At 40.2% G+C, this 130,636-nt stretch overlaps 3 protein-coding genes across 5 annotated transcripts; all 3 read left to right on the plus strand.

The window, feature by feature from the left end:
* Positions 1-5,158: 5,158 nt before the first annotated feature.
* LOC131198485 (cytochrome P450 2K6-like) lies at positions 5,159-13,662 on the plus strand. Its single transcript, XM_058183188.1, has 7 exons — positions 5,159-5,452; positions 6,417-6,579; positions 7,457-7,606; positions 8,340-8,500; positions 8,636-8,809; positions 9,288-9,435; positions 13,493-13,662. The coding sequence occupies exons 1-7, from the start codon at positions 5,276-5,278 to the stop codon at positions 13,501-13,503; spliced, it is 984 nt and encodes a 327-aa protein (XP_058039171.1). The 5' UTR covers positions 5,159-5,275; the 3' UTR covers positions 13,504-13,662.
* Positions 6,546-101,886, plus strand: LOC131198475 (cytochrome P450 2K1-like). Of its 2 annotated transcripts, XM_058183177.1 has the most exons (8): positions 6,546-6,573; positions 88,061-89,097; positions 89,830-89,990; positions 90,126-90,299; positions 90,778-90,925; positions 92,827-93,011; positions 94,147-94,288; positions 99,332-101,886. In XM_058183177.1, exons 2-8 carry the CDS (start codon positions 88,983-88,985, stop codon positions 99,514-99,516), a joined length of 1,110 nt encoding a protein of 369 aa, XP_058039160.1. In that variant the 5' UTR covers positions 6,546-6,573; positions 88,061-88,982; the 3' UTR covers positions 99,517-101,886. The 2 variants fall into 2 exon arrangements, with proteins under 2 accessions (XP_058039160.1, XP_058039151.1); XM_058183168.1 differs by lacking the exon at positions 6,546-6,573 and having other exon boundaries at positions 87,702-89,097.
* LOC131198458 (cytochrome P450 2K1-like) lies at positions 35,332-67,590 on the plus strand. 2 transcript variants are annotated; one of them, XM_058183133.1, is made up of 9 exons: positions 35,332-35,683; positions 44,742-44,904; positions 45,983-46,132; positions 52,895-53,055; positions 53,415-53,498; positions 57,352-57,496; positions 58,432-58,616; positions 66,605-66,746; positions 66,938-67,590. In XM_058183133.1, the coding sequence occupies exons 1-9, from the start codon at positions 35,501-35,503 to the stop codon at positions 67,120-67,122; spliced, it is 1,398 nt and encodes a 465-aa protein (XP_058039116.1). In that variant the 5' UTR covers positions 35,332-35,500; the 3' UTR covers positions 67,123-67,590. The 2 variants fall into 2 exon arrangements, with proteins under 2 accessions (XP_058039116.1, XP_058039106.1); XM_058183123.1 differs by having other exon boundaries at positions 35,333-35,683; positions 53,325-53,498.
* Positions 101,887-130,636: the final 28,750 nt, after the last annotated feature.

Raw genomic sequence — 130,636 nt, forward strand, 5'->3', positions numbered from 1 at the left:
GAGTCCATGTAGTCAGCCATGCTGGCTGTGTGGCGGAGCACGACAATGAAGTCGGTGATTGATTCTCCCTCTAGCTGGAACCACTGGTGGAATTCGTAGCGCTTGGCATATTTCGATGGGGCTGGCACGTAGTGGGCACGAAGTGTGTCCTTCAGGACATTCCAATCAACTTGCTGGAGTGGTCTGGGAGATGTTAGAGCAGTCGCCATTCTGAAGACCCTCAGACTGCAATTGTGAAGAAAAAGCGCCCTTTTCCGATTGTCGGGCAGTAGATGATTGTCGTTTGCCTCGAGGAAAAAATCGAATCTGGACATGAACATGTCCCAGGATTCTTCTGACGGATCAAAAGGTCTCAAATGGTTGGCAGATTTAGGCATCTCGGCAGCTATTCAGGAGGGCTGGTTCTCTTTGTCTCAGGTCTGTAGACCCGGCCCGGGAGATCTGGTCAATGGTTCACCTTTGTCACAAATGTTAGATTGGGTAAATGGATGGAGACTCGAGACCAGACCAGTGACAACAGCTCTTTTATTTAGTGTGAGACTTCAGCAGGCAGGATGCTCTCCTTTTATACACACCTGGATCAGTTGACAACCAATAATATTCAAATGTTTTCCCGCTGAAATTACCCTCCAATGGGAGCATACAGAACACCATACCTCCTGAAGGGCCTCAAACCACTCTCCTCTTTCACTTCTAACCTGGAATATTGCAGCTGGTCATCCCATCAAAAGACCAGCTTTTTTTAGAAAAAACTAAATCTCACAATTTGTTGTCCTCTTCCTACAAGGAACCTGGGTTTCTATAGACGTGAAGCTAGATGGTTACTGGGTTAACTCTCCCTCTACTTTCCTGAGTAGAGCAGGTGGGATATCTAAACTTGGTATTATGACTCTAGTTACCACAATCTTGCAATTCAGATGTGCCTCATTGCATTCTTTACAGCCATGGTTGTGGCTACATTGCCCTCATCCAAACCACAGGAGATTTTGCTTTTTAACATTTATATTCCTCCTCTTAATAAGAAAAATCTGGTCAACAATACCTGCTACCGGTTCAGGTTGTAGAAAAAATGATTTTAAAAGTAAAAAAAAAAACCCTCTGACGATTGCGCGGCAAAGCTGGGCATGGGCGGGGGGAGGGCAGGGATTTTTGCTACCAGTTCTCTGAACCACCTGCCGCCATTGCTACCGGATCGGCTGGTCTGGTCTGAACTGGGAGCATTTTATCCCTGCCTCCTGTATATCATGCTAAAATTATATTCCAACTCAACTTTAAAAGTGAGCTTTAACTGTCAAGGGACTTTATCTGGCTGTGTAAGTGTACAAAAAGGAGTATACCAGGGATGTATTTTGGCCAGTGGTGGGATTCAGCCAGTTCGCACCAGTTCGCACCTGTTATTAATTTTTTGCATAGTTCAGTGAACTGGTTGTTCCCACCACTGGCTGCTCCCCCCTCCCCTCCTTCCCCCAGGGTTGCTCTTTGCGTGTGGGGGGAAGCTGCAAGGGCATGACTGGGAGCCGTGCTGATCATTGGGAAGCAAATGGACCAGCCACACAGATCAGCCAGGAGGCTGATCAGTCAGTTCAGTCAGACCTTCCAACTTTGTGAGATCTTTTTTCCCTGAGAAGTTGGAAAGTCTGACTGAACTTCTTTTAAAATGATAGTCACGTGGTCTTCTTTTGTTGTCCTGCATGCAGGAGAATCGAACTGGAAAGCAGGTTAGTGAGGGAATGGTGGTTATTCTGGGATGGTGTGGAAGTGAGGATTTTGCATTGTCTTTGCTTATAAGTAAGAACCACTAAAAGAGGAATGGAAAAATCCCTATCTGCAGATGAATGTTTTTCAGTCTTGGCAAGTTTAAAATGGGTGAACTTCATGCTGCTTTGGGAATTCTTGGAATTGAAGTCCATTCACCTTAAAGTTGCCAAAGTTGAGGAGCATGGGTCTACAATCCTATGAGTTTAGGATTTTCCATTCCTGTTTTATTTAGAGTTTGGTGCTATTAAATAAATCTGTTGGGGTTTCTTTAACAAATAGTGATTAAAGCAATATGAACCATTATTGGACTTTTTGTGAGAAACTGAAGTTAAAAGTTGATCTGGGCTTTGATGATTAGGTATGGGATTATGGAAATAATGTAGACAAATGTTAATCTTAGAGTAAGAGTTTGATAAATTCTTTACTTATATCTTTATCAAAGAAAGTTGGAAGTCATTCTTTTTCGGTTTTCCTTCTTTTCCTCTTTCTTACACTTTCACTGTTTTTCTTTCCTGAGCCTTTTCTTTTTTCAAATCTGTTTTTTATTGGTTTATCCCTTAGCTTTGTATTTTTTTGATTTATGAAGGATCAAATACTCAGCCATTGTAATTCTACATTCCTTATTTACAGAAATCATATGAAATTTAGAATGAAATCCACTGGGAGCCATCTCATATAAGCAGGCTCTGAGTCCCTCAAACCAAAAAGTGTTTATTGATAGAAGAGAATATTTGTAGCCCAGGGTTGAACTGTGGGGTCCTTGGTGCTCTCTGAGCTTGATGGTTTTCTTGCAGATGTTTAATTACCAAACTAGGTAACATCATCAGTATTAGAAGGGTGTGGAGTTTGCTCTTATTTTCATATACTAGTTGCTTACCCTGTCAGTGTTGCTTCTCAAACTGGGTTTTGATTGGTGCCAGTCTCTATACCCTCAGACAGAGAAGGGCTATTCTGCAACCGTCCCTCAAATATTCTTTAAATTACAGAGTTTCCCGGCATTCCTTTAGGAACCTCCGACATGCAAACTGTAGTTACTCATCCTAAAATGAATCCTCTTTACCTGGAGCTTCAAAATTTGCTGTTTGCTGGGAAGATGTGTAGCTAAAAGTCAGTCTACATTTAGTGTACATATGACTTTGGGGATATTTTTTCATAACCAACCAAAGTGTACTTTCTGTGCAGTTCACACCTCTTGCTTGCTGGATCTGGATATCACAAAGCAAAGTCCACATTTGTAATTAATCACCGCATCCAGTTTTGATTGGCAGAGTGCTGCAGGAGGCTGAGTGCTATCACGCCCCTTGGCCACGCCCACCCAGACATGCCCACCCAGCTGGTCATTAGGAAAGAGAACCAGTTGTTAAATTATTTGAATCCCACCACTGACCCTTCCTTTTTCAATCTTTATATTACTGTAATTTTTTTACCTTTTGCAACCCAAACTTGCATCCTCCTAATTTAGCACAATGCAAAATCCCAATACTTCTTTATGCTGACAACGACACTATCATTTCACCAATTGGACTAAAGGGAGCTATGCCAGCAATATTAAAATATTGTAGCCAAAATAAGCTGGTCCTCAATTTTGATAAATCAAAAATCCTAGTTTTTGCCAAAAGAGCTATTCAATACTCCTGGAAATTAGAAGGGCATAACCTAGAATAGATCAATCAATGTAAATACCATGGGGAAGTATTTATCAAAGGTACTTGGAAGGCACACCTGGACCACCCAATGAAATCAGTCTTTAGGTCCTCAAATGCCATATTTTTATTTTTTTATTTTTTGTAATCCAGCCGAAGACAATTAATTCCCACAGCCTTAATTTTTTTTTGAAACTAAAACATTGACACAAATTCTTTATGGGACAGAAACAGGATTTATTTATTTATTTATTTATTTATTTATTTATTTATTTATTTATTTATTTATTTATTTATTTATTTATTTATTTATTTATTTATTTTGAAGAAAGAATGTCTGGAAACCATACAAACAAAATCCCTGCAATCAATTTTAGCTTTATCCATTTGAGTATTTTTGCAATGCCCAGTTGAGAATTGAGACAGGAATGCCTCAAATTCAGGTTAGGGCCTAGAAGATGATGATAACTTACTGTAGAAAATTCAGTTCTTTCCATAGGGACTTGATACCTTTAGTCCGAATAGACTGGCCTTCTATTTCCCCACTGTTCTTAATCTTACTAGCACTGATGATGTTACCTAGTTTGGATAACTAAATATCTGCAATAAAACAATTAAAATTAGAGACGACAAAGAACCGCTTATTGTTCTTAATCTCTCTAAGCCAGACATGTCAAATTCAAGGCTCGTGGTCCAGATTAAGGCCATGATGTGTTTAGATCTGGCCAGCAGAGCTGCTCTGGAGATGGCAAGGGGCAGGCTCCTGCTGTCTTGGCCATCCCCAACCCAGCCAGGCACTCCCCCTAGGCCTCTGTGCCCTACCCCTTCCTCAACAACCCTCTCCTGCTGTCATCTCCATCTACTTAGAATTCAGTAAGGCATTTGACAAAGTAGACCACAAACAACTTTTTGGTAAGCTAGAAAAAAAAATGTGGGATAGATGGATTTGTAATTGGCTGACAAATTGAATTCAATGTGCAGTCCTTAAAAGAACTACACGCACATGGAGGGAGTTGGGCATTGGTTACCAGTAACTGTGAGAGGGATCTTGGACACAACCACGTAAGTATGAGCCACCAGCATGCAGCAGCAACCAAAAAAGCCAATGCAACCCTGGACTGCATTAATAGAGGGATAGAATCAAGATCACGTGAAGTATTAGTACCACTTTACAAAGCCTTAGTGAAACCTCACTTGGAATACTTGAGCAGGGGTGTACTAGAAGACCTCCAAGGTTCCTTCCAACTCGGTTATTCTATGTTCTATGTTTATTCCATGTTCCTTTATTTTTCCCTTTGTCTTAGCTAGTTAATAGCAAACAAAACAGGAGAAAAGTTGCCCTTCCTAAGTTAGTATGAGACAAGAGTATAGTGGCTTTCTGTTAAAAATAATGTATTTCAAATGGATCAGACCTTGAAACATCTCTCTCAGGTCAAATTTACATTTCATTCCTTCTGTGGGTTAAAAGTGTAAACTGAGAATCAATCTTTAGTTCTTCTTGTCTCTAAATGGAAATATTCTATTTAAGTGCTAACACAGGAGATCACAGTTTTCCATGATTTTAAGAGATTATATATTTATTGTATATCGATCTTAAAAAGTTGGGTTATTATCTAGTACAAATACATGAAACTTGTTTGGTAAACCTTTGATGTTTTCAGTAGTTGTGTAACACATGTCAGGACAGATCAAATTGCTATTGGAAAAGAACAAGGGCAAAGTTCAAAAGTCCTTTATTGAACAAAGCAGTCTGAGGATTCAGTAGAAAGAGTAGCTGGGCTCTGCCTACTGCGTTGCTTTGAACTATATGCTGCAATTATTTCAGTTTTTAAAATTCCTTGTAATTTTTATTGAAGGCTGCTTACTGAAAGGAAATGGATTGGACTGGAGTAATTTTAACTTTATTACTATTTATTCTTATGTTTCTTTTGAAAAGGGGCAGTTCCAGGAATAAGAGCTCCCCCAATCTCCCCCCAGGACCCAGGACTATACCCATTTTGGGAAATCTGCACATGATGGATCTGAAGAGGCCTCACAAAACAATGATAGAGGTAAAGCCTGATAATTAACAAGTCTCTTTACTGTTCTTGGTCAAAACTTGTTGGGATAGGACAAAAACCTGATAACTAGGTCAGGTAAGTCTGATGTGCTCCCTGATGGCACTTAATGTATATGGAAATGTTCAAAAAGTGGAGATTTAGCTGGTATCTGAATATATTTAAATATTCTGGAAGGATTATTTCAAGAAAATCTTTTTGTTAAGCAATCTAAAATGTTCTACTTGAATAAATAATTTTTTGAATATTTAGATTTGCAGAAATGTTCAAATCCCAAGGATCCTTTGGGGAAACATAAAAGCTCTTAAGCTTAAATGACTGGAGATGTACTTAGAGGAACTCCTACGTTTGCACATTTTAAGCAGAATTATAAGCCATTAAATTGATTTCTGCAGTGGCCAACACACAGCCAAAATTAAGGGCAGAACAAGAAATAATGGGTGGAAACTTGTTAAAGAGAGATACAACCTAGTAGTTAGGACACAATTGATCGATGGAATAGCTTGCCTCCTGGAGTTGTGGGTACTCCACTAGCAGAGGCTTTCAAAAATATATTGGACAACAATTTGACTGGGATGATATAAGGCTCCTGCCTTGAGTAGAGGGTTCGAATAGAAGACCTCCAAGGTCCTTTCCAGCCCTATGATTCTATGATTCACTGTATGTCCTGCACAGATGATGTTGTTGCAACATATTAGAACCCTTTTCTCAGCTTGAAAAGCATTTCTATTGTGAGGGTCTTTTATCATATAAGCATTTTTAAATGCTAAAAGTAGATCATATGAAAATTAAAAAATATAAAGAAGAATATACCATCAGAATTCTCAAGGACAAAAAAAAGAAATAACATTATATGTGTCTCTGAATTTTGACATGTAGTTCCTTAAATATCTTCTACATATGTGATTCTAATTATTGATTAAAATTGTCTCTTTGATTCCCTTCTATTGAATTCCAGTGGTCAAAAGAATATGGTCCCATTTTCCGCATCAAATTGGGATTCCAGGAGATGGTGGTGCTGACTGGCTATGAGACTGTCAGAGAGGCACTAGTGAACCAGGCCGATGCATTTGCAGATAGGCCCTTTATTCCCATTTTTGAAGAAGCAACAAAAGGTTTTGGTGAGTTATTTCATTTTGGATTGTAGTTGACAAATCTTTCAGATGTGTGATCAGTATAGATTTTTTCATTTGAGGTTTGCACCAGAAGAAACTCAGATGAAAGAAATAGCTTCTGAAAATCCAACAAGGATAAAAATCCAACTAAAACCTTTCTTGTGCCACTGTGACTTTGTCCCTCAGTGCCAATGGAGGTAATTTAAGAATAAAAAGCTTTGTCAATATTGTATCAAGCCCCTAGGCCTCACATGCTGCTCACCACCATGTTTCATTCTGCATATTGGCAAATTTGGGGGTGGGGGATGGGTGTTTGAGGAATTCCATAGGAAGGATTTCTGCCTGTCTCTCTCCTCATACACATGGTTATACAAACCTTTTCTTTGTACAATGTTTTCGCCAGTGTCTCTCAGACATTAAGGCTCTTTTGACCAGATAATACTCACTGGTGAATTTCTGCATTCTTAAAAGATACTGTAAATTTGATTTTAAGTTTTTTAAGTGTATGATGTTTGGACTATGCAGCAAAAAAGTGTTTGGTATATGATTTTTTGAAAAAATAATAATGTATTAAGACACCAGATGATTTGGAATTATAGTTTTGAATCATATTTGAATATTAGAAGATATTTGCATATGGAAAAATGATAATTACCTTTTTTTTTTTTTTGATAAGGTGATGCTGAAGGCTGGATACCAAAAGCATATGATAAAGAAAATGGAGCAGAAATCTTTAACACAAACTTTGAAATACCTTTCAGCCAAGTTCCTGGACAGACTGGATGAAACACTTGATCAGATTGATAGAACATATTTTAATGAAGGTGTAAAGCAAGAGTGAGCAAAGGATGATAAAATTATATTTTACCCATTTTCTCCTCAGGTATTTTTTTGGCTAATGGTGAGCACTGGAAAGTGATGCGACGGTTTACATTATCCACATTACGGGATTATGGAATGGGCAAGAGGACCATTGAGGACAAAATCACAGAAGAGTGCAGTGTCTTAACAAAGACAATGGAGACTTATGCAGGTGGGTCGGTATACTGTAGTGGAGCATCTCCTCCTGGGATAAATGAAGAATGGGAAATCATTTCTGTAGATTATATCAAATGACCAAGGAGTGTGTTGGGAGGTACCTTCTCTCAAACAATTCTTAAACCCATTGTTTTTTTCCCTATAAATATGCTTCCTTGTCTAACTTATGCTAAGTATATTTACAGAAATGTGACTTATGGATGTCAAAATGGTTCCAGAGAACTTGAATTGTTAATTCAGTGTAATACAACAGTCTCTCATCAATCACTTCTAGACTTATTCTTCTTTAGAGACTCCACTAAATCCTCTATTTAGAGTGGGTTGCAAGTCCTTCAACTAAGCATGACAATGTGTTGTAAACTGGAGTTCTTGCTCCTCCCTGCTTTCGGTCAAGCCATTTGATCTTTAAAACTTTAAAACAATAATTTAATGAGGATGCATTGCAATAAGTTTGCTAAATATTTTATCCTCAAGGATTTCCACAGTTGCAAAGAAAACATCACTGATGTATGGTCAGATATTATAGCTCTGATTCTGGAAAAATGAATTACCATTGAAATACTTTTTTCATATTTTTGATATAAATACTTCCAACGTTATCAGCACTAGCTATAGCTTTCTTTGAGCAATGCTCCCTTTATATAAGCTGATTTTGAGTATAAATGCAGTAGAAAACAGATTTCATCCTGGTTTTATTCACAATTTTTTTAATCTATCGTTTTGTCCAGGGAAACCCTTTGACGTCACAAGAATTCTCACTGCTGCTGTTGCCAACATCATAGTTTCTATTCTACTTGGGAAACGCTATGAATATGAAGATGCCACATTTTTACGACTACTGAAGATAATTAGGGAAAATACTCAGCTTGCGGGAAGCCCTGCTGTGTTGGTAATCTAATTTCATATTTGGCAAAGCATGTTACTTCTCATAGCATTGTTTTGATAAAAATGTTTGAGATTTCCATCTTAAAAATTCAAAATGTTCAACTTCCATTGTATGTGTTTTTCTTTATCATTCTTTTAGCTATATAATGTGTTTCCCAAGTTGGGGTTCTTTTTGGGTGCTCGTAAAACAATAATGAGGAATCAAAAGGAGTTCCATGATTTCATACGGACCACCTTTATAGAATATCTCCAAGACCTTGATGACAATGACCAGAGGAATTTTATTGAATCATTTCTTGTTCGGCAAAAACAGGTAAGGGATTATTTTACCCATATCTATTATTACCAATTTTTTAAAAAAATATTTTAAAATTGAGTCTCCATATATACTGTCTGCAGGCTGGTTAGGAGCTTTCTTTCAGAAATATAAAACAAAACAAATTTCCAAAGCCATTTTAATCATTCCCTCTTCATTACTTTATTTCAGAATCTGCAGCTACTTAAAACTACACCCAGATTGATTTCTCTCTCCATTAAAAATGCCCTAAATATTGATCCCTTTCTGTAGGAGTGGGTCCAAGTGGGGGTGGGAATGGGTGATCCCTTTGTGCCAATCGTTTCTCTTTCTGTGCAACTGTTTGATTTCCTTCTAGAAATCCAGTTAACTTGGGACAACTATAACCTCTCAGGGAGGCTATTACCCACATATGAAGTGTCCTCTTAGATTTCAGGAATATTGATCATGTGGGTAGATTGAGCTTTCTTACTAGTATTTTCTTTATACACTTCAGGAGAATATGAAGATGACGCATGATGGATATTTCCATAATGGAAACCTTATAGGTCTTGTAGATGATTTATTTAGTGCTGGAACAGACACAACAGCAAACACTCTGCGCTGGGCCATACTCCTAATGATGAAATACCCAGAAATTCAGAGTAAGTACTTTAATCTCATTGGCTTGCAATAAATATATAAAAATGACTGAAAAAGAATTGTTGGCATCTGGAATGTTACTTAAATGAAGGCAAAGTGATCAGCCAAGAAGTTGCCTTTCAAATAAGAATAAGAATGGAATGGAATGGAATGGAATGGAATAGAATAGAATAGAATAGAATAGAATAGAATAGAATAGAATAGAATAGAATAGAATAGAATAGAATAGAATAGAATAGAATAGAATAGAATAGAATAGAATAGAATAATTTAATTTCTATACTGCCCTTCTCCCAAAGGACTCAGGGCGGTTTCCAGCCAGGTAAAAACACAATAAAACATACAATATACAGTTAAAAACCCCTTTAAAAACCTATTCAATTTGGCCCATTAATTAAAATACACACTAAAACCATAAAAAACCCAATTAAAATTACTAATAGTTTTATGCCAGCCCTGCGCGGAAGAATAAGTACATCTTCAGCTTGCGGCGAAAGGTCCGGAGGTCAGGAAGCTCTCTAAGTCCTGGGGGAAGCTCATTCCAGAGGGTAGGTGCCCCCACAGAGAAGGCTCTCCCCCTGGGGGTCGCCAGCTGACATTGTTTGGCTGACGGCACCCTGAGGAGGCCCTCCCTATGGGAGCGCACAGGTTGATGGGAGGCAAACGGTGGAAGCAGGCGGTCCCGTAAATAACCTGGTCCTGAGCCATGGAGCGCTTTAAAGGTGTTAACCAACACCTTGAATTGCACCCAGAAGACCACAGGCAGCCAGTGCAGCTTCCACAGGAAAGGTGTTATATGGGAGCCATGGGTAGCTCCCTCTATCACCCGCGCAGCCGCATTCTGGAGCCTCCGGGTGCTCTTCAAGGGGAGCCCTATGTAGAGAGCCTTGCAGTAGTCCAGGCGGGAAGTGACAAGGCATGAGTAACCGTGCATAAGGAATCCCGGTCTAGAAAGGGGTGCAACTGGTGGATCAGGCGTACCTGATAAAAAGTTCTCCTGGAGACAGTCGTCAGATGTTCTTCAAAGGACAACCGTCCATCTAGGAGAACGCCTAAGTTGTGGACCCTCTCCACTGGGGCCAATGACTCGCCCCCAACAGTCAGCAATGGCTGCAGCTGACTGTACCGGGATGCTGGCATCCACAGCCACTCAGTCTTGGAGGGGTTGAGTTTAAGCCTGTTCTTCCCCATCCAGACCCGCATGGCCTCCAGACACCGGGACAACACTTCGACAGCTTCTTTTTTTTTTTTTATTCAAAAAGTTTTACAGAAAATTTTTCCCCCCTTTCCCCCCACCTCCCCTCCCCCCTCCCTTCACAACCCCCCTCCCCCCCCACTTCCCAGAATGAGCACAAGGTATAGTTAAAAATAAAACAAACATGCTAAAAAAATTTCATCCCAACTTAATTATACCCCTACAATCATCAATTCCTAACTACCCCCGAAAACAATCAAAAATAATACATCCCCCTAATTCTCAGAGCTCCTTCCATCATTCTATACTGCATCACCACCACTTGATCTTCATTTTTGTCCAATTTAATTTGCATTCCCCCCATTCTATTTTCTATTTGCTGATTTGACTGAGCAATTTCTTGCACCTCCTCCTCCACCACCTCCAGTCTTTTTGCCAAACCTTGGAAAGCCATCAAAATATCTTCTCTTATTTTTTTATTATTCTCTTTTATTTCCTCTCTTATTTTCTCATTATTATCCATTATCTCCTTAAACTTTTCTTCAAAGACTTTCCCTTGCTCTTTAATCAAATCTTCTAAAGCTGGTTCAGAACCCCTTCTACCCCCAGTCTTAGGTGGTTTAGTAGCCATTTCAGTTTTTAAAATTCACAAAATATAAGTCTAGAAACTTCTCTTTTCCCCTTTAAGTATAGGAGAGCTCACTTCACTTCATTAAAATCCACACATAACATTTCTTAGCTTCTTAGTTACACAGGCTGTTTAGAATTCCATTCTTCACTTTCACTCCCTTTCAGGCGCCATCTTAAAGAGTCAGTTGAAACAAAGAAAAAAAAGTTTCTCTTTTTAAAAGGGGTAGAAGTCAGGAAATCAAAAATACTTGCAATCCAGTAATTGTTCACTTGAGCTCATTCCGTCTGCTTATAGAAATCCATAAAGATAAGACAATTAGCAGAGATGGACACTTTCTTCTTTTCCTGCTTTTGCAGGTACGCACTGAAGTCAGAGCTTGGCAGGAATATTTACGGGACTCTCAACCCTCAGGGCTCTGCTTAATTAAAAACAAAGCCCCTGGGGAGGTCTACCACCACAGTCCCGCAGCTCTTATCTTTTCCCTTTCATCCAGGGAAAGAGATTAAAGACGGCTTTTCCTGGCTTTTACGATGTTCAGTACGGAGCCCCCTTAATTAGGAACTCAGCGAAGAAGGTGGCGCCACCGGAAGTCCAACACTTCGACAGCTTCGTTGTGTGGTTAGAGGTGGAAATGTACAGCTGAGTATCATCAGCGTACAGCTGGTACCTCACCCCAAAACCACGGATGATCTCACCCAGCGGCTTCATATAGATGTTGAACAGGAGAGGTGAGAGAACCGACCCCTGTGGCACCCCACACATGAGGTGCCTTGCGGTCGATCTCTGCCCCCCTGCCAACACCGTCTGCAATCAGCCAGAGACATAGGAGGATAACCACCGAAAAACGGTGCCCCCCACTCCTAAACTCCCCAACCGTCGCAGCAGGATACCATGGTCAATGGTATCAAAAGCTGCTGAGAGATCCAAAAGGACCAGGGCAGAGGAATAACCCCTGTCCCGAGCCCTCCAGAGATCATCTACCAACGCGACCAAAGCCGTCTCCGTGCTGTACCCAGGCCTGAAACCGGACTGGAACGGGTCTAGATAGAATAGAATAGAATAGAATAGAATAGAATAGAATAGAATAGAATAGAATAGAATAGAATAGAATAGCTTTATTGGCCAAGTGCGATTGGGCACACAATGCCGATGAATAAGGTCTCAGTATACATACAAACAACAAGTATACATACAAACTCCAAGCAGTGGTGGGATTCAGCCAGTTCGCACAACTTTGGGAGAACCGGTTGTTAACTTTCTGAGCAGTTTGGTGAACTGGTTGTTGGAAGAAATCATTAGGGCAGAGAACCGGTTGTTAAATTATTTGAATCCCACCACTGACTACAAGGTAATAATAACTGCAAGATTCCAATGGAGTAGGTAGTAGAAAAGATGGGAATGATGATGATGATGATATGATAACAACTTTACATGGGCATGCCTTAAGATGGGAACCATCAAGAAAGAAACAGAAGGTTTAATATTTGCCACTCAAGAACAACCACTATAAACTAATTCCATGAAAGCAAAGATACAAAAATCCACTGACAATCCAAATTGCTGACTTTGCAGTGACAAAGTTGAAACTGTTTCACACGCAATATGTGAGTGCAGCAAAACTGCACAAACTGATTACAAAGCTAGACTTGATTGAGTTTCTAAATTAGTCCACTGGTCATTATGTAAAAAATATGACAGACCTGAATCCAAAAAGTCATAGGAGCACAAGTGAAAAAAGTTATTGAAAATGAGAAAGTGAAGATCTTGTGGGACTTTTGAATGTTATTTGGAACATAACATGTCAGATATCGACTTCCGGTGGCGCCACCTCTTCGCTGAGCTCCTAATTAAAGGTGCTCCGCACTGAACATCGTAAAAGCCAGGAAAAGCCGGCTTTAATCTCTTTCCCTGGATGAAAGGGAAAAGATAAGAGCTGCGGGGGTGTGTAGTGGTAGACTTCCCCAGGGGCTTTGTTTTTAATTAAGCAGAGCCCTGAGGGTCGATGGTCCCATAAATATTCCTGCCATAAGCTCCGACTTCAGTGCGCACCTGCAAAAGCAGGAAAAGAAGAAAGTATCCATCTCTGCTATTTGTCTTATCTTTATGGATCTCTTTAAGCAGACGGAATGAGTGCGAGCGAACAATTACTGGATTGCAAGTATTTTTGATCTCCTGACTTCTCCCTTTTAAAAAGAGAAACTTTTTTTTTCTTTGTTTCAACTGACTCTTTAAGATGGCGCCTGAAAGGGAGTGAAAGTGACGAATGGAATTCTAAACAGCCTGTGTAACTAAGAAGATAAGAAATGTTATGTGTGGACTCTAATGAAGTGAAATGAGCTTTCCTATACTTAAAGGGGAAAAGAGAAGCTTTTAGACTTATATTTTGTGAATCTTAAAAACTGAAATGGCTACTAAACCACCTAAGACTGGGGGTAGAAGGGGTTCTGAACCAGCTTTAGAAGATTTGATTAAAGAGCAAGGGAAAGTGTTTGAGGAAAGGTTTAAGGAGATTATGGATAATAATGAGAAAATAAGAGAGGAAATAAAAGAGAATAATAAAAAAATAAGAGAAGATATTTTGATGGCTTTTCAAGGTTTGGCAAAAAGACTGGAGGTGGTGGAGGAGGAGGTGCAAGAAATTGCTCAGTCAAATCAGCAAATAGAAAATAGAATGGGAGGAATGCAAATCAAATTGGACAAAAATGAAGATCAAGTGGTGGTGATGCAGTATAGAATGATGGAAGGAGCTCTGAGAATTAGGGGCTTGAATGAGGAGAAAGGGGAAGATTTAAAAAAAATTTTATCAGAAGCTCTGGCTGAACTTATTGAACTTGATCCACAAGAGGTTGCTTATCAAATTGACAAAATTTATAGAGTTAATTCCTGGATTGCTAGGCAAAAGAAACTTCCTAGAGACATTGTGGTTTATTTTTTGAAAAGAACAGTGAGGAATCAAATTTTGCAATTTGCTTTTCAGAAAAACTTGAAAATAGGAGAACAGGAGCTGAAGGTCTTGAAAGAGATTCCTCCCAAGATGTTAAGGGATAGAAAGGACTTTACATTTTTTACACAAGAACTTAAGAAATACCAGATTCAATTTAGATGGGAGGTTCCAGTTGGTTTGACAGTGTATTATCAAGGAAGAAGATATCGTATTGACACAGTGCTTAAGGCCAAAGATTTTCTTTCCACCGTGCTGAAACTTGAAGTAGAAATAATATACTTAAAGGAATGGAAAAAATGGATTGACTATATTCAACGTAGATATCAGACTAAGAGTTATCAGACTGTTTTTGAATGATTATGATGTATTATTCTTGATTGTTTTTGGGGGAAGTTAGGAATTGATGATTGTAGGGGTATAATTAAGTTGGGATGAAAATTTTTAGCATATGTTTGTTTTATTTTTAACTATACCTTGTGCCTGTCCGGGAAGTCAGGGGAGGGTTGAAGGAGGAGAGGAGGGGAAAGGGGGAAAAAAATTTTGTAAAACTTTTTGAATAAAAAAAAAAAACAACATGTCAGATATCACGGTTGTTGAGGGCCGAAACATACAGTTTATTGACATCGCGGTACTGGAGATGCCAGAGGAAAAAAAATGGAAAAAAATCATGAAATATCGCGACCTGGCCATCGAAACTACACGGCTATGGCTGAAACATGTAACAGTGATACCCATTGTCATCGGGGCACTTGGTACCATGTCCAAGAATTTTATAAGATACATCAACAAATTGCAGCTTCCTGCAATAACACCAGCGGAACTGCAAAAAACTGTGCTACTTGCAAACCAGCCCCTGTCTCAGGCACTTTGGACAAAGGGGGAGGGTATAGTTGGCCCTCCTGAGCCTCTCTCTGAACTGCAGCCCACACTCTTCCACTCCCTAAGCCCCCGAGTCCCTGCACCGGTTGGCTGGTGGCGAATCCAAAAGTCCGATGCAAATAGTACTTTGACAAATGGGCCATAGCAAAAGGTCTGAGATGGAAGGGCTGTGTTGTGACCCAGGTTCCTGGGCCCGGACTCCTGGACTCGTTTGATTCAGAAAGTGAGGGAGAAGACCTGGCAAGGCCTGCTTTTCCTGTGCCCTCTCCCTCCCTGGCACCCACCCAAAGGGAGGAGGAGGGGCCGGCAAGGCCTGATTCTCCTGGGCCTTCTTCTGATTTGGCAACGCCCCCAAGAACAGTTTTGGAGTGATGCAAGACTACGCAGACGTGACCGGCGCGCGCAGCAGAGGAAGCATTGGGACAAAGCCAAAGAATGATGGTCATGCAGTGACATCTGCAGAGACTATAAAAAGGAGGTGGAACTTCCTGGTTTTTTGTCTTGGACAAAGCAGTGAATTTGCATGGGCAAACTGTATCAATGGAGGGAAGAATATATTCGTGAGTAATTCTGGCCTTATCTATAATTTCCTCGTTATCTCCAAAGACTTGGCAGGCCTGTGGGTAGACGTGGCCAGAACATTTATCTATGTAAATAAATTAGAAAAGAAGGCCTTTGATTGATTCTTTGTTGGGAGTATTGGGGGAGGGAAACAGAACAGGCTGTGGCCAAAGTGCCACAGGGTAAAAGACTGGGAGAGGGGCAGCAGAGGAGAAATGTTTGTGGCTTATAATGCAGAGATGAAAGCCTTAAGGAGAAACAGGCAAGGCGAAGGTTTCGAGCCGAAAAGTCCCATTCCACTTCCAAGAAGGCACACTTCCTGGAGTCCCACTAGATACCTTTAATTTATGGACCTAAAGTGTGCCCACTTGCCCAATCTCACAAGCACTCAAATTGCACTAAGAAACCTATTACAAATAGTCCAGTGGGCTCACATGGGCATAATGATGCACGCAAACCACTATATATCCTGTCACATACTGGGCTGGATATAATCTCTGAGTGGTCTGCAAGACTTCCAGGTGTAGAGTAGGTGAGAATAATCCATTTGTAAAGAGAATAATATATAAATGACCGCTTGAAGGGCATTCATCTAAGGATCACAATCAGTGACTATTGTATCATTCAGAATTTAAAATGTATGCATTAACTTCCCCTTAAAACAAAATTCAAAAAATGAATCATCTTGATACATAATATCCTTTTGTTCTCCCAGGTAAGGTGCAAGCAGAAATTGCAAGAGAGATTGGTGATATTCAACCAAGGACTGACCACCGAGTCAAAATGCCTTACACCGATGCTGTAGTTCATGAATTGCAAAGATTTGCTAATATTGTTCCCTCCAATATGTCTCATGCAACCTCCATGGATATAACTTTCAAAGGCTTCTCTTTCCCCAAGGTGATTAATCTGAAACCGCTGTATTATATGAGGTCTAGTCTGTCGTGTTAGGTGGGTAGAAAAAATTAATTAAATTCCATTTAATTAATGGAATTGGCTAAATCAATTGTAAGACCACAGACTGTTATCTTATTAGAACACTTTCCATAGATGCATCTCTCAAGGTGCTAATGGGAGATATTTTTCTTTGGCATCTGGCATTCTGAAACTGCCCCACCTCTTGATTCATGAGAGGTACTTTCCTCTCTTGCTCTATTCTTTTATTTCTTCCTCATCTTGGTTTATTACTTTATTTCCCCTCCTTGTCTTCAGTAAGCTTTTATTATTTTTTGTGTCCTGCATTTTCTTGATATTTTTTTCTTATATTTTTCCCAAAAATTTAAAAAGTATATAATGTGCAATATTCAAAATCCTTCATTTATTGTTATTTTCATTTTTAATATAATCCAAATTTATTTTATAGCTAGACTTTGACAAGAAAACATTGGCAATTCCTCTCAAGGACAAAAGAAGTAGATGTTCCATAACAAAATAACCATAGAAAAAATTAAGATCTTTCCCACAATAGAGAGTAAATAGAAATAGAAAATCCCCATTTATTTAAAAAGAAAAAGAAAAAAGATCAAAAATATATATAAAAAAGAAAAATGAAACAGTTCTTTTAAGAGCTAATATAACACAATCCTTGCAGTAGAAATCTGATGCAAATAAAAATCGAATCAAATCAGGAGTGAAATTATCAAGAAGAAAGTCTTTGAACGATAGGTTGCCATGTAGCAAAAGCAAAATTGTTTGATAACTCCAAAGCAAAGCAGGAAAAAGAGATAAAAAGTTCACATTTATAGTCTAGCAAAAGGTGCATAAAATAAATCAGTGTTCAACCAGATGGTTAATTAAAAATGTAAATCAAATGCAAAAAAGTGATGCTTAAAAACCAAGGTGTATCTAAAGAATACACTGACGGGAAAAGATGGAGATGGAAATATAGTTTTAATATATTTTTTAAACTGAATATTGCCCCAAGCCCAATACACACTTTACAAAATCTCTGGATTAATTTCCACAGCCATGCATTAAATGGACATACTCCTTTCCATATCTTTGATCTGTTATTTTTTTTTAATGTATGCTGATCTCTCCATGACCAAAGAATATTGCATTTAACAAGTGAGTGCCGTATTTAACAAGTGAGTGCCGTAAGCATTTAACAGTGAGTGCCGTACCATGTGCACTAAACCAACAGGTGGCAAGAAAGTAGGGGCAGTCAACACAGGTTATGTAGATAGTAAACACAAGATCAATCCAAATGGACTCAAATGTCTATACACCAATGCACAGAGTATGAGGAATAAACAGGGTGAATTAGAAATCCAAGTAAATGAGGGTAGATATGATATTGTTGCCATTACGGAAACTTGGTGGGATGAAACTGACAAATGGAACATACAGCTAGAGGGATATAAATTATTTAAAAGAAATAGACCAAATAAAAGAGGAGGTGGAGTTGCACTATATATAAGAAATAACTACATCTCTACAGAAATAGAGCACAACAATGATGAAAATCATCTTGAATGTATTTGGGTCAATATAAAAGGGTGAAAACGATATTGCCATAGGTCTATACTATAGGCCACCCAACCAAACAGAGGAAGTAGATGAACTTTTGCTAGTCAGCTAACTAAGGTATGTAGGAAGCACATCACAGTAGTAATGGGGATTTTAACTACCCTGACATCAACTGGGAAACAAACTCTGCACCAAGTGGAAGATCCAACAGGTTCCTAACAAACCTAGCAGACAACTTTGTTTCCCAAAAATAGAGAAGGCGACAAGGATCAGCTATATTGGACTTAATTCTCACTAACAGAGATGAAATGATAGAAGGTGTTGAAGCTACAGGAACCTTGGGGCAAGTGACCACGCAATATTGGAATTCAACATTAAGCAAATACAAGTAGTAGAACAAAGTCAAACTAGAGTCTTGGACTTTAAGAGAGCTAATTTCAATAAACTTAGAGAGAGCTTGAGAAGGATTCAATGGATGAGAATCCTCAGGGGGAAAACAACTCAAGAAGCTTGGGAACTTTTGAAAAGTGAGATTATAAAAGCACAGTCTAACACAATACCAATGAAGAAGAAAATAATAGATCTCAAAAGAAACCAGCATGGATGCATAAAGAACAATCTGACAAATACAAAGACAAAATGGACAAATATAAAAAGTGGAATGAGGGGCAAATAACTAAGGCAGAATATCAGCAAATAGCCCGAGCCTGTAAAGATGAAGTGAGGAAAGCTAAGGCTCACAATGAACAAAGGCTAGCGACAAAAGTAAAAAATAACAAAAAACGCTTCTTCCAATATGTTAAAAAAAGAAAAAAGTCAAGGAAACAATTGGCCCATTGCTGGGAGAAAGTGGCAAGAAGGTGACAAGCAACAGGGAGAAAGCAGATCTACTTAACTCATTTTTTGCATCTGTCTTTACACAAAAGGAAAAACAATCCAACCTATCAAAAACAGCACTACAAAAAACAGATTAGAAACACAAGTTAAAATAGGGAAGAAAATGGTAAGTGAACACCTGTCTACCCTAGACGAGTTCAAATCACCAGGACCGGATGGATTACAGCCCAAGGTTCTGAAGGAACTGGCAGACGTGATCTCAGAACCACTGAACTACATCTTTCAAAGATCCTGGAGCACAGGGGAGCTGCCAGAGGACTGGAAAAGAGCTGATGTAGTTCCCATCTTCAAAAAAGGAAAAAAAGACAGATCCAGGAAACTACAGACCTATCAGCCTGACCTCAATACCGGGGAAGATTCTGGAAAAGATAATCAAGCAACGAATCACCGAACACCTAGAAGCAAACAAAGTAATAACCAACAGCCAACATGGGTTTGTCAAAAACAGATCATGCCAGACTAATCTTATTGCATTCTTTGACAAAATGACAAAATTAGTAGACCAGAGGAATGCTGTCGATATAATTTACTTGGACTTCAGTAAAGCATTTGATAAAGTAGACCATAACCTACTACTAGATAAAGTAGAAAAATGTGGGTTAGACAGCACCACCACCAGATGGATTCGTAACTGGCTGACCAACCGCACTCAACGTGTAGTCCTCAACGGAACTACATCCACATGGAGGGAAGTATGCAGTGGAGTACCCCAAGGCTCTGTTTTAGGCCCAGTACTCTTCAACATCTTCATCAATGACTTGGACGAGGGATAGATGGGGAACTCATCAAATTTAGATATGAGCCAGCAGTGTGCAGCAGCTGTTAAAAAGCCAACACAGATTTAGGCTGCATCAACAGAGGGATAGAATCAAGATCACATGAAGTGTTAGTAGCATTTTATAATGCCTTGGTAAGGCCACACTGGGAATATTGCATGCAGCTTTGGTCGCCACGATATAAAAAACAGAGGTTGAGACTCTGGAAAGAGTGCAGAGAAGAGCAACCAAGAGGATCAGGGGGCTGGAGGCTAAACTGTATGAAGAACGGTTGCAGGAACTGAGTAGGTCTATTATAACAAAGAAGGACTAGGGGAGACATGATAGCTGTGTTCCAATATCTCAGGGGCTGCCACAAAGAAGAGGAGTCAGGCTGTTCTCCAAAGCACCTGAGGGTAGAACAAGAAGCAATGGGTGGAAACTGATCAAAGAAGCAACTTAGAACTAAGGAGAAATTTCCTGACAGTTAGAACAATTAATAAGTGGAACGACTTGCCTTCAGAAGTTGTGAATGCTCCAACACTGGAAATTTTTAAGAAAATGTTGGATAACCATCTGACTGAGATGGTATAGGGTTTCCTGCCTGGGCAGGGGGTTGGACTAGAAGGCCTCCAAGGTCCCTTCCAACTCTGATGTTATGTTATGTTATGTTATGTTATGTTAATATTGTGAAACCCTGTGAAATAGTTTAAAAAACCAATAAACTTAAATCTCTTTTTTTGCCATCTATGCTTTCTTCCAGGTCGGAGAATATGTGCAGGTGAGAACCTGGCCAAAATGGAGATCTTCCTCTTCTTTACCAGCCTCTTGCAGAAATTTACCTTCCAGCCACCCCCAGGAACATCTAAAGATGATCTGGACCTGACCCCTGGTGTTGGATTTATCTCCACTCCTGTGCCGTACAAGACTTGTGCTGTGTTACGCGAATCTGACACAAAAAATGATAACAAGTTGTTTACTCAGTCTTGAATTGCCTTCATTTTGAGAGGCACAATTTAACAAAGAATCCAGTATTGTCTAAGTTTCATGTGTTGTTTAGAAGATGAATGGTAATAACCTATAAATTCATGAAATGTAGATTCTGATAGGAAAGAATAAAATCAGGAAATTCTGATCAAAATATTAACTCTGGTAAGAAATAAGATTCAGCAACATTCAAGAACTTCCTTCCTAGCCACCCTCACCCAGTCACATGACCACCTAGCCACGCCCACATAACCGGTAGGGAAACCTCATGCAGGATTAAAAAAAAAGAATAAAAAAGGGGCTGCTGTGTATTGTTTAATGGGCTGCTGAACTGGACATGCCCACCCAGTCACATGACTACATAGCCACACCCACCAAGCCACACCCACAGAACCGGTAGGGAAAAATTTTGAATTTCACCCCTGATGCAGATGTTTAAAATTTCAGAACTGATCAATGGTCAGATTCAGCACCAGAGAAAAACTTAAGGGGGTTGCTAAATGACATAGATGGAAATATTAAAAGCAAAGGAAAAAAGACAGGAGTAAAGTGATTTGAATCAATACAATGAAGGGTTGCTCTGGGACATGTAATATCCAGCTTAACACAAGGAAATGTCTTACATTTAACAAATTTGAAGAAATTGATTGCTTTGCAGTTGTGCGTCATATTCAAGAAAAGTTACAAAGCATAGTGATTCCCAATCAGCTTATTTATTCACAAATTTGTCATGCCATCTCAATTATCACAATTCTGGGTACTTTACTAAAAAAGAAGTCTGGAGAACTAATGCCAGCAAAGCCAGAAGCCCAAAATTCCCCGGTGGTTTCTTCTGGCATTTCATCTACCAGAGAGACCCCTGGGATTTATGCACAATCACAAGTGGTATTGGAGCAATCCAGTCCAGGGCCTTGTTTACATGCTTATTCCAGGCAGTGTCAAGAATCACAGGCAAACTATCCATCAGCTCTCTGGGACAAACCTCAGGTTTTTTCTGCAATTCTCTAGAAGGATAAGGGGTGATATGATAGCAATCCTCATAAAGTATATTCAGTTGGCTTTGCCAGCTTGGTAATTATTACGTAATAATGATGTTTATATAATGGTATATTAGTGCTTTTCAAATTTTCAAATTGTAGACTTACATTAACATCCTTTTTAATTTTTAGCTAACTTGACTATAGAATAGAATACAGTGGAGCTGGAAGGGACCTTGGAGATCTTCTAGTCCAGCCCCCTGCTCAAGCAAGATGTTTGTATGTTTGTAAACCTCCTTTTAATCTGTTTTTGTTCATTATATTCTTTTCTAGATTTTCTTTGTACTTGCAGAAGAAATAAATTTAAAAAGGTAATTAAGATGATACTTTAATTTGTGGAGTAATTAGATTCACGAGCTCTGTGTAAAACTGCATGTATACATGTGGATGAAAAGCTTTGTATAAAAAGCCAATTTGGTCTAGTGGTTAAGGCACCAGGCTAGAACCCAGGAGGCTGTGAGTTCCAGTCCTGCCTTAGGCATGAAAGCTGGCTGGGTGACTTTAGGCCAATCGCTCTCTCTCACCCCAACTCACCAAACATGGTTGATGTTGTGGGGGAAATAGGAGGAAGAAAGAGTATTAGGTATGTTCGCTGCCTTATATTGTTTATAAAAATAATAAAGGCAGGAAACAAATATCAATCAATCAATGAGTTTAATGGATGAACATTTGGTACGCTTCATTTGTCACTCCTTTGAGTCATGTCTAAACACAAGGAGGAAGGGAAACATAGGAAAGTTTCTCCTCCTTGCTGGAGACTGACTGCTTCACCTGCCCACAGACTCCTTCTGTGCAGCCGAATGGGCAATAAACACAAAAAGGATGGGGCAAAGTTTAGTACATTCTCTTCCATTCTACCTCCACATATGTAGCAATCCAAGGGTGCAATAATGATTAATAAGAATGCATAGGTGTAAGATACATATTGTGGGAATGTGTGGGAATCAATTAAACAAAGAAAGTAACACGATCTCTAGTATTTGATTCACCCACTGGTGTTTTGTGAAACGCAATTCCCTGATCTCTGTGTTACAAAATCTCTCTTGTTTTGAGTAGAACTTGCACTATATCAGTCAAAGCTAGAGAGCAGAATCAAGGACTAAGAGAGGAACCTCTAATACTCAGAGAGTTACTAACTATGTTTTCATGAGTAAAGGACATATTCAAGGATGAGAATGCACAGCTTTTTCCAGTGGTGGGATTCAGCCAGTTCTCTCTGGTCCGCGCAAATACTGGTAGCGGTGACTGCAGGAGGCTCCGCCCATCTGCCCAGACGTAATGCGCAAGTACTGCACATGAGCAGAAGGCTGTGTGCATGCACAGAGGTGGCATGTGCGCTCATATTTGTGAACCAGTATGAAAGATAAGTGAATCCCACCTCTGGCTTTTTCCAAGAAGCAATGAACTAAAGAGAGCCTGTCTTCTGAAAGAATTCAATCTCACTATTTATTTCATTCTGCAAAAATGAAAAATACTTCCTTAATTTCCACTTGACTGATAGGCAAGTGTTTTAGGGTTGACCACTGGGTGAAAACTTCTAAGGAAGTTTGGACTGGAAGTTGGAAAGATGCCTTGGAGGGGGGAAAGACACTTCTAAAACACCTTCTAAAAATTACAGCTTTTCCGGGGATCATTTGTTAGCCATGGATTCCCAAATAGATTCATGTTTAAGGACCTGCTTAAAGTGCATCAGTGCCTACTCCAGTTATACACCCTCTTTGAAACCAGAGGCCCATAATAGGCATAGCAAAGGTTTCAAGCTTTCACCTTAGCTGTTGCAGAGAAGAATGTCTCTCCTCTGTCTTGGGCAAAATTGATGGATATGTTCCATCAAAAAAATAAAAATCCAAAGGCGGCAGCATAGGGAACAGATGCTTTCGACTTTAGAGATAAAAACTTGTGATGGAAAGGCTAAGTGATACATTTGTTAAGTGAATCAATGTGGTTGTTAAGTGAATCAATGTGGTTGTTAAGTGAATCAATGTGGTTGTTAAGTTAGAACCGGTTGTTAAGTGAATCAATGTGGTTGTTAAGTGAATCAATGTGGTTGTTAAGTGAATCAATGTGGTTGTTAAGTGAATCAATGTGGTTGTTAAGTTAGAACCGGTTGTTAAGTGAATCAATGTGGTTGTTAAGTTAGAACCGGTTGTTAAGTGAATCAATGTGGTTGTTAAGTTAGAACCGGTTGTTAAGTTAGAACCGGTTGTTAAGTTAGAACCGGTTGTTAAGTTAGAACCGGTTGTTAAGTGAATCAATGTGGTTGTTAAGTGAATTTTGCCCCATTTTACAACTTTTCTTGCCAGATTGTTAAGTGAATTTTGCCCCATTTTACAACTTTTCTTGCCAGATTGTTAAGTGAATCAATGTGGTTGTTAAGTGAATTTTGCCCCATTTTACAACTTTTCTTGCCAGATTGTTAAGTGAATCAATGTGGTTGTTAAGTGAATCAATGTGGTTGTTAAGTTAGAACCGGTTGTTAAGTGAATCAATGTGGTTGTTAAGTGAATCAATGTGGTTGTTAAGTTAGAACCGGTTGTTAAGTTAGAACCGGTTGTTAAGTGAATCTGGCTTCCCATTCCTTTCTTTGTCACAAGGTCTCACAAGGTGACTCAGACACTGCAACTGTTATAAATATGAGTTAGTTGCCAGGCATTTGAATTCTGATCAAAATATTAACTCTGGTAAGAAATAAGATTCAGCAACATTCAAGAACTTCCTTCCTAGCCACCCTCACCCAGTCACATGACTACATAGCCACACCCACAGAACCGGTAGGGAAAAATTTTGAATTTCACCCTGATGCAGATGTTTAAAATTTTTAAATTCTTTCTCAGTTTAAATGACAAAGTAAAAATAGAATCCTGAATTCTAGTGCTCTGAAACACATCTGAAAGAATCTAATTCGGTCATTTGAAGGCCAAGCCCTTGAATTCAACTACTGTCAGTAGTTTGGCCCTGATTTCATTGTAAGCTGGGCAGTGGAGGACAGAGGGAATAATATTTTCCCCTTGACAGACTACACAGAAATAGAGAAATGTTATTCAACAGGACATGTAGCAAATCTCCCTTCCAGTTATGCCAAAAGCATGCTCTGCAGCCAGAGGGACATAAGCAAACTTCACAGTGTGGCACTGATAATATTCATAACATTCTAGGAGAGGCTTCAGAGTTTTTATTTTTATTACGAGGTTGTAAGTCCTTGACTTACAACCTCAATTGAGCCCAAAATTTCTGTTGCTAAGTGATACATTTGTTAAGTGAATCAATGTGGTTGTTAAGTGAATCAATGTGGTTGTTAAGTGAATCAATGTGGTTGTTAAGTTAGAACCGGTTGTTAAGTTAGAACCGGTTGTTAAGTTAGAACCGGTTGTTAAGTGAATCAATGTGGTTGTTAAGTTAGAACCGGTTGTTAAGTTAGAACCGGTTGTTAAGTGAATTTTGCCCCATTTTACAACTTTTCTTGCCAGATTGTTAAGTGAATCAATGTGGTTGTTAAGTTAGAACCGGTTGTTAAGTTAGAACCGGTTGTTAAGTTAGAATCTGACACAAAAAACTATAACAAATTGTTTTCTCAGTCTTGAATTGCCTTCATTTTGAGAGGCACAATTTAACAAATAATCCAGTATTGTCTAAGTTTCATGTGTTGTTTAGAAGATGAATGGTAATAACCTATAAATTCATGAAATGTAGATTCTGATAGGAAAGAATATAATCAGGAAATTCTGATCAAAATATTAACTCTGGTAAGAAATAAGATTCAGCAACATTCAAGAACTTTCTTCCTAGCCACCCTCACCCAGTCACATGACCACCTAGCCACGCCCACATAACCGTAGGGAAAAATTTTGAATTTCACCCTGATGCAGATGTTTAAAATTTTTAAATTCTTTCTAAGTTTAAATGACAAAGTAAAAATAGAATCCTGAATTCTATGCTTTGAAACACATCTGAAAGAATCTAATTCAGTCATTTGAAGTCCAAGCCCTTGAATTCAACTACTGTCAGTAGTTTGGCCCTGATTTCATTGTAAGCTGGGCAGTGGAGGACAGAGGGAATATTTTCCCTTTGACAGACTACACAGAAATAGAGAAATGTTATTCAACAGGACACGCAGCAAATTTCCCTTCCAGCTATGCCAAAAGCATGCTCTGCAGCCAGAGAGAAATAAGCAAACTTCACAGTTTGGCACTGATAATATTCATAACATTCTAGGAGAGGCTTCAGAGTTTTTATTTTTACTTTTATTTTTATTACGAGGTTGTAAGTCCTTGACTTACAACCTCAATTGAGCCCAAAATTTCTGTTGCTAAGTGATACATTTGTTAAGTGAATTTTGCCCCATTTTACAACTTTTCTTGCCAGATTGTTAAGTGAATCAATGTGGTTGTTAAGTTAGAACCGGTTGTTAAGTGAATCTGGCTTCCCCATTCCCTTTCTTTGTCACAAGGTCTCACAAGGTGACTCAGAGACACTGCAACTGTTATAAATATGAGTTAGTTGCCAGGTATTTGAATTCTGATCACGTGACCATGGGGATGCTGCAACAGTAGTAAGAGTGTAAATTCGAAGGCTCACTAAATGAATGCTTGTAAATTGAAGATTATCTACAATGGCACCAATAGATGACTGCACCACAATCGGATATTTATTAGCATCCTTTTCAAAAAGGCTTTCTCTGAAGTTTTCTCTATTCCAAGAACTAATTTTCCCCACAAAGAGCAGAGAATTAGATAAGCAAAAGGGATGCCCTGGAGAGGCCTAAAATCTTCCCCATGAAATTATTTTTGGATTATGTCCCATTGAGTAATAACCCACTCATCCAAACACATATCTTGGCTCCATCAAAATCTCAACTATCACCTTACCCTACAATATTTTAATTGCTCTCTTCGGGAATCAAAAATCTTAAGGATAATACCCACATCTCTTTTCCGGTGTTGGCATTAATTTTTTTGACTTTATTTTCAGATTCAGAAACCTGCTATCATTTATTAGTTGGAAAAATTCTCTGACTCCATTCCTTTACTGCATTTTTACTTCTTTCCATATCTTTGATCTGTTATTTATTTTTAATGTATGCTGATCTCTCCATGACCAAAGAATATTGTGAAACCCTGTGAAATAGTTTAAAAAACCAATAAACATAAATCTCTTTTTTTGCCATCTATGCTTTCTTCCAGGTCGGAGAATATGTGCAGGTGAGAACCTGGCCAAAATGGAGCTCTTCCTCTTCTTTACCAGCCTCTTGCAGAAATTTACCTTCCAGACACCCCCAGGAACATCTAAAGATGATCTGGACCTGACCCCTAGTGTTGGATTTATCTCCACTCCTGTGCCGTACAAGACTTGTGCTGTGTTACGCGAATCTGACACAAAAAACGATAACAAGTTGTTTACTCAGTCTTGAATTGCCTTCATTTTGAGAGGCACAATTTAACAAAGAATCCAGTATTGTCTAAGTTTCATGTGTTGTTTAGAAGATGAATGATAATAACCTATAAATTCATGAAATGTAGATTCTGATAGGAAAGAATAAAATCAGGAAATTCTGATCAAAATATTAACTCTGGTAAGAAATAAGATTCAGCAACATTCAAGAACTTCCTTCCTAGCCACCCTCACCCAGTCACATGACTACATAGCCACACCCACCAAGCCACACCCACAGAACCGGTAGGGAAAAATTTTGAATTTCACCCCTGATGCAGATGTTTAAAATTTCAGAACTGATCAATGGTCAGATTCAGCACCAGAGAAAAACTTAAGGGGGTTGCTAAATGACATAGATGGAAATATTAAAAGCAAAGGAAAAAAGACAGGAGTAAAGTGATTTGAATCAATACAATGAAGGGTTGCTCTGGGACATGTAATATCCAGCTTAACACAAGGAAATATCTTACATTTAACAAATTTGAAGAAATTGATTGCTTTGCAGTTGTGTGTCATATTCAAGAAAAGTTACAAAGCATAGTGATTCCCAATCAGCTTATTTATTCACAAATTTGTCATGCCATCTCAATTATCACAATTCTGGGTACTTTACTAAAAAAAGAAGTCTGGAGAACTAATGCCAGCAAAGCCAGAAGCCCAAAATTCCCCGGTGGTTTCTTCTGGCATTTCATCTACCAGAGAGACCCCTGGGATTTATGCACAATCACAAGTGGTATTGGAGCAATCCAGTCCAGGGCCTTGTTTACATGCTTATTCCAGGCAGTGTCAAGAATCACAGGCAAACTATCCATCAGCTCTCTGGGACAAACCTCAGGTTTTTTCTGCAATTCTCTAGAAGGATAAGGGGTGATATGATAGCAATCCTCATAAAGTATACTTAATTGGCTTTGCCAACTTGGTAATTATTATGTAATAATGATGTTTATATAATGGTATATTAGTGCTTTTCAAATTTTCAAATTGTAGACTTACATTAACATCCTTTTTAATTTTTAGCTAACTTGACTATAGAATAGAATACAGTGGAGCTGGAAGGGACCTTGGAGCTCTTCCTCTTCTTTACCAGCCTCTTGCAGAAATTTACCTTCCAGCCACCCCCAGGAACATCTGAAGATGATCTGGACCTGACCCCTGGTGTTGGATTTATCTCCACTCCTGTGCCGTACAAGACTTGTGCTTTGTTACGCGGATCTGACACAAAAAACTATAACAAATTGTTTTCTCAGTCTTGAATTGCCTTCATTTTGAGAGGCACAATTTAACAAATAATCCAGTATTGTCTAAGTTTCATGTGTTGTTTAGAAGATGAATGGTAATAACCTATAAATTCATGAAATGTAGATTCTGATAGGAAAGAATAAAAAGGGCTGCTGTATTGTTTAATGGGCTGCTGAATTGGACATGCCCACCCAGTCACATGACTACATAGCCACACCCACAGAACCGGTAGGGAAACCTCATGCAGGATTAAAAAGAATAAAAAGGGCTGCTGTGTATTGTTTAATGGGCTGCTGAATTGGACATGCCCACCCAGTCACATGACCACCAAGCCACACGCACAGAACCGGTAGGGAAAAATTTTGAATTTCACCCCTGATGTAGACGTTTAAAATCTCAGAACTGATCAATGGTCAGATTCAGCCCCAGGGAAAAATTTAAGGGGGTTGCTAAATGAGATATATGTAAATATTAAAAGCAAAGGAAAAAAAGACAGGAGTAAAGTGATTTGAATCAATACAATGAAGGGACATGTAATATCCAGCTTAACACAAGGAAATGTCTTACATTTAACACATTTGAAGAAATTGATTGCTTTGCAGTTGTGTCATATTCAAGAAAAGTTAATTGTCAGATTCAGCACCAGAGAAAAACTTAAGGGGGTTGCTAAATGACATAGATGGAAATATTAAAAGCAAAGGAAAAAAGACAGGAGTAAAGTGATTTGAATCAATACAATGAAGGGTTGCTCTGGGACATGTAATATCCAGCTTAACACAAGGAAATGTCTTACATTTAACAAATTTGAAGAAATTGATTGCTTTGCAGTTGTGCGTCATATTCAAGAAAAGTTACAAAGCATAGTGATTCCCAATCAGCTTATTTATTCACAAATTTGTCATGCCATCTCAATTATCACAATTCTGGGTACTTTACTAAAAAAGAAGTCTGGAGAACTAATGCCAGCAAAGCCAGAAGCCCAAAATTCCCCGGTGGTTTCTTCTGGCATTTCATCTACCAGAGAGACCCCTGGGATTTATGCACAATCACAAGTGGTATTGGAGCAATCCAGTCCAGGGCCTTGTTTACATGCTTATTCCAGGCAGTGTCAAGAAACACAGGCAAACTATCCATCAGCTCTCTGGGACAAACCTCAGGTTTTTTCTGCAATTCTCTAGAAGGATAAGGGGTGATATGATAGCAATCCTCATAAAGTATATTCAGTTGGCTTTGCCAGCTTGGTAATTATTACGTAATAATGATGTTTATATAATGGTATATTAGTGCTTTTCAAATTTTCAAATTGTAGACTTACATTAACATCCTTTTTAATTTTTAGCTAACTTGACTATAGAATAGAATACAGTGGAGCTGGAAGGGACCTTGGAGATCTTCTAGTCCAGCCCCCTGCTCAAGCAAGATGTTTGTATGTTTGTAAACCTCCTTTTAATCTGTTTTTGTTCGTTATATTCTTTTCTAGATTTTCTTTGTACTTGCAGAAGAAATAAATTTAAAAAGGTAATTAAGATGATATTTTAATTTGTGGAGTAATTAGATTCACGAGCTCTGTGTAAAACTGCATGTATACATGTGGATGAAAAGTTTTGTATAAAAAGCCAATTTGGTCTAGTGGTTAAGGCACCAGGCTAGAACCCAGGAGGCTGTGAGTTCCAGTCCTGCCTTAGGCATGAAAGCTGGCTGGGTGACTTTAGGCCAATCGCTCTCTCTCACCCCAACTCACCAAACATGGTTGATGTTGTGGGGGAAATAGGAGGAAGAAAGAGTATTAGGTATGTTCGCTGCCTTATATTGTTTATAAAAATAATAAAGGCAGGAAACAAATATCAATCAATCAATGAGTTTAATGGATGAACATTTGGTACGCTTCATTTGTCACTCCTTTGAGTCATGTCTAAACACAAGGAGGAAGGGAAACATAGGAAAGTTTCTCCTCCTTGCTGGAGACTGACTGCTTCACCTGCCCACAGACTCCTTCTGTGCAGCCGAATGGGCAATAAACACAAGAAGGATGGGGCAAAGTTTAGTACATTCTCTTCCATTCTACCTCCACATATGTAGCAATCCAAGGGTGCAATAATGATTAATAAGAATGCATAGGTGTAAGATACATATTGTGGGAATGTGTGGGAATCAATTAAACAAAGAAAGTAACACGATCTCTAGTATTTGATTCACCCACTGCTGTTTTGTGAAACGCAATTCCCTGATCTCTGTGTTACAAAATCTCTCTTGTTTTGAGTAGAACTTGCACTATATCAGTCAAAGCTAGAGAGCAGAATCAAGGACTGAGAACAAGAGAGGAACCTGTAACACTCAGAGAGTTACTAACTATGTTTTCATGAGTAAAGGACAGATTCAAGGATGAGAATGCACAGCTTTTTCCAGTGGTGGGATTCAGCCAGTTCTCTCTGGTCCGCGCAAATACTGGTAGCGGTGACTGCAGGAGGCTCCGCCCATCTGCCCAGATGTAATGCGCAAGTATTGCACATGAGCAGAAGGCTGTGTGCATGCGCAGAGGTGGCATGTGCGCTCATATTTGTGAACCAGTATGAAAGATAAGTGAATCCCACCTCTGGCTTTTTCCAAGAAGCAATGAACTAAAGAGAGCCTGTCTTCTGAAAGAATTCAATCTCACTATTTATTTCATTCTGCAAAAATGAAAATACTTCCTTAATTTCCACTTGACTGATAGGCAAGTGTTTTAGGGTTGACCACTGGGTGAAAACTTCTAAGGAAGTTTGGACTGGAAGTTGGAAAGATGCCTTGGAGGGGGGAAAGACACTTCTAAAACACCTTCTAAAAATTGCAGCTTTTCTGGGGATCATTTGTTAGCCATGGATTCCCAAATAGATTCATGTTTAAGGACCTGCTTAAAGTGCATCAGTGCCTACTCCAGTTATACACCCTCTTTGAAACCAGAGGCCCATAATAGGCATAGCAAAGGTTTCAAGCTTTCACCTTAGCTGTTGCAGCAGAGAAGAATGTCTCTCCCTCTGTCTTGGGCAAAATTGATGGATATGTTCCATCAAAAAAAAATAAAAAAATCCAAAGGCGGCAGCATAGGGAACAGATGCTTTCGACTTTAGAGATAAAAACTTGTGATGGAAAGGCTCTAATCCTAGAAGAAACTATGCAGAAGCTTAAAACCTCAGAACAAGTTTTTTAAAAAGTTTTTTCTTTTTTCTTTTCTTATACACAAAATTGCGCAAAATTGGAAGTTAGAGAAAATCCCATCAGAAGGTGAAGTAATAAAAAAATTTTTAGACTGTGCGGAAATGAATAGATTAACTTTAAGAATAAAAGTTAAAGAGGAATCGGTGTATTTCAAGACATGGGAAAGATTCTACGTATGGTTAGAAAAGAGACAGAAATAAAAGACAATAGATAGATAAACAATGTTAATAAATGGAAATTAAATGAGAGAAATGACAATGAAGAAATAGAAACCCAGACATCGCCAGAGTAAATGGAAAAAAGGGATGTAGGGGGAGAAGAGAAGTTTATAAATATAAATGTACAATTATGAAATGAGAGATTGGGTAAAATAGAAAAGAAACTGAAAAAAAAGTATATAATATCAGAAGATTGAAGTTGCTCGGTTACCAAACAAGGGAAATATCATACAATAAAGAAGAAAGAAAGAAGAGAGGGATAGAGGGTAAAATAGAGGAGGTGAAGGAGAGAGGGATGGAGGGAGGAGAAGGAGAAGAAAATAAGTTAGGAGTTAAGAGCATGAGAGAAGGTGAGAAAGGAGGGAAAGAGTAGAGGAGTGGAGGAGAGGAAAGGGAAGTAGGTATGAGGAAGGTGAGGAGGAGGAAGAAGGTAGGAAAGGAGAAAAAGGAGGGAGGGAAAAGAGAAGAAGAAGGTTTTTTGTAAAATGGAAGGAAAGAAAGGGTAGAAGAGCAACTCCAAATGCAATTAAAATGTTTTATTTTTGTGCTTTCTTTAGAGAGAATATGTATGATTATCTATGAATAAGAAAATGTACATTTACAGTAGGTGTCTAAGAAAAAGTTAATTGTCAGATTCAGTATCGAAGAAACTTAAAGGGGTTGCTAAATGACATATATGTAAATATTAAAAGCGAAGGAAAAAAGACATGAGCAGAGTGATTTGAATCAATACAATGAAGGGTTGCTCTGGGACATGAAATATCCAAGTTAACACAAGGAAATGTCTTACATGCAACAAATTTGAAGAAATTGATTGCTTTGCAGTTGTGTGTCATACTCAAAAGCTGAGAAAAATTACAAAGCACAGTGATTCCCAATCAGCTTATTTCTCATAAATTTTTCATGCCATCCCAATTATCACAACTCCGGGTATTTTACTAAAAGATAAGTCTGAAGAACCAATGACAATAAAGCCAAAACCCCAAGATCCCCTTGGTGGTCTCTTCTGGCATTTCATCTACCAGAGAGACCCTTGGGATTAATGCACAATCCAATCAAAAGGGGCATTGGAGCAATCCAATCAAGACATTTGTTACATGCCCAGTCCAGTCAGTGACAAGAAACACTGGCAAACTACCTATCAACTTTCTGGGATGAACTTAAGCTCCTTCTGGAATTCAAAAGTGTGCATTGGAATGGATATGACCGAGTGGATATGTCCTACTTCCACTGGGGATAGGCAGCCAAACAACATATCATTATCTGACCAGAGCAAAGTATTAATGAAAAGGTTCTCCACATACAGATCATATCACAACTGTTCTGAGACAAAAGCCAGGCCTAATGAGCTCCAGGGTGTTTCGCTCTAAGTGAGCTGGGTCAAGTGATAGTTGCCAAGATAGCCATGAACTCTATGGGCTGTGCTCCATTTTCCCCCATTTCCCACACTTCCCATAACAATCTTGATTGATTTCTCCCGCTCTCGGTTCCCTCATGGATTCAGTTACATACACAACACCCAAGCCAACACCCAAATCATATATATCTCGGAGAAGTAAATCTTCCCCAAACATACATGCCAAATAGCAGCAAAAACATTCTGACAGGATGCAAGAAAAAAAAGAAACATAGCAAAAGGAAATAGGAGGTGTGATGATTCAGTAGACCAAACCTTTATAGTGACCACGAAGCAACCTTGATGCTGAGTTGAAATAGTTTTAGTGATATTCTGTTTCAATAAAGAATCATTGAATCTCAGATGCTATTGCAGATGGTTCTCTATATTTATGGGAAAGGGTCTTCTTTATTTGTTTTTTTTTCTCCATAAATTAAAATATTTCTTGATGGCCTCAACTTCAGGAGGAAGAAAATGTGAACTGAAGAGAGTTCTGCAAAAAGTGGAATCAATTATCATAGAGGAATGAAAATCCAGAGTAGACCAGCTCTTTAATAATTCCTCTCTGGCCAAAGAGAGGATTTGCAATTACTCCCAATTGCAGCAGATGGTTCTGCCTTGGGAAGACACCACTAGACTGCAGTCTCTGGTGGTTTTAGGCATCTGGGAGATGAGGGAATCATCATCTTGCTCAAGCCTGGTTGGCACCTTTAAAAAGACACGAAGTTCATCTCATTTTTGGAAATTGTTTTTTATTACTTTTCACCTTTTAAAAAGCTTTGAATCAACAAGTCTGACAGCATCAGGCAAGATTCCTTCAATCGTTAGAAAAAGGGTGATTAAAAATTGATTTTGAAAGTTGCAAATGGACTAAAAATTCAGATAATTTGAAATAAGATTTTGGAAGTAATTATAAATAACTTTTCCCAAGGCAAAATGCTTTTGTTTTGATTTTTAAAAAAGATAATAAGACACTTAAAACTGGACACAAAAGGGAACTAGAGAGAACTAAAGATTACAATTTTAAAAAGAAAATGAAAATTCAATTTACAATTACAGAATGAAGGAAAATATTCTAACTTTGAATATACTGAAATATATTTTTAAGTCCTTGGTGGTCTCGAGCTTAGTGGCTTGTTTGCACTGATGATATTACTTAATCAGGTTATCCGAGTTTGGCTGTTTTCTTGCAGATGAGATAATAGCCAAATTCAGAGACCGCAAGGACTCCACAGTTCAACTATGAGCTACAAATATTCTCCTCTAATGCATGTTTTGAACAGTAATGTCAATAGTGACATCTGCTTCTTTGTAGAGACTATGTCTAAAATAATGCCTCTTTTATTCTATCCCATAGCACTAGAAAAAACCTAGAAATCTGAGTGATCCCTAAGGGGGAGCAAAACCAACCCACATATTTGGCCTCATCTAGAATATTTTCTGAAGCTTACTGAAGATATAGATAAGGTGAACACAAGGAGTTATATTGTTCCTATGCACATGCTTGAAGAATTTAATTCTCTAAAAAGGCTATTTATGACAATCCACAATGCATCACCACTATTTAGTGGCCAATTCCTATCATAAGCCATTAATTCATATACTTTTCATATATTTTTCTTCGTAGGAGAACATCTAAGAAAATCCCATTATATCAGAGTGATCCAAGCAAAGAGAAATTACATCTCAGAAAAAAGTGTGGTGACAGAAATAACAGATCAAGCAGAAAATGGAAAAAACTCCCCACTTCCTTCTCACTTGATTGGGCAGAAATGGGAAATTATCTAGAATTGTGTGAAAATATCAGTTGAATAATTGCTCAAGGAGATACGTCCTTGTTGCTCTTTGAATCCAGTACATTAATGGACTATATTATTCCATTTTCTGGATTCTGGATACCTTATCTGAAATGTTGTTAACAAACAAGAGGATTTCATAATCCAAAAGGTGTTTCAAGTATTGCTGTGCAGTTCAAATAAGTTTAAATCTGTTTTGCAATGCCTTCATCTAAGGATAAGCACCACCCACACCGTAAGACCGTGAATAAAATTCCTAGGGAGGAGATAGAAAACCAAGGCAAGGTTGGAAGTGATTTAGCATAAGGGGCAGTCTGAATATTCAATAGAAATACTAGCTGAATTTCTCCTAAGCACAATAGCTTGAAATACATGTTTATATCATTCCAGTTTGCAGATTTCATTCTAATTGTTACTGAAAACTGCTTCTGAAAGGAAATGGCTTGGATTGGACTTGTTTTATTATTATTGCTATTCATTCTTACAGTTTTATTCCTTTTCAAAATGGGTAGTTCCCAGAGTAACAGCTCCCAAAAGCTTCCACCTGGACCCAGGACCATACCCGTTTTGGGAAATCTGCACATAATGGATTTCAAGAGGCCTTTTAAGACAATGATAAAGGTAAACCTGATGATTAACAACTATGAATGTTCTTTGACGAAGTGTATTGATCTTGATATAAAAGTTTAGCAATTTATCAGGTTATCCAGTTAACGGGAATAAGATTGATATGCTCCCTGTTGGTTCTAAGGAGTCTATGGAAATATATAAAAATGACATTAACTTGGTGTTTGCATTTGTTTATATATGCTGCAAGGATTATACAAACAAAAATATATATTAATAGGATTTTTTAAATTATTTATCTGAAACTTGAAAGGGTGATTAAAATTGCATATGACAATGTAGAGGAAGGAAAATGTAAAAATCTTACATTGATATCTGTATTAATATAATAATCCATACATTAACATATTTTAATAACATATGTTCTTAGTGAAATGCTCATTTTTCAAAAACTTCGGCTGTTATTTCCTGCTCCAGAGAATTTTTCCAAAATACTGAGTGAAAAACATAATTTTGAACCTTATCCACAGGATTTTAATTCCTGCTTAAATCAAAGAATTAAAGGTCTTCCCTTCCCCTGCCAAGGATTTGCAGTCTGCTTTAAAATTTTGAAGGTTTTACAAAGATGTATGAAATATTTATTAAAAATAATAATAATAACTGTCAGTATTTTTTAAATAACTGCATGGTTTTTGCAGTAGATTCCTTTAAATTCTGATATATTATATTGTTTATAAAATAAATTCAAAGCTGTTGCATTTATATAGAAGGAGATGAGATTGTTGCTATTATGCACATTAATCTATCACATGTCAGACTGACAAAAGGAGAGAATATGTGATAAATGGTGTCATTACAGACTGCCTTAAAAAAATCCTTCATCCATTGATAATATCAGTTCATTGCTGAACATGTGAGGTAATTTAAAGTTCCCATTTCTACAGCATAAATGGAGACGTTTGTAAATAGGATCACTGGGAAGAAATGAGTAGGAAACATTATTTTATTTATTTATTTAATTTTGTCATAACAATATACACAAGCATAACACAAAAGATTATTTAATATATAAACATATATATGAGGAGAAACAAAGAAGTGTAAGCATATATATATATATAGGGAAAGAAACAATAGAACAGGAACGGTAGGCACGTTTGTGCTCTTATACACGCCCCTTAAAGTCCTTTTAGGAATGGGGTGAGGTCAACAGTGGATAGATTTTGGTTAAAGTTTTAGGGGTTATGAGAAGAGACCACAGAGTCAGGTAATGCATTCCAAGCACAGATAATTCTGTTACAGAAATCATATTTTCTGCAATCCAAACTGGAGCGGTTGACATTAAGTTTAAATCTATTGGTAGCTCTTGTGTTATTGTTATTGTAATTGAAACTGAAGTAGTCATTAGCAGGAAGGACATTACAATGGATGATTCTATGAGCTAAACCCAGGTCCTGTCGAAGGCGACGAAGTTCCAAGTTTTCTAAACCCAGGATTTCAAGTCTGGTGGAATAAGGTATTTTGCTGGTTACAGAGGAGTGGAGAACTCTTCTCGTAAAATACCTCTGGACATGCTCAACTGTATTGATGTCAGAAATATGGTATGGGTTCCAGCCAGGCGAGTTGTAATCAAGAATTGGCCTAGCAAATGTTTTATATGCTCTGGTCAGTAGTGTGGTGGTTTTGGAAAATAAGCTATGTAGGATTAGGTTAACAACTCTTAGAGCCTTTTTTGCTATGTAGTTGCAGTGAGCTTTGGCACTTAGATCATTAGATATGAAAACTCCAAGGTCTTTGACAGGGTGGGGGTCATCTGTAAGGTAATGTCCATCAAGCATGTACTTAGTGATTGGGTTCTTTTTTCCAATATGGAAGACTGAGCATTTGCTGGTTGAGATTTGTAGTTGCCAAATTTTAGACCAAGTGGTTAGATGATCAAGGTCTTTTTGAATGGTAGATGTATTGTCAGTGGTGTTAAACAGTTTGACATCGTCAGCAAAGAGAACACAGTTACTTGAGATATGGTCACAAAGATCATTTATGTTTATTATAAAGAGAGTTGGTCCAAGAATGCTACCTTGAGGAACGCCACTCTTGACAGGAACAGGATTTGATAGAGCATTACCAATTTTAACCACTTGTTGTCTGTTAGACAGAAAAGCAGATATCCAATTGTGAAGGGGTCCTGAAATGCCATAGGATTTTAATTTTAGGAGAAGTTTATCATGTACTACTGAGTCAAAAGCTTTGCAGAAGTCTATGTAGATTGTATCAATTTTTTTGCCTAGATCAAGATTTGTAGTCCATAGGTTTTTACAGTGGAGTTTTATGTTTTACAGTACAGTTTTATGTTTCAAGACAGAAGCAAATATATTGATAAAGTACTCCATGTCATTTTTAAGTGTATCCTTGTTTTTGTTGTAAGTAGCTAATTCTTCCAAACCGTTTGGATTTGAAGACCCCTATCAGCTCTGTCCTGTCCTTTAGAATTAAAGAGATACGCTAGCAACCTTCAGTAACAATGAAATATAGTAGAGAGGGTTCTGCAGCAGCTGAGGAAAATAACATACCACATCAAGACCAACATAAATGATTAATAATTAATGAAAATGTGGTACTTGAAGAACAATTCTGTAGCTTCAAAGTCAAACTTTCCCTGCTTTAGGTGGCGATGGTGTCAGTCTCTTCCTGTCACTTTAGAAAAGATTACAAAGCACCAGAAGTTTCCTGATTTAGACACAGGAGGGATCTGGGAATAACTGCTGGCATTTTATTTTATAGGCATTTCTTAAAACTGTTTCATTTTCTTGAGGTGTTAACGCTTATGCACAGCTGAGTGGTCAATGTTCCATGTTGTGTGGAGTGGATCAAGAATGGTGCTGCATGGAGGGATAGAAATTAAAATATTAGAATTTGTGGACTTCTGGTTGAACTTCCAATACCTTTGGAAGTGAGATCCGCTACCTCCGTGGGTCCGTTCCAAGCTCTCCCTTTTGGGGGCTTCATTTGAAGCCATAGCCACCCTGTAGGGGTGGTGAAGCAAAGGTGGACTACCTTGCAGGTTGAGGGGAGCCGTATCTCCCTTCCCTGACTCACAAAACCCCCTCATCCGAAGACTAGGAGCAGCAGCAGTTAAAACGGCTCCTATGAAGCCAGGGAACATCCAGCAACCATAAGTTTGTGCAGGAGCAGAGAAATGGTGAATGTTGTGTCATCTGGGTAAGAAAAGATTTACAGCTAAAACCGGACCCCCCCAAAAAATTAACGGTAATACCTTTTAGAACAATTTGTTAAAGCGCCATGTAACTATTGTGAAAAAGCATATTGGAAATTTAAAGAAGTAAATATTTGTTTAAAAAGAAAATTAAGTTGGAAATGGAATCCTCCAAACAAAAGGCATGATATTAAGAAGACATATTAAGATGCTGGAACTATAAACCTACTTTTTCTTCAAATAATTTGCCATAAGTAATGGAATTATAAGTTAAATTAAGCAGGAGAAATAAATTGGACTTGTCAAAATAAAAGCAGAGCAGCAGCAGAGTCAAAATAAAATGTGGCTCTGGTGGCTCAGATTGCTAAGACAGTCTGTTATTAACACAGCTGCTTGCAATTACTGCAGGTTCAAGTCCCACCAGGCCCAAGGTTGACTCAGCCTTCCATCCTTTATAAGGTAGGTAAAATAAGGACCCAGATTGTTGGGGGCAATAAGTTGACTTTGTATATAATATACAAATGGATGAAGACTATTGCTTAACATAGTGTAAGCTGCCCTGAGTCTTCGGAGAAGGGCGGGATATAAATGCAAATAAAAAAAAAAAGCAGAGAGGCAGCAGAGTGAAGTAAAGAGCGCCATCTGCTGATGATAGTGAATTTTTGCAACTTGGGAGTAAATATTGAAATGAAGGGAAATAACTGTTGAACTATATATATTTACCTTCTAACCACTGGAGACTGGAATATTAAAAAAGAATTTGTGTCTGGGGATCCTTAAATACTATTGAATATACAAAAATGACTTGAGAAGTGGAGGATCCCTGAAGTAACTAACTGATTTGATTGAACATTGATGAGACATTTCAATTTGACTTGGAGGTTTGGTTTCTGAACTGACAATTGTGGAGACACAAACGAAATGGAGTTACAGATTCAAAACATTAAGGACATTAAGGATCTTATCCTGGAACTACACAAGGACATGGTGGAAATATTTGATCATATAGATAGTAGACAGGAAAATTGTATACAAGAGACAAGGAGCAAAGACCAGGACAAGAAGGAAAGAATGGACTCATCAGCTGGAACAGAAGGGGAATTACCATGTTTCCCTGAAAATAAGACCTTGTGTTATATTTTTTGAACCCTGAAATAAGCCCTTGGCCTTATTGCCCTGCACTCAAAAGCCCGATTGTTATCAGGGGATGTCTTATTTTTAAACATATATTTAAACATGGTAGAACTGAGAAACCAGCAAAAAGAAAATAACAAGGAGGAAACGCTATTAAAATTAATAAGAACTGAGGAATTAAAATGGGGAAAACATTTTAAAAGATTTTAAAATGAAATGGGAGGAACGGGAAGAGGTTTGGAGGGAAACGATAGGATTTATAGCAAAAAGCTTTAAAATTAAACAGTGGAAAAAGACAGGGCAAGGAGAAAAAATTAAATTATGGATTCAGAATATAAACTTTGAAGTAGATGGAATAAAAGATTTAAGAGGAAAACAGGGGACTCAAATTAAAAAAAGGTAGGATTAAAGGATGGGATTTGGATAAGAGATAATGGTTAAGGGGAGAAAAAGAGTTATAGATATGTCATTATTATATGTTAATAATTGTATTAATATTAGAATGATACAGGCTGGACAATTAGTTGGTTTTAATATAAATAAATTTTAGGATAAAGATTACCACAAATAAATATGAAACTGGAAAATTACGAATGAGAAATAATTATTAATTGGAAATGAGAGGTTGAACGATGATATTATTAAAAGTGTACAAAATATGATTATTGTGGAGGTAATGTGAAAGTAGATATATTTATGTGTATTAACAAACTTTAAAATATACAGAGAGGAAGAGTTAAATAATGGGAATATGAATAATAAAATAGAGTATCATGTCTTTGAATCTAATAATGTGGAGGGAGGGAAATATTAATGGAAGTTTAAAATGGAAGGGTGTAAAGCAATGTATCACAAAGTCAAATAAGTTAGGGAAAGAAACATGAAAAATAGACACAAAGAATGAAAATGGTGGTAAGCTGTTTGATCAATGAAGTGATGTTAGCATTAAAAGAATAATATTGTAATTGTGTGTGTGTGTGTGTGTGTGTGTGTGTGTTTTCTGAGGTTTTCGCGGGTGTTTGTATGTAGGCAATTTTGGTTATTCGGGTTTTCTCCCACGTAAAGCCACAGGACATGATATTGACTTTAAAAAGACCAGAACTATTGCCAAAACTGAACACTTTAACAACAGAATAATCAGAAAAGCCATAGAGATAGAAAAACGCCCACACAGCATGAATAAACAAGATGATACCTCCTGCCTGCCAGCCATTTGGAAACCTGCCCTTATTGACAAACGAGTCCCTAACACGAGGAATGACACCAGACCCACACTCACGAGGTCCACACAGGATGTCACCACCACACACACACCCAGAAAGCAGACTCAAACCCACACTGATGATGAAGCATGACCAAGGATCAGAAGCCAGACCACAGCTGCAACATTAGCCATTTCAAACCCCTCCAATCCATACATGCAGCAGACTGACACCCACCATGAAGATGTAGCACAACCACTGTTGTGCCTCGTCCTCCCTCCCCTCCTCAGCCGCCCCCCCGCCTCCTCCCGGGCCTGCTATCAGATTCAGAGTCTGATAATGAAGAGGAATGGCCTGGCATGCCTCCAGCCCCCAGCCCTGGCACCATGCCCGGACAGAATGTCAGGAATGAACAAACAAACCTCACTCCTACAGCGTGTGAGCAGGGAGCCAGCCATGTGCTAGAATTACCGGCAGCAGATTCAGAGGAAGGGAATCCACAGTGGACGGATCCCCTCTTCTGGAGATCTGAGAGGCGAGATCAGCAGAAGGAAAGGAGGGGCAGGCCTGGATAAGTGCTGAGTCATGGAGCCACACCCCACAGCCTATATAAAGGATCAGCTTGAGTCAAGCAACTTTGAGTTAAAGGACAGTTAGCAGTTAAAAGGAAGAAACAGCTGCGACACATTGCTCCTAGAAGCACGAAGCTGAAGCCTGAAGATGAATGAGACTTCGTTGAAACGTCGCCACGATACTTCCAATTTTAGAAGAAATTTTAGGAGAAAACCCGAATAACCAAAGACCTACATACATACATACATACATACATATATACATACATATATGATTAGAATGATGTGTAAAATTATTAACATGAAGATTAATCAATATTATGATGATATTATAATAATTATTATTATCAATAACACGTTTAAGTGATTAAGTCTGTTTCTTTTATTTTTGAATGTAACTTTAAGAAGTTGTATAGTTTTAGTTGAAAGAGATATTAATTGGAAAATACACCACATCCTGTAGGTATTGGGAATATTATATACAACAACAAAAAGAGAGAGAGGGAAATGGAGTGGAGTGGAAGGGAATAGGAGAGGAGGGAGAAAGAGTAAGGGTAGAGAGGGGAATGTAGAGAAGGAAGTGGAGGGGAGGAGAAGAGTAGAAAGGGAAGGAGAGGAGAGGGAAGCAGAGAAGAAGAGAGAGGGGAAATAGAGGGGAGAGGAGAAGGAGAGAGGGAAGTAGAGGCAAAAAGAGGAGGTGGAAGGAAACCAAAGACCTACATACATACATACATACACATATACATACACATACATACATATATACATACATACATATATACATACATACATACATACATACATACATATATATATATACATACATACATACATACATACATACATACATACATACATATATACATACATACATACATACATATATATAGACATACATACATACATACATACATATATATAGACATATATACATACATACATACATATATATATATATATATACATACATACATACATGCATATATGTATATATATATATGCATATATACATACATACATACATACATACATACATACATACATACATACATACATACATGATTAGAATGATGTGTAAAATTATTAACATGAAGATTAATCAATATTATGATGATATTATAATAATTATTATTATCAATAACACGTTTAAGTGATTAAGTCTGTTTCTTTTATTTTTGAATGTAACTTTAAGAAGTTTATAGTTTTAGTTGAAAGAGATATTAATTGGAAAATACACCACATCCTGTAGGTATTGGGAATATTATATACAACAACAAAAGAGAGAGGGGAAATAGAGGGGAGAGGAGAAGGAGAGAGGGAAGTAGAGGCAAAAAGAGGAGGTGGAAGATGCAAAGGGAGGAAAATTTAATGAAGCAAATTAGAAATCAGACCCAGGAGCATATAAAGAGATTGTATAATGTGTTGCTTGAAATAGATTCGGAAAAGGATTTGGTAAAGGATTGTATGATAAAATGGGCACAGAATATTCAGGAACCAATAATGTTGGAAACATGGGAGAAAATTTGGGTTAGAAATGTTAAGTTTACACAAGCACAGAATTTAAGGGAAAATTTTTATAAGATGTTTTATAGATGGCACTTAGATCCCAAAAAATTATCATGTATGTATCCTAATATCCAAGCGAAATGTTGGAGGTGTGATTGTGATGATGCTACATATTTTCATATTTGGTGGACTTGCAAGAAAATTAAGGTCTTTTGGATAAGAATTTGGTGGATTATTCAAAATGTACTGAAGAAGAAGATAAAGTTCCTGCCACAATTTTTCCTTTTGGGAATTATAACGGATTGTACAGGGATTGAGACTAAATTGATTCTGAATTTAATAACAGCAGCAAGACTGTTGATTGGACAATACTGGAAGAAAGAAGAGATACCTACAATAGAAGAATGGATATTGAAAGTTATTAATTTGGCTGAGATGGCTAAAATCTCAGTGTTTTTAAAAGACAATACGCAGGAAAGATATTTAATTGAATGGAAAAAATGGATTGATTATCTACAAAACAGATATCAGATTAAGAAATATCAGATTGCCTTTGAATAATTAGAAAGTTATTTTATGTAATGGGGGGGGTTGGGAGATGAAAAGCTTTGGATGTGGTTATTTGGATTGGAAGGGAAAATTTTATTCTATGTTTGGTTTATGTATAACAATACCTTGTGATTGACCCGGGAAGCCGGGGGGGGAAGGGGAGGGAGGGGGGAAGGGTTTTGTTTTTTTTTGGGAGGGAGGGGGGAAAAAGGGGGAAAAATGTTTTTGTTTTTTAAAACTCTTTCAATAAAAAAAAAAAAGAGGAGGTGGAAGGAGGGAACTAAAGAGAAAGAGACGGGGAAAGGGAAGAGAGAGGGAAAAAGAGGAAAGGAGATGGATTGTTGTTAAATTGGGTGAAATATGGTGTATAGGAGAAAAGAAAACAGATGGGCAATTTCATATTTTTTCTACTTGAGGGTTATACTATTGAAATTATAGCGAAAGATAATATGGTGAAAGTTAAAGCTATCAGTTTAGATGTTATTGTATACTTGTTAATATTTATATGAAAATTTAAAATTTTTTGTAAAAGATAGGGGTAAATAATATAGAATAAGGAAAATGGAATGCAATAATTATGAATATGTTCATCTGTATTGAAATGTCAAACACCACACCATCCACATAATGATATGTATAAATTTAAAAAAATAAATAAAAACTTGATGGAAAAAAAATGTTGTTATTGAAAATGTTCTTCCTGCATAGCTAACTCCTTTAAAATTTCCAAAACTTGACCAAATTCTGCCATGAGTATCCAATAGACAATAGTATTTGTATTCTTCTTTAAAAAAATATAATAATTTATACCACAAAAGATAGGAAGAAATACTTCAATCTTGGATTTGTGAGACATGATTTGTAATAGAACTTTACTTATGTGAGACTAATTGTTGATCAGAACTGCCTCTCATTTTTCATCTGCTGAATTCCAGTTGTCCAAAGAATATGGTCCTGTTTTCCGTCTTCAAATGGGGTGCCTGGAAATGGTGGTGCTGACTGGCTATGAGACGGTCAAGGAGGCTTTGGTGAACCAGGCAGAGGCATTTGCAGAGAGAGCTATTGCCCCCATTTCTGAGGACTATGCAAAGGGGTTTGGTAAGTTGTTTATTCTGGATTGCAGTTGACACTCCTTGCAAAACTCTAATCAATATTATGTACAACTCACTCGGAAATACGATGAAAATATGATGGTAATAAATAGTAGTAAACAGTATTTAAAAAGAACATTTTTCAACCAATGCATGCACTTACACCAAACTTCTTGCACCAAACTAAGAGTAATGGTGGTGTTGCTGCCCAAGAGAACTTTATCTAAAGGAGATGGCAGCAACCAGTAGTGTTTGATTTTTGCATCTCTTCTTTCTCTTCCACCCCCCGCCTCCCTCTCTCACTCCCTGTGTGTCTCAGTTTGTTTAGCAACCATGATACGTAGCAACCTTTTCACCAGAACTATTTACAGTTGATAAACAAGGATTACATGTAGAATGTTTCATCTGAAGTTTTCATAGAAGAGAATTTGGACAGCTTCTGGAAATCACAAAAGATTGATTTGACTTAATCCCTCAGGGCCAACAGAAGCATTAGAAAACAAAAGCTATAGCAATTTTTTATTTATTAAATTTAATGGCCACCTATCTTACTACAGGATAACTCTGTAAGGAATAATTGTACTAACAGTAAGAATCCAATCCTTGAACATGTTTGTTTTACTTGTTTGCAAATTTGGGGTTCAGGAAACCCCAGGATCATGCATGCATTGCTTCTTCATTTGCCCCAAATTATGGTACCTGAGAATTTGCATAGCCAAGTCAGTAATAAATATTGAAATTAGCTGGTCCACTGTGTAAGGAAGGAGAAGGGCTGTTCTCCCAGAGTTCAATTTGGATTGTCTCCTACTATTTCTCCTTGTAAGAGACACCAGGTATTTTTACATGCTAAACTGCAATCCTTACTCATCATAGGCAGCTTAAACCTTAAAGTTCATACTTAAGTAACCACCTGATGAGATCATGAACACTGCATTTGCTATGCTAGAAGTAAATAAATGCTTTCCATACCCTTCAATGTTTATGTTCTTCAGACATATGCATTATAATGGTGGAATTTTCCTGGTTCAAACTGATCTTCGACTTGAACTCTTATTTCTAATTTGACCTCTTATTTACCTCTCCAGGTATTATTTTTGCTCATGGTGAGAACTGGAAACAGATGCGGAAGTTTTCAATATCTGCATTACAGGATTATGGAATGGGCAAGGGGATTATTGAAGACAAAATCAGTGAAGAATGCAGTATCTTGATAAAAACATATGAGACTTATGAAGGTGAGTTGGTATTCTGTCCTACAGACTTTATTTATTTATTTATTTATTTATTTATTTATTTATTTATTTATTTATTTATTTATTTATTTATTTATTTATTTATTTATTTATTTCGATTTTTATACCGCCCTTCTCCCGAAGGACTCAGGGCGGTGTACAGCCAAGTAAAAATACACTGTATACAAATTAAAAGAAATTTAAAAGGAACATATTATGATGTGGCCGAAAAATTTAAAACAATTTAAAATCTAAAAATATAAATAACCCCAATAAAATTTTAATCCAGTCCCGCTTGAATAAATAGGTGCGTTTTCAGCTCACGGTGAAAAGTCCGAAGATCAGGCACTTGACGTAAACCAGGGGGAAGTTCATTCCAAAGCGTAGGAGCTCCCACAGAGAAGGCCCTTCCCCTGGGGGCCGCCAACCGACATTGCTTGGCGGACGGCACCCTGAGAAGGCCCTCTCTGTGTGAGCGTACGGGTCGGTGGGAGGCAAAAGGTAACAGCAGGCGGTCCCGTAAGTACCCGGGTCCTAAGCCATGGAGCGCTTTAAAGGTGGTAACCAAAATCTTGAAGCGCACCCGGAAAACCACAGGGAGATAGTGCAAACTGCGCAGGAGTGGTGTTACATGGGAGCAACAAGTAGCTCCCGTTACTACCCGCGCAGCTGCATTCTGGACTAGCTGCAGCCTCCGGGTGCACTTCAAGGGCAGCCCCATGTAGAGAGCATTGCAATAATCCAAACGGGAAGTGACAAGAACATGAGTGACCGTGCATAAGGCATCCCGGTCAAGGAAGGGGCGCAACTGGCGGACCAAGCGAACTTGGTAAAAGGCCCTCTTGGAGACGGCCGCCAAATGATCATCAAACGACAGCCACCCATCCAAGAGGACACCCAAGTTGCGTTCCCTTTCCATTGGGGCCAAGAACTCACCCCCCCCACAGTCAGCTGCGGGGTGCCGGCATCCACAGCCACTCCGTCTTGGAGGGATTGAGCTTGAGTCTGTTTCTCCCCATCCAGACCCGTACAGCTTCCAGACACCGGGATAGCACTTCGACAGCTTCGTTGGGGTGGTCCGGGGTGGAAAAGTACAGCTGCGTGTCATCAGCGTACAGATGATAACTCAGCCCGAAACCACTGATGACCTCACCCAGCGGCTTCATATAGATGTTGAACAGGAGGGGCGAGAGAATCGACCCCTGAGGCACCCCACAAGCAGGCGCCGCGCCTGACCTCTGTCCCCTGTCAACACTGTCTGCAACCGGTCGGAGAGATAGGAGGAGAACCACCAATAAACGGTGCCTCCCACCCCCAAGCTCTCCAACCGGTGCAGCAAGATACTATGGTCGATGGTATCGAAAGCCGCTTAGAGGTCTAATAGGACCAGGGCAGAGGAACAACCTCTATCCCTGGCCTTCCAGAGGTCATCCACCAACGCGACCAAAGCTGTCTCCGTACTATGTCCGGACCGGAAGCCGGACTGGAACGGGTCTAGATAGATGGCTTCATCCACAAAGCGAAGGTTGGAGACTGGATGATAATTTCCCAAAATAGCTGGGTCCAGGGAAGGCTTCTTGAGGAGGGGTCTCACCACCGCCTCTTTCAAGGCAGTGGGGAAAACCCCTTCCAACAATGAAGCATTTATAATTCCCTGGAGCCAGCCTCGTGTCACTTCCTGAGTGGCCAGCACCAGCCAGGAAGGACACGGGTCCAGTAAACATGTGGTTGCATGTAACCTCCCCAGCAACCTGTCCACGTCCTCGGGAGCCACAGACTCAAATTCATCCCAAACGACCTCAACAAGACGTGCATCCGTCATCCCGCCTGGATCATCGCAATTTTGGTCTAAGATATCCCGAAGCTGAACGATTTTATCGTATAGATAACCATTAAACTCCTCAGCACGTCCCTGTAGGGGGTCCTCCCGCCCCCCCTGGTGAAGGAGGGAGCGAGTCACCCGAAACAGGGTGGCCGGGCGGTTATCTGCCGATGCAATGAGAGTGGAAACGTAAGAACGTTTCGCCTCCCTCATTGCCACTAGGTAGGTCTTAGTAAAAGATCTCACTAGTGTCCGATCAGCTTCGGAACGGCTAGACCTCCAAGAACTCTCTAGGTGTCTTCTCTGGCGTTTCATCTCCCTCAGCTCCTCAGAAAACCGAGGAGCCAATTGAGACCTACGCCGGGTCAGAGGCCGCAAAGGCACGACACGGTCCAAAGCCCCAGCCGCGGCCCGTTCCCAGGCCGCAACTAGTTCTTCAGTCGTGCCGTGGGCAAGATCCTCAGGAAACGGCCCAAGCTCCGTCCGGAACCTATCAGGGTCCATCAGGTGCCTGGGACGGAACCAACACATTGGCTCCGTCTCCCTGCGGTGGTGAGCGGCGGTCCGAAAGTCCAGGCGAAGGAGAAAATGATCTGACCATGACACTGGTTCCGTGACTAAATCTCCTAATTCCAGATCATTAATCCACTGTCCAGAGATAAAAATCAGATCTAGTGTGCCTCCCCCCATGTGTGTAGGGCCATCAGTTACTTGAATCAGGTCCATGGCCGTCATGAAAGCCTGGAACTCCTGAGCTACCATTGATGACAAGCCGGCCGATGGCAAGTTGAAATCCCCCATGACCAAAAGTCTGGGAATCTCAACTGCCACCCCGGCAAGCACCTCCAGCAGCTCAGGTAGGGCTGTAGTCACGCAGCAAGGAGCCAGGTACGCGATCAACAGACCCATCTGATTCCGATGGCCCCACTTCACAAGGAGGGATTCACAACCAGCTATCTGAGGCACAGTGGACTCCCTCGGCTCTAGGCTTTCCTTAATCACAACCGCCACCCCCCCACCCCTACCTTGGGCCCTCGGCCAATGAAATGCATGGAAACCCGGAGGGCACAGTTCAACCAGGGGAACACCCCCCTCTGTGCCCAACCAGGTCTCTGTAATGCCCGTAAAGTCCGCGGACTCCCTCTGAATAAGGTCACAAATCAAGGGAGCCTTATTAACCACGGACCGGGCATTGCACAGCATCAGCCGAAGACCCAAGCTCTGAGGATCTTGACCATCCGGGGAACGAGTAAGGACTGAGGGGCCGGAGCACGTGATCGCTTTTAAACATCGAGCATGTGCTCCCAGGGAACGATACGGCCCCTTGCCTCCGCCATATCTGCCTCTCCCACTTACTGTACAGATGGAAAAACACTCTACGCTCCGAACATCCCCCTCTCCCCCTGTCTTCGGACCTGATGAAATAATGCCATGAGCACGCAATGGGACTGGACATACACTCCCCCACCTCCCCAATGGGTTCTTCCCCTCACCCATCTCATCCCTCCCCCCCTCCCAACCCTTAAAATCCCCATTAGAACTCCCCTTAAAAAATCTATTAAAACAACTAATTAAAAAACCCCTAAGCCTCCTATTTTTTGCATGCCACCTCTCGGGGCTCCAAAGCCCGTCCTCAAGGTGGGCCCTCGATAATCTGGAGGGCCAAACCCGCGAGAGAGGGGCATCTCGCAGGGCAAGTAGATCAGCCGCGGTAAACGATCGCATCACAGAGAAAGTCCGGCAAGAAGCTCATCCTGGGCTGGTCAAGATGGTAGTAGATGATAAAGCAGATGATAAAGTGACCACGACTAGTGTATCCTGATGGGAAACAGTTAATGGAAATCCTTATGCGGTAGATGACCAAACCGCTAACTCAGTCAATTCACCACCCCATACAAACAACCAGGGGTGGACTATGGAAGAAGGGGGGAGGAACGATGATAAAGATGATTAAGATGTTAAATAATAAAAGGGGTGTCCGCTGGGCCCGTGGGCCTTCCTCAAGGCAACCACCAGGTATCCACGCCACCCGCTAGGACAAGGCTACACCCACGTTGGGCCTATCGGGCCTCGAAACACCGGGGCAGGCCGCTGCCGCCTGCCACCTCCGCCTGGCCATCGCCGCCGAAAAAGCCCCATCGCCACCGCATGAAGGCCACCGAAATCCCCACCATCCGGGAAGGGACTCCAGTCGCCAAATCCTGCCAGCAGTCCCGGGGCTCCACTGGTGCCAACGCCGATCGAAGGAAAACCAGGCCGCTGCTGCCGCCACCGGGAAGTCAAAAAGGCCGACGGAGGCCCGGGAGGCCCTCCAGATCTCCTCCGGGGCTCCTCCCATCGCCCCCGAAGACGCCCAGCTCCAAGTCACCCATCTTCCAGGTGACTGAATCTTCCTCCACCAAGGCAGGAGTCCAGGGGGGGTCCAAGGTGTCAAAGGCCCCCCGCCGCCCCCGCCGCCAAAATGCCAAAAAGGCCGGCGGCGGCTTGGCAAGCTGCCAGGATCACCATTAAAACACCACAACTCCGGGGCTCCTCCCAATGCCCCCCGAAGTCGCACAACACCAAATCACCCTTTTTCCGGGTAACCGGATCTTCTTCCATCAGGGCGGGGGCCTAGGATGTTATCAAGGCCCCCCCCAGACCCGGACAAAGCCCGAAAAGGCCCGTCGCCGCTCCCCCGATCAGCAGGGCGACGCCATCTTGGACATGCTCAGTAGGCTTTCAAGACAATCTATGTATAGAAGATCTAGAGCAATGATGGCTAACCTTTTTGACATCGCAACAGATGAGGGGAAGGTTCACGTGTGCGCATGCTCACACCCATAATTCTATGCACCCCACCCCGCGCATGTGCGCACAACCCCCCTCCCCCCCGTTTCTGGCACGCAATGGCCTGGTAGGCCCATTTTTCTTTCTCACCTGGCTCCAGATCCTCTCTATGCATCTGGGGAGGGCGAAAACAGCCTTCCCCCTGCAGAGGCCCTCCGGAGGCCCAAAATGGCCCATTTTCCAACTTCTGGTTGGACAGGAAGTGACTTTTTTTCTGTCCCCAGCCTCCAGAGCCTCTCTAGGGCCTGGGGAAAGCTGTTTTTGACCTCCCTAAATGCATAGAGAAGATCTGGTGCCAGGTGAAAAAGAAAAACAAGCCTCCCCCCACCCAGAGACTCCAGAGACAGGAAACAGCCTGTTTCCCTACTTTTGGTGGATCCGGAAGGCCCAAAAATCAGCTGGTGGTGTGCGCATGCGCACTGGAGTTGAGCAGGCGTGCCCACTGATATGGCTACATGTGCCACCTGTGCCACACATGCGATAGGTTTGCCATCACGGATCTAGAGGAACCTTTTCAGAAAAATATGCCAATAGCTGTTATTTATGAGGAATTGTTATACTAAATTAGCTATTGAAGTTTATGGAAGGATAAATTGTTTCCAATATGAGCACTGCTTTTGTATATGAAAAGGTGTTAGGAATTGGACTTACTTGTTCCTCCAGGCTTTGAGTCAGTGATATTCATGTTATCCAATTAAGTAGAATAAGTTAAAAACCTAAGCACTAAACCAACACCATTCACCACAATTCTTGGCTCTCCAAGTGATCCACTTTCCAGTACCCTCTCATTCATTCCCACCCAGGCATTCCTGTCCTTTAACACTCTCCCTATCACCCGAAGATCACATGGAGATTATTGCACAATCTCCTCTTAAACTCATGGCTCAGAATTCTATTATCTTCATTCCGTGAAATATTATATATATATATATATATATATATATATATATATATATATATATATATATATATATATATATATATATATATATATATATATATTTGATTGATTTGTATACCGCCCTTCTCCCAAAGGACTATTATATATATATATATATATATATATATATATATATATATATATATATATATATATATATATATATATATATATATTTATTTATTTATTTGATTGATTTGTATACTGCCCTTCTCCCAAAGGACTCAGGGCGGTTCACAGCCAATAAAATGCATATAATATAGATTAAGAACAGTATAAAAAACTTATTCAATATATGGCATAAAAACTAAAATAAGAATAAAAACCCCATTTAAAACTACATTTAAGCTAGCCCTTTGGATGAAACAGAAGCATCTTCAGCTCGCGGTGAAAGGTCCAGAGGTCAGGGAGTTGACGAAGCCCCAGAGGCATCTCATTCCAGAGGGCCAGAGCCCCCAAAGAGAAGGCCTTCCCCCTGGGGGTCGCCAGCCGACATTGTTTGGCCAACGGTACCCTGAGGAGGCCCTCCCTGTGGGAGCGCACAGGTCAATGGGAGGCTACTGGCGGCAGTAGGCGGTCCCGTAAGTAACCCGGTCCTATGCCATGGAGCGCTTTAAAGGTAGTAACCAACACCTTGAATTGCACCCTATCACCAATATATAAACTCCTATTTTGATCCCACATGTCAGACATACCAAGTTTTGAAAGAATGAAGAATGAATATGGTTAATAAAAATTATCAACATCTTTCTCTGTATTTAATGAAATTATTAAGGTACCTTCCACTTTAATATTACATTTTTTTCTCATTAACAATTCATTGCTTACAGTGAATAAATATTAAATTATCAGGATGCATTAAACTTGCCAAAACCTTTCTGGTGTCAGCAATATTTCCCTATGTTGTTTGGAAATACGTTGGTCATGATCATTATCTGTTTTAGGAATTAGGAAGTGGAAACTATTTCTGGTTTTAAAAGGATGGGTTACAGAATTATTCTTTGTGTTACTGTCAGTAAATATTAGCTCATAAATCCATGTTTTCTTGCTATCTTTTATGCAGAGTACAAAGTAGTTTCTATGATAAATGTATAAGCCATCTAAAGGGGACAAAAAGCAGGTTTAATTCTGTGATCCTTTCACAATTCTGTTTTAATTTATTTCTCATGACCAGGAAAGCCATTTGACCCAGCAACAATTCTGAAAGCTGCAGCTGCCAATATCATAGTTTCTTTTTTACTTGGCAAGAGATTTGAATATGAAGATGCTACACTTCTAAGACTTCTGGAGTTAGTTGAAGAAAATTTACACCTTGCAGGGACTCCTGCTGTGTTGGTAATGTAATCTTTCATACGAAGAAAAACGTCATCCCTATAGTTTATTAAGGTTTAATTTGTGGGATTTGGATCTTAATTAATTAATAAACTTGATTTATCATATCTTTAGCACCCACGTATTTTAGTTGATGATACTGATGGTGATTTTGGAGGGTATGGAACAAACCTATTTGGATAAAAATGCTTTGAGATGTCTATTAGAAAATATATTCATAGTATTCAGTTCTCTTAATATGCTACCTCTCTTATTATTCAACTCTGTTTCAGGTATATAATATGTTTCCCAAGTTGGGATTCCTTTTGGGTGCTTATAAAAAAATAATGAATAACCAAAAAGAGTTCCATGAATTCATACAGGCCACTTTCCTTGAAAATCTCAAAGAGTTTGATGAAAATAACCAGAGGACTTTTATTGATGCATTTCTTGTTCGGCAGAAAAAGGTAATTTTAAAAAGCATTTTAAGTATGCAAGGAATTGTAACTGATTTTTTCTTTCTTTCACGTGTTTAAAAATATTCTGGCTGGTACCAGAATACATGCAGCTAGGGAAAATCCTTGCTTTAGAAATGTCCAGGAAAACAATTTCTTGCAGTGAAAGCCAGGGGTGAATATGTGAGTTTAGTTTGGAATTTGTGTAATCTCTTTCTCAGGTTGTGTAATGATATAAACAAACAAAAATAATAAAAATTAATAACCTCCACCAGCAAGGACACTATTAAACAGCCAAGGCTGATTAAAACAGTGATCATGTTTAAAACTTTATGAAACAACATTCAGGAGGGGCTGTAAGTACCTCGAGGGTATGAGATTTCCCATTATTTGGCAGCTCCCCATCTTCCTGAATTCCTGAGTGATGGCTCTCCACAAGTCTTCTTGCAGCATCCTTCATGGCCAACGGATTCACTGTTCGTGTGATGTCTTTATTCCTTGTGTGTCTATTAAAGCTACTACAATGCTTGTACACCTCTAACTGGAACTTTTCCCTGTAAAATGCAACACTGGTTTTTTGTAGCAGTTGAATGAAGCAGTCACATGGGGGTCTCACTTAACAACCACTTTTCTCAATGTCCAACTGTGGTCATAAGTCAAGGATTACCTGTAGTACCAATTCTACAGTCTCTCACAGAGGGATAATTCTAGTAAGGAGATAGTCAGGTGGGCCCTTGGGAAGCAGCAGTGCAGGAGAAGCGGAAAGCCATTCTCCCTTTTTTAGAAATTGCAGTCTAAGGAAATCAATGGAAAAATGAAAGTGAGCTCTCAAACCTGAAATCTTTCTTCTTAAAGATTCATAAAATCACTCTTCATGAAAGAAAGCATTGAGCTAGCATGTATTGAGAAGAACTGGCAGAGAGAAGTGGGGAAGGTAATCGCAATTTTTCTCCAGATTCATTGCTGGTTCTTCCATTGTCACCATTCACTGGAACATAACAATGCAACAGTCACTCAGCAGATGCACTTCCCTACACAGCCACAGCAAAAGGATGTCCTGAATTCACGTATCCGGAATTATGGCATTTCTGCCGTAATTGACCCTAATTTTAATTCCCCTGCATACATAGATATATGCCAATCTACAAGATGAAGCTGTCTTCATTTAGATGAAGTTCCTTTTCCATTTTCTCTTAAATTTCAAAACAGGAAACATTTTATTTTTTCTTTATTTCAATTCATTCAGTAATTCATGGTCTTTCCCATATGCTTACAGTCTTCTTTAGCACAGATGCATCCTGTGATGACCTGGGTATGGCACAAAGGCAACACAGCCAGAGAATAAGTATGAGTCCCTTTATTAGCTTCAACTTTGCCCCCAACGTCGCTTTTACTCTCCGGTCTGGAGAAAAACTCTCCCACAAACCTTTAACAGCCTTTGATCTGAAAATACTCTAGTCCAAGCATTATAAGCAGAAACTATAAATCCAACAAGGCAAGATAAAGTAATTAATCTGGCAGGGCAAGCAAGATAAGGAGCCCATGTTCCTCCTCAACCTCCTCACTGTCCAACTCTACTGCCAGCTCCGCAGGCTGCAGGCGGACCACAACAGCCAGGAACCCAAATAAAGCAGTTAACATGAGATGAACTCAGCATTTGTTCCCGACAACTGCCCCTCCAAATATCTTCTCCTTTAAACTCCATTCCCAGGTGTGCCTTGTGAAGGGAATCGGGGCCCTTTCCTCCCTCATAAGCCATGCAACCCACGTTGCTCTCTTCTGTGTTCTTCCCTATGTGCCCTAGGATGAAGAAGGGGTGGGCCATGGTCTTCATCAGAACCCCTCTCCCTTGTTCTACCCGTCTCCTGCTCTGCCCAACCTGACTCCACAGCCAACGGAGCCATTCTCTCACTCTCTGTCAGTTGTTGGTCTTCAATCTCAGAGTTAAATTCCGATGTGGGCATGACAATTCCATAAACCCTAGTATCCATCATCTTTTTGGTCAAGCAAGACCTTGACATAATTCTTTGTGGCAGGACATGAGTGTTAGGGCTCCCTGCTAATCATAGAACACAAAACCTGCCACTTTGGGCACATTTTAGCCAGCATGCGACAATACCACCAAAGGTCAATTTTGCTGCATATAGGAACTAAAAATATGATCTCTAATTTAAAGTCTACTTTGCAAGCCACTCTACTATTGTCTGCAACTCAATATAGATAATCCTTGAATTATGACAGCAATTCAGCCTGGAATTTCTGTTACTGAGCGATGGTTGTGAAGTACAATTGAATTGCTTAGTGATAGGAATCCCTGCATTTCCAACTGCCATTGTTAACTGAACTGAAGTAGTTGTTAGACAAGGACTTCCTCACAACTCCTATGGCTTCCCACAACCAAAGCCAGGGGAGGAAGCCAACAGGAAGTTGCCATCCCAGGAGGCTTCCAAACAGCCAGCAGGTTGCCAAATAGCTGCTGCTGGGTATGGGATGACATGCAGGGGTATGTAAGTGGATGGAGCAGAATAGTGCAAGCACAGAATGATTGGAATGGTTGCGTCCAGATGGGGAGAGACTGAGGGAGGGCATGGGATTGTGGGGTGCACAAGGGTGCAAGGGAGGGGGAGTCAAGGCTTGGGAAGGAGTGTGGTGTTGCACAGAGGGGCAAGTGGAGAGATTTACCCCAGAAAATCCCTGCTGGCTTCCCATTATCTTTATGGAGGAAACAACAAGGAAGACTGCAAAAGGCAAGCAATTAATCACAGCCACTGAACTATAGTAAGTGCTAGACCATGGTTGCCAAGCACCCAAAGCAGGATCATGTAATTGTGGGACTGCTCAGATGGTTGAAAGTCCAAGAATTGGTTATAACCATCATTTGTTTACTATCATTTTAACTTGAAATGCTCCTGGAATGAATGGTCATAAGTTAAAGACTATCTCTAGTAGGTACATTAGTGACATATTCAGGACGCTTATATTTTGCTTTAGTCTGTTTGATAAGGCTTTATATAAGCAGAAATCTCAAGGCTAGATTTAATCATGGTCATAATCACTGTAACTATATTGATAGCCTTTCCCCCATTATAAATAATAATCCTAAAATTTATTACAGTTAAGGAACACACTGTCCTCCAGTTTTTGTGAAGTACAACTCTCACAATATCTTGACACTGGAAATTTGGAGGACACTGCTTTATATAAGCAGAAATCTACAGTCTAGATTTAATCATGGTCATAATTAATCATGGTCACTATTAATATATAGTTTGATAGCCCACTGTAGATATTAATCCCAATATTTATTACAGATAAACAACACAATGTACTCCAGTTCATGTGAACTACAACTCTCATAATCTCCTGACACTGTAACATCTATTCCATGGGTGAAATGCTACTGGTTCGCTCCAGTTTGGGCTAATCGGTAGTGATAAAAACTCAGTTTTTATCTGAGTTTTTATCACTACCGATGATAAAAATCAGTTCATTTGAACCGGTAGATAAAAAGCTACCAGTTTGGTTGAACCAGTAGTTCATTTCAGTTCAGTACCAGTTCAGTTGAATAGGCACTGTAAAAGCTACTGGTTCCTCCGAACCATTATTTCCGATGAACAGCTGTGCAGAAGGGTTTAGCTTTGCTAGAAAGCAGGAAATCCTGCTTTCTAGCAAACCTAAATCACGCACCACAGCTGATTCCCCCTCTTGCTTCTACTTACCTTCACAAGCCTCCTTTTGGTGCGCATGTGCACGCAGCAAACCTGTAACAAACCAGTTTGGATTTCACCACTGATCTGTTCATGTATGTAGATTATAGACATACATTAAATGTCTATAATGGATATCTTTTCTTTATACTCTTCAGGAGAATAAGATGTCAACAAATAGCTATTTCCATAATGATAACCTTATAGGTCTCGTGGATAACCTATTTATTGCTGGCATGGATACAACTTCAAACACTTTGTACTGGACCTTACTCCTAATGATGAAGTATCCAGAAGTTCAGAGTAAGCAGTTTTATTTGACTGATTTTCAGTAAAAGTGTATAATAATGTGGCAAAATAACATGGGGTGGAAGAATAAGAAGCAAGAATGAGTTGCCCCATCTATTTATATTTAAAGGAATTAATGTGATGTGAGAGTGTTATAACCATGATGGCAAACCTATGACATGCGTACAGCAGTTGTCATGCAGTGCCCTCTCTGTGGGCAAGCAAGCCTTCACCCCAGTTCAACTTTACCATGCATGCGCATGCGCCTCCCACTGCCCAGCTGGTCATTGAGTCTCTGCCATGCATGTTTGGGGACAGGGCGCGTGCAGGGTGAACATGCATGCGCAGGGGGCGGAGCGCATGGGGGAAGGATGTGTGTGCATGCGTGGGGGGCAGGGGACATGGGGAGCACATGCGCATGCATGTGGGGGCGTGCATGTGAGGGTGGGGTGCATGCGCACATTGCATTTTGGTGATTTGGGTGCATACCATGTGCTTTGGGCACTCCATCCGGAAAAGGTTACCCATCACTGGATTATAAAATCTCACCATATGTACATATACTTTCAGAGATTTCTGAAAGATGTAGCAGTCACAGAATATGTGTTATGTACCTATCACTTCTCATTACTGCTGAATATGAGCTAAGATTGAATAGAGTTTTCTGCTAAGAATTATACATTTCAAGGACAATACTCCCTTAATTGATTTCTTATATCTCACTAATCATTTCATAATCTCTATACCTTAAAATATAAACAGTCAACCTTTTTCTGCATGGGCATAATCATAGAATAATATATATGGTGAATAAAAGTACCGAAAGAAAAATTACAAGCATAAATCACAAATGATTATACTATAAATGTTCTTTGGAATTTTTGCATAAACTCCCATTTAAACCAAAATTGAAATTATGGAATCATCTTGATGAGATTCTATTTTTTCAGGGAAAGTCCAAGAAGAAATTGCAAAAGAGGTTGGGGTTCGTCAGCCAAGGACAGAAGACCGATTCAAAATGCCTTACACCAATGCAGTAATTCATGAAATTCAAAGGTTTGCTGATATTATTCCAACCAATTTGCCCCATGCAACCTCCAAGGATATAACTTTCAAAGGCTTCTTCATTCCCAAGGTGATTGCTGTGAAATTGTTAATGTTCCAATCTTACTTTGTACACTATAAACAATTTATGACTATAATTAAGCCCACAATCTTAATCATAAGTCATGATGGACATAAAGTGCATCACTATGTGACCACGCCCACTTTTATGACCTTTTTTGTGGCACTCATTAAGCAAACATTGGGGTCATAAAGTGAATGCTGTGGTCATTAAGTGGACCCAGTATTCACTGTAGCACTTTTTGGCCAGAAACTGAAAGTAAATGCCAGTTTCTTGCAAAAACATAAATTGCAGTCATATGATCATGGGAGGCTACAAACAACCACGGTGTTGAAAGGGGGGCAGAGGTCGACCGTGAGGCACCTCACTTGTGGGGTGCCGCAGGGGTCGATTCTCTCGCCTCTCCTGTTCAACATCTATATGAAGCCGTTGGGTGAGGTCATCAGTGGATTCGGGGTGAGTTACCACCTGTATGCTGATGATACGCAGCTGTACTTTTCCACCCCGGACCACCCCAACGAAGCTGTCGAAGTGCTGTCCCAATGTCTGGAAGCCGTACGGATCTGGATGGGGAGAAACAGACTCAAGCTCAGCTTCTTTTCAGGGCTGTCTTAATTTTTTTAAAATTTTATTATTATTATTATTATTTATTCGATTTTTATACCGCCCTTCTCCCGAAGGACTCAGGGCGGTGTACAGCCAAGGTAAAACAAACGGTACAATATACAATTAAAATACAGATTAAAAAACTTATTATATAGTTGGCCTAAAAACTTTAAAATATATAACACTAAAAAACCCCTTAAAATTAATAATAGAAAATTTAAAACCAATAAAATTTAAGCCAGCCCCGCGCGAATAAATAGATGTGTTTTCAATTCACGGCGGAAGGTCCGAAGGTGAGGTATTTGGCGTAAACCCGTTCGTTCCAGAGGGTGGGAGCCCCCACAGAGAAGGATCTTCCCCTGGGGGCTGCCAGCCGACATTGCTTGGCGGACGGCACCCTGAGAAGTCCCTCTCTGTGAGAGCGTACGGGTCGGTGGGAGGCATGAGGTAACAGCAGGCAGTCCCGTAAGTACCCAGGCCCTAAGCCATGGAGCGCTTTAAAGGTAGTGACCAAAACCTTAAAGTGCACCCGAAAGGCCACAGGTAGCCAGTGCAGTCTGCGCAGGAGCGGTGTTACACGGGAGCTACGCGAAGCTCCCTCTATCACCCGCGCAACTGCATTCTGGACTAACTGAAGCCTCCGGGTGCACCTCAAGGGGAGCCCCATGTAGAGAGCATTACAATAATCCAAGCGAGAGGTAACGAGCGCATGAGTAACTGTGCACAAGGCATCCCGATCAAGGAAGGGGCGCAACTGCCGAACCAGGCGAACCTGGTGGAAGGCCCTCCTGGAGACGGCCGTCAAATGATCTTCAAACGACAGCCGTTCATCCAGGAGAACACCTAAGTTGCGCACCCTATCCTTTGGGGCCAATAACTCGCCGCAGCTGACTGAATCGGGGTGCCGGCATCCACAGCCACTCCATCTTGGAGGGATTAAGCTTGAGCCTGTTTCTCCCCATCCAGACCCGTACGGCTTCCAAACACCGGGACAGCACTTCAACAGCTTCGTTGGGGTGGCCCGGGGTGGAAAAGTACAGCTGAGTATCATCAGCGTACAGCTGGTATCTCACCCCAAAGCCACTGATGATCTCACCCAACGGCTTCATATAGATGTTGAACAGAAGGGGCGAGAGGATCGACCCCTGCAGCACCCCACAAGTGAGGCACCTCGCAGTCGACCTCTGCCCCCCTGTCAACACCGTCTGCGACCGGTCGGAGAGATAGGAGGAGAACCACCGATACACGGTGCCTCCCACTCCCAATCCCCCCAACCGGCGCAGCAAGATACCATGGTCGATGGTATCAAAAGCCGCTGAGAGGTCTAATAGGACCAGGGCAGAGGAGTAACCCCTGTCCCTGGCCCTCCAGAGATCATCCACCAACGCGACCAAAGCTGTCTCCGTTTTATTAAAACTTTTTATTTTTAATTACAAAGATAAACATTCCATCTTTCCTTATGCAGTGTGTCATCTGGATACAAACATCTCTGTGCAACATCATTCCTCATTTGCTATATCTTTCTTTCTTTTTTAAAAAAATAGTTTTTATTGGATATTTTACATTTTAAAACCAAAAAAATAATAGAAAACAAAAAAAAAACGGGGGGGGGGGAGGGAAGATAAAACAACATACACATACACCAAACAGTAAAATACGAAACATAAGTAACAACATTATACAATATTTTACAATTTTCCACATCAATAATTATCTTTGCTATTAAATTTAATTTTCCTAATTGTTCTCTTATTCTTGTATAACCATATTAAGCATTCTCATATACAAAAGTGTTATAGATACTTACATCCTATTTGTTGACATAATCATTATTTTATCCTTACCAGTATTCAATACACTTAGTTTCCCATTAATCAAATTTCAATTTACATTCTTATTTCTTATTTTGATTTCTATTTTCTAGCCACATATAGAATCTATTCCACACTTCATAGTAGTCTGAATCATCTCTTTCTTTAATTGCCATTGTCATTTTATCCATTTCAGCACATTTGAAAATCTTTTTAATTACTATTTCTTCAGATGGTGTATTGATCTGTTTCCACATTTGTGCCAGAGTGATTCTGGCTGCCATTAGTATATTCAATGTTATGTAGTACAGACTTTTCTCCATTTTCTTATCAATTATTCCTAGAAGAAACAACTCTGGTTTGAAAGCAATCTTTTGGAGAGTAATCTCTTCCAGCCACCTTCTAATTTTGTACCAAAATTTTTTAACACTGGGCACATCTATCAAGATGTTGTACTATGTTCCTAATTTAGGACCATATCTCCGACATTTAAGTGATAGGTTGGGGTACATTTTTGCCAATCTCGCTGGTGCTAAATGCCCTCTATAAAACATTTTATAGATGTTTTCTTTATATGTTACTGCCACGGTCAGTTTATAATTTTTCCCATAATTTTTCCCATTTTTCCAATTCTATAGTGTGTCCAAAATTCCTAGCCCAACTTATCATCGTTTCTTTCACTGTTTCTTCTTCCAATTTATATCTTAATAGATAGTTATAAATATTTATAATCATTTTTCTCCCTGATTCTAATAATATTTTATCTAATTCCAATTGTTCCCTGTATATGCCGAATTGTTCCTTATCTTTTTTAAATCTAGTTTTGATTTGTAAATATGGCCACCATTCCAAATTTATTCCTTGTTTTTTTCAGGTCTTGTACTGATTTTAATTTTTCTTTTGTGTCTAATAATTCTACATATCTCACCATTTTGTTTAGGTCTGTGGAATTTGGATGAATAATTGCTTTCATTGTAGACAAACAAATTGGGACCTTTGTATAATGATTCTTTTTAATGTTTTCCCAAATTTTCAATAAAGCATCTCTTAACATGTGTCTTTGAAAGTAGGTATGTGATTTATTTTTCCCATCCCAGAGAAAGCCATGCCAACCAACTTGGAGGTCATGGCCTTCTATTGTTAGTATTCTCTTATTTTTGAGTTGTATCCAATCTTTTAGTCATGTTAGGGATGCCACTTGGTAATAAAGTTCCCATTCTGGTAAGCCGAAACTTCCTTTTTTCCTGAAATCTTGCAATAATTTGAATTTAATATGTGTGTTTTCCCCTCAGCATATAAATTTTAATGTCATTTTATTTAATTGTTCAAATAATTTTCCCCTAATTTTATTGGTACCGTTTGAAATAAATAAAGTAACTTGGGTAATATGTTTATCTTGATTGTCGAAATTCTGCCAATTAGTGATATTGGTAATTTGGTCCAATTGTCCAGGCCCTTTTGTATTTGTAATAAGAGTGTATTATAATTTTCTCTCTTTATTGTGGTGCATTTTTCCGATAGCCAAATTCCTAAATATTTAATTTTCTTTTCTCTCAAAATTCCAAGCTTCTCCTCTAGTTCTTTATTCTGTTTATTGGTTAAATTTTTAGTTAATATTTTTGTTTTGTCTTTATTCATTTTAAATCCTGCTACCATGCCAAATTGATTTATATCTTGTAATAAAGTTGGTCCAGATTCTAAAGGTTCCTCAGTAATAAATGCCAAATCGTCTGCAAATGCTTGGACCTTATATTCTTGTGATTTAATTTTTAATCCCTTTATTTCCAAATTATCTCTAATTTGTGACATTAATGTCTCCACAGACAGAATGAATAACAGAGGCGATAGCGGGCAATTTTGTCTTACTCCTTTAGCTATCTTAAAGATTTCTGTTTGTTCCCAATTTATTATTATTTTTGCCCTCTGTCTAGTATATATAGCTCTGATCATTTCTGTAAATTTTTCTCCAAAATTCATTTTTATTAACTGATTTATCATAAAATCCCAATTTAAGTTGTCAAAAGCTTTTTGTACCTCCAGAAATATCACAACTACCTGTTTTCAGGGTGAGCTTCATAAAGCGTTGATGATAATTCATATGTTATTTTTTATATAACTGTTGGGTAGGAATCCATTTTGATCCGAATGTATAATTTTGTTTGGTATAATTTTGATTCTATCTGCTATTATAGCCACAAATATTTTGTAGTCAGCATTTAGCAATGAGATATCCCTATAGTTCTGAATCTTCTGTTGTTCGTTATTATTTTTGTGGATGCTTTCATCCAGGATTCTGGAATCTTGGCCTTTTCCAATACTTCATTATATGTTTCTAATAACAATTGTTCTAAAGGTTCTTGAAATTTTTTATAGAATTCAGCAGGAATTCCATCCAGACCTGCAGTCTTATTATTTTTTTGGTTTTGAATTGCTCTTTGTAACTCCAATTTTTTTATTTTCTCGTTTAGTACTTTTTTTGTTAAATCTGATAATCTGGGAAGATTTTGTTTTGGAGATATCTTTGGATATCTTTCCCTTCATTTTTTTCCTGACTGTATAATGTTTGGAAATAATTTACTGCTATACTTTTCTTTTTTTCTTTCTGGAAATACATTGTCCCATCCTCATCCTCTAATTCAGGGGTCCCCAAAATTTTGGACCTCAGGGATCACCAAGTCCATAATTTTAAATCCCGGGGACCACTAATACGAATCCAGCACGCCGCTTGCTGAAGTGCCTGGACTCCCAGTGATGGGATGGGGTCCTTCAGGCACTGTCCCTCCTCTCTCTTTCTCTCTTTCTCCCCCTCTCCCCCCTCTCTTTCTCTCTCAATCTCTCATTCTCTCCCCCCCTCCCACTCATTCTGTCATCTCTCTTTCTCTCTCCCCCTCTTTCTCTCTCTCTCTCCCTTCTTCTCTCTCTCCCTTCCTCTTTCTCTCTTATTCTCTCTCTCTTCTCCCCTCTCTCTCTCTCCCCACTTTCTTTCTCTGTCTCTCTCACACTTTCTCAGCCAGCCAGTGTCTTGGGGCTGAGAGGAAGTCAAGCATATCCCTGAGAGACCAAGTGCAGGAGCACCAACAAGGGCCGAAGAAACAGCCGCGACATCCAGCTCCCACTCTGGAATATGAATATGACCTATTTATTTTATTTATTTATTTTGTCAAATACATATTAAATTATATATATAAGCATAAATTGAAAATATAAAATGAATACAACTAAAGGGAACATTAGGACAGGAATGGAAGGCACACTGCTGCTCTTATGCACTCCCCTTACAGACCTCTTAGGAATGGGGTGAGGTCAACAGTAGACAGTTTTAAGTTAAAGTTTTGGGGATTTGGGGATGAGACCACAGAGTCTGGTAGCATTAACAACTCTGTTACTGAAGTCATATTTTTTACAATCGAGATTGGAGCGGTTCACTTTAAATTTGAATCTATTGTGTGCTCGTATATTGTTGTAGTTGAAGCTGAAGTAGTCATTGACAAGAAGGACATTGTAGCAGATGATTTTATGAGCTAAGCTCAGGTCATACCGAAGGCGGCGTAGTTCTAAATTTTCTAAACCCAGAGTTTCAAGTCTGGTGGGATAAAGTATTTTGTTGTGATCAGAGGAGTGGAGGACTCTTCTTGTGAAATATTTCTGGACACGCTCAATTGTATTAATGTCTGATATGCAGTGTGGGTTCCAGACAGATGAGCTATAATTAAGAATTGGTCTAGCAAATGTTTTGTATGTTCTGGTTAGTAGTGTAATCTTACTGGAGAAGAAGTTACACAAGATTAGGTTTACAACTCTTAATGCCTTTTTGGCGAAGTAGTTGCAGTGGGCTTTGGCACTTAGATCATTTGATATGAGAACTCCAAGGTCTTTGATAGGAAGAAGGTCATCTACAAGGTGATGTCCACCTAGCTTGTATTTTGTGGTCTGATTCTTTCTGCCAATGTGTAAGGCAGAGCAGACTGTTCCCCGAGTCTCGCCATTCTCCTCGTCCCCCCACCCACTCAAGCAGCAGCTTCCCTGCTCAGCCCAAACAAGCTATGCATCCATGGTGCCCACACCAGCATCTGGAGAGAAAGAAGAATGCTGCTTTATATAAAAAAGACTCAATCTGAAGATGCTTGAATTGTTGTAACTCAGTTCATCATTAACTGGAATGAATGGTGCAAACTGGGCCAATGATAATTTGACCACAATCATAGAGAGAATGAACTTGAGCTGGCTGCTCAGAATCTCACTCTGCCAGCAACATAATATGCACACAAAAACAGAGGTTTCTCTCGCCTGCTTGCGCACAGCCACTTGAGTCACGCATAGGGGCATGTGGCTGCAGGAAGAGACGTGGAGCATTGGGGTTGTTTTGTTCACCGTGGTGGTACTTTGGGATGGCAGATGGATGTCTGCAGGTGACAACTATAATGAATATGTCCACCTGCCCTACCGTAGAACCACTGTGGCAAACAAAACAACCCATGCCCATGCCTCTTCCTGCAGCCAAACGCGCCCAGCCATGTGTGCCCTTTCCTCAAATGGGCTGTGCATGGGGTGCTTGGAGAGCAAGCAAGAGAGCTCTCCAACCTCTGTTTTTCTGTGTGCATGTGTGTGTCTGAGGGAGGGAGTGATCGGAAGCCGAGCCACCAAAACTTTTGGCAGAGATGAGGGCGGCTTCTGAGCAGCCCTGAATCAGCCAGCTCCACCTGAACTATTCCCTAAGTCTCACCGTTCTCCTTACCCCACCCACCCACCCTCAAGCAGCAACATTTCTTCTCTGCTTCTCTCCGGATGCTGGTGCGGGCACCATGGATGCAACTTCAACCTGCAGGAAGCTACAGTACGGGGAAGAAATAGCCCAGGGGTCCCGCCACCCGTTGCTTTGGCCCACCTGCACTGCTACTCCTCCTTGCACCATTATCTCATTCCAGCCGGCAAGGGCTGTGCTACAGTTACAAATTGCCCAAAACTCCCTGAACAGTGGAGATTTACAGCCCCACCATGAGCTGCCTGGCCAGTCACATCTTCGAGAGCTCTGGTCACAGGACTGGCCATTGCTTATCTGGGAGCAGCTTCTCCACCCAGGTGCACCGTGGACCACCAACATTTTTTCACAGACCACCAGTGGTCTGTGGACCACCGGTTGGTGACCACTGCTCTAATTGTTTTATTAATCTCTTTTCCTTTCCTTTTTTTAATTTATGGGCCAACCATCTTCCAGGCTTGTTGGCATTTTCAAAATAATTTTGTTAACTTAAATAATAGAAAAAAGGATTAAAAAATAGAGAAGATTAAATTATCTAGGGGTCACGCTGACCAATAGGAATTGCATGTTGTTTTAGAAAAACTATGTTAAAATATGGAATGATGTTACAAAAGATTTGGTGAGATGGAACAAATTACCATTGTTATTGGGTAGACTCTTCGTTATTAAGATGAATGTCTTATTTAGGATGTTATTTTTATTTCAAACGATACTGATGTTGTCAATTGTTTTACCTTTAAAATATAAAATTTCATTATAATAATTTTTACAGCAATGTGTTAAATGAAAAATACTCTTCTTTATATAATTTCAATATTTAGGGTATGCACATCATTCCATTGCTGACCACTGTGCTCCATGATGAATCTCAGTGGGAGAAACCTCATGAATTCTACCCTGAGCATTTTCTTGACTCTGAAGGAAAATTTGTGAAGAGGGATGCATTCATGCCTTTCTCTGCAGGTAACCTCACTCTATATATATGAAAAGCTATCCTGGAAAGAGTTTCAGTGCAACAGGATAGTTAGGAAGATTCATTATTTCCTTTAAGATTATTATTATTCCTTTGAGGCAATCTGACTATGGAAAGCCATGTAAAATAGTTTAAGAAACAAAAAAACCTCAACTTGTTTGCCATCTATGATTTCTTTCAGGTCAGAGAGTATGTGCCGGTAAGACCCTTGCCAGAATGGAGCTCTTCCTTTTCTTTACCAACCTTCTCCAGAGATTTACCTTCCAGCCACCTTCAGGAACATCTAAAGATGATCTAGACCTGACTCCTGGTCTTGGACTTACCACCCCTCCCATGCCTTACAAGACCTGCGCTGTGTTATCTTGAACTGACTCGGAAAAAAAGCTCATAATAAACCATTTTCTCACCTTTTAAAAAGCTTTATTTTGAAATCGAGGCAAAATCCGACAACCTGATTCCATATTACATTATATTCATTCTATTTATTTTATTTGAATTCCACCTTTATTATTTTTACAAATAACTCAAGAAAGTGAACATATCCAATTCACTATCCTACCCTTATTTTCCCAAAGTTCTTTGGGCTAAGAGGAGAGACTGACCCAGAGTCACCCCAGCTAGAATGCAGAGTTTCCTGGTTATTAAAGGGGCCTGCATAAGAGCACAAACGTGCCTACCATTCCCTGTCCTATTGGTCCTCTTCATTATATCCAATTAATACAGTTATTACATACTTATGCTCATATATATGCTTATATATTATATAGTTATTTCATGTTAATGCATATACACTGTTATGACAAAATAAAAAAATAAAAAAAATTACCCAAGTCACCCAGCTCGATTTCATTGCTAAAGAGGGGCCTGAACTCACAGTCTCCTGTTTTCTAGGCTGGTGTCTTAACCACTAGACCAAACTATCTATTCTTTAGGTTTCATATGTTGCCAAAAAGATGAATAGTAGTAATCTATAGAAACATAAATTATAGGTTCTGATAGGGAAGAAGAGTTTTCTCCTTTCTGTTTCTGTTTAGAAATTTTGGTTTCTTTTACTTTGAGTATTTTAATTACTTTTTTAAAAAGCAGTCTCTCTTTCTCTCTCTCTCTCTCTCTCTCTCTCTCTCTCTCTCTCACACACACACACACACACACACACACTTTTTGCAGTAGTCCTAATTGTAAATTCATGTATTTGCTTTATAAACCTAGTTGTCATTTCTATTATTTCTTCAAAAACCAATCAAATAATATTTTACAACAGGAAATACCATGGGATCTCCAGTAACAAATCAGAGTATTTGGGGCGGGGGTAGGCTCTTGCTGAAACCAATGACATAGAGCTGAATGCAGCATGACCTAACATCTCTTTGCCCAATGCCTCTGGAGGAAATCCCACAAGGTAAGCATCATTAAATGGGGCCAATGTCATCCATTCTGAACAAGACCAAGAGTTGATGCAGGACTTATGTGAGACAAACCCTCCTTTAGAGGAGGCTATAACTGTAATGTATCTTTAAAAGTTTTGGCGGGAAAATAGCACGTTGCTGATTGGTTGAAGCCTCCAGCTAAACTGTATATAAAGAGAGGTTTTTCCCAGCACTGGCTGCTGGGTTCACCATATAGTAAAGAGCTGTTGTCACTATCCTGGTCTCCTGCCTCGTTATTGCCCGAATCTAACACTGGCGACGAAGGTGGGATCTCGAGGCTAAGAGCGCCAGGAAAAGAGCTGAACTCACCAGGAAGACGCGAACCCAGCAAACAAGGGGCGAAAAGCAGCGATGTCCGGCTACACACAGCGCCATTCGACCCAGCTAAGGAAAAATGGGGTCATACATGGCTCGTTTCGAGTGTTTCCTCAGTGAGCGAACTTCAAGGAGTTTCAGACAACAGGAAGCGGCGTATTTCCTGAGCCACTGCGGTCCAGAAGTTTTCGACACCGCAGAATCCCTGGCGAGCCAAGCCGTACAGTCGGTACCGTGGCAAACTCTGCAGACTTTATTGAAAGCCCATTATGCACCAACGCCGTCCAAGTATGTGCAGCGGTTGGTCGGGGCGCAGACAGCAAGAGGCGAGTCCATCAGCGCATACATGGCCGCCCTGAGGAAAGCCTCAAAACATTGCAGTACCGAGACTTGGATGAGGCATTGCTGGAGCAACTCATCCGCGGGTCAGGGACATCCGTTTGCGGGCGGCTGCTGTCTAAAAGCAACCTAACGCTGGCAAACGCCTGGACGAAGCCAGGGCTCACGAGATGTCTACCCAGCGCGGAAACCCTACAAAAGCCGTTCGCACCAACGGCTGGTGCGAAATCAACCCCGGTCCACAATGAGAGTCCAGGCTGAGTCGGACGGTGAGGAAGAGGAAGGAGTCTTCCACACGGGAGGCGGGAGAAAGAAGACCGGGTGACTGCGTTGCGGAGGGCAACACCGACAACAATGCAAATTTAAGGATGCGTGTCGGCGGTGCGAAAGGAAGGGCACCTAGCACAGGTCTGTCGAGCACCCCAACCTTCCCGCCAAAAATTCAAACGGCCAATCAGGCCGGAGGCGGCGGCCCATGATTGGTCAATTCAAAAAAGCGCGAAGTTGAATCAGACTGTCGTGAGAGTGGGTCACGCATCAACACGCCTAGAAAAAATCTTTACAAAGGCAAAGATTGAGGGGGTGCCGTGCCGATTGGAGGTGGACACCGGCTCATCGATCACGATCATGTCCTGGGACAATCTCGTGAGAGCCTTACCCGCCATCGCATAAGCGCAAGCTGCAACCACAGAAATTAAAGGTACAAGACTACCAAGGGAATCGCATCCTGTTAGGGGTAGTCCGTCCACGTCGAGTATGGACAATACAAGAAAACTCTGCCCATCACCATCGTCGATGGGACCCTGCCAAGCTTGTTGGGACTGGACTGGTTCCGAGCATTGGGCATGGGAGTGACTGGAATCTTCAGAAACGAAGTCGACCTCAAAGACGCACTCATGAAAGAATTTGGGGACGTTTTCAGAGACTGCCTGGGCAAGTACAAGGGGACCCCTATCTCTTTAACTTAGACCCCAAGTTGCCCCTATCCGCTAAAGGCTAGGAGGGTCCGTCGCCTAAAGCCCAGGATTGACCGGGAACTGGACAAGCTAGTAAACCAGGGAATTTAGTGCCAGTTGACCATGCTAAATGGGAGACCCTATAGTCACCCCAGTCAAACCGGACGGTCGGTCCGGATTTGCGCTGACTACAAGGCAACGCTTAACAAAGCGTTGCAAAGAGTGCTTACCCGTCCGGTGGTACAGCACTTACTGCACTCAATGGGGCAAGGGCAAGTTTTGCCAAGCTAGACTTGGCCCAAGCCTATCAACAGCTGCCCGTAGATAGCAGCACAGCTGAAGCGCAGACAATTGTGACTCACAGAGGGCTTTTAAGTGTACCCGGTTACAGTTTGGGGTTAGTGTGGCTCCAGGGTTATTTCAGAACCTAATGGAGCGGCTATTGCAGGACTACCAGGGTGGTACCATACTTTGACGATGTACTGGTATCCGCTGAGAATCTAGAGGAATTAGGGGTAAGGCTGCGAAAGTTTTGGGCATTTTCCGGTCTGCCGGTCTAAAAGTTAAACTGAACAAATGCCAGATCGGGGTTGAGTCTGTGGAATTCCTGGGCTGGATAGACAGGGAAGGGATTCACCCCACTGAGAGCAAGGTACGGGCCATCAGGAAGGCCCCTGCCAAAGAACAAAACGGAGTTACAGGCATTCTTAGGTCTGGTCAACTTCTACGCGGTATTCTTAAGAATAAGGCAACAGTAGCCGAACCGCTGCATAAATTACTAGCAAAGACGGCTGCATGGTCTTGGGGAAAGGCGGAAGCTAGGGCATTGAAGGGTAAAGAATCTCCTATCAGCGATAGCCTCCTTATTCAGTACAATGGCACGCTGCCATTAGTGTTAAGCTGCGATGCATCTCCCTATGGGGTGGGGCTGTGCTCAGCCACAGGTTACCAAATGGCACAGAAGCCCCTATTGCATACTACTCCCGAACCATGTCATCAACTGAAAGGAATTATAGCCAGCTTGATAGGAAGCCTTGGCTATAGTCTCAGAGTAAAGAAATTCCATGAATATGTATTTGGTCGTGATTTTGAAATCATCACGGACCATAGACCTTGCTAGGATTGTTGGCAGGCGACCGCCCAACGCCGTGGCACTTCGCCCAGACTGACCCGATGGACTATCTTCCTAGCAGCATATTCTTACAAATTACTACACCGGCCAGGAAAGGAATTAGGCATGCAGACGCCCTGAGCAGATGCCCGTTACCAGAGACTATCAAGACCCCACTCCGGGATACCAGTTCTGCTAATTGACTCTTTGGACTCTGGCCCAGTCACATCCAAAGAGGTGGCTCGGCTTCGTATAAGGACATTACAATAAGGACTGTAATTGGTTGGGTACAAGAGGTTGGCCCGCTCGCGGGCGCGTTCAAGAATTTGTAAAAACGTGGGAACTCTCAGCTCAAGGGGTGCCTGCTATGGGGGATCGAGTGGTGATCCCGGAGAAATTGAGGAAAAGGTATTGGAACTCCTTCACGAAGGCCACCCAGGGATCGTGAGAATGAAGGGTCTAGTGAGAAGCTATGTGTGGTGGCCTTTAATGGACACGGAAATTGCTGAAGGGTAGGAAATGCCAGGCCTGCCAGGAGTCCAGACCACTACCCCAACGGCCCCGATTCGGGAATGGGAGAGACCCCAGGCCTGGTCTAGGATCCATATCGATTTTGCCGCCCCTTCCACGGCCAAACCTTTCTGGTAGTAGTCGATGCCTACTCCAAATGGCTGGAAATCATTCTCATGAGATCCATGACAGCCGAGGCCGTGATTTCAGTCCTACGGCACCTATTCGTAACGCACGGGCTGCCCGACACGTTAGTCTCTGATAATGGCCTGCAATTCACGGCAACCCAGTTTGAAGGATATTTGGCAGAAGAGGGCATCCGGCATGTCCTCTCGGCGCCTTTCCACCCTGCGACGAATGGCCTTGCAGAACGTTCCGTTCGGAGCGCAAAAGAAGCATTGTCCAGAATCAGGCCAGGCGATTGGCAAACAAAAATCGATACCTTCCTGGCCGTCCAACACAGAACCCCCTGTGTCACAACTGGCAGAAGCCCGGCAGAGCTATTAATGGGTCGGAAGCTCAGGTGCCCACTAGACCGTTTAAACCCAAACTACACACCAGACGGTTACAAAGGGGTACAGGGTAAAACAAGAGGGATGGCAGTAGGCGACCTAGTGTGGGCACACAATTACAGCGAGGGTCCGACCTGGGTAACAGGAAAAATCCTAGAGATAACAGGACCAAAATCATATCTAGTAGAGATAGAGGGTGGCCGGGTATGGAAGTGCCACATAGACCAGATAAGGAAACGCATAACCGGTAAATCAAAAACAGACGAAACAGGCCCTGACTACCCAACGAATGAATCCACAACTGACTCAAACCCGGGGCAAACGCGAGACTTATCTGAGTTCCAGAAGGTCCAGCGACACCAACCGGCCCATCCTGAAGACAGCGGGGACGACTCTACAATTAATCCAGGGCCGGATGGCCTAGAGGAGGAGCTGAGAGGAACAAACAGTCCCTCCAGTCAGCTCGACTCACTCCCAGAAAGTGAATTGTGCAGGTCCGAAAGAGTCAGGAGACGCCCAGTCTACCTGCGTGATTACGTAGAAAAATAAGATGCTAATTTTATGCAAATATTGGTAAAGTGTTTTCTGGGAGGGAAGGAGTGTAATGTATCTTTAAAAGTTTTGGCGGGTTTATTAACTTTCATCCATAACGGTGCATTCCAAACAGCATTAATCCTCATAAATCTTCATTATTAAGCCCTGTGAAGTGAAGGAAAGGTCCTTACCCCACCACGGTGGAAGTGTTAATAGCCCAGCAGACTGAATTTAAAACTGGTAGGTCATTTGAAACTGCTTGAATTAAGGAGTTTTTACTGCGTGGGATGACCGAACTGGCAGACACGATGAGTTTGGAATAAACTGCTGTCTTTTGCTTTCCTTATTATAATTATCGTGTTCTGTGTTAAATGCTGAGGCTAAGGAATATCAAAGACTGAATTTGCTAATGAGAAGAATTTTAATTGAAGAGATCGATCTTTTGTGCTGGACTGACTGGCTGAAGAAGATTTTATTAGGTGGATAATTTTTTTTTATTATTATTTTTCTTTTGAGAGGAAATTAATAGCTTGTTTATATTACAGAAAACAAAAAAAGGAATTTGTTTTGAAGTTCAAGCTGGTTTTTCTTTTTTTTCTTTCTTCTCTGCCGACGTGGAGAAAAAATGGCGCTGATTAAGCTGTGAGGTAATTGTGTTTCTTTGTGGAGTGAATATGACTCATAAGTTACTGATAAGCTACTAACGAGTGCAAATAAGCCGTTTCGCTTCAATTAAAAGATTGTCGTCCCTTGATCTTCATCAAGACCCTCTGTAAAATTGCTTTGACTGCTGTCCTTTGATCTTCACTAAGACTCTTTGAAAATTGGAATCAGTTTGAGAAATTTTTGTTTTTGTTTTTCAAATGACTCAACAACTTTCAGAAACGCAGCAAATTGCTGCAGCTTTAAATAAAATTGGGGAAAAATAGCAGGACTATCAGGCGTATAGATAATTTGACATTTAAACTGACATCCGAAGTGCAAAATTTAAAGCAAGAGATGAATGATAACTTTGCTAAACAAAAAGAGGAAATGATAATGATTAAAGATGAAATGGAGCAGCTGCATGTGCATGAGGCAAAAGTAGATCGGCAAATTGGCAAAATATTTTATAAAATGAGCAGCAAGATAAGAGAATTTGTCTTTGGAAGAAGAGATGAGGAAATATAATTTTGTTATTAGAGGAATCTCGGAAGAAAGGAGGATAAATTGAAACAGCGGGTTTTGAAATGGATTAATGATTTGGATACGCAACTTACGTTCACATTAGCAGACCTGGCAAGTGTTTTAGAATTGGATATAGAAGGCAAAATGGTTCTAACAGGAATGTGCTTGTCAGGTTCGCAAATCTTGGTGATAAGTTGGAAGTTATGGCCAAGTTAAGAGAGTTGGGAGATGCTTTGAGTTTGAAGGAAGACTATTCAAGTCTTCCCGGATATATCAAGAGAAGAAAGGGCATGGAGATTTTTTAAAACCAATTACAAAAGTTTTGAGAGATAATGGAATTAAATACAATTGGAGGCCACCACAACAATTGAAATTTTTTATAAAGGAAGGATGCGTACAATCACCCCAGATATAGATGCATTATTATATTTACGGAGCTTGGACTGATTGAGATGGAGGATTTAATGGAGATAAAAGATCAAATGCTTCAGATGGGTGGAACATACGTGGAAACATCAATCTCAGAAGAAGAAAGGGCTATTGAGGCAAGACTCTAAAGGGTTAAAGAGGAAAGAAATATCACCTGTGTTGGTTGAACAGAAGAAGAGTCGTGAGGATACAGTAGGAGAAGAAGCAGATAAGAGTCTTGGAAAATATGAAGCTGAATGCGGTCATCGCTATCTTTTTTTGAGTGATGAATTTAAATAGACAGCCCGAAAGAAGTGCCCGGCATTACGTCCCTCTCCCCATTCTCTTTATAGAGGCGAAACCATGAGGATGTGGGGAAGAAGATTGTTTGTATTTTATTGTTTGTTTGTTTGGTTTTTTTTCTGTTTGCTTATTGTTGTTTATATGGTAGTTTAATGTCGGGTGGTGGGGGCACAGAAAGGAAGATGCGGGATAGGATTAAAAATTTATATTTTAAATGGGAGTTATAAAATAATGTCATGGAATGTGAAGGGTACAGGAATCAGATTAAAAGAAGAAGATTGGAGCTTAAGATTAAAAGGATTTACCAGACATTTTATTTTACAAGAAACCCATCAGAAATCTGAAGATTCAAATAGAATGTATATAAAAGGTATGCAAATATATGAAAAGCATTTGGAACTTCAAAAGCTAGAGGAGTTGCAACACTGATATCAGATAGGGTGTACTTTGAAAACATAAGGTAATTTTGGATGAAGATGGAAGATATGTAATAATTGTTGGAAATCTTAATGAGGAAAAAGTGACACTTGTTAATTTATATTTACCGAATGAAAACAAAGAGAATTTCTTGAAAAATAACAAAATTTTGGAGAATGAAAGTGTAGGAAAGTAATTGTGGCTGGGGATTTTAATTTAATCAGAGATAAAATAGACAGTACTAATCCCACCCGCTGTGGAGGAGCAAATAAAATGGGGATTTTAAATATGTGGATGCTTGAAATGGCGTGGTTGATGTGTGGAGAGAGGTTAAAGGAATTGAGAGAGTATACACTTTTTCTCTAAGATATATAATACATATTCTAGAATTGATTATATTTTTCTTTCTAAAGATTTGTTGAATAATGTGGATAAGGTAGATGTGGGAATTTTATAGATAGATATATAAGTTATAATCAAGTAGGTTTTGTGAAGGTAGATACATGAGTGATATTGTTAGAAGAGTATTAAATATTATAGATGTAGCTGAATATAATGGTGATAAAATTGGTATAGTATCATTGGATATTTTAAAGCTTTTGATTCTGTACAATGGGAAACTATTAAAGTAATTGTGGAGGCTTTAGGCTTTGGTAATAAGTTTATACATGTTATTTCAAAATTGTACCAAAAGAGCAGTGCAAGAGTGAAGGTGAATGGAATATTAACTGGAGAGATAAAATTAGAAGCTGGCACGAGACAAGGATGTCCCTGTCCCCAACATTATTTTTATTGGCTATGGAAATATTGACAAAATGATAGAAAAGATGAAGAATTAGAAGGATATAAGGGTATAAGATAAATTTGTATGCGGATGATACTTTAATTATTTTGAAAATGTAGAGAAAGATCTGAAAAAGATATATAAGCATTTGATAGAATTTGAGGAAATGACAGGATTGAAAGTAAATTGGTCAAAGTCAGAATTATTGATGGATAGTAATGGTAATGAGTCTGAGAATATGCAAGAGCAATTTGGGATAAGGATTAAAAACACATTGAAATATTTGGGTATAGTGCTTTCACTTAAGGTTAAAGAATTGAAAAAACTTAATTATGATGTGGTGATTAACGAAATTGAGAAGAAGATAGATAAATATAAAATTTTAAAATTGTCTTGGTTTGGTAGAATTGCAATGTGTAAGATGATGTTGCTGCCTAAGTTCAACTTTTTATTCGAGATGCTACCACTAAATTTGACAGAGAAAGATATTGAAGGATATCAGAAAAAACTGGATAAATTTTGTAACGGTGGCAAAAGACCTAGATTAGTGAAGAAAATGTGGTATCAAAATCAAAAGGAAGGTGGATTAGGAATCCCCAAATTATTTAATTATTATTGTGCGTATGGTATCCGGATAGTGGTAAAAATATTAAAAGGTGAAGATAACTATTGGAGAGACTTAGAGTTAAAGGATATAGAGAAATTTGGATCAAGGTGGTTTTTAGATAAAGCAAATTTAAAATGTGTAAGTAGAAGTTATTGGTTAAAGGGATTAAGTAAAATGTGGAATAAATTTGTTAAAATTTTAATTCCGGATATAATCTTTTTGGGGGAGACAATTGGAATTTGGCCAATTAAAATAATATAATACGTAATGAAGTGATTAAAGAGGAAAATATAGAAATTATTAGAGATTGGATAAAAGTTATGGAAAATGAAAGGAGGAATAAAGAAATTATTGAAAAATTAGGTTAAGTTGGTTTGAAAAATACAGATAGAAAAATGGACAAAAACTAAGGGAAAATTATTCGATAAATAGATGTGAAACCGAATTTGAATATTTAGTATCTCGGATTATGAAAGATGAAATTGGGCTAAAGGGACTCGTTAGTAGGGTTTATAAGATTATAAATTCTGATGAAAAATTACAAAGAGTGATGAGGATAAATTGGGAAAAAGATCTTAATATTGAAATATCAGAGTCAGATTGGAATGTGAATTGGAAGAGTAGAATTATGAGAACTTTATCTACAAGGATTAAAGAGCACAATTATAAAGTTGTTTGGAAATGGTATTTGACTCCAGTAAGATTGTCACAAATGGATAAAAAAATTAGTAAAAAATGTTGGAGATGTGAGATGGAATTGGGGACTTATGAACATATGTGGTATAATTGTGATAAGGTTAAAAAGTTTTGGCAACAATTGGAGAAAATGATATTTGAAATGATGGGGAAAGTAATAATATTGAGAGTGGAAACTATATTATTGTTGGTAATTAAGGAAATAGAATTAACAAAATATGAAAAGAATTGATTAGAATTATGATTATAATAGGTAGAATTATAATAGCTAGATATTGGAAACTAGATGTGATTTTTAGAATAGAAGAGTGGAATTCTGAAATGTGGAAATTAGCTTTAAATGATAAAATGACATGTGATATTAAAATTAGAAGTGGTGTGTATAAAGAAGATATTTTTTGGAAGACTTGGAAACCATTTGTGGACTTTGCGCTTGGAACATTGGACGCTTCAGTACCTGTACCTCGAGAACGTGGATTTTGGCAATCATGAGGATATATCCGAAGACCCAAATCTTCCTTTTATGTATAGCACAAGGGTGTAATAATGTATTTTCTTTTTGTTTGTTTGTTGCAAAAAAAGTAATAAAAAAAAATTAATTAAAAAAAAAAAAAAAAGTTTTGGCGGGAAAATAGCACGTTGCTGATTGGTTGAAGCCTCCGGCTAAACTGTATATAAAGAGAGGTTTTTCCCAGCACTGGCTGCTGGGTTCACCATATAGTAAAGAGCTGTTGTCACTATCCTGGTCTCCTGCCTCGTTATTGCCCGAATCTAACAATAACTGCTGCTGATGATCTCTCAGCCCAACATAATAACCTTCTAGCTTCCTTTTGTCAAAACCATACCTCCTGAAGGGCCTCAAACTACTCTCCTCTTTCACTTCTAACCTGGAATATTGCAGCTGGTCATCCCATCAAAAGACCAGCTTTTTTAGAAAAAGCTATACCTCACAATTTGTTGTCCTCTTCCTACAAGGAACCTGGGTTTCTATAGAGGTGAAGCTAGGTGGTTACTGGGTTAATTCTCTCTCCACTTTCCTGAGTAAAGCAGGTGGGATATCTAAACTTTGTATTATGACTCTAGTTACCTCAATCTTGCAATTCAGATGTGTCTCATTACCTTCTTTACAGCCATGGTTGTGGCTACATTGCCTTCATCCAAACCACAGGAGATTTTGCTTCTTAACATTTATATTCCTCCTCTTAACAAGAAAAATCTGGTCAACAATATCTGGGAGCACATAAAAAGAATTATCCTTAGTTGTTTGACAAACATCCCACAGCTGCAATAATAATAGGTGGGGATTTAACTAGGATGGGACCAAATAATGATCCTACTTTATTTCACCAATTTAAGAACCATTATGAGGAGAGTGTATTAGAGGGAACCCTTGTATTTTAGAAAATGTAAAGACCTAAAAGCTAACTGAACATGTCTATACGCAAGACAGGTGACTGCACAGCTAAACCGTAATGGTTCTGTAATGGTTCCGTAATGGTTCCATAAGTGCAGACCACCCAGCAGAAAACTCCTATCAGGGAGAGGCAGGTGGGAAGAAAATCTATAGTTGATTATTGGATAGTATCATGTGAAAATTTGAATTTTTTATGAAAGAGAGAGGTAGATTCACAACTGGAAAGTGGCCACTATTCAATAATTCTAACTCTGACACACCACTGGAAATTTTTAAGAGCTACCCATCAAGGCTTAAAAGTTATGATACCCAGATAAAAATGTAAATTAAATGGATGGAGAAAAATGCAACCGAAGCCACTAAATGGATGCTAACCTCAGAAATTCTAGAATCTTGTGCACATTTCCTAGAAAGCAAACCTCAAAGATAATATTTAGACTTTGAAACTTCAATTGCCAACTTGAAAACAGTTCTAATTAATGGAAATCTGCCTCATCCAGAAATCAGGCTATAAAGAATAAAAATGGTTTAAACAGCATTGTGTACAAGGAAAGACAGCATATAATGAGTACAGAAAAAAGTAAAAACTCTCCTTCTGAGGATCAAACTCACTGCCTAAAATGTTTGAAGGCCCTTTTAAAAGTAAAAAAAAATCTGGCACAAATTAATTCAATCAGATAGGATGAAAGACACCTCCCTTTTTGGGCATATCACTAGAGGACTGGGAAAATCGCTCCCTCCCCCAACTAACCAAGTACCAACTCATGCCTTGGAGTAGTGGTGAAATCCAATCTTTTTACTACTGGTTCTGTGGGCATGGCTTGGTGGGCATGGTGTGGCTTGGTGGGCGCAGCAGGGGAAGGATACTGTAAAATCCCCATTCCCACCCCACTCTGGGGGAAGGATATTGCAAAATCTTCATTCCCACCCCCGAGGCCAGCCAGAGATGGTATTTGCCGGTTCTCCAAACTGCTCAAAATTTCCGCTACTGGTTCAGCCGAAGAGGTTGTAGAAAAAATGATTTTAAAAGTTTTTTAAAAAGCCTCTGACGATCACGCGGCACAGCTGGGCATGGGCAGGGCGGGGCAGGGATTTTTGCTACCGGTTCTCTGAACCACCTGCCGCCATTGCTACCGGATTGGCTGATCTGGTCTGAACCGGGAGCATTTCACTCCTGCCTCCTGTATATCATGCTAAAATTGTATTCCAACTCCACTTTAAAAGTGAGCTTTAACCATCAAGGGACTTTATCTGGCTGTGTAAGTGTACAAAAAGGAATATACCAGGGATGTATTTTGGCCAGTGGTGGGATTCAGCCAGTTCGCACCAGTTCACACCTGTTATTAATTTTTTGCATAGTTCAGCAAACTGGTTGTTCCCACCACTGGGTGCTCCCCCTCCCCTCCCCCATGGTTGCCCTTCAGGGTGGGGAGGCTGCAAGGGCATGACTGGGAGCCGTGCTGATCATTGGGAAGCAAATGGACCAGCCACACAGATCAGCTGATAGGCTGATTCAGTCAGACTTTCCAACTTTGTGAGATCTTTTGTCCCTGAGAAGTTGGAAAGTCTGACTGAACTTCTTTTAAACTGGTAGTCAGTGATCTTCTTTTGTTGTCCTGCATGCAGGAGAATGGAACTGGAAAGCAGGTTAGTGAGGGAATGGTGGTTATTCTGGGATGGGGTGGAAATGAGGATTTTGCATTGTCTTTGCTTATAAGTAAGTAAGAACCACTAAAAGAGGAATGGAAAAATCCCTATCTGCAGATGAACGTTTTTCAGTCTTGGCAATTTAAGATGGGCGAACTTCATGCTGTTTTGGGAATTCTGGGAATTGAAGTCCATGTACCTTAAAGTTGCCGAAGTTGAGGAGCATGGGTCTACAATCCTATGAGTTTAGGATTTTCCATTCCTGTTTTATTTAGAGTTTGGTGCAATTAAATAAATCTGTTGTGGTTTTTTAACAAATAGTGATTAAAGCGATATGAACCATTACTGGACTTTTTGTGAGAAACTGAAGTTAAAAGTTGATCTGGGCTTTGATGATTAGGTATGGGATTATGGAAATAATGTAGACAAATGTTAATCTTAGAGTAAGAGTTTGATAAATTCTTTACTTATATCTTTATCAAAGAAAGTTGGAAGTTATTCTTTTTTGGTTTTCCTTCATTTTCTCTTTCTTACACTTTCACTGTTTTTTTTTTAGAGCCTTTTCTTTTTTCAAATCTGTTTTTTATTTGTTTATCCCTTAGCTTTGTATTTTTTTGATTTATGAAGGATCAAATACTCAGCCATTGTAATTCTACATTCCTTATTTACAGAAATCATATAAATTTAGAATGAAATCCACTGGGAGCCATCTCATATAAGCAGGCTCTGAGTCCCTCAAACCAAAAAGTGTTTATTGATAGAAGAGAATATTTGTAGCCCAGGATTGAACTGTGGGGTCCTTGGTGCTCTCTGAGCTTGATGGTTTTCTTGCAGATGTTTAATTACCAAACTAGGTAACATCATCAGTATTAGAAGGGTGTGGAGTTGGCTCGTATTTTCATATACTAGTTGCTTACCCTGTCAGTGTTGCTTCTCAAACTGGATTTTGATTGGTGCCAGGTCTCTACACCCTCAGACAGAGAAGGGCTATTCTGCAGCCCTCCCTCAAATATGCTTTAAATTACAGAGTTTCCCAGCATTCCTTTAGGAACCTCCAACATGCAAACTGTGCTTACTCATCCTAAAATGAATCCTCTTTACCTGGAGCTTCAAAATTTGCTGTTTGCTGGGAAGATGTGTAGCTAAAAGTCAGTCTACATTTAGTGTACATATGACTTTATTTATTTATTTATTTTATTTATTTATTTATTTTTCATATTTTTATACCGCCCTTCTCCGAAGACTCAGGGCGGTGTACAGCCGAAATAAAATATAAATATCAAGGAGATTTAAAATACAATATTCATTAGAAATCTGATTCAATAAGCTGAGAAATTTAAAATTAATGAGTAAAAAATTATAAAATAGATTAATCCCCTTAAATGCCCCACTAAAACCCTCAATTAAAAATTGATAATTAGGCCAGCCCTGCTTGGTGAAAAAAGAAAGTTTTGAGCTCACACTTAAAGGTCCAAAGATCAGGGAGAAGATGTAGCCCCATAGGTAGTTCATTCCACAGGGCCGGAGCCCCTACAGAGAACGCTCTTCCCCTGGGGGTCGCCAGCCGACATTGTCTGGCTGACAGCACCCTGAGGAGGCCCTCTTTGTGGGAGTGCACAGGTTGATGGGAGGTTACTGGCAACAGGCGGTCCTGTAAATATCCCGGTCCCATGCCATGGAGCGCTTTAAAGGTGAGGACCAAAACCTTGAATTGCACCCGGAAGACCACCGGCAACCAATGCAGCCTGCGCAGGAGAGGTGTTACATGGGAGCTACAAGACGCTCCCTCAATCCCCGGCGCGGCCGCATTCTGTACTAGTTGGAGCCTCCTGGTGCTCTTCAAGGGGAGCCCCATGTAGAGAGCATTGCAGTAATCCAAACGGGAAGTAACGAGGGCATGAGTGACTGTGCACAAAGAGTCCTGATCCAGGAAAGGGCGCAATAGGCGAATCAGGCGAACCTGATAAAAAGCTCCCCTGGCGACGGCCGTCAGATGATCTTCTAAAGACAGCCGTGCGTCCAGGAGAACGCCTAAATTGCGCACCGATTCCCTGGGGGCCAACAATTTGCCTCCCACAGTCAGCAATGGAATTAGCTGACTGTGCTGGGACGCTGGTATCCACAGCCACTCCGTCTTGGATGGGTTGAGTCGGAGTCTGTTCATCCCCATCCAGACCCGAATGGCCTCAAGGCACTGGGTCATCATATCAACGGCTTCTTTGGGGTGGTTCAGGGTGGAAATGTACAGCTGAGTGTCATCAGTGTATAGTTGACAACTCACCCCGAAGCCACGGATGATCTCCCCCAGCAGCTTCATATAGATGTTGAACAGGAGAGGCGAGAGGATTGACCCCTGCAGAACCCCACAAGTGAGTTGCCTAGCGGTCGACCTCTGCCCCCCTGTCAACACCGTCTGCGAATGGTCGGAGAGGTAGAAGGAGAACCACCGAAAAACGGTGCCCCCCACTCCCAAGCCCTCCAACCGTCGCAGCAAGATACCATGGTCGATGGTATCAAAAGCCGCTGACAGATCCAACAGGACAAGAACAGAGGAACAACCCTCTGTTCCCGTGCCCTCCAGAGATCATCAACCAACGCGACCAAAGCCGGCTCTGTGCTGTACCCAGGCCTGAAGCCGGACTGGCACGGGTCTAGATAGACAATTTGCTCCAGGTACCAGGGAAGCTGCCGTGCCACCTTACTCTCAACAACCTTCGCCACAAAGCGAAGGTTGGAGACAGGACGGTAATTAGCCAAAATAGCCGGGTCCAGGGAAGGCTTCTTAAGGAGGGGCCTCACCACCGCCTCTTTCAAGGCAGCTGGGAAGACTCCCTCCATCAAAGAAGCACTAATAATTCCCTGGAGCCAGCCTCGTGTAACCTCCTGAGTGGCCAGCACCATCCAGGAGGGACACGGGTCCAATAAACATGTGGTAGCATTCAACCTCCCCAGTATCCTGTCCATGTCTTCGGGCGTCACAGAGTCGAACTCCGCCCAAACAATATTCTCAAGACCTGCCTCCATCGTCCCACCTGAATCCACCCAATCAGCATCCAGTCCATCCCGGATCTGAGTGATTTTATCATGCAGATACCTTCCAAATACCTCTCACAATACTTGACAACACAGTATCAACAGTAGAAACCTTCAAATTTCTGGGTTCTATCATATCGCAAGATCTCAAATGGACAGCTAACATCAAAAACATCATTAAAAAAGGACAACAAAGAATGTTCTTTCTGCGCCAACTCAGTAAGCTCAAACTGCCCAAGGAGCTGCTGATCCAATTCTACAGAGGAATTATTGAGTCTGTCATTTGCACCTCTATAACTGTCTGGTTCGGTTCTGCAACCCAACAAGAAAAACACAGACTTCAGAGGATAATTAGAACTGCAGAAAAAATAATTGCTACCAACCTGCCTTCCATTGAGGACCTGTATACTGCATGAATCAAGAAGAGGGCCGTGAAAATATTTGCAGATCCCTCGCATCCTGGACATAAACTGTTTCAACTCCTACCCTCAAAACGACGCTATAGAGCACTGCACACCAGAACAACTAGACACAAGAACAGTTTTTTCCCAAAGGCCATCACTCTGCTAAACAAATAATTCCCTCAACACTGTCAGACTATTTACTGAATCTGCACTACTATTAATCGTTTCATAGTTCCCATCACCAATCTCTTTCCACTTATGACTGTATGACTATAACTTGTTGCTGGCAATCCTTATGATTTATATTGATATATTGATCATCAATTGTGTTGTAAATGTTGTACCTTGATGAACGTATCTTTTCTTTTATGTACACTGAGAGCATATGCACCAAGACAAATTCCTTCTGTGTCCAATCACACTTGGCCAATAAAAAAAAATTCTATTCCTCAGCACATCCCTGCAAGGGGTCCTCCCGAGCCCCCTGAAAATGAAGGGAGCAGGTCACCCTAAACAAGGCAGCTGGGCGGTTATCTGCTGATGCAATAAGAGCGGAAAAGTATTCCTGCTTTGCCGTCCCTATCACTACTAGATAGGCCTGAATATGTGACCGTACGGGTGTTTGGTCAGATTCGGAACGACTTTGGGGATATTTTTTCATAACCAAACAAAAGTGTCTTTCTGTGCAGTTCACACCCCTTGCTTGCTGGATCTGGATATCACAAAGCAAAGTCCACATTTGTAATTAACCACCGCATCCAGTTTTGATTGGCAGAGTGCTGCAGGAGGCTGAGTGTTATCATGCCCCTTGGCCACGCCCACCCAGACATGCCCACCCAGCTGGTCATTAGGGCAGAGAACCAGTTGTTAAATTATTTGAATCCCACAACTGACTCTTCCTTTTTCAATCTTTATATTACTGTAATTTTTTTACCTTTTGCAACCCAAACTTGCATCCTCCTAATTTAGCACAATGCAAAATCTCAATAATTCTTTATGCTGACAACGACACTATCATTTCACCAATTGGACTAAAGGGAGCTATGCCAGCAATATTAAAACATTGTAGCCAAAATAAGCTGGTCCTCAATTTTGATAAATCAAAAATCCTAGTTTTTGCCAAAAGAGCTATTCAATACTCCTGGAAATTAGAAGGGCATAACCTAGAATAGATCAATCTTTTTAAATACCATGGGGAAGTATTTATCAAAGGTACTTGGAAGGCACACCTGGACCACCCAAAGAAATCAGTCTTTAGGTCCTCAAATGCCATATTTTTATTTTTTTATTTTTTGTAATCCGGCCGAGGACAATTAATTCCCACAGCCTTAATTTTCTTTTGAAACTAAAACATTGACACAAATTCTTTATGGGACAGAAACAGGATTTATTTATTTATTTATTTATTTATTTATTTATTTATTTATTTATTTATTTATTTATTTATTTATTTATTTATTTATTTATTTATTTATTTTGAAGAAAGAATCTCTGGAAACCATACAAACAAAATCCCTGCAATCAATTTTAGCTTTATCCACTTGAGTATTTTAGCAATGCCCAGTTGAGAATTGAGACAGGAATGCCTCAAATTCAGGTTAGGGCCTAGAAGATGATGATAACTTACTGTAGAAAATTCAGTTCTTTCCATAGAGACTTGATACCTTTAGTCCGAATAGACTGGCCTTCTATTTCCCCACTGTTCTTAATCTTACTAAGCACTGATGAAGTTAGCTAGTTTGGATAATTAAATATCTGCAATAAAATGATTAAACTTAGAGAGGACAAAGAACCGCTTATTGTTCTTAATCTCTCTAAGCCAGACATGTCAAATTCAAGGCCCACAGTCCAGATTCAGCCCATGATGTGTTTAGATCTGGCCAACAGAGCTGCTCTGGAGATGGCAAAGGGCAGGCTCCTGCTGTCTTGGCCATCCCCAACCCAGCCAGGCACTCCCCCTAGGCCTCTGTGCCCTACCCCTTCCTCAACAACCCTCTCCTGCTGTCATCTCCATCTACTTAGAATTCAATAAGGCATTTGACAACGTAGACCACAAACAACTTTTTGGTAAGCTAGAAAAAAAATGTGGGATAGATGGATTTGTAACTGGCTGACAAACTGAATTCAATGTGCTGTCCTTAAAAGAACTACATGCACATGGAGGGAGTTGGGCAGTGATTACCAGTAACTGTGAGTGGGATCTTGGAATCCTAGTACACAATCACCTAAGTATGAGCCACCAGCATGCAGCAGCAACCAAAAAAGCCAATGCAACCCTGGACTGCATTAATAAAGGGAAAAAATCAAGATCATGTGAAGTATTAGTACCACTTTACAAAGCCTTAGTGAAACCTCACTTGGAATACTCGAGCAGGGGTGTACTAGAAGACCTCCAAGGTCCTTTCCAGCCCTATGATTCTATGATTCACTGTATGTCCTGCACAGATGATGTTGTTGCAACATATTAGAAACCTTTTCTCAGCTTGACAAGCATTTCTATTGTGAGGGTCTTTTATCATATAAGCATTTTTAAATGCTAAAAGTAGATCATATGAAAATTAAAAAATATAAAGAAGAATATACCATCAGAATTCTCAAGAACAGAAAAAGGAAATAACATTATATGTGTCTCTGAATTTTGACATGTAGTTCCTTAAACATCTTCTACATATGTGATTCTAATTATTGATTAATATTGTCTCTTTGATTCCCTTCTGCTGAATTCCAGTGGTCAAAAGAATATGGTCCCATTTTCTGCATCAAATTGGGATTGCAGGAGATGGTGGTGCTGACTGGCTATGAGACGGTCAAAGATGCACTAGTGAACCAGGCCGATGCATTTGCAGATAGGCCCTTTATTCCCATTTTTGAAGAAGCAACAAAAGTTTCTGAAGTATTTGCTGAGATATTAGCAGCTCGTCCAGCAGATGTGGCTTATCAAATTGAAAAAATATATCGTGTGAATTCTTGGATAGCAAGGCAAAAAAAGTTGCCAAGGGATGTTGTTATTTATTTTACAAACAGAATAGTGAGAAATCAGATTTTGCAAGCTTCATATAAGGGGGAGAAGATTCAGATTGCTGGTCAAGATATCTTGATATTAAAGGAAATTCCACCAAAAATGTTAAGGGCTAGGAAGGAATTTGCCTTCCTGGTGAATGAACTTAAAAAACATCAGATTGAATATAGATGGGATATTCCAACTGGTATAATAGTATATTATGCAGGGAAAGTACATCGTTTCAATACGGTTGGAAAAGCAAGAGAATTTTATGTTGAGGTATTAAAAGTTGGAAGTCTTCCCCCATTGGAAGCTAGAAGAAGGGAGGCTGAAGTGAAGGAAAGAGAAGTGAAGCAGGTACAAGAACAGATTGTGATGGAAGAAGATTTATTACAAGTGTTGGAAATACCTACGACGGGTTTAGATTCAAAAGAACAAAGGCTGACTAGAGCTGCTGCTAAACGCAAGGAACAAGAGATGAAGGCACAACAACAACTGGCAACTACTACAATGGAAACAGTGGAGGAGCAAGGCCTAAAGTAAAATGTGATCTGCTGGTGTTCCAAAAGTTTCCTTTGGCCGATAATGGCAATTAAACTATTATCTTGGAATGTTAATGGCCTGAATCCACGGGAGAAGAGAAGGAAAGTATTTCATTATTTGAAATAATTTAAAAATGACATTACCTGTTTACAAGAAACACATATTAGATCTTGTTAAATGTTGGAGATGCGATTGTGAAGATGCTACTTATTACCATATATGGTGGACTTGTAAAAAAGTTAAAGTATTTTGGATTAAAGGCTGGTGGATCATGCAGAATATTTTGAAAAGAAGATTAAGTTTACTGCAGTTCTTTCTACTAGGAATAATTATGGACTATACAGCTATAGAGACTAAATTGATTTTGAACTTAATAACAGTCGCAAGACTTTTGATTGCTCAGTATTGGAAGAAAGAAGAATTACCTACAATCGAAGAATGGACAAAACAAAACAACAAATGGACACTCAAAGTATCAAATCTGGCAGAGATGACAAAATCTCCGCTTACTTGAAAGACTATATACTAGAAAATATATTTTAGAATGGAAAATGTGGATTGATTATATTTAAAATAAGTATCAGATAAAAAAAATATCGAATAGCATATGAGTAAATTTAGGAAATATTTTGTATTAGATATATTTTGAAGGAGAGGGAATTGAGAGTGTGACTAAGTGTGGTGTGACTAAAGATTATAATTTAGGAATTATTTTGGATTATGATTGTTAGTTTTGATACCCTGCATTTTGTTCTGGGAAGTCGGGTGGGGGTGGGGGTAAGGGGAGGGAATTGGGGGGTTTGGTAGAGATGGAGTGATGGTTAATGTACAGGGATTATTGAAGAAATATAATTAATGTAGGGTCGGGTCTGCATAGTTACCATTTTAGAACGGTGGGGAGGGAGAAAAGAGAGAGTAGGAGGTAGGAAAGAGGAGAAGAGGAAGGAAGAGGGATAGTAGAGGGAGAAGGAAGGTGTAGGGTGGAGGGAGGAGTGGATGTAGATAAGAGAAGGAGAGGAAGGTTTGGAAAGTAAAAGAAGGTAGAAGAGGGAAGAGTGTTAAGAAGGGTGGTGGTGACTGGGCAAGCCCGACTAATTGTATATAACTGTACATTGGATGAATTATTTGATATGATTGTAAAAATAAAACTTTTTATAAAAAAAAAAAAAAAAAAAGTTGGTGAGTTATTTCATTTTGGATTGTAGTTGACAAATCTTTCAGATGTGTGATCAGTATAGATTTTTTCATTTGAGGTTTGCACCAGAAGGAACTCAGATGAAAGAAATAGCTTCTGAAAATCCAGCAAGTATAAAAATCCAACTAAAACCTTTCTTGTGCCATTGTGACTTTGTCCCTCAGTGCCAATGGAGGTAATTTAAGAATAAAAAGCTTTGTCAATATTGTATCAAGCCCCTAGGCCTCATATGCTGCTCACCACTGTGTTTCATTCTGCATATTGGCAAATTTGGGGATGGGGGATGGGTGTTTGAAGGATTTCTGCCTGTCTCTCTCCTCATATACATAAGAAGGATTTCTGCCTGTCTCTCTCCTCATATACATGGTTATACAAACCTTTTCTTTGTACAATGTTTTTGCCAGTGTCTCTCAGATATTAAGGCTCTTTTGACCAGATAATACTCACTGGTGAATTTCTGCATCCTTAAAAGATACTGTAAATTTGATTTTTAAAGTGTATGATATTTGTAGTATGCAGCAAAAAAGTGTTTGGTATATGAATTTTTGAAAAAATAATAATGTGTTAAGACACCAGATGATTTGGAATTATAGTTTTGAATCATTTAGAAGATATTTGCATATGGAAAAATGATAATTACCTTTTTTTTTTTTTTGATAAGGTGATGCTGAAGGCTGGATACCAAAAGCATATGATAAAAAAAACGGAGCAGAAATCTTTCACACAAACTTTGAAATACCTTTCAGCCAAGTTCCTGGACAGACTGGATGAAACACTTGATCAGATTGATAGAACATAGTTTAATGAAGGTGTAAAGCAAGAGTGAGCAAAGGATGATAAAATTATGTCTTACCCATTTTCTCCTCAGGTATTTTTTTGGCTAATGGTGAACACTGGAAAGTGATGCGACGGTTTACATTATCCACATTACGGGATTATGGAATGGGCAAGAGGACCATTGAGGACAAAATCACAGAAGAGTGCAGTGTCTTAACAAAGACAATGGAGACTTATGCAGGTGGGCCGGTATGCTGTAGTGGAGCATCTCCTGGGATAAATGAAGAATGGGAAATCATTTCTGCAGATAATATCGAATGACCAAGGAGTGTGTTGGGAGGTACCTTCTCTCAAACAATTCTTAAACCCATTGTTTTTTTCCCTATAAATATGCTTCCTTGTCTAACTTATGCTAAGTATATTTACAGAAATGTGACTTATGGATCCCAAAGTGGTTCCAGAGAACTTGAATTGTTAATTCAGTGTAATACAACAGTCTCTCATCAATTACTTCTAGACTTATTCTTCTTTAGAGACTCCACTAAATCCTCTATTTAGAGTGAGTTGCAAGTCCTTCATCTAAACATGACAGTGTGTTGTAAACTGGAGTTCTTGCTCCTCCCTGCTTTCGGTCAAGCCATTTGATCTTTAAAACTTTAAAACAATAATTTAATGAGGATGCATTGCAATAATTTTGCTAAATATTTTATCCTCAAGGATTTCCACAGTTGCAAAGAAAACATCACTGATGTATGGTCAGAAGTTACAGTTCTAATTCTGGGAAAATGAATTACCATTGAAATACTTTTTTCATATTTTTAATATAAATACTTCCAATGTTATCAGCACTAGCTATAGCTTTCTTTGAGCAATGCTCTCTTTATATAAGCTGATTTTGAGTATAAATGCAGTAGAAAACAAATTTCATCCTGGTTTTATTCACAATTTTTTTTTATCTATCATTTTTGCCAAGGAAAACCCTTTGATGTCACAAGAATTCTCACTGCTGCTGTTGCCAACATCATAGTTTCTATTCTACTTGGGAAACGCTATGAATATGAAGATGTCACATTTTTACAAGTGCTGAAGATAATTAGGGAAAATAGTCAGCTTGCGGGAAGCCCTGCTGTGTTGGTAATCTAATTTTATATTTGGCAAAGCATGTTGCTTCTCATAGCATTGTTTTGATAAAAATCTTTGAGATTTCCACCTGAAAAATTCAAAATGTTCAACTTCCATTATATGATTTTTCCTTTATCATTCTTTTAGCTATATAATTTGTTTCCCAAGTTGGGGTTCTTTTTGGGTGCTCGTAAAACAATAATGAGGAACCAAAAGGAGTTCCATGATTTCATGCGGTCCACCTTCATAGAATATCTCCAAGACCTTGATGACAATGATCAGAGGAATTTTATTGAATCATTTCTTGTTCGGCAAAAACAGGTAAGGGATTATTTTACCCATATCTGTTATTACCAATTTTTTTGAAAAATATTTTCAAATTGAGTCTCCATATATATTGTCTGCAGGTTGGTTAAGAGTTTTCTTTCAGAAATATAGAACGAAACAAATTTCCAAAGCAGTTTTAATCATTCCCTCTTCGTTACTTTATTTCAGAATCTGCAGCTACTTAAAACTACACCCAGATTGATTTCTCTCTCCATTAAAAATGCCCTAAATATTGATCCCTTTCTGGAGGAGTGGGTCCAAGTGGGGGTGGGAATGGGTGATCCCTTTGTGCCAATCGTTTCTCTTTCTGTGTAACTGTTTGATTTCCTTCTAGAAATCCAGTAAACTTGGGACAACTATAACCTCTCAGGGAGGCTATTACCCACATATGAAGTGCCCTCTTAGATTTCAGGAATATTGATCATGTGGGTCGATTGAGTTTTCTTACTAGTATTTTCTTTATACACTTCAGGAGAATATGAAGATGACGCATGATGGATATTTCCATAATGGAAACCTTATAGGTCTTGTAGATGATTTATTTGGTGCTGGAACAGACACAACAGCAAGCACTCTGCGCTGGGCCATACTCCTAATGATGAAATACCCAGAAATTCAGAGTAAGCATTTTAACTTCATTGGCTTGCAATAAATATATAAAAATGACTGAAAAAGAATTGTTGGCATCTGGAATGTTACTTGAATGAAGGCAAAGTGATCAGCCAAGAATTAAGCTGCCTTTCAAATAAGAATAAGAATAAGAATAAGAATAAGAATGGAATGGAATGGAATGGAATAGAATAGAATAGAATAGAATAGAATAGAATAGAATAGAATAGAATAGAATAGAATAGAATAGAATAGAATAGAATAGCTTTATTGGCCAAGTGTGATTGGGCACACAATGATTTTTTCTCCGATGAATAAGGTCTCAGTATACATACAAAAAACAAGTATGCATACAAACTACAAGGTAATAATTACTGTAAGATTCCAATGGAGTAAATAGTAGAAAAGATGGGAATGATGATGATGATGATGATAATAATAATGATGATAACGATGATGATGATGTGATAACAACTTTACATGGGCATGCCTTAAGATGGGAACCATCAAGAAAGAAACAGAAGGTTTAATATTTGCCACTCAAGAACAACCACTATAAACTAATGCCATGAAAGCAAAGATACAAAAATCCACTGACAATCCAAATTGATGACTTTGCAATGACAAAGTTGAAACTGTTTCACACGTAATATGTGAGTGCAGCAAAATCACACAAACTGATTACAAAGCTAGACATGATTGAGTTGCTAAATTAGTCCACTGGTCATTATGTAAAAAATACGACATACCTCAATCCGAAAAGTCATGGGAGCACAAGTGGAAAAAGTTATTGAAAATGAGAAAGTGAAGATCTTGTGGGACTTTTGAATCTTATTTGGAACATAACATGTCAGATATCACGGTTGTTGAGGGCCAAAGCATACAGTTTATTGACGTCATGGTACCAGAGTCGAAAAAGTCGAAGAAAAAGAACTGGAAGAGTTGAAGAAAAAGAACTGGAAAAAAATCATGAAATATCGTGACCTGGCCATCGAAACTACACAGCTATGGATGAAACATATAACAGTGATACCCATTGTCATCGGGGCACTTGGTACCATGTCCAAGAATTTTATAAGATACATCAACAAATTGCAGCTTCCTGCAATAACACCAGCGGAACTGCAAAAAACTGTGCTACTTGCAAACCAGCCCTTGTTTCAGGCACTTTGGACAAAGTGGGGGTGTTGTTGGCCCACCTGAGCCTCCCTCTGAACTGCAGCCCCCGCTCTTCCACTCCCAAAGCCCCCGAGTCCCTGCACCGATTGGCTGGCTGTAAATTGTCCTAAGCAGCCAAAAGCCCAATGCAAACAGTACTTTGACGAATGGGCCACAGCAAAGGGACTGAGATGGAGGGGCTGTGGCCAATGTGCCACAGGGTAAAAGAATGGGGGAGGGCCAGCTGAGGAGAAATGTTTGTGGCTAATAACGCAGAGGCAAAAGCCTTAAGGAGAAACAGGCAAGGCGAAGGATTCAAGCCAAAAAATCCCATTCCACTTCCAAGAAGGCACACTTCCTGGAGTCCCACTAGATGCCTTTAATTTATGGACCTAAAGTGTGCCCACTTGCCCAATCTCACCCGCACTCAAATTGCACTAAGAAACCTATTACAAATAGTCCAGTGGGCTCACATGGGCATAATGATGCACGCAAATCACTATATATCCTGTCACATATTGGGCTGAATATAATCTCTGAATGGTCTGCAAGACTTCCAGGTGTAGAGTAGGTGAGAATAATCCATTTGTAAAGAGAATAATGTATAAATGACCGTTTGAAGGGCATTCATCTAAGGATCACAATCAGGGACTATTGTATCATTCAGAATTTAAAATGTATGCATTAACTTCCCCTTAAAACAAAATTCAAAAAATGAATCATCTTGATACATAATATCATTTTGTTCTCCCAGGTAACGTCCAAGCAGAAATTGCAAGAGAGATTGGTGATATTCAACCAAGGACTGACCACCGAGTCAAAATGCCTTACACCGATGCTGTAGTTCATGAATTGCAAAGATTTGCTAATATTGTTCCCTCCAATATGCCTCATGCAACCTCCATGGATATAACTTTCAAAGGCTTCTTTATCCCCAAGGTGATTAATTTGAAACCACTGTATTATATGAGGTCTAGTCTGTCGTGTTCGGTGGGTAGAAAAAAGTAGTCCTTAATTAATGGAATTGGCTAAATCAATTGTAAGGCCACAGACTGTTAACTTATTAGAATATTTTCCACAGATGCATCTCTCAAGATGCCAATGGGAGATATTTTTCTTTGGCATCTGGCATTCTGAAACTGCCCCACCTCTTGATTCATGAGAGATACTCTCCTCTCTTGTTCTATTCTTTTATTTCTTCCTCATCTTGGTTTATTACTTTATTTCCCCTCCTTGTCTTCAGTAAGCTTTTATTATTTTTGGCTCCTACATTTTCTTGATATTTTTTTCTTATTTTTTTCCAAAATTAAAAAAGTATATAATGTGCAATATTCAAAATTTTTGATTTATTGTTATTTTCATTTTTAATATAATCCAAATTTATTTTATATCCAGATTTTGACAAGAAAACATTGGCAATTCCTCTCAAGGACAAAAGAAGTAGATGTTCCATAACAAAATAACCATAGAAAAAATTAAGATCTTTCCCACAATAGAAAGTAAATAGAAATAGAAAATCCCCATTTATTTAAAAAGAAAAAGAAAAAAGATCAAAGATCAAATATATATAAAAAAGAAAAATGAAACAGTTCTTTTAAGAGCTAGAAAAATACAAAATCCTTGCAGTAGAAATCTGATGCAAATAAAAATCGAATCAAATCAGGAGTGAAATTATCAAGAAGAAAGTCTTTGAACGATAGGTTGCCATGTAGGAAAAGCAAAATTGTTTGATAACTCCAAAGCAAAGCAGGAAAAAGAGATAAAAAGTTAACATTTATAGTCTAGCAAAAGGTGCATAAAATAAATCAGTGTTCAACCAGATGGTTAATTAAAAATGTAAATCAAATGCAAAAAAAGTGATGCTTAAAAACCAAGATGTACCTAAAGAATACACTGACAGGAAAAGATGGAGATGGAAATATAGTTTTAATATATTTTTTAAACTGAATATTGCCCCAAGCCCAATACTTACGTCTCAATACACACTTTACAAAATCCCTGGATTAATTTCCGTAGCCATGCATTAAATGGACATACTCCTTTCCATATCAATCTTTTATCCTTTCATTTTTAGGGCACACCCATCATTCCCTTGCTGACTTCTGTGCTCTTTGATGAATCTCAGTGGGAGAAACCACATAAATTCTACCCTGAACATTTTCTTGACTCTGAAGGAAAATTTGTGAAGAAGGATGCATTCATGCCATTTTCTGCTGGTAAGATTCTCTGATGTCATAGATTATGTTCCATAAAAGACAACCCTTAACACCTTGTTTGAAAAAAAAACAATTTATACGGTCTTGATCTCACATAGGAATCATAGGAATGTAGCAGAGATAATGTGCAACAAAGCAAAATAAAATAAGATGGTAGAAAAAGAGCATTAGAGAGAAGGGAAATTAAACCAGGGCTACAGTTTAAAAAAAATTTTAAATTCTTTCTCAGTTTAAATGACAAAGTAAAAATAGAATCCTGAATTCTAGTGCTCTGAAACACATCTGAAAGAATCTAATTCGGTCATTTGAAGGCCAAGCCCTTGAATTCAACTACTGTCAGTAGTTTGGCCCTGATAATATTCATAACATTCTAGGAGAGGCTTCAGAGTTTTTATTTTTATTTTTATTTTTATTACAAGGTTGTAAGCCCTAGACTCAGGGGTGAAATGCTTCTGGTTCTGACCGGCTCCCCCGAGCCGGTAGCGATGGTGGCTGCTGGTTCGGAGAACCGGTGGCAAAAATCCCTGCCCACCCACCCACCCACCGCCGCCTCTGCTGAGCCATACCATCAGCAGAGGTGTTTTTTTTTTTTTTACTTTTAAAAGCAGTTTTTCTTCAGCCGAAAACATGCCTTTAAAAGTAAAAAGAAAGCCTTTGAGGCCACGAGGCAAGCCTCATGGGATCGTCAGAGGAGCCTTTTAAAACTTTTTTTCCTCTGGCGATCCCAGAGGAGTTTCCTGATCCTCACAGGCTTTTAAAATCATTTGTAACAACCTCTTACAACAGCTCATGCCCACCCAATCGCACCTTCCCCACTTACCTTATTCCTGCTCTTTTTGGGCTGGCAAAGCATCAGCAAAACAGGCAGTTTCAGTTGCTAGCAGATTCAGGCAGATGAATGTGTAAAATCCATCTGCCTGAATCTGCTAGCAACTAAAACTGCCTGTTTTGCTGGCTGAGGAACTCTGGGAATTGAAGTCCACAAACCTTAAAGTTACTAAGGTTGGAGACCCCTGATCTGAAAAATATAAATAAAGTAAAATAAAATAATAAAATAAAATATTTGTGCAGCTTTCTGAGATTTGATGTGTTTCTGTAGTGTACTCTACAGAGTTTCTACAGTGTTTCTTCTGTGTACTCTAACTACACAAACACACAAAATCTCACAAAGCTGTGTGTGGTATTTTGTGTGTGTGTGTGTGTTTCATTTGTGTTGTGTTCTGTGTGTGTAAAGTGTGAAAGTTGGTTTTTGAGCTTTTTGTGCCTGTGTGAGGTTCCTGCTTGTTGCAGGAGCCATTCTGGGTGAAGTACAGCTGCTTTTACATTGTGTGTGAGTCAGCTGTGTTGTGTTGTGTTGTGTTGTGTGTGTGCAATTTATTTATTTATTTATTTATTTGATTTGATTTTTATACCGCCCTTCTCCCGAAGGACTCAGGGCGGTGTACAGGCATAATAAAACCGACAATACAATATACAGGTTTAAAATACGATTTAAAAAACTTATTAAATTAGCCCAGTAATTAAAATTTACCATACTAAAACCCCGTTTAAAATTAATAAATTTAACATTAAAATCCCAATTTAAGCCAGCCCCGCGCGGATAAAAAGATGAGTCTTGAGTTCGCGACGAAATGTCCGAAGGTCAGGTATTTGGCGTAAACCCGGGGGAAGCTCGTTCCAGAGTGTGGGAGCCCCCACAGAGAAGGCCCTTCCCCTGGGGGCCGCCAGCCGACATTGTTTGGCGGACGGCACCCTGAGAAGTCCCTCTCTATGGGAGCGTACGGGTCGGTGGGAGGCGTGTGGTAACAGCAGGCGGTTCCGTAAGTACCCAGGTCCTAAGCCATGGAGCGCTTTAAAGGTCATAACCAACACCCGGAAGGCCACAGGCAGCCAGTGCAGTCTGCGCAGGAGCGGTGTTACATGGGAGCTACGCGTAGCTCCCTCTATAACCCGCGCAGCTGCATTCTGGACTAACTGAAGCCTCCGAGCTTCAGAGAGCATTACAGTAATCCAAGCGAGAGGTAACGAGCGCATGAGTGACTGTGCATAAGGCATCCCGATCAAGGAAGGGGCGCAACTGCCGAACCAGGCGAACCTGGTGGAAGGCCCTCCTGGAGACAGCCGTCAAATGGTCTTCAAACGACAGCCGATCATCCAGGAGGACACCCAAGTTGCGCACCCTATCCTTTGGGGCCAGTAACTCGCCTCCAACAGCCAGCCGCGGCTGCAGCTGACTGAATCGGGATGCCGGCATCCACAGCCACTCCGTCTTGGAGGGATTAAGCTTGAGCCTGTTTCTCCCCATCCAGACCTGTACAGCTTCCAAACACCGGGACAGCACTTCAACAACTTCATTGGGGTGGTCCGGGGTGGAAAAGTACAGCTGGGTATCGTCAGCGTACTGCTGGTATCTCACCCCGAAACCACTGATGATCTCACCCAACGGCTTCATGTAGATGTTGAACAGCAGGGGCGAGAGAATCGACCCCTGTGGGACCCCACAAGTGAGGCCCCTCGCGGTCGACCTCTGCCCCCTGTCAACACTGTCTGCGACCGGTCGGAGAGATAGGAGGAGAACCACCGATATACGGTGCCTCCCACTCCCAATCCCTCCAACCGGCGCAGCAGGATACCATGATCGATGGTATCGAATGCCGCTGAGAGGTCTAATAGGACCAGGGCAGAGGAATATCCCCTGTCCCTGGCCCTCCAGAGATCATCCACCAATGCGACCAAAGCTGTCTCCGTGCTGTATCCGGGTCGGAAACCGGACTGGAACGGGTCTAGATAGACGTCTTCATCCAGGTGTTGGGGCAGCTATCGTGCCACGGCACTCTCTACAACCTTCGCAACAAAGCGAAGGTGGGAGACTGGACGATAATTACCCAAAATAGCTGGGTCCAAAGAGGGCTTCTTAAGGAGGGGTCTCACCACCGCCTCTTTCAAGGCGGCAGGGAAAACCCCATCCAACAAAGAAGCGTTAATAATCCTCTGGAGCCAGCCTCGTGTCACCGCCTGAGTGGCCAGTACCAGCCAGGAAGGGCACGGGTCCAGTAAACATGTCGTGCCGTGAAGCCTCCCCAACAACCTGTCCACGTCAAACTCATCCCAAACGTGCTCAACAAGACGTGCCTCCTCTCCCTCGCTTGGATCATCCCAAATTCGGTCCAGACCGTCCCTCAGCTGAGCGATTTTATCGTATAGATAACCACTAAACTCCTCGGCTCGTCCCTGCAAAGGGTCATCCCGCACCTCCTGATGTAGGAGAGAGCGGGTCACCCGAAACAGGGCGGCCGGGCGGTTATCTGCCGACGCAATGAGGGTGGAGGCGTAGGAGCGCCTCGCTTCCCTCATTGCCACTAGGTAGGTCCTAGAATAGGTCCTAACTAGTGTCCGATCAGCTTCGGAGCGACTGGACCTCCAGGTGCTCTCTAGGCGTCTTCTCCGGCGTTTCATCTCCCTCAGCCCCTCGGAGAACCAAGGGGCCGGACGAGATCTACGCCAGGTCAGAGGCTGCAATGGCGCGACACGGTCCAGGGCCCCGGCCTGCTCCCAGGCCACGACCAGTTCCTCAGTCGTGCCGTGGGCCAGATCCTCAGGGAATGGCCCAAGCTCCGTCTGGAACCTCTCAGGGTCCATCAGGCGCCTGGGACGGAACCACCGTATAGGTTCCGTCTCCCTGCGGTGGTGAATGGCGGTTCGGAAGTCTAGGCGAAGGAGAAAATGATCCGACCATGACATTGGTTCTGTTACTAAATCATCTAATACCAGATCATTTAACCACTGTCCAGAGATATAAATCAGATCCAGCATGCCTCCCCCTGTGTGCGTAGGGCCATCATTTACTCGAATCAGGTCCAAGGCCGTCATGGAAGCCTGGAACTCCCGAGCTGCCGTCGATGACAAGCCAACTGATGGCAAGTTGAAATCCCCCATGACTATAAGTTTGGGGGTCTCAACCGCCACAGCGGCAAAGTGTGAAAGATGGTTTTTGTACCTCTTATTGTTTTTTATACTTTATTTTTATCATTTATTGTTATTGGCCACACCCACCCAGTCATCTGACCACCAAGCCACGCCCACCAATTAAGCCACGCCCACAGAACCGGTAGGGAAAAATTTTAGATTTCACCCCTGCCTTGACTTACAACCCCAATTGAGCCCAAAATTTCTGTTGCTAAGTGATACATTTATTAAGTAAATTTTGCCCCATTTTACAACTTTTCTTGCCAGATTGTTAAGTGAATCACTACAGTTGTTAAATTAGAATCAGGTTGTTAAGTGAATCTGGCTTCCCCATTGCCTTTCTTTGTCACAAGGTCTCAAAAGGTGACTCAGGGACACTGCAACTGTTATAAATATGAGTTAGTTGCCAGGCATTTGAATTTTGATCACATGGCCGTGGGGATGCTGCAACAGTAGTAAGAGTGTAACTTCAAAGGCTCACTAAATGAATGTTTGTAAATTGAAGATTACCTGCAATGGCACCAATAGATGACTGCGCCACAATCAGTTATTTATTAGCATCCTTTTCAAAAAGGCTTTCTCTGAAGTTTTCTCTATTCCAAGAACTAATTCCCCCCCCCCCCGCAAAGAACAGAGAATTGGATAAGCAGAAGGGTTGCCCTGGAGGGCCTAAAATCTTCCCCATGAAGTTATTTTTGGATTATGTCTCACTGAGTAACAACCCACTCATCCCAACACATATCTTGGCTCCATCAATATCTGAACAATCACCTTACCCTACAATATTTTTATTGCTCTCTTCAGGATTCAAAAATTGTAAAGATAATACTCACATCTGTTTTCCAGTGTTGGCATTAATTTTCAGATTCAGAAACCTGCTGCCATTTATTAATTGGAAAAATTCTCTGACTCCATTCCTTTACTGCATTTTTACTTCTTTCCATATCTTTGATCTGTTATTTTTTTTTCATGTATGCTGATCTTTCCATGACCAAAGAATATTGCAAAACATTGTGAAATAGTTAAAGAAACCAATAAACATAAATCTCTTTTTTTGCCATCTATGCTTTCTTCCAGGTCGGAGAGTATGTGCAGGTGAGAACCTGGCCAAAATGGAGCTTTTCCTCTTCTTTACCAGCCTATTGCAGAAATTTACCTTCCAGCCACCCCCAGGAACATCTAAAGATGATCTGGACCTGACCCCTGGTGTTGGATTTATCTCCACTCCTCTGCCGTACAAGACTTGTGCTGTGTTACGCTGATCTGACAGAAAAAAATATAACAAGTTGTTTTCTCAGTCTTGAATTGCCTTCATTTTGAGAGGCACAATTTAACAAAGAATCCAGTATTGTCTAAGTTTCATGTGTTGTTTAGAAGATGAATGGTAATAACCTATAAATTCATGAAATGTAGATTCTGATAGGAAAGAATATATTCAGGAAATTCTGATCAAAATATTAACTCTGATAAGAAATAAGATTCAGCAACATTCAAGAACTTCCTTTTTCTTGGAAAGGAGCTGTAATTGCTATCTAACAGGAGGAATGTCTCAACTTGTCCAAAACCATATTAACCCATCTCATTACATAATATAGATAATAAAGTCTTTACCACAAAAAATCAGGGTCGAGTTATCAATACGGTAAGTGGGAGAGGCAGATATGACGGAATGGGGGGGCCACATCAGGTTTCGGGGGTTTGCTCTCGCTGTTTAAGAGTGATTGCGTGCTCCGGCCCCCCAGGATTTTCCCGTTCCCCGAGTGGCCAGAGTACTTGGGACTTGGGCCTTCGGCTGATGTTATGTAATGCTATGTCCGTGGTTAACAAAGCCCCCCTAATTTCAGATCTAATTCAGGAAGGGACCGCGGACGTTATGGGCATTACGGAAACCTGGTTGGGCACCAAAGGGGGGGTTCCCCTAGTGGAGATGTGCCCACCAGGTTTCCGAGCATTCCATCAGCTGAGGGTCCAGGGCAGGGGTGGTGGGGTGCCGGTTATTATTAAGGAGAGTCTTGAGCCGAGGGAGACCACTGTGCCTCAGATAGCTGGGTGTGAATCCCTCTACGTGAAGTGGGGTCGTAGGACTCAAGTGGGCTTGCTGATCATGTACCTGGCTCCTTGCTGCGTGACAACAGCCCTGCCCGAGCTGTTGGAGTTGCTGGCCGGGTTGGCAGTTGAAACCCCTAGACTGTTGGTCATGGGGGATTTCAATCTGCCATCAACCGGCGCAGCATCCTCAGCGGCTCAGGAGTTCATGGCTTCCATGACGGCCATGGACCTGATTCAATTAGTTGACGGCCCTACCCACGTTGGAGGAGGCACCCTAGACTTGATTTTTATCTCTGGCCAGTGGTTGAATGATCTGATTTTAAATGATTTAATGATTTAATGATGGTGATTTTAAATGATTTAATGATGTTGAACCTTTGTCATGGTCAGATCATTTTCTCCTTCGTCTGGACTTTCTGACCACTACCCACCACTGCAGGGAGACGGAACCAATGCGTTGGTTCCGTCCCAGGCGCCTGATGGACCCAGAGAGGTTTCTGACGGAGCTTGGGCCATTTCCCGAGAATCTGGCCCATGACACAACTGAAGAACTAGTCGCGGCCTGGGAACAGGCCGCAACTGGAGCTTTGGACCGTGTTGTGCCTTTGCGGCCTCTGACCCAGCGTCGGTCTCAACCAGCTCCTTGGTTCTCCGAGGAGCTGAGGGAGATGAAACACCAGAGAAGACGCCTAGAGAGTGTCTGGAGATCCAGCCGTTCTGAGGCTGACCGGATACTAGTTAGGTCCTATAGCAGGACCTACCTAGTGGCATTGAGGGATGCGAAACGTTCCTACGTTTCCTCCCTCATTGCGTCGGCAGATAACCGCCCGGCCGCCCTGTTTCGGGTGACCCGCTCTCTCCTTCAACAGGAGGGGCGGGAGGACCCCTTACAAGGGTGTGCCGAGGAGTTTAACGGTTATCTATACAATAAAATCGTTCAGCTTCGGGACGGATTGGATCAAAATTGGGTAGATCCAGGCGAGAGTTCCGAGACCCATCTTGTTGAGGTTGTTTGGGATAACTTTGACCCTGTGACTCCCGAGGACATGGACAGGTTGCTGGGTAGGTTGAATGCCACCACATGTTTACTGGATCCGTGCCCCTCCTGGTTGGTGCTGGCCACGCAGGAGGTGACACGAGGCTGGCTCCGGGGGATTACAAATGCTTCTTTGCAGGAGGGGGTCTTTCCCGCTGCCTTGAAAGAGGCGGTGGTGAGACCTCTCCTCAAGAAGCCTTCCCTGGACCCAGCTGTTTTAGGAAATTACCGCCCAGTCTCCAACCTTCACTTTACGGCGAAGGTTGTAGAGAGTGCGGTGGCATGTCAGCTACCCCAGTACCTGGATGAAACTGTCTATCTAGACCCGTTCCAGTCCGGCTTTCGGCCCGGATACAGTACGGAGACGGCTTTGGTCGCGTTGGTGGATGATCTCTGGAGGGCCAGGGATAAGGGTTACTCCTCTGCCCTGGTCCTATTAGACCTCTCAGCGGCCCTGGTCCTATTAGACCCTGCTGCGCCGGTTGGAGGGGTTGGGAGTGGGAGGCACCGTTTATCGGTGGTTCTCCACCTACCTCTCTGATTGGACCCAGACGGTGTTGACAGGGGGGCAGAGATCGACTCCGAGGTGCCTCATGTGTGGGGTGCCGCAGGGATCGATTCTCTCACCCCTCCTGTTCAACATCTATATGAAGCCGCTGGGTGAGATCATCAGTGGTTTTGGGGTGAGATACCAACTTTATGCTGATGACACACAGCTGTACTTTTCTACCCCAGGCCACCCCAGCGAAGCTATCAAAGTACTGTCCCGGTGTTTGGAAGCCGTACGGGTCTGGATGGGGAGGAACAGGCTCAAGCTTAATCCCTCCAAGACGGAGTGGCTGTGGATGCTGGCACCCCGGTACAGTCAGCTGCAGATGCGGCTGTCTGTTGGGGGCGAGTCGTTGGCCCCGATGGAAAGGGTGCGCAACTTGGGCGTTCTCCTGGATGGGCGGTTGTCTTTCGAAGACCATTTGACGACCGTCTCCAGGAGAGCTTTCTATCAGGTTCGCCTGATCCGCCAGTTGCGTCCCTTCCTGGACCGGGATGCCCTATGCACGGTCACTCATGCTCTCGTTACCTCTCGCTTGAACTACTGCAATGCTCTCTACATGGGGCTCCCCTTGAAGAGCACTCGGAGACTCCAGCTAGTCCAGAATGCGGCTGCGCGGGTTATTGAGGGAGCGGTTTGGAGCTCCCATGTAACACCTATCCTGCGCAGACTGCACTGGCTATCTGTTGTAGCTTCAAGGTATTGGTTACCACCTTCAAAGCGCTCCATGGCTTAGGACCGGGATACTTACGGGACCGTCTACTGCCGTCTTCTATCTCCCAGCGACCAGTGCGTTCCCACAGAGAGGGACTCCTCAGGGTGCTGTCAGCCAAACAATGTTGACTGGCGGCCCCCAGGGGGAGGGCCTTCTCTGTGGGGGCTCCTACCCTGTGGAACGAGTTTCCCCCTGGACTTCGACAATTACCTGACCTTAGGACCTTTCGCCGCGAACTTAAAACCTATTTATTTCGTATGGCTGGACTGGCTTGATTTTTAAAATTTTAATTTAATTTAATGGGTTTTAAATTTTTGTAATTTTATAGGGTATTTTAAATTTTCTGGCCAATTGAATAAGTTTTTTAAGGGCTGTTCTTAATATTGTATGTGTTTGTGTTTGTATTTTATTTGGTTGTTCACCGCCCTGAGTCCTTCGGGAGAAGGGCGGTATACAAATTAAATTGTTATTATTATCATTATCATTATTGTTGTTGTTGTTGTTGTTGTTGTTGTTGTTGTTGTTGTTGTTATTATTATTATTATTATTATTATTATTATTATTATTATTAAAACACTAAATATGCTTCTAAATAAATAGGTACTGATTGATGAGCCTGGATTTGTTCCTAAGATGTACATGAACTATAACAATTGATGCACTGGGGGAGTGAGGACAAGAGTTCGGGATGGTGGGTATTCTAAGGGGAGAGGGAACACAGTGACATCATGGTGATAACAAGCATGGGAAGATATAATCAGACACAGCAGCTGATCACTCTTGGAGAAGGCTGTCCTAGTGTTTGGTATCATTGTCGCATTCCAGCCCCTTCTGCTTCCCCCAAGGCTTTGCATCGTAGCTTTCATGGCCCCATGTTTTCTTGCTGATTCCCAATGCCAGTTTAATGTGTAATAAGACTGACTGGCATGCATTATTGGCTGGGGTTCTATGTTGTGGGAAGAGAGCACTCATAGACATGTGAACCACATGGGTAGGTCATCAGTTCATATTCCAGGGCAGGATGTGGTCTGTAACTATTGCCATGCTAGAGCCCCAGAGGCAGGGGTGAAATTTGACTGGCTTGGACCAGCTCAGGAGAGCCGATAGGGACGATTTGTATCCATTCGCCGAACTGGTAAAAATCACCCCTGGTTGGCCACGTCCACATCAAGCCTCAGAGAGTTATCCAGAGCTGGCAACAAAGTTCTCTCAGTCGTCATCTTCCCCCATCTCTCTCACACACACAAGTCCCACACACACACACACACACACACACAGCCCTCCCAAGGCAGCCACATCCCTTCATTTTCTAGCTCCGTTCTCTCTCTCTTTTTTTTGTCACAACAGTATACACAAGCATCAACATAAAACAACAACACATAACAGAAGCATATATATGAACAAAAGTATGTAACAACTATATCAATCCTATCAATGAAAGGAAACAATAGGACAGGAATGGTAGGCACTTTTGTGCTCTTATGCACGCCCCTTTTAGTCCTCTTAGGAATGGGGTGAGGTCAATAGTTGTTGTGACTCGTCCTCCCTCCTCTCCTCAGCTGGGCCCCTCCCGTCTCCAACCGGGCCTTTTGTCAGACTCTAAGTCTGATAATGAAGATGAACAGCCTGTCATGCCTCCAGCTCCTGGCCCTGGCCCCATGCCCGGAGAGAATTCCAGGAGTGAAAGGACAAGCCCGATAAACCTCACTCATACAGCGTGTGTTCCTTTGGCTCAGCCGTCAGAACAGGAAGCCAGCCAAGTGCTGGAATTACTTGGCCCTACTCCCTCTGACCCCTCCCTTTCCCTGACAGCAGATCCAGCTGAAGACAATTCAGAGTAGGAGGACCCTCGCTTCCAGAGATCTGAGAGGCAACACCAGCAGAAAGAGGGGTGGGGCAGGCCTGGATAAATGCTGAGTCATGGAGCCACACCCCACAGCCTATATAAAGGACCTGCTTTTGGCATTCCAACCTTGAGTCAAGCAAAGTCTTATCGAGTTTGCTGATACTGGACCCTATCGCTGAAGTCACAACTTGGACTCCTGCCTGCCCTGATAAACCTCGAAAGAACCTGGCAAGCTGCAGAGGCTTCGTTGCCAAGTTTGTAACGGACTTCCTTGACTCGTTCGTCAGAGTGGGGGGTGGGACACAACAATAGTAGACAGTTTTTGGTTAAAGCTTTTGGGATTTTGAGAAAAAACCACAGAGTCAGGTAGTGTGTCCCAAGCATGAACAACTCTGTTACAAAAGTCATATTTTCTGCAATCAAGATTGAAGCAGTTAACATTGAGTTTAAATCTATTGTTTGCTCTTGTATTATTGCGATTGAAGCTGAAGTAGTCTTTAACAGGAAGGACATTGCAATAGATGATTCTATGTGTTAAACACAGGTCTTGTCGGAGTCAGCGGAGTTCTAAGTTTCTAATCCCAGGATTTCAAGTCTGGTGGTATAAGATATTTTGTTGTTTTCAGAGGAGTGGAATCGTGTCCCACTCCCCCTCCGACGACCAGGTCTAGGAAGTCCGTATCAAACGTGGCAACGAAGCCTCTGCAGCTTGTCAAATTCCTCCGAGGTTTATCAGGGGAGGCAGGAGTCCAAGCTGTGACTTCAGTGATAGAAGCAAACTAGATGAGACTTTGCTTGACTCAAGGTTGGAATGCCACAAGCAGGTCCTTTATATAGGCTGTGGGGTGTGGCTCCATGTGTCAGCATTTATCCAGGCCTGCCCCTCCCTTCCTTCTGCTGGCGTCGCCTCTCAGATCTCCGGAAGTGAGGATCCTCCCACTTTGAATTCTCTTCAGCTGGATCTGCTGTCAGTAATCCCAGCACGTGGGTGGCTCCCTGCTCACACGCTGTAGGAGTGAAGTTTATCAGGTTTGTTTGTTCATTCCTGACATCCTGTCCGGGCATGGGGCCAGGGATGGGGGCTGGAGGCATGACAGGCCGTTCATCTTCATTATCAGACTCTGAGTCTGATAACAGGCCCGGGTGTAGACAAGGCACAACAAGCGGAGAACTCTTCTTGTAAAATATTTCTGGACGCGTTCAATTCTATTAATGTCAGAGATGTGGTATGGGTTCCAGACAGGTAAGCTGTCTGCTCACCCTCTCTGCTGCAAGTTCAGGACAAGAAAAGTAGTCTTTGGGACTACAGTAAAAAAAACATACTGGTAGTTTAGACCTTCCAACTTCTCATGAAAAAAAAAAAATCTCACAATGTTGGAAGGTGTTTTTACCATAGTCCCAAAGATTACTTTTCTTGCCCTGCATATGATGGTGGAGAATGGAGCTGGAAAGTAAATGAAGGGTGAAGTAGTGAAGGGATCTGGCTGCCAGGGGAGGGTTGGGAGGGTGAGGGACCTGTGTGTGTGTGTGAAAGAGAGAGAAGGGGGATGACGACGACGGAGAGAACTTTGCTGCCAGCCCTGGATAACTCTCTGACGTTGGATTGGATCTCTCTCTCTCTCTCTCTCTCTCTCTCACACACACACACACACACACACACACATACACCCCGTTTTTTCTTTGGGATCGCAGCACAGACGCTCTTCCCAGAATTGCAAGGCTGAAGGCTTTGGACGGAGAATTTTGGGGATGTGTTTCTGTGCTGTGATCCCAAGTGCAATCGCCATTGACTTTCTTGCCAAAAAGACCACAGAAGACCATCACATGACCCTGGAACCCTGCAACTGTCATAAATACATGCCAGTTTCCAAGTGTCTGAATTTTGATCGCATGACTGTGGGGATGTTGCAATGGACATAAGTGTGAAAGATGGTCATAAGTCAATTTTTTCAGCATTGTTCTAACTTTTAATGGTCACTAAATGAATGGTTGCAAGTCAAGGACTACCTGTAGTCCTTGTCAATGGCAATTTATTCTTGCTGAGTTCTGTGAAACTTGTTATTTAGCTAGTATATGTGTTAGGATCAGGGAGATTGGTTAGCAGCTAGCAAATATTCTAGCTTTTCTTACATGAAATCTGTCCAATATCTTTACATCTGTAGGTCTGGTTTTAAGATTGTGATTATATAAAGCTAATAATTCAAAATTAAATTTTTATTGATAAAATGCTTTCTCATCTCTTCATCTTGACACTGGATATGGGATCTGCAGCAAAAAGAAGGCTGGGGAATTCTGGAGGTTGAAGTCCATACAGGTAGCCCTCGATTTAACAACCATTCCATCCACACTCTGTTCCCATCTTCCATTTCATGAGGCCAATAACTTTATTCTGGAAATTACATGTTCAGAAGGAAACCGAATCCAGCAGGCCCCTTGAAATGAATAGGATTAACTTTTGCATATGCAGGTAGTCTTCAATTTACAACGGTTCGTTTAGTGACCATTCGAATTTACAATGGCACTGAAATGACTGCTTTGTAACTTACAGTGATTGCAGCTTCCTCATGATCAAAATTCAGAGGCTTGTCAACTGGTTCATATTTATGATAGTTGCAGTGTCCCAGGATCATGTGATCAACTTTTGCAACCTTCTGACATATTCATTTAACAACTGCAGTGACTTACTTAACTGTGGCAAGAAAAGTTGTTAAATGTGGCAAAATTCACTTAGTACTCGCATTGTGGTTGCTGTAATGAATATAAAAAACCCAGCCAATGTTTTGAGCACGGTTAACATCTCCAGCCTAATGAGTTCTCTGTTAAGACTCACCACACCTGCCAATTTACCAACTCCAGTTACTGCACCAGTGAACATCACACATCTAGTCACTATCACCTCACCAATGAATCTCCCAACACCAATGACATTAGCTGGCCCTTTAAATATAGCCATGAGACCTGTGGAAAGCATGACTTTCCTTCCCCAGGCATTGCCAACCTCTCCCAGCTGGTAAAAAAAAAAACTAGAGCAAAAACTTCATGCAGTATTAAAAAGAAGAATAGAAAAGGGAGATGCTGTGTATTGTTTCATGGACTGGTAAATTGGCAAAATGGACTGCTAAATTGGCCATGCCCACCGAGTCACATGACCACTTAGCCACACCCACCCAGACACATGACCACCTAGCCATACCCACCCAGTCACCCCCAAATAATCAATAGGGAAAATTTCATGAAGTATTAAAAAGAAGAATAGAAAAGGGGCTGCTGTGTATTGTTTAATGGGCTGCTAAATTGCCAAAATGGACAGCTAAATTGGCCATGCCCACCCAGTCACATGACTACATAGCCACCAAGCCACACCCACAGAACCGGCAGGGAAAAATTTTAAATTTCACCCCTGATGTAGACGTTTAAAATCTCAGAACTGATCAATGTCAGATTCAGCACCAGGGAAACTTAAGGGAGTTGCTAAAAGACATATATGTAAATATTAAAAGCAAAGGAAAAAAGACAGGAGCAAAGTGATTTGAATCAATACAATGAAGGGTTGCTCTGGGACATGAAATATCCAGCTTAACACAAGGATATGTCTTACATGCAACAAATTTGAAGAAATTGATTGCTTCGCAGTGTGCGTTATACTCAAGAGCTGAGAAAAGTTACAAAACATAGTGATTCCCAATCAGCTTATTTATTCACAAATTTGTCATGCATCCCAATTATCACAATTCTGGGTACTATACTAAAAAATAAGTCTGGAGAACCAATGCCAGCAAAGCCAGAAGCCCAACATCTCCCGGTGGTTTCATCTGGCATTTCATCTACCAGAGAGACCCTGGGATTTATGCACAATCACACGTGATATTGGAGCAATCTAATCCAGGGCCTTGTTTACATGCCTATTCCAGGCAGTGTCAAGAAACACAGGAAAACTACCCATCAGCTCTCTGGGACAAACCTCAGTTTTTTTCTGGAATTCTCTAGAAGGATAAGGGATGAAATGATAGCAATCCTCATAAAGTATACTCAGTTGGCTTTGCCAGCTTGGTAATTATTACGTAATAATGATATTTATTAATATAACGGGATGCGGTGGCTCAGTAGCTAGGACACTGAGCTTGTCAATTGAAAGGTCGGCAGTTCAGCCATTCGAATCCCTAGTGTCACATAATGGGATGAGCTCCCGTTACTTGTCCCAGCTTCTGCCAACCTAGCAGTTCGAAAGCACGTAAAAAATGCAAGTAGAAAATTAGGGACCACCTTTGGTGGGAAGGTAACAGTGTTCCGTGCGCCTTTGACGTTTAGTCATGCCAGCCACATAACCACAGAGACGTCTTCGGACAGCACTGGCTCTTCGGCTTTGAAACAGAGATGAGCACCGCCCCCTAGAGTTGGGAACGACTAGCACATATGTGCGAGGGGAACCTTTACCTTTACCTAATGATATTTATATAATGGCACATTAGTGCTTTTCAAATTTTCAAATTGTAGACTTACATTAACATCCTTTTTTATTTTTAGCTAACTTGATTATAGAATAGAATAGAGCTGGAAGGGACCTTGGAGGTCTTCTAGTCCAGCCCCCTGCTCAAGCAGGATGTTTGTATGTTTGTAAACCTCCTTTTAATCTGTTTTTGTTCATTATATTCTTTTCTAGATTTTATTTGTACTTGCAGAAGAAATAAATTTAAAAAGGTAATTAAGATGATACTTTAATTTGTGGAGTAATTAGATTCACGAGCTCTGTGTAAAACTGCATCCATACATGTAGATCGGGGTAGTCAACCTTTTTATACCTACCGCCCACTTTTGTATCTCTGTTAGTAGTAAAATTTTCTAACCGCCCACCGGTACCACAGTAATGGTGATTTATAAAGTGTATCGTCATCTGCGCATGCCTCTCGCGCATTGTGGATTGGGTTTGGGGGGGCGCTGGCTACCAGCTCTGCTTGTCTGTTACAGCTGGGTTATGTGGGGGAAGATGCGTGAGCTATTCTGGGACGAGTCTCTTTTTTTTGCAGTCACACTATAGCGCCATTTAGTTTCACTTACGTAACGTGAACTAAACTTATGCGCGGGCGATACAAATAGTATATTTTCAGAAATTTAAATTGTCACGGGCAATTTTATGAAAACCAAATGAAAATGTTTTTAAATAATGCTATGAAAAAAATTTAAAAAGTCAATTAATTTAAAAAACAGGAAAGTGCTTCAGTATTGGACAAAACCCCTACCACCCACATGAAAGCTGGAACGCTCACTAGTGGGCGGTAGGAACCAGGTTGACTACCACTGATGTAGATAAAAAGCTTTGTGTAAAAGGCCAATTTGGTCTAGTGGTTAAGGCACCAGGCTGGAAACCAGGAGACTGTGAGTTCAAATCCTGCCTTAGGCATGAAAGTTGGCTGGGTGACTTTGGGACAATCGCTCTCTCTCACCCCAACTCACCAAACATGGTTGATGCTGTGGGGGAAATAGGAGGAAGAAAGAGTATTAGGTATGTTCACTGCCTTATGTTGTTTATAAAAATAATAAAGGCAGGAAACAAATATCAATCAATGAGTTTAATAGATGAACATTTGGTAGTCTTCATTTGTCACTCCTTTGAGTCATGCCTGAAAATAAACAAATCGATAGCCGATTTCCTACAATCAGATCCTACATTTATCCATATATGTCCATCTGGTTTCCCAAAATTCAACCACGTAATTGCCATGTCTGACAGGGTCCACACCTTGGAAACAACTATAAAGTCACAACAAATTATCATCGACTCCATTGAAGCAAGCTTAGAAAAAAGAATACCACGTTTCACAAACCTTGAAAAAAAATTACAACACAAAAAAATGAAAACTCAGCAGATCAAAATCTTTTCCCAATTCAACAAACATTACCTATTCTACAACCTAAACCATAAATATCTTCCAATCAACCAAACAACGTAGCCATACTCGTAAAAGATACCATTGAGAGAGAACAAAAACATAAAAATGCTATATTATTTGGATTAGAAAACACCAGTGAACCAGATATCACTAAAGTTCGTAACATCATTAAAAATTGTAATCCACCCAGCATCTCCCCTGACAAAATAATCGAAGTCTCCAGAGATGGACCAGAATACAAAAACATTGATAGCTCAGTGGCACCTAGATTCTGTAGAGTCATCTGCATAAACGAGACCAGCAAACGAAAATTCATTTATGCTATAAACTCAATTGCCAGAACCAACCCCATCCACAGCAACCTTAGATCACGGCCTGATCTATCATTTTTGCAATGGATTCGCTCCCGCGAACTCTGCAAAGAACTCAAATGACAGCAAGACAAAGGTGAATCCAACTTATACATTGACTACCATGCTGACTGCGTTAAAAGAAAAACCTACAATCAATTGCCCAATGCCCAGCCCTCCATCACCCAAAACATCCAACCAGCCGTCGTACAGAACTTTCAACCAGCCGTCATCCAAAGCTAGGTACACACGCCCCTTATTCCCTCTATACCAACCACTACAGAACTTAAATGCAAACTGATAAATGCAAGAAGCATTGTAAACAAAATGCCTGAATTTCTCCTCTTATTAAATACTGGTACATTCGACATTATATTTGTATGCGAAACATGGCTGAACTCATCCCTCCCAGACTCCATCATTTCAGGCAGAGAATATCATGTTTTCCGGTCCGATCGCAAAACCCGCAGAGGAGGTGAAGTGGCTATCTTTTACAAAAAGTCACTGAATCTAAAAAATATTCAAGTTGCACATAAACTCGCTCTTCCAGAAACTATTGTCTGTGAACTGTCCCCTAACATCACAAGTCGCTTTTTGCTATGCTAGAGAGCCTCCGACTACGACATCGCACATGCGAACATGTTAACCACACTACTAACATGGGCTACCTCTTACCCTTATCCTCTCATATTCCTGGGCGACCACAACCTACCTCTTATTAATTGGATAACAAACGAATGTACAACTGAACCCATCCATACTACCCTGTACAATGCTGTTACAAATCTAGGTCTTGATCAACTAGTAACTAACAATACAAGACTCAACAACTGCCTTGACCTCATCTTCTGCAACAACGCAAACTCAATTTATGGACTACAAATAAAAGAATCATTTTCCAACAGTGACCACAGCATGATCAAGTTTTGTCTCAATATACACCCTTATAATAATCTCCATAATAATGGTATACCAAACTTCAATTTCAGAAAAGCCAAATATGATCTTATATACACCGACTTCTCATCTCCTGACTGGCAAATTCTATTCTCTAACTGTATCACTGCTGAAGACCACTATTGCGTTTTCCTACTTGAAGTCGATAGAGTCATTAAACTATACGTACCACAAACCACCATCAAAATCAGGAAAAACAAACTACCCATTTCAATAAAAAAGCTCCAATCCAAAAAAAAATTCCTCTGACGAAAAAACAAATCTGGCTATGTAGCCAACTTTAAAAACCATTACAAAAATATATACCACAAAATAAAGACTGAATGCACCAATTACCACATCAAACAAGAAGAAGACCTTCTGCGCACAAAATCCAATCCCGCTTTCTATAATTTTGTAAACAACAAACTTAAAGACTCGAGATCCATCCCACCCCTAAAAGGACTGAACAGTAAAGAATGTAATGATGAAACAGTTAAAGCAAACCTCTTTAACACATTCTTCGGCTCAGTCTTTGTTAACAGTAATGGCTCATACCCAACATTCCCCAGTTGTACCAACAATGATTACAACGATCTAACACAAATAGATTTCACAGGAGATAATGTTGAAAAGGCCCTTCGCAGACTGAAACCATCTCTATCTATTGGACCTGATGGTCTATGTGCATACTTCTTAAAAAAGCTTTCCACTGTTATAGCAGAACTCCTAAGCATAATCTTTGAAAAAACTTTCAGGACCAGCTCCCTTCCCAAACTTTGGTCCCTAGTCACGGTCATCCCTGTCTTCAAAAAAGGAGACCCCAACTTAGTTGAAAATTATAGACCAATTTCTTTATGCTGTGTCACCTGCAAAGTTATGGAATCAATCATCAACCAATCCATCACCCTCCACCTTGAAACAAACAACCTACTCTTTAATAAACAATTTGGTTTCAGAAAAAAATTATCCTGTAACTTACAACTTCTTCAGTGCAAAAATATATGGACTACTAATCTTGATAGAATAGAATAGAATAGAATTTTATTGGCCAAGTGTGATTGGACACACAAGGAATTTGTCTTGGTGCATATGCTCTCAGTATACATAAAAGAAAAGATACGTTCATCAAGGTACAACATTTACAACACAATTGATGGTCAATATATCAATATAAATCATCATCATGGATTAGATTTTAAAAAATTGGTTTTAAGGGGTTTTTATTATTTATATTGTTTTAAAAATTAGGCTATAGAATAAGTTTTTTAATTGTTGTTTTTAATCTGTATTTATATGTGTTTTAACTGCCTGTGAACCGCCCTGAGTCCTTAGGGAGATAGGGCGGTATATAAATATAAATAAATAAAAATAAATAAATAAATAAATAAATAAGGATTGCCAGCAACAAGTTATAGTCATACAGTCATAAGTGGAAAGAGATTGGTGATGGGAACTATGAAACGATTAATAGTAGTGCAGATTCAGTAAATAGTCTGACAGTGTTGAGGGAATTATTTGTTTAGCAGAGTGATGGCCTTTGGGAAAAAACTGTTCTTGTGTCTAGTTGTTCTGATGTGCAGTGCTCTATAGCGTCGTTTTGAGGGTAGGAGTTGAAACAGTTTATGTCCAGGATGCGAGGGATCTGCAAATATTTTCACGGCCCTCTTCTTGATTCGTGCAGTATACAGGTCCTCAATGGAAGGCAGGTTGGTAGCAATTATTTTTTCTGCAGTTCTAATTATCCTCTGAAGTCTATGTTTTTCTTGTTGGGTTGCAGAACCGAACCAGACAGTTATAGAGGTGCAAATGACAGACTCAATAATTCCTCTGTAGAATTGGATCAGCAGCTCCTTGGGCAGTTTGAGCTTACTGAATTGGTGCAGAAAGAACATTCTTTGTTGTCCTTTTTTAATGATGTTTTTGATGTTAGCTGTCCATTTGAGATCTTGCGATATGATAGAACCCAGAAATTTGAAGGTTTCTACTGTTGATACTGTGTTGTCAAGTATTGTGAGAGGTGGAAGTATGGAAGGGTTTCTCCTAAAGTCTACCACCATTTCTACGGTTTTGAGTGTGTTCAGTTCCAGATTGTTTTGGTTGCAATTTAAATAGACTTCTGTAAAGCTTTTGACTCAGTGGTACATGACAAGCTTCTTCTAAAACTTAAATCCTACAGCATCTCCGGACCCCTCCATAATTGGATAACAGTGTTCCTGTCAAACAGACAACAAGGGGTCAAAATAGGCAGTGTCCTATCAAATCCCACTCCTGTCAATAGTGGTGTCCCCCAAGGCAGCGTTCTAGAACCAACACTCTTCGTATTATATATTAATGACCTCTGTGACCATATTATAAGTAACTGTGTTCTGTACACTACCAACAATGCGGCTACCCTTCAAAAAGACCTTGACTCTTGGGTTTAGAAAATTTAGAACTCCGCCGCCTTCAGCATAACCTGAGTATAACTCATAAAATCATCTGCTACAATGTCCTTCCTGTCAAAGACTACTTCAGCTTCAATCACAACAATACACGAGCACACAATAGATTTAAACTTAATGTGAACCGCTCCAATCTTGATTGTAGAAAATATGACTTCAGTAATAAAGTTGTTAATGCCTGGAATGCACTACCTGACTCTGTGGTCTCTTCCCATAATCCCCAAAGCTTTAACCAAAGACTATCTACTATTGACCTCACCCCATTTCTAAGAGGTCTGTAATAGGCGTGCATAAGAGCACGAACGTGCCTACCGTTCCTGTCCAAATGTTCCCCTTGATTGTATCCAATTTGTATGATTATTTCATACTTATATGTATATATACCGCTGTGTTTGAAAAAATAAATAAATACATACATACATACATACATACATACAAGGAGGAAGGGAAACATAGGAAAGTTTCTCCTCCTTGCTGGAGACTGACTGCTTCACCTGCCCACAGACTCCTTCTGTGCAGCCAAATGGGCAATAAACAGAAGAAGGATGGGGCAAAGTTTAGTACATTCTCTTCCATTCTACCTCCACATATGTAGCAATCCAGGGGTGCAATAATGATTAATAAGAATGCATAGGTGTAAGATACATATTGTGGGAGTGTGTGGGAATCAATTAAACAAAGAAAGTAACACGATCTCTAGTATTTGATTCACCCACTGGTGTTTTGTGAAACGCAATTCCCTGATCTCTGTGTTACAAAATCTCTCATTTTCAGTAGAACTTGCACTATATCAGTCAAAGCTAGAGAGCAGAATCAAGGACTGAGAACAAGAGAGGAACCTGTAACACTCAGAGAGTTACTAACTATGTTTTCATGAGTAAAGGACAGATTCAAGGATGAGAATGCACAGCTTTTTCCAGTGGTGAGATTCAGCCGGTTCTCTCCAGTCTGCGCAAACACCGGTAGCAGTGACTGCAGGAGGCTCTGCCCATCTGCCTGGACGTAATGTGCGAGTACTGCACATGAGCAGAAGGCTATGCGCATGCGCAGAGGTGGCACGTGCGCTCATATTTGTGAACCGGTAGAAAAAGTAAGTGAATCCCACCCCTGGCTTTTTCCAAGAAGCAATGAACTAAAGAGAGCCTGTCTTCTGAAAGAATTCAATCTCACTATTTATTTCATTCTGCAAAAATGAAAAATACTTCCTTAATTTCCACTTGACTGATAGGCAAGTGTTTTAGGGTTGACCACTGGGTGAAAACGTCTAAGGAAATTTGGACTGGAAGTTGGAAAGATACCTTGGAGGGGGGAAAGACACTTCTAAAACACCTTCTAAAAACTGCAGCTTTTCCAGGGATCATTTGTTAGCCATGGATTCCCAAATAGATTCATGTTTAAGGACCTGCTTAGAGTGCATCAGTGCCCACTCCAGTTACACACAGTTACTTTGAAACCAGAGGCCCATAATAGGCATAGCAAAGGTTTCAAGCTTTCACCTTAGCTTTTGCAGCAGAGAAGAATATCTCTTGCTCTGTCTTGGGCAAAATTGATGGATATCTTGCAACCAAGAAAATTGATTCAAAATTGATTCAAAGACATAGGGAACACACTACCTGATTCTGTGGTCTCTTCTCAAAATCCCCAAAGCTTTAACCAAAAACTGTCTAGTATTGACCTCACCCCATTCCTAAGAGGTCTGTAAGGGACGTGCATAAGAGCACAAACATGCCTACCGTTCCTGTCCTATTGTTTCCTTTCATTATATCCAATTAATATAGTTATTACATACTTATGTGCTCTGCAGCCAAAGATGGAGAAGCTCTATACAATCAGTAAAAACAAGACCAGGAGCTGACTGTGGCTCAGATCATGAGCTTCTTCTTGCAAAATTTAGGCTTAAACTAAAGAAAGTAGGGAAAAGCACCAGGCCACTCAGGTATGAACTAAATCATATCCCTGATGAATATACAGTAGAGGTGACAAATAGATTTAAAGAATTAGATCTGATAGACAGAGTGCCTGAAGAACTATGGACGGAGGTTCGCAACATTGTACAAGAGGTAGCAACTAAAACCATTCCAAAGAAAAAGAAATGCAAGAAAGCAAAATGGCTGTCTGAGGAAGCTCTGCAAATAGCTGAGGAAAGAAGGGAAGCGAAAAGCAAGGGAGAAAGAGAAAGATACACCCAGTTGAATGCAGAATTCCAGAGAATAGCTAGAAGAGATAAGAATGCATTCTTAAATGAACAGTGCAAAGAAATAGAAGAAAACAATAGAATAGGGAGGTTCAGAGATCTATTCAAGAAAATTGGAGATATGAAGGGAACGTTTCATGCAAAGATGGGCATGATAAAGGACCAAAGTGGCAAGGACCTAACAGAGGCAGAAGAGATTAAGAAGAGGTGGCAAAATTACACAGAACAATAACGAGCTTAACATCCCTGATAACCACAATGGGGGGGCGGTCACTAACCTTGAGCCAGACATCCTAGAATGTGAAGTCAAATGGGCCTTAGGAAATCTGAGCAACAACAAAGCTAGTGGAGGAGACAGTATTTCAGCTGAGCTATTCAAAATCTTAAAAGACGATGCAGTAAAAGTGCTACACCCAATTTGTCAGCAAATTTGGAAAACTCAACAATGGCCACAGGATTGGAAAAGGTCAGTTTACATTCCAATTCCAAAGAAAGGCAATGTCAAAGAAGGTTCAAACTATCACACCATTGCACTCATTTCACATGCTAGTAAGGTTATGCTTAAAATCCTACAAGCTAGGCTACAGCAATATGTGGATCGAGAACTACCAGAAGTACAGGCAGGATTTCGTAGAGGCAGAGGAACTAGAGATCAAATTGCCACCATACGCTGGATCATGGAGAAAGCTAGGGAGTTCCAGAAAAACATCTACTTCTGCTTCATTGGCTATGCTAAAGCCTTTGATTGTGTGGATCACAACAAATTGTGGCAAGTTCTTAAAGAGATGGGAGTACCAGACCATCTTATTTGTCTCTTGAGAAACCTGTATGTGGGTCAAGAAGCCACAGTGAGAACTGGACACGGAACCACTGATTGGTTCAAAATTGGGAAAGGAGTCCGGCAAGGCTGTATACTATCACCCTGCCTATTTAACTTATATGCAGAACACATCATGAGAAAGGCGGGGCTAGATGAATCAAAAATTGGAATTAAGATTGCTGGAAGAAATATCAACAACCTCAGATATGCAGATGATACCACTCTAATGGCAGAAAGCGAAGAGGAACTAAAGAGTCTTTTGATGCGGGTGAAGGAGGAGAGTGCAAAAGTTGGCTTGAAACTCAACATTAAGAAAACTAAAATCATGGCATCCGTCCCTTTCAATTCCTGGCAGATAGATGGTGAAGAAATGGAGGTAGTGACAGATTTTATTTTCCTGGGCTCCAAGATCACCGCAGATGGGGACTGCAGCCAAGAAATTAAAAGACGCTTGCTCCTGGGGAGGAAAGCTATGGCAAATCTAGACAGCGTACTAAAAAGCAGAGACAGCACCCTGCCAACAAAAGTGCGTATAGTCAAAGCTATGGTTTTCCCAGTTGCAATGTATGGCTGTGAAGGTTGGACCATAAGAAAGGCTGAGCACCAAAGAATTGAGGCCTTTGAACTCTGGTGCTGGAGAAGACTCCTGAGAGTCCCTTGGACTGCAAGGCAAACAAACAAGTCAGTCCTAGAGGAGATCAACCCTGACTGCTCTTTAGAAGGCCAGATCCTAAAGATGTAACTGAAATACTTTGGCCACCTAATGAGAAAGAAGGACTCATTGGAGAAGAGCCTAATGCTGGGAAAGATTGAGGGCAAAAGAAGAAGGGGACGACAGAGAACGAGGTGGCTGGATGGAGTCACTGAAGCAGTAGGCATGAGTTTAAATGGATTCCAGAGGATGGTAGAGGACAGGAAGGCCTGGAGGAATGTTGTCCATGGGGTCGCGATGGGTCGGACACGACTTTGCAACTAACAACAACAACTTATGCTTATATATATTATATATTATATAGTTATTTTCATGCTTATGCTTATATATACGGTGTGACAAAATAAATAAATAAATAAAAATAAACAGATGATTTTGAGTTTAAAGATAAAAGTCTGTGATGGAAAAATATATAATCTTAGAAGAAACTATGCAGATGCTTAAAACGTCAGAACAAATTAATTGTCAGATTCAGTATCAGGGAAACTTAAAGGGGTTGCTAAAAGACATATATGTAAATATTAAAAGCAAAGGAAAAAAGACATGAGCAAAGTGATTTGAATCAATACAATGAAGGGTTGCTCTGGGACATGAAATATCCAACTTAACACAAGGAAATGTCTTATATGCAACAAATTTGAAGAAATTGATTGCTTTGCAATTGTGTGTCATACTCAAAAGCTGAGAAAAATTACAAAGCACAGTGATTCCCAATCAGCTTATTTATTCATAACTTTTTCATGCCACCCCAATTATTACAACTCTGAGTGGTTTATTAAAAAAAATTCTGGAGAATCAATGACAACAAAGCCAAAAACCCAACATCCCCCTGGTGGTCTCTTCTGGCATTTCATCCACCAGAGAGACCCTTGGGATTGATGCACAATCACAAGGGGCATTGGAGCTATCCAATCAAGCCCACTCCAGTCAGTGACAAGAAACACTGGCAAACTACCTATCAGCTTTCTGGGATGAACTTAAGCTCCTTCTGGAATTTGAAAGTGTGCATTGGAATGGATATGACCGAGTGGATACGTCCTACTTCCACTCGGGATAGGCAGCCGAACAACATATCATTATCTGACCAGAGCAAAGTATTAATGAAAAAGTTCTCCACATACAGATCTTATCAAAACTGTTCTGAGACAAAAGCCAGGCCTAATGAACTCCAATGTGTTTGGCTCTAAGTGAACTGAGTCAAGTGATAGTTGCCAAGACAGCCATGAACTTCTGAATTGTCCCAGATTTCCTGCGGAGATTGAAATTCCCAAGAATGCAGGACTTAGATTCTCCATTGCCAACTGGCAAAGAAACCTAGCAACTCAACCCAATTATTGTCAAGTTTCAACCAGAAGTTGCACATCCAGCTATTTGGTTATCTTGGTCATACATGCCAGATCATCCATCTCATCCATCAATAAATCATGAATAACAAAGACCTTAGTTCAAACATATGGTATTTAATAACAGCAGCTATACCCAAGAGCTTCCAAAGAAACAATAACTTAGTTCAGACAATTTTGAGAATGATCTAACAAGTCTAAGTCATTACTCCAGCTATGCCCATGAGTGGGCTATGCTCCATTTTCCCCCATTTCTCCCATTTCCCATAACAATCTTGATTGATTTCTCCTGCTCTCAGTTCCCTCATGGATTCAATTACATACACAACACCTAAGCCAACACCCAAGTCATATATATCTCAGAGAAGTAAATCTTCCCCAAACATACATGCCAAATACCAGCAAAAACATTCTGACAGGATGCAAGAAAAAAGAGACATAGCAAAAGGAAACAGGAGGTGTGATGATCCAGTAGATCAAACTTTTATAGTGACCATGAAGCAACCTTGATGCTGAGTTGAAATGATTTTAGTGATATTCTGTTTCTTTTTTTTTTTATTGAAAAAATTTTAACAAACAAAAACTTTTTCCCCCTTTTCCCCCCTCCCCCCCACAAAACCCCTTCCCCTCCTTCTCCCCGGCTTCCGGGTCAATCACAAGGTATTGTTATACATAAACCAAACATAGAGTAAAATTTTCCCTTCTAATCCAATTAACCTCATCCAAATCTTTTCATTTCCCAACCCCCCCATTACATAAAATAATACTTCCTAATTATTCAAAGGCAATCTGATATTTCTTAATCTGACATCTGTTTTGTAAATAATCAATCCATTTTTTCCATTCAATTAAATATCTTTCCTGCATATTGTCTTTCAAGAAAGCTGAGATTTTAGCCATCTCAGCCAAATTAGTAACTTTCAATATCCATTCTTCTATTGTAGGTAACTCTTTTTTCTTCCAATATTGTCCAATCAACAGCCTTGCTGCTGTTATTAAATTCAGAATCAATTTAGTCTCAATCCCTGTACAATCCGCTATAATTCCCAAAAGGAAAAATTGCGGCAGGAACTTTATCTTCTTCTTCAGCACATTTTGAATAATCCACCAAATTCTTATCCAAAAGGCCTTAATTTTGTTGCAAGTCCACCAAATATGAAAATATGTAGCGTCATCACAGTCACACCTCCAACATTTCGCTTGGATATCAGGATACATATGTGATAATTTTTTGGGATCTAAGTGCCATCTATAAAACATCTTATAAAAATTTTCCCTTAAATTCTGTGCTTGTGTAAACTTAACATTTCTAACGCAGATTTTCTCCCATGTTTCCAACATTATTGGTTCCTGAATATTCTGTGCCCATTTTATCATACAGTCCTTTACCAAATCCTTTTCCGAATCTATTTCAAGCAACACATTATACAATCTCTTTATATGCTCCTGGGTCTGATTTCTAATTTGCTTTATTAAATTTTCCTCCCTTTGCATTATACCAATTTTTTGATCTTCTTTCCATCTAGCACTTATTTGCCCATATTGAAACCAAGTATAATTCCTCCCTTCTTCCTCCCTTTGCATTATACCAATTTTTTGATCTTCTTTCCATCTAGCACTTAGTTGCCCATATTGAAACCAAGTATAATTCCTCCCTTCTTCATTTAATACCTGTAATGATTTTAATTGCAATCCAAATACAAAAATTCTTTATAAGTAATCATTTCCTGTTTCTGTTCTATATTTATATTCTCTATTGCATGTCTAGGGCTCGCCCATATACGAATCTTATAGTCTAGTTTATAAGAATATTCAGATGGGAGGTGCCAGTTGGTCTGACAGTATTTTATCGAGGAAGGAGATATAGAATTGACACTGTTTTAAAGGCAAAGGATTTTCTTTCTACAGTTTTGAAAGTTGAAATAGAAGTGATAGAAAAACTTCAAGAGATCCAAGAAGGCATGGTGATCCAAGAGGCTTCATTGTTGCCAGCATCAGAGGAACCACAAGAGCAAAGGGTGACAAGAGGAGCTCTTAAGCATAAAGAAGAGCAACAGCTTCAAAGTAAAAGTCAGGACCCCAGTATGGAAGCTGTGGGAGGAGCTAGACGGAAGATACCGGAGGAGGATCTTCCCTTGTCTGCTTCAAAGTTTCAGGAGGCCAATAATGGCAAATAGAATTTTGTCATGGAATGTTAATGGTTTGAATTCAGCTCAGAAAAGAAGGAAAATATTTCACTACTTGAAACAATTTAAAAATGATGTGATTTGCCTACAAGAGACACATATCAAATTATCAGACCAAAAAGACTTAATAAACTCAAAATTAGGTAAACATTTTGTTGCATCAGCTTTGGATAAGAAGCAAAATGGAATCGTTGTATATATCAGGAAGGACATACCAGCTAAGTTAATTGAGGCAGATATTCAAGGAAGATTCATTGCTATTGAACTGGTGATAGATGCAAAAAAGACTTTGCTGATAGGTATTTATGCACCTAATCAGCAACAAGAAAAGTTTTATAAAATGTTACACGAGAGGTTGATCCTCTGGGATTACAGTTCGTTTATTTTATTAGGAGACTGGAATGGAGTAATTGATACAAGAAATGATAAGAGAACCTCTTCTAAGAAGATACTTATACATGCAAAACTACCAAAATCCTTCTTTGAAATGATGGAAGACTTTGAGTTTAGAGATATATGGAGGTTATGGAATCCAGATGAGAGAGATTTTACTTTTTTTTCCGATAGGCATCAATCTTTTTCACGTATTGACTATTTTAATTTTTAATGATTTGCTTTCTAGGGTGAAGAAAATGAAGATATTTCCGAGGTGTTTAACTGACCATAGCCCAGTATGGATGGAATTATTACAAGGGAAAAAAGGTGGTAGAACATGGAGGTTGAATGAAAATCTGTTTAGATATGAGGATAATGTAAATTATTGTAAGAAACAGATGAAGGAATTTTTTGATTTTAATATGCACAAGGGGACACCTATAGGAACTGTGTGGGAGGCAAGTAAAGCTTTTATTAGAGGTATATTGATATATTTGGACAATAGGCAGAGGAATAATAAACAAAGGCAGCGTAGGTACTTGGAAGAAGAAATTCAAAAGAAACAACAATTATTAATTCAAAACCCACAAGATCACAAACTTAAAGAGGCTATAAGAATATTACAGAGTCAATTTAATATGTTAATGGCAGACCAGGTGGCAACGAATATACAATATGCTAAACATAATACCTTCTGTAATGCAAATAAACCTGGGAGATGGCTGGCATATAACTTAAGGAAAAAACAGAAAGCACGTGTCATACAAAAAATAGAATATAAAGGTAAAGAGATATATCAACAGGATAAAATTAAAAAGGCCTTCTCAGAATTTTACACTACTCTATATGCAAAAGATAAACTATCGAATAGGGACATTTATGATTATTTGGAAGATTGTAAGGTTAATACTCTAACATTAGAACAAAGGGAGGAGTTGAATCGGCCGATAGCTACTGGAGAAATAGTGGAGGCAATTAAACAATTAAAAATCAGGAAAAATCCCGGTACAGATGGTCTTACAGCAAGTTATTATAAAAAACTACAGGATGAAATACTAGGCCCACTTAAAGAATTATTTAATCAGATACAACTAGGAGGGGGAATACCCCCATCATTGAAAACATCTTTTATTTCACTGATACCAAAAGAGGAGCAAGATTGCTCTAAACCCGGTAATTACAGGCCGATCTCACTTTTAAATAATGATTATAAGATTTTTGTTAAAATAATAGCAAATAGATTAATGTTAGTTTTACAACAAAGAATTCATACTGATCAATCTGGTTTTATAAAAGGGAGGCAGATGAGGAATAATGTTAGACAGATTATTAATATATTGGAATATTTGGAAAAGAAGAATACTTCAGCAGCACTTATTTTTTTGGATGCAGAGAAGGCCTTTGATCGATTGCATTGGGATTTTTTATTTAAATTAATAGAGAAAATGCAATTTGGAGATTGTTTTGTTAGAATAATTAAAGCGATTTATGGAGAGCAAACAGCTCAGATTATAATAAATGGTAGTCTGACAGAAGTTATTAAGATTGCGAAAGGAACGAGACAGGGATGTCCTTTATCACCATTATTGTTTGTTTTGACTCTGGAACCATTATTGGATAAAATACGAGAGTTAACGAAAATAGAGGGAATTAAAATTAGACAATATGAGTACAAAGTTAGAGCTTTTGCAGATGAAGTAGTGGTTACTTTACCGAATCCTATAAATTCAAGTAGATTTTTGTTGGAAACAATTGCTAAAAATGGAAAGGTATCAGGATTTAAAATAAATCAGAATAAAACAAAAGTGATAATCAAAAATATGTCTATACAACAGAAACAAAAACTAGAGGAAATAATAGAATAGAATAGAATAGAATTTTATTGGCCAAGTGTGATTGGACACACAAGGAATTTGTCTTGGTGCATATGCTCTCAGTGTACATAAAAGAAAAGATACGTTCATCAAGGTACAACATTTACAACACAATTGATGATCAATGGGATTTGAGGTGGTAAAAAAGGTTAAATACGTAGGGGTTTATATTAGTTCATCGAACAAGAAACTTTATAAGAATAATTATGACTTGCTATGGCAAAAAGTTCAGAATGATATGAGTGTCTGGAAAAAATTGCAGTTATCGCTATTGGGGAGGATTGTGGCTATCAAAATGAATGTGTTACCTAGATTTTTGTTTCTGTTCCAGATGATACCAATACTTAAGAAAGATAAAAATTTGGAGGATTGGCAGATTGGAATTAATAAATTCATATGGCAAGGTAAAAAGGCGAGGGTTAAAATGAAAATAATTCAGGATTCACGGGAAAGAGGTGGCCTTTAAATGCCTAATTTTTTTTTTGTTTACATTTATACCCCGCCCTTCTCCGAAGACTCAGGGCGGCTTACAGTGTATAAGGCAATAGTCTCATTCTATTTGTATATTTTTACAAAGTCAACTTATTGCCCCCCCAACAATCTGGGTCCTCATTTTACCTACCTTATAAAGGATGGAAGGCTGAGTCAACCTTGGGCCGGGCTTGAACCTGCAGTAATTGCAGGCTTCTGTGTTCTTAATAACAGGCTTTACCAGCCTGAGCTATCCGGCCCCTTATATTTTAAACTATATTATGAATTTTAAACTATATTATGAAGCAGTAGCCCTTTCAGTAATAAGTGACTGGTTTAATTTAACGGAGGAAAGAATTTTGAATATAGAAGGTTATTACTTGTTATATGGATGGCATGCGTATTTATTTTATGAAAAAAAGTGGATAGGGCTTTTAAGAATCATGTGTTGAGAAGTGCTCTTTTGCGGGTCTGGAAAAAATATTCTTATAAACTAGTGATATTCTGTTTCAACAAAGAATCTTTGAATCTCAGATGCTATTGCAGATGGTTCTCTATATTTGTGGAAAAGGGTCTTCTTTATTTATTTATTTTCTCCATAAATTAAAATATTTCTTGATGGCCTCAACTTCTGGACGAAGAAAATGTGAACTGAAGAGAGTTCTGCAAAAAGTGGAATCAATTATCACAGAGGAATGAAAATCCAGAGTAGACCAGCTCTTTAATAATTCCTCTCTGGCCAAAGAGAGGATTTGCAATTACTCTCAAGTGCAGCCGATGGTTCTGCCTTGGGAAGACACCACTAGACTGCAGTCTCTGGTGGTTTTAGGCATCTGGGAGATGAGGGAATAATCATCTTGTTCAAGCCTGGTTGGCGCCTTTAAAAAGACACAAAGTTCATCTCATTTTTGGAAATCATTTTTTTATTACTTTTCACCTTTTAAAAAGCTTTGAATCAACAAGTCTGACAGCATCAGGCGAGATTCCTTCAATTGTTAGAAAAAGGGTGATTAAAAAATTGATTTTGAAAGTTGCAAATGGACTAATGATTCAGATAACTTGAAATAACATTTTGGAAGTAATTATAAATAACTTTTCCCAAGACAAAATATTTTTGTTTTGATTTAAAAAAAGATAATAAGACTTTTAAAACTGGACACAAAAGGGAACTAGAGAGAACTACAATTTAAAAAAGAAAAAGAAGGGGGGAAGGGAGGGGGGAAGGGGGTTTTTGCGTGGGGGAGGGGGGGAAAGGGAGGAAAAATGTTTTTGTTTGTTAAAACTTTTTCAATTAAAAAAAAAGAAAAAAAGAAAAAGAAAACTCAATTTACAATTACAGAATGAAGCAAAATATTCTGACTTTGAATATACTGAAATATATTTTTAAGTCCTTGGTGGTCTCTGAGCTTAGTGGCTTGTTTCCACTGATGATATTACTTAGTTAGGTTATCTGAGTTTGGCTATTTTCTTGCAGATGAGATAACAGCCAAATTCAGAGACCGCAAGGACTCCACAGTTCAACTGTGAGCTACAAATATTCTCCTCTAATGCATGTTTTGAACAGTAATGTCAATAGTGACATCTGCTTCTTTGGAGAGACTATGTCTAAAAGATATGTTATGGGAGAGAAACAAGTACTATCAAACAGACTGAGAATGAGTTAAAAATGGATTTACAAATGACAGGTCAGAAGTAAGATAACCACAAAAGGTATTACACTGGGCATACAAAAGAAACTGGCTAATGTCTTAATAATTAAAATGGATACATTAACAATAAACCAAGAGAGTGACCTGGATAAATTCCTATACTGGATTTGCAAATGAGGCTTTTTAAAGTTTTGAAAAATCTCTTGAGAAAGGATGAACCGCCACAGGGATCAGTCTCTCGCCTCTTCCGTTCAACATCTACATGAACCCACTAGGTGAGATCATTCGTGGTTTTGGGGTGCAATGCCATCGAGACGCTGATGATACTCAGCTGTACATTTCCACCCCTAACCACCCCAGCGAAGCCGTTGAAGTGATCTCCCGGTGTCTGGAGGCCGTCCGAGTCTGGATGGGGAAAAACAGACTTCGACTCAACCCTTCCAAGACTGAGTGGCTGTGGATGCCGGCATCCCGGTACAGCCAGCTGACTCCATCGCTGACTGTTGGGGGCGAGTCATTGGCCCCTATGGAGAGGGTCCGCAACTTAGGTGTTCTCCTGGACGTATGGCTGTCTTTAGAAGAGCATATGACGGCCGTTGCCAGGGGAGCTTTTTATCAGGTTTGCCTGATACGCCAGTTGTGTCCCTTCCTTGATCGGGACTCCCTATGCATGGTCACTCATGCCCTCATCACTTCCCGCCTGGACTACTGTAACGCTCTTGTGCACATTTCCTAGAAAGCAAACCTCAAAGATAATATTTAGATGGGTTTGAAACTTTAGTTGCCAACTTGAAAACAGTTCTAATTAATGGAAATCTGCCTCATCCAGAAATCAGGCTATAAAGAATAAAAATGGTTTGAACAGCATTGTGTACAAGGAAAGACAGCATATAATGAGTACAGAAAAAAGTAAAAACTCTCCTTCTGAGGATCAAACTCACTGCCTAAAATGTTTACTTTTAAAAGTAAAAAAAAAAATCTGCATTGAAGGAGTCCTGGCACAAATTAATTCAATCAGATAGGATGAAAGACACCTCCCTTTTTGGGCATATCACTAGAGGACTGGGAAAATCGCTCCCTCCCCCAACTAACCAAGTACCAACTCATGCCTTGGAGTAGTGGTGAAATCCAATCTTTTTACTACTGGTTCTGTAGGCATGGCTTGGTGGGCATGGTGTGACTTGGTGGGCGTGGCAGGGGAAGGATACTGCAAAATCCCCATTCCCACCCCACTCTGGGGGAAGGATATTGCAAAATCTCCATTCCCACCCCAGGGGCCAGCCAGAGATGGTATTTGCCGGTTCTCCAAACTGCTCAAAATTTCCGCTACCGGTTCAGCCGAAGAGGTTGTAGAAAAAATGGTTTTAAAAGTTTTTAAAAAGCCTCTGATGATTGCACGGCACATCTGGGCATGGGCGAGGGGGGACAGGGATTTTTGCTACCGGTTCTCTGAACCACCTGCTGCCATTGCTACTGGATTGGCTGATCTGGTCTGAACCGGGAGCATTTCACTCCTGCCTCCTGTATATCATGCTAAAATTGTATTCCAACTCCACTTTAAAAGTGAGCTTTAATCATCAAGGGACTTTATCTGGCTGTGTAAGTGTACAAAAAGGAATATACCAGGGATGTATCTTGGCCAGTGGTGGGATTCAGCCAGTTCGCAACAGTTCGAACCTGTTATTAATTTTTTGCATAGTTCAGCAAACTGGTTGTTCCCACCATTGGCTGCTCCCCCCTCCTCTCCCCCAGGGTTGCCCTTCAGAGTGGGGAGGCTGTAAGGGCATGACTGGGAGCCGTGCTGATCATTGGGAAGCAAATGGACCAGCCACACAGATCAGCTGGGAGGCTGATCAGTCAGTTCAGTCAGACCTTCCAACTTTGTGAGATCTTTTGTCCCTGAGAAGTTGGAAAGTCTGACTGAACTTCTTTTAAACTGGTAGTCCGTGATCTTCTTTTGTTGTCCTGCATGCAGGAGAATGGAACTGGAAAGCAGGTTAGTGAGGGAATGGTGGTTATTCTGGGATGGGGTGGAAGTGAGGATTTTGCATTGTCTTTGCTTATAAGTAAGAACCACTAAAAGAGGAATGGAAAAATCCCTATCTGCAGATGAACGTTTTTCAGTCTTGGCAATTTAAGATGGGCGAACTTCATGCTGTTTTGGGAATTCTGGGAATTGAAGTCCATGTACCTTAAAGTTGCCGAAGTTGAGGAGCATGGGTCTACAATCCTATGAGTTTAGGATTTTCCATTCCTGTTTTATTTAGAGTTTGGTGCAATTAAATAAATCAGTTGTGGTTTCTTTAACAAATAGTGATTAAAGCGATATGAACCATTACTGGACTTTTTGTGAGAAACTGAAATTAAAAGTTGATCTGGGCTTTGATGATTAGGTATGGGATTATGGAAATAATGTAGACAAATGTTAATCTTAGAGTAAGAGTTTGATAAATTATTTACTTATATCTTTACCAAAGAAAGTTGGAAGTCATTCTTTTTCAGTTTTCCTTCTTTTCCTCTTTCTTACACTTTCACTCTTTTTCTTTCCTGAGCCTTTTCTTTTTTCAAATCTGTTTTTTATTTGTTTATCCCTTAGCTTTGTATTTTTTTGATGTGTGAAGGATCAAATACTCAGCCATTATAATTCTACATTCCTTATTTACAGAAATCATATAAAATTTAGAATGAAATCCACTGGGAGCCATCTCATGTAAGCAGGCTCTGAGTCCCTCAAACCAAAAGTATTTATTGATAGAAGAGAATATTTGTAGCCCAGGGTTGAACTGTGGGGTCCTTGGTGCCCTCTGAGCTTGATGGTTTTCTTGCAGATGTTTAATTATCAAACTAGGTAACATCATCAATATTAGAAGGGTGTAGAGTTTGCTCTTATTTTCATATACTAGTTGCTTACCCTGTCAGTGTTTCTTCTCAAACTGGGTTTTGATTGGTGCCAGGTCTCTACACCCTCAGACAGAGAAGGGCTATTCTGCAGCCCTCCTTCAAATATTCTTTAAATTACAGAGTTTCCCGGCATTCCTTTAGGAACCTCCAACATGCAAACTGTAGTTACTCATCCTAAAATGAATCCTCTTTACTTGGAGCTTCAAAATTTGCTGTTTGCTGGGAAGATGTGTAGCTAAAAGTCAGTCTACATTTAGTGTACATATGACTTTAGGGATATTTTTTCATAACCAACCAAAGTGTACTTTCTGTGCAGTTCACACCCCTTGCTTGCTGGATCTGGATATCACAAAGCAAAGTCCACATTTGTAATGAACCACCGCATCCAGTTTTGATTGGCAGAGTGCTGCAGGAGGCTGAGTGCTATCACGCCCCTTGGCCACGCCCACCCAGACATGCCCACCCAGCTGGTCATTAGGGCAGAGAACCAGTTGTTAAATTATTTGAATCCCACCACTGACCCTTCCTTTTTCAATCTTTATATTACTGTAATTTTTTTTCATTTTGCAACCCAAACTTGCATCTTCCTAATTTAGCACAATGCAAAATCCCAATACTTCTTTATGCTGACAACGACACTATCATTTCACCAATTGGACTAAAGGGAGCTATGCCAGCAATATTAAAATATTGTAGCCAAAATAAGCTGGTCCTCAATTTTGATAAATCAAAAATCCTAGTTTTTGCCAAAAGAGCTATTCTAGCTCTAGTTACAAGGGCATAACCTAGAATAGATCAATCTTTTTAAATACCATGGGGAAGTATTTATCAAAGGTACTTGGAAGGCACACCTGGACCACCCAAAGAAATCAGTCTTTAGGTCCTCAAATGCCATATTTTTATTTTTTATTTTTTGTAATCCGGCCGAGGACAATTAATTCCCACAGCCTTAATTTTCTTTTGAAACTAAAACATTGACACAAATTCTTTATGGGACAGAAACAGGATTGATTGATTGATTGATTGATTGATTGATTGATTGATTTTGAAGAAAGAATGTCTGGAAACCATACAAACAAAATCCCTGCAATCAATTTTAGCTTTATCCACTTGAGTATTTTAGCAATGCCCAGTTGAGAATTGAGACAGGAATGCCTCAAATTCAGGTTAGGGCCTAGAAGATGATGATAACTTACTGTAGAAAATTCAGTTCTTTCCATAGAGACTTGATACCTTTAGTCCGAATAGACTGGCCTTCTATTTCCCCACTGTTCTTAATCTTACTAGCACTGATGAAGTTAGCTAGTTTGGATAATTAAATATCTGCAATAAAATGATTAAACTTAGAGAGGACAAAGGACCCCTTATTGTTCTTAATCTCTCTAAACCAGACATGTCAAATTCAAGGCCCGCGGTCCAGATTCAGCCCATGATGTGTTTAGATCTGGCCAGCAGAGCTGCTCTGGAGATGGCAAAGGGCAGGCTCCTGCTGTCTTGGCCATCCCCAACCCAGCCAGGCACTGCACCTAGGCCTCTGTGCCCTACCCCTTCCTCAACAACCCTCTCCTGCTGTCATCTCCATCTACTTATAATTCAGTAAGGCATTTGACAAAGTAGACCACAAACAACTTTTTGGTAAGCTAGAAAAAAAATGTGGGATAGATGGATTTGTAACTGGCTGACAAACTGAATTCAATGTGCAGTCCTTAAAAGAACTGCACTCACATGGAAGGAGTTGGGCAGTGATTACCAGTAACTGTGAGAGGGATCTTGGAATTCTAGTACACAACCACCTAAGTATGAGCCACCAGCATGCAGCAGCAACCAAAAAAAGCCAATGCAACCCTGGACTGCATTAATAAAGGGAAACAAAGCCTTAATGAAACCGCACTGCATCCTATTCTGGTCAGCACAATATAGAAAAGATGTTGAGACACTGGAAAGGTAAAGAGAAGAGCAACAAGGATGATTAAAGGGTTTAATCATCTTTAATTCCTGCAACCATTCTTCAGTGAAGAACAGCAGTGTTCCAAGATATGAGGG

The sequence above is a fragment of the Ahaetulla prasina genome, chromosome 1, assembly GCF_028640845.1.
Source record: "Ahaetulla prasina isolate Xishuangbanna chromosome 1, ASM2864084v1, whole genome shotgun sequence".
NCBI lineage: Eukaryota > Metazoa > Chordata > Lepidosauria > Squamata > Colubridae > Ahaetulla > Ahaetulla prasina.

Excerpts from the sequence above, each read along its gene's own strand:
- LOC131198485 (XM_058183188.1), top strand. The coding sequence starts at position 5,276 with ATGGATTGGACTGGAGTAATTTTAACTTTATTACTATTTATTCTTATG. Across the intron at positions 8,501-8,635 it reads CGGGAAGCCCTGCTGTGTTG|CTATATAATGTGTTTCCCAA; the intron begins GTAATCTAATTT and ends TCATTCTTTTAG. Across the intron at positions 8,810-9,287 it reads TTCTTGTTCGGCAAAAACAG|GAGAATATGAAGATGACGCA; the intron begins GTAAGGGATTAT and ends TATACACTTCAG.
- LOC131198458 (XM_058183123.1), top strand. The coding sequence starts at position 35,501 with ATGGCTTGGATTGGACTTGTTTTATTATTATTGCTATTCATTCTTACA. Across the intron at positions 46,133-52,894 it reads AACATATGAGACTTATGAAG|GAAAGCCATTTGACCCAGCA; the intron begins GTGAGTTGGTAT and ends TCTCATGACCAG. Across the intron at positions 53,056-53,324 it reads CAGGGACTCCTGCTGTGTTG|GTATATAATATGTTTCCCAA; the intron begins GTAATGTAATCT and ends ACTCTGTTTCAG.
- LOC131198475 (XM_058183177.1), top strand. The coding sequence starts at position 88,983 with ATGCGACGGTTTACATTATCCACATTACGGGATTATGGAATGGGCAAG. Across the intron at positions 90,300-90,777 it reads TTCTTGTTCGGCAAAAACAG|GAGAATATGAAGATGACGCA; the intron begins GTAAGGGATTAT and ends TATACACTTCAG. Across the intron at positions 90,926-92,826 it reads GAAATACCCAGAAATTCAGA|GTAACGTCCAAGCAGAAATT; the intron begins GTAAGCATTTTA and ends TTGTTCTCCCAG.